General features: G+C 44.3%; 4 protein-coding genes across 5 annotated transcripts in view; 2 read left to right on the top strand and 2 right to left on the bottom strand.

Annotated features, from left to right (window-relative positions):
- The first annotated feature begins 32558 nt into the window (after positions 1–32558).
- Positions 32559–49788, top strand: GHITM (growth hormone inducible transmembrane protein). The gene is made up of 9 exons (XM_034434747.3): positions 32559–32740; positions 35416–35580; positions 37437–37536; positions 37973–38084; positions 39521–39662; positions 45189–45297; positions 46180–46368; positions 47230–47407; positions 48847–49788. Exons 1-9 carry the CDS (start codon positions 32642–32644, stop codon positions 48929–48931), a joined length of 1179 nt encoding a protein of 392 aa, XP_034290638.2. The 5' UTR covers positions 32559–32641; the 3' UTR covers positions 48932–49788.
- Positions 49789–62834: 13046 nt separating this feature from the next.
- CDHR1 (cadherin related family member 1) lies at positions 62835–117544 on the top strand. Its single transcript, XM_034434749.3, has 17 exons — positions 62835–63220; positions 64059–64154; positions 71836–71981; positions 73283–73333; positions 75301–75390; positions 76157–76243; positions 79952–80068; positions 80541–80684; positions 85530–85608; positions 92020–92120; positions 93420–93623; positions 98542–98694; positions 99668–99832; positions 100802–100869; positions 102840–103068; positions 104270–104524; positions 115531–117544. Exons 1-17 carry the CDS (start codon positions 62908–62910, stop codon positions 116089–116091), a joined length of 2859 nt encoding a protein of 952 aa, XP_034290640.2. The 5' UTR covers positions 62835–62907; the 3' UTR covers positions 116092–117544.
- Positions 117545–125468: 7924 nt separating this feature from the next.
- Positions 125469–131942, bottom strand: LRIT2 (leucine rich repeat, Ig-like and transmembrane domains 2). The gene is made up of 3 exons (XM_034434720.3): positions 131780–131942; positions 130529–131310; positions 125469–126505 (listed from the first exon to the last, which is right to left on the bottom strand). The coding sequence occupies exons 1-3, from the start codon at positions 131893–131895 to the stop codon at positions 125706–125708; spliced, it is 1698 nt and encodes a 565-aa protein (XP_034290611.2). The 5' UTR covers positions 131896–131942; the 3' UTR covers positions 125469–125705.
- A 5043-nt stretch (positions 131943–136985) lies between these two features.
- The window catches only part of LRIT1 (leucine rich repeat, Ig-like and transmembrane domains 1), a 13325-nt gene continuing 6131 nt past the window's right edge, over positions 136986–144179 (bottom strand). For both annotated transcript variants that reach the window (XM_034434752.3, XM_034434751.3), the window contains exons 3-4: positions 139755–140060; positions 136986–138677 (exon numbers count right to left, since the gene is read on the bottom strand). In XM_034434752.3, coding sequence (XP_034290643.1) covers positions 137677–138677; positions 139755–140060 — 1307 coding nt within the window. In that variant the 3' untranslated portion in view covers positions 136986–137676. The remainder of the gene's footprint in view (positions 138678–139754; positions 140061–144179) is intronic.

Raw genomic sequence — 144179 nt, forward strand, 5'->3', positions numbered from 1 at the left:
GGTAAAAGAAACGATTAGTTGGGCAAAAAATCTCAGACATAATATAGAATTAGAAAAGAGGGATAAATTATGGGAAAGAAATTATAAATTTACAATGGCAGTACCTTATAAAGAAAATTTGTACAAAACGTTCTATAGATAGCATTTGGCATCAGAGAGATTGGCCAAAATGTTTTAAAATCTATCACCCAAATGTTGGAGATGTGGCCATAAATTAGGAACATACTACCACATGTGGTGGATGTATCCTAAAATAAAAAAAAATTGGTATAAGATTAAGAGCTGGTTGGAGGAAATCACATTACAAAAGATAGAATTCAAACCAGAGCTCTTCCTATTAGGAATAATAGATCCAAAAACGGAGAAATCTTCACAATACTTCACATACTAACAGCGGCAAGGATTACCATTGCACAAGGGTGGAAACAAAATAATATACCACCAGAGGAAAGAGTAATTAGGAAAATTTTACAATATGCAGAAATGGATAAAATGACAATGGAAATTAAGGAACGAGAAGATTCAGAATACTATAGAGTGTGGAACAAATTTTACAAATGGTTAGAAAAAAGAAATCTAAATAAGAATTGGGAAATTTAAGTTATTATCATTGAAATAAAGAACTATATGTTACTAATTATTGTTAATCTTATAGTATTGATTGTGTAAATAAATATAATGTAAATGTATGTATTCAGTAGAAGAATTGAACAAAAATAGACAATATGCATGTTGATACAGAAGGCTGTAAAATAGCATATAATGTATTGTTATGTTTGTCTTTTTTATTCTGTTTTTGTCCTTGTTCTTTCTTTTTTTCTGTTTTTAAAAGTAAAAAGTTTAATAAAAACTATTTTAAAAAAAAAGAGAGAGAAGGAAAACATTTTCAAAGAAAAAACAACAACGGGGAAGTCCAGTTGCCTTTCGAAAAGCACCTTTGGGACTACCATGACTTGGATAAGAATCTCCATAGACAATCAAAATACTGGTTGTTGATGATTTGTGTATCTTCTTAAGGTGTTTTGCAAAGTAGCATTACTTTGCTTGGCTTCATTCAGGCTGATGGCCTCCTTTGTTAGTTGGAAGACACTCCTGAGCATGGGCAAAACTATGCTCCGATGTTTCAAATGTTGGTCAAGGCTCTCAGCTAACATGAAGTGTCACCCTCAGGCCAACCCACCTCCATTGTTTTGGAGCCCGTACTTGCTTTGCTCAGGCCTACTAGCTATCTTTTCAAAGGGGTCAACATGGGCTGAGAGTCTTTGAGCATTTACAGAGGATGAAAAATCTTTCCACCTGAGCACAGACTTCTTTTGAGAGTTGGTAACCCTCAGAAAGAAGGGCCCTAGAAAGAGGGATAAAATCAAGGTCACATTTTCTTGCCTTTGCGGAACTGGGGTGGGCGTGGTCTGCGCGTGACACCTCCGGCTCGCAGGCCGCCAGTTTGACAGGCCTAGAATACTGCATCCACTTTTGGTCATTGCAATATAAAAAGACATTGAGGCTCTAGAAAGAGTGCAGAGAAGAGCAACAAAGAGGCTGAAGGGTCTGGAGGCTAAACCATATGATGAACCATTGAGGGAGCTAGGTATGTCTAGTCTAATGAAAAGAAGGACAGGGGTGATATGATTGCAATCTTCCAGCACTTCAGAGGCTGTCACAGAAAGGGTTGATCTATTGTCCAAAGCACCAGAGGGCAGGACAAGAAGTAACAGGTGGAAGATCATTAAAGAGAGGTCCAGTTTAGAACTATGTATAAATTTTCTGACAGTAAGAATAATTAATCAGTGGGATGGCTTGCTTCCTGGAGTTGTGGGTGCTCCACAGGGGTGGGTTCTAAAACTTTTTACTACCGGTTCTGGGGGCGTGGCTTATTTTGTGGGCGTGGCTTGATGGTCATGTGACAATTCTTTAGGATTTAGCAGAGGTACTGGTCTACCAGGCTTTTAACTGCTTGCAGAGCTGTACCGGTCTACCCATTTATTTTTGCAGGCATCAGTCTACTCATTTGTTTTTGGAGGCACCAGTCTACCACCACACTGCCTTTAAACACTGATCGCTGTAGGGCAGCCCTTTGAAGCCCCGCGGCAAGAGTTTAAACAGTTTTTTTCCCTCTAGTCATCAGCTGGGACTCAGGAGGCAGCGAATAGATTGGGGGTGGGGCCAAATAAAAGGTAAGAATAATGTGGGGGGGCAGGGGGGCAGAACTGGTTCGGTGACATCATATCGTCACCGCTACCGGCTCGGCAGAACCGGGCCAAACCGGGAGGAACCCACCACTGGTGTTCCCACACTGGAGGTTTTTAAGAAGAGATTAGATGACTATTTGTCTGACATGGTGTAGGGCCTCCTGCTTGAGCAGGGGGTTTGTCTAGAAGACCTCCAAGGTCCCTTCCCACCTTAATATTTTATACTTCTGGCCTGAACTTTCTGATCCTGGCGTTAGGAAAAACAGGAGCCTTTTCCAAAGAGAACCCTCTTTCCCACAAGACAACTAAAAGTCTCCCAAGCAGTGATGAAAAGGTCCCTTCAGAGAAACCTCAGGCATCATTTAGCAAATGATGTTTCTGCAGGTTAAATGAGATTTTCCAACCAGATTTCTGCTAAGTGTGTATAGAGACCATAAAAGAACACAATTTGTCCCAAGATAATTCAGCTGTAGAAATTGAGAGAAATACAACTTGCTTGTTTGTTTGTTTTTTTCATGAATAGAGTGGAAAGTCACTTTGAACTGAACTCAAGCTGAACTCAGACAAATTCCTGACTGGGGCTATTTGTGGAATTGTCTTACCACCAATATAGAACCTTGTGCTTGGTGCTCCTTTTCCCTGATATTTCTTTTATTTACCAATCTAGCCTACTTCTCTGTGATTTCTGGTGGATTCCCATTGAGATCTGATCCTGCTTAGTTTTTGGAAATCATCCAGGGAGCTGTTTTAAGTATACTTACTTCTGACTCTTAAGATATAAAGTGGTACTTTGGTACTCAGCTGCTTTGAAACAGATTGAATTTGGTGCTCAATGCATTTTGACTTGAAAAGTTTGTCCTGATACTTATTGTTGGCTTGGTACTCAACGCACAAGCAAGAACTTGTCTTTTTCAGATGCCGTGTGACTCACTACATTATTCCTCATGGGAAAAATGTATTTGGTACTCATTTGCTACGCCTCGTGCCTCCCAGAAACAATGAAGGATGAGTACCGAGGTACCGCTGTCCTTGGACCAATGGAGGTCTAACTCCTCAGTCAGTCCCCATAGATGCAAAAGAACAGAGCCCTGCTGACTGCATCCGTTACACAACCAGAATGTTGGATTAGTAAATCCTGGATTTGGCATTCCACATCAGTTCCTAAATTACTCTGTTCTGAAATGCTCAACCACGGCTGCGGCCATTAATCTATGTGATGCTGGTGGAGAAATAATCATGAACACGACATCACACTGAACATGGAAATGTTAAACTGGAAGCTGTTAGCAGTTCACGAACAGAACCATGACCGTGTGTTTGTTTAACAAGCCATCAAGATGCCGTTTGGATAATTGTAATTCCCATTGCATTTGTTTAATGGGGCATAATTGTCCCTTTATGTCTTGTATGCATTGTTTGGATTTTAGAATTCAGATATGAAAGGAGAAAGATACGTCCCTTTAACAGAACAGAATAACATAATTGGAAGGGACCTTGGAGGTCTTCTAGTCCAACCCCCTGCTCAAGCAGGAGACCCTGCACCATTCCAGACAAGTGACTGTCCAGTCTCTTCTTAAAAAAGCTTCCGTTGATGGAGCACCCACAACTTCTGAAGGCAAGCCGTTCCACTGGTTAATTGTCCTCATTGTTAGGAAGTTTCTCCTTAATTCCAGGTTGCTTCTCTCCTTCATTAGTTTCCATCCATTGTTTCTTCTCTTGCCTTCTGATGCTTTGAAAAATAGGTTGACCCCTTCTTTTCTGTGGCAGCCCCTCAAATACTTGAAGACTGCTATCATGTCACCCCTGGTCCTTCTTTTCACTAGGCTAGACATACTCAATTCCTGCAACCGTTCTTCATATGTTTTAACCTCCAGCCTTAGAGTCATGCTCTTTGCACTCTTTCCAGAGTCTCAACATCTTTTTTACATCGTGGTGACCAAAACTGGATGCAAGACTCCAAATGTGGCCTTACCAAGGCATTATAAAGTGGTATTAACCCTTCACGTGATCTTGAGTCTATCCCTCTGCTTATGCAGCCTAGGATTGCATTGGCTTTTTCGACTGCTGCCGCACATGGCTGGCTCATATTTAGATGGTTGTCCACTAGGATTCCATGATCCGTCTCATGGTTACTGCTACTGAGCCCAGGTTTCACCTAATCTGTACATTTGGCTTTTCTTGGTTTTACTTTTCCTCTCTCTTTTCTGCCCCTCTCCTCTCTGTAGAGTAGAGCTTGTAAACATAACCTGGGATAGATTTTTTTTATGGATTCATCGTAAAATTTGCACTGAAGTAAACAGGGGGAGCAGCAAAAAGAATGTCAAGGCAGGAAGAGTTCAGGAAAAAAATCCACTGTGGGCTTTTTTACAAACAAAATCCAAACCTGCTGCACCTCATTAGTTTAAAAAATAGCCTGCCACGAAGAGTCCATCACCTTAGCAGCTTTATCTTCACAGTTGTCTTTCCTTGAATAGATTTTTCCCTTCGATCCATAACCCTCCAGCTCTTTGTTTACAAGAAAGTTCATGCAAGTTTAAAAATTGAAAAACCCATTCCAGGGTTTTCAGGCAACCTCGACTTCCCCCAGAAAAGCATAAACAATTCAATAATTGATTCTCAGCATAGACCACTTTGTAGCTCAATTTTGTTATAGCGCCTGTATTTTTTCCTACTATTTTCCAACAGAATATTTTGGCATAAAAATAATACTGTATGAGGTTGAAGCAGAGAGTATTTTCTATTACCAATCCAAAATTCCTCTCTTTCTTGCTAGGCCAATTTCTTAAACAAAGGATAAAACTCTAAGGGTGTGTGTTTGTGTGTCCTCACATGTGGCCCACAGTTTATTTAATTACGCACAGTTTATTTAATTCAGCAGCAGGTTGGGTGTGCGCTTGCGCAGCCGGCGCGTGGACAAGAGCGGCTCATTCAAGAAGGAGAGTGAGCGACTCCGGTACCTTTCGGGCGCTTGCCTTCCCTGACAGCCAGCCGCGGGAGAAAGGTGGGCAGTAGGAGTCGGGGAATGGTGCATTCCCTGACTCCGGGGAATGGGGCGGGCGGGTGGGTGGGTGGGCAGAGCCTCCAGCTTCCATGGTTACTGGTTCTCCAAACCACCGGCCATCATCGCTACCTACTCGCCCGAGCTGGTCCGAACCGGGAGCATTTCACCCCTGATTTGAACCTAGAGAAAGGAGAACCTTCTTATAAAATAACAATCCAGAGTGAGCTTTAATGATGAGCACCATTAACTGTTTGTCAAGAGCTACTGCTCTTGAGTCACAACAAAGTACCAGGAGCCCTGGTAGCACAGCAGACTAAAGCACTGTTATTAACATCAGCTGCTTGCAATTACTACAAGTTCAAATCCCACCAGGCTCAAGGTTGACTCAGCCTTCCATCCTTTCTAAGGTAGGTAAATTGAGGACCAGTTTGTGGGGGCAATAAGCTGACTTTGTATAAATATACAAAAGGATGAAGGCTATTGCTTAACGCATTGTAAGCCGCCCTGAGTCTCCGGAGAAGGGCGGCATATAAATCAAATTTAAAAAAAAAAAGTTTTTGTCAGTTCCCAGTTATTTCTACAGGGATGCTGGCATTTTGGTGGAAGGAAGGGAGGAGGAATGGATTGATCTGTATATGAAGTTTCTGTTTCCCTGCAATGATGTAGTGTGGGAGGGGTTTGGTTAGCATTGCTTTAAACAGCTGGTTTTAAGTGAGAAACTTCAGTTCTTGCCTAGATCTCTTGTTATCACAAACCTTTCAATAAAAGCTCCTTTTGGAACAACTGCAGTTTCAAGAGTCCTGCTTTCTTGGGAAGATTGGAGAGGCAAGACCTTACATTAGGCAACTGTTCTTCATATGTTTTAGCCTCCAGTCCCCTAATCATCTTTGTTGCTCTTCTCTACACTCTTTCTAGAGTCTCAACATCATTTTTACATCGTGGCGACCAAAACTGAATGCAATATTCCAAGTGTGGCCTTACCAAGGCATTATAAAGTGGTATTAACACTTCACGTGATCTTGATTCTATCCCTTTGTTTATGCAGCCCAGAACTGTGTTGGCTTTTTGGGCAGCTGCTGCACACTGCTGGCTCCTATCTAAACGGTTGTCCACTAGGACTCCAAGATCCTTCTCACAGTTACTGCTATTGAGCAAGGTACCACATATACGGTACCTGTGCATTTTGTTTTTCTTCCCTAAATATAGAACCTTGCTTTTTTCACTGTTGAATTTCATTTTGTTAGATAGTGCCCAATGTTCAAGTCTGTCAAGATCCTTCTGTATCTTGAGCCTATCTTCTGGAGTGTTGGCTATTCCTGCCAGCTTGGTGTCATCTGCAAATTTGATGCGTTCCCCATCTATCCCCTCGTACAAGTCATTGATAAAGATGTTGAAGAGCACTGGGCCTAAAACAGAGCCCTGGGGTACTCCACTGCATACTTCCCTCCAGGGAACTAGGGGAGACATGATAGCAGTTTTCCAATATCTCAGGGGTTGCCACAAAGAAGAGGGAGTCAAACTATTCTCCAAAGCACCTGAGGGTAGAACAAGAAGCAATGGGTGGAAACTAATCAAGGAGAGAAGCAATTTAGAACTAAGTAGAAATTTCCTGACAGTTAGAACAATTAATAAGTGGAACAATTTTCCTGCAGAAGTTGTGAATGCTCCAACTCTGGAATTTTTTTAAGAAGATGTTGGATAACCATTTGTCTGAAGTGGTGTAGGGTTTCCTGCCTGGGCAGGGGGTTGGACTAGAAGACCTCCAAGGTCCCTTCCAACTCTGTTATTCTATTCTATTGCCGGATCAGGATCTGAGAAGGGGACAAATGGAAAACAGTGTTTAATTGTCCCCTAGAATATTTTCAGTTCAAGGTTTTGCCATTCGGACTCCAAGGGGTTCCCACCATTTTCATGCAGCTAATTAATGAGGTGCTGCATCAGCACTTGTATAAGGGGGTTTTGGTTTATCTTGATGCTATATTACAGATGCTATACACAGAAATAAGCTGTATGTCCCAGCTAGGGAAAGGCTGAGAACTATGCAAGCTTGTCACAACTCCAAATTAGCTGGTCACTTTGGTTTTGTAAAAACATTACATTTACTGAAATGGCAATTCTGGTGGCCCTTATTTTTTAAAAGGACATAGAAAGCTATGTAGCAAGCTGCCCCATTTGCACTGCTGCTAAGTGCAGGCAGGGGAAAGTCCCCGATCTCCTGCAGCTGGTGGCCGACCCTTCAGCACTATGGAGAGAGATCTCCATGGATTTCATTGTTGAATTGCCCGAGAGTTCTGGAAACACAGTGATCTGGGTTGTCACAGATCTTTTCTCAAAACAGATTCATTTCATCCCATGCCAAAAAATCCCTACAGCTAAATTGTTTCTGGTCCACATTTACCACTTGCCTGGAGCCCCACAATGTATTATTTTGGACAGAGGGGTCCTATTCACGTCTAACGAAAATCAAAGGTTCTAATTTCATAGAGAAAAGGGACTTGTAACAACTCATGCTGACTTACCCAAGCAGATGGTGAAAGGGATGTAATTGTTTTTTTTTATATTATTTATTTATTTATTTATTTATTTATTAGTTTGTCAAACATTACAAGATAGCAAGTATGAATATGAACATGGACATGAACAAAGGAAACGAATATAAATAAATGGGGACAGTAGGAGAGGGACGGTAGGCACGTTGGTGCACTTATGCACAACCTCTTTACAGACCTCTTAGGAATGGGCTGAAGTCCACAGTAGACAGTTTAAGGTTGAAGCTGTCTGAGTTTGAGGATGTGACAACGGTTTGAGGATGTAACAACGGAGTCGGGTAGAGCATTCCAGGCATTGACCACTCTGTTGCTGAAGTCATATTTTCTGCAATCAAGTTTGGAGCAGTTTACTTTGAGTTTTTATCGATTGTTTGCCCATGTATTATTGAGATTGAAGTTGAAGAAGTTGAAGAAGCTCTATAAAGTCTGGGATCCTGGTCTATAAAAGTAAAGACCACCTTGATTCAGGCCTAGAACCTACAAGGCCACCTGTTTTGAGGTGTTCCTGTTATCCATCAAGAGATAAACACAAGAGAGCAGAAGTCCGAACATTACCATGATCAACTGTGGAAGCTCCTGAAATCAGGAATGGAGAAGGTAAAATCCATGCTCATAAAAACAAGAATGTTTGAATCTTTCAGGAAAAGCAGTTTGCACCAATCATTTGACCCACATGCACACATTTTATTTTCTTCTGTGCACTACTCTGGACTATTCCAAAGAGAAAAGTAATAAATAAATACAATTTTACAATAGTGCCGATATCTTAAAATCATAGGAAAACTTGCAGTCCATGTTCAAAGAGAAGATACATTGTCAATAAAATAAAGTCTATATAACCTCTCATTCCTTTTGTTTCAAATAAACAACAGTGTCCAAAAAGTCGACAACTACCAAGATATCAACTATCAGGACAGGGGTGGGTTTCACTTTCCTTTGCTACTGTTCGCTCGCTCGCGCGCCCCATCTGCGCATGCACAGATCGTATTTGATGACATCCAGGTGGGGAGGGCAGAGCCTCCCACCGCCATCGCTACCAGTTCACCCGAACCAGGGTGAACTGGTAGCAACCCACCACTGTACCAGGAGCAAGATTATTACTCAAAAACATTACCAGAATAAAAGAGTTGGAAGGGATCTTGGAAATCTTCTGATCCAACCCTCTGCTCCAGCAGGAACCATGTAATATTTCAGACAAATGGTTGGCCAATCTCTTTTTAAAAACCTCCAGTGATGAAACATCCACAACTTCTGAAGGCAAGTCATTCTACTGGTTAATTGTCCTTACTCATAGGAAATTTCTCCTTTGTTCTTGGTTGCTTTTCTCCTTGATTTGTTTCCATCCATTGCTTCTGGTCCTGCCCTCAGGTGCTTTGGAGAATAGGTTGTCCTCCTCTTCTCTGCGACAGCCCCTTAGATATTGGAACACTGCTGTCATGTCCCCACTAGTCCTTCTTTTCAAAACTATCTTATCAAAACTATCTCAGCACCACTATGGAAAAACAAAAGATGACCCAACTGGAAATTTCAGTTGCACTGCCATCACTGGTTCTGAAATGCTAAGTTCTGTGCATTTTTCTCTCTTCTTTCTCTTGTTATGAGGTTTATCACTGAGTTGCAACCTGCTGAAGAACTGCAGAAGAACTGACAGAAGTAGATTCTACCTGTAATGAGTGATGGGATTTGGGTGGGAGAATTGTATTAACTTAGACTCCGATTCCTTGTTTTTTTCCGCTTATCCTTCAAGATGTCCTTTTTCCAATCATCAAGATGTATCTTCTTGGCAATTACAGACAAGTCTGCAAAATTGAAACTTTGTGATTTAAGACTCCCCTAGCCATTACCGATAGTCCATGATAGTATCTAGATGACCTTGATCTTGAAAAGACTAAAGTAAGACTGGTTAGGATGTGGATGGGAACACCAGAGCTGTAGGTTAAGACTGGAAAGTTTACAAAAAATCCTAGAAGATAATGGCAAACCATGTCCATATTTTTGACCCAAAGCCAACGTAGACATATCCATGTAGTTACCAGAATCATGGAAGATTTGACTTGATCAATATAGTAATGCCTCGGTACTCATCATTAATTGGTTCCAGGAGATCTGATGAGTACCAAAAACAATGAGTACCAAACACATTTTTCCTGTAAGGAATAATGTAGTGAGTCACAGGGCAGCTGATACCGACAAGTTCTAACTTGCATTGAGTACTAAACAAACAATGAGTACCGGGAAAAATTTTTTGCATCAAAATGCATTAAGTAACAAATTTGATGAGTTTCAAAGCAGTTGAGTACCAAGGTACCATTGTATAATATGTATGTATAATAACGAAGACATATGAGGAGGAGGATGACTTATTTGCAAAAACTGGAGATTCTTTCACGTTTCTAGCACTCACCAGCTACCATAGGAGATTCCTTTTAATTCCACCAGCCATTTTTTTTACCAGATTGAGTTGTAATGTAAGGTAGTAGTTGAGTGTGCTATTATTCAGAAACAACCCAACGATCTTCATTTATTTTTGATATCAGAAAATCTGTTGTCATTTTGAGGACTCAGAACAACTCAAGAACCCCAGGATGCCTATTCTGCGTCCACAGGGTCAGAGCTGCCACTTCATGCCTGCACTTCCCAATTGTTCAGTGCCAGTCTGCCATGGACCCTGAGGGAGGTGGGGGGGGGGTGCTTGGATGCTTGAGGGAAAGTGAAACTGATGGAAAGAAGCATGCCTCTCAGAGATGCGAGTTCAAGGCTGTTTCCCTGGGAGAGGAATGGAGCTGCAAGAAGGACGGTTTCAAAACATCTCTTTTAAAACTGATTGGATGATGGGGGGAGGGGGGACCAACAATGGGAAGCATCTGAGAGGAAAAAGTTATACTATAGGGATTTTGCACACAAACATCAGTTCTGGCTTTGGTTTATTGTAATCCACCTGACCTTTAGTAGACTATGCCTTTCTCAACACACGGAGTCAAGGATCATTCTTACTTCAAGGTGCAAGTTGAGGCAGAGCTGACAAACAGCTCCAAATAGCAAGTTTTGTTATGGTTAAGGGGATCTGCCTTTTTCCTGAGCAGAGTATAATAAAGGCAAAATTATTATTATTATTATTTGGTTAATTCATGCAAAACGTGGTTCTGTTGTTTCAGCTACCTCACTTATCATCTTTCCTATCGCCCATCTCGTCCCACTTATGACTGTATGACTGCAACCTTGTTGCTGGTATCCTTAAGATTTATATTGACTGTTTCCCTATGACTATCATTAAGTGTTGTACCTTATGATTCTTGATGAATGTATCTTTTCTTTTATATGCTCCGAGAGCATATGCACCAAAGACAAATTCTTTGTGTGTTCAATCACACTTGACCAATGAAGAATTCTATTCTATTCTATTCTATTCTATTCTATTCTATTCTATTCTATTCTATTATGCCACCGATTTCTTACACTTCTGAGAAAGAAGAGATAAAGATGCTTTTGAAGCCCAGTTGGTTGAACCAATGTTCAGTCTTTAATTATTCTCTTTATTATTCAATTAATAACATTATTAATGTTCTCTCATTTCCTTTCTTTGATGCAGAGTTACCATGCATTTCCTTAAAATACTTTTTTTCCCAAAACCAAACAAACAAATCCCTTGAAGCCTCCAAATATGTTTATACAGCAAATGCAAGCAACTTCTTATTAAAGTATCTCTAATGGCCAGCACTTACAATCAGAAACATTTTTTCTCACTCTTTCAAACTTTAGCCAATCTGCAAAAAAACTGTACATCCTCTCAACTTATGGCTTTAGGCAAATTGTCTGCTTCCTAGAATTGTGGTTGCTGACATAATGAACAGCTGCGAACATCTTTTCTCCCAAGGCTAGACCTTCCATTCATCATTCTCAAGAGAGACAGCATGGATTGTTATATTGCAATGGCTTCCTTAAGTGCAAATTTCATTCTGACATTCATGTCTGGCAAATGTCTGGAGCATCTTCAAATCCCTTGTTCACTATTCCGGTTAATTCTCTTTCTGAATTCCTGGTTAATTTGTTTTTGAGACTTCGTCAATGGCTGCTTTTACTACAACTAACCTTGGTCTACACCATAGAACATAGACTAATAGGCGTGGAAGGGACCTTGGAGGTCTTCTAGGCCAACTCCATTCCCCTTCTGGCCAAATGGTTCTCAATCTTTTCTTGAAAGCCTCCAATGATGGAGCATCCACAACTCCTGGAGGCAAGCAGCTCCACTGGTTAATTGCTCTCGCTGTCAGGAAACTTCTCAACTCTAGACTGGATTTCTCTTTGATGATCTTCTGCCCATCACTGTTTAGAATACAAAGTAACAAAGGGAACTTGGAGGTCTTCTAGTCCAACTCCCTACTCAAGCAGGAGACCTTATTCCATCCTGATGAAATGGATGTGTAGTCTGTTTTTGAAAACCTCCAGTAACGGAGCATCCACCACTTCTGGAGGCAAGCAGTTTCACTGGTTAATAGTTCTGGCTGACAGGAAATTTCTCCTTAATTTTTGATTGGTTCTCTCTTTAATATAAGTCCATTTGTCACACAGTATGTGATCATAGTTATTAACCAATCGCTTTCTGTAAATAAGTGTTTACTACATTTCAGATGTTTATATTTCCTTTATATCTCTTGAGGAAAAGATGGCACCCATTTATTTCTCCACAACTACTCTCTTGTAAAATTACTTGGCAAATCTTTTTTGATCCAAAGGCACCCACAGTGATTCAAGCTGAACCCCAAATTCTGTGGAGATTCTCAGTCATCTGGGTCATGGTTGTCCCAAATTCTGTTTTTCCAAAAGGCAACTGGACTTTCTGTGGGAGGGATCTTCTCACGAAGATCAATGGTTCGTTGAGGGCACTTCCAAGAAAAGGTCAGCACGCAAGGATCCAATCAGATTAAATCTTTATTTAGAAATAAAGTAGGTAAAATGAGTTCCCTGGCATGGAGGTATCCATGCCTGGATTGAGCCCATGGATCAGTCCCGTAGGAAGTTAGAACAAGAGCCCAAAGAGCAGCCCCTGTGCAGGGGTTCTTATAGGGGCCCCTGACCCCTCCCTTACCAAGGTGTGTGAGAGGGCCAGAGGGCCATTAACTCTCCCCAATGCGGCTGCAGGGGCCGGAGCCCCTTGACCCACCAGTGGGATCAAAAGTCCCTCTTTGCTCCCATCTGGTGGCCTTTTAAGAAACTGCCATGGCTGGCACAAAACACCTAACATTCTGGGTTTTTTTTTGAAGGTGTTTCTCTTCTCACCCAAGAAGCTTCTCCACCATGTTCTCCACCATCCAGTCAGACCTGAAGCAGCTCCTTGGATGAGAAGTGAAACGTCTCCAAAGAAAAACAAAGAAAGTCCAGCTGCCTCTTGACAAAAAGCACCTTTGGGTTTGGACCCAAATGTCGCTTTCCCCACATCCTGGTTCAACAGTTTGTGCCCCCAGGCCCCTCGACCAGCCTTCCTGCTAGAATCTCCAGTGCCGGAACACAGGCCCACTTGGGGGTCCTCTATCCGGATCGTGGAATTGAGATGCCAGATGTTACAGAGATGTGCTCTGGATGCTTATTGCAGCTGAGTTTTATCCAGTTTCTATGCATTGGGGGTTTTTAGCCTTTTTATGCAGGTTATGCTTACGCTGTTGGAATGAAAGAATGATAAATGAATCTGACGATCCTTTGTGTTCCCCACAGTACCGATTTCAAATAAATGAATGCATTCATGCACACATCACAAAAGGAGAAGGGTCACTCGGAATTGATTGTCAACTGATTGCTTTTTCCAATAATCTCGGATATTTAAGAATGGCTGGTAAGTGAGGGAAAGCTCTTGTTCCACATTCTCGGGGGCGCCACTTCTTCATATTTATAGGAACAAGAGAGGGCAAAGTAGGAGCCCTGGGGGCCATTTTTCAAGAGAGGTCTACTTGTGAGTCTCAGCAACTTCTGGAGGGGGTGCTATAATATACAATATAACGCAAGCCATCTGCAGGGAAGGTGGTCTGATCATTTTATTCATGGCTTTTTTTCATTTAAAGGATTGCTCTGGCTGCGATCTATGCCTTACAGGGCACATCCACGGGTGGCTCAAAACAACCATAAAAACAGCTAAAATCCACAAAGAGGTCAAAAAAAAAAATCCTAGCTCACCCAAAGCAAACACTTCTTCATACATCCAGGCTTGGTTTCATTGAGCTTCAAACTGACCCAACACTTCACAGAATAAGAGAGTTGGAAGGGACCTTGGAGGTTTTCTAGGCCAACCTTCTTCTCAAGCAGGAAACCCTACACCCGTGTTGGCGAAACTATGGCACGCGTGCTGGAAGTGGCATGCAGAGCCATGTCGCCTGGCACGCATGGCGTTGCCCATTCTTCTTCTGGGTTTCCAGGGCACGCATGTGCACCAGCCAGCTAGTCTGCTGGATACTGATGCGCATGTGCGTGTGACGATCAGCTGGCCTTAATGTCTTAGTGCGCGGGCACACCGGCCATGCTGTCATTGCCCGCATGAAGCCCCGGGACTCCACCCTTTGCCAGCCAGGAGCGCTACTGCCAGTCGCTTCCGTGTACCCGGCTGCCTGCCTGCCTGCCTCATCACCGCCACCATAAGGAAAGGCCCCGAAGTTGTGTTGCCTGGGATCCACGTAGGCTACCGCAGGGGGAGGCCAGGTGTGGCAGGCTGGGTGCTGCCTGGAGCTGAGCTCAAGGCTGGCAGGAGGAGGAACGTTGCCTCTTAGCCGGCGCAAAATGTCTGCAGCTGCAGCCTGCCTCCATCCCTTCTCCCCTGACAGCTGCTCCTGTCACTGCCAGGGAAGCGGCTGTGTGAGAACCGCTGCCACCAGGAGCTGGGGGGGGTGGTGGTGGCAAGAAAAAAATACAACAGAACTTAAAAAGCATTTGAAAAAATTTTTTGAAATAAATTTGAATAAAGTTACCCCAATTGAAATTGTGTGGGATGCAAGTAAAGCTTATATGAGAGGGGTACTTATCTACATGAACTCTAAACATAGACTGTTCCGACAAAAGAAAAGATCTGAACTGGAAATAGAAATAAAGAATAAAGAACAGTTACTTATTAAAAATCCAACAGATGAAAGAATACGTAGTGCTATAAAACTTTTGAAAGACCAATTTCAAATGCTTATGGCGGAACAAGTTGCAACAAATTTACAATATGCGAAGCATAACACATTTTGTAACGCTAATAAACCGGGCAGATGGTTGGCTTACACATTGAGGAAAAAACAAAGTATACGGACTATTGATAGTATTGATATTGGAGGGAAAGAAATATTTCAACAAAAATTAATTAAAGAAGCTTTTGTGGACTATTATACTAAATTATATGCTAAAGAGGAGGTGCAGAATGGACTTATAGAAAAATATTTAAACGATAAAAGAGTTACAAAAATTACTGATCAACAAAAGGAAAGAATGAATTATCCTATAACAGAGGAGGAGATAATAGTAGCAATTAAACAGTTAAAAACAGCCAAAGCTCCTGGCACGGATGGCTTGACCGCAGTGTATTACAAAACTTTGCAAGCTGAAATGGTGGAACAACTTAGAGATTTATTTTGCAATATTCAGCAAGGGGGTAAAATACCCCCATCATGGACAACAGCTTACATATCTTTGATACCAAAAGAACAAATCAGTCCTAAAAAACCAGAGAACTATAGACCAATATCTCTTTTGAATACAGATTATAAAATCTTTGCGAAAGTACTAGCCAACAGGTTGATGCCAGTAATTCAAAAGGTGATTCATGATGATCAAGCGGGATTTATCGAGGGCAGATATATGAAGGACAATGTAAGGCAAGTAATAGATTTATTGGAATATCTTGAGAAGAATAAACAGATCCCTGCAGTGCTGGTCTTTTTGGATGCAGAGAAGGCCTTTGATAGAGTGGATTGGAATTTTCTATTAAAGACTTTGAAAAAGATGGACTTTGGGGATCAATTTATACAGGCGATTTCGGCAATTTATCAAGAGCAAAAGGCACAGATCATTATTAATGGAAGTCTGACAACAGAGTTTAAAATTGAAAAAGGAACAAGACAGGGATGTCCGTTGTCCCCACTTTTATTTATTTTAACACTAGAAGTCTTGCTAAATACAATACGGGACTCTAATATCTTGAAAGGTATAAAGATTAGGCGAACCTTTTTCTTGTGGCGTGCCGGAAGTGTGTATGTGCACGTGCAACAGCTCACGTGCGTGCCAGCACCCATAATGCAATGTGAACCCTCCCACATGTGCATGCGCACACAACCCGTCATGCATGCGCCCCACATTGCGCATGCATGCCCTGCACATGCACTTTGCCCCCGTGCCCCGTTTTGGGCCTGGAAAGTCATTATTCTGAGGGCAGTCCAGGGCTCCCCTGTCTCCCCTCCTGAGCAGACTTCTGGCATAGCCCCAGGCCTCTGGGGGGAGGGAGGGAGAGAGGGAAGCCTCGGCCTGCTGCTCCTGCCACCGCCACCCCCTTGCCTCCAGCACAATTCCTCATTCATGAAGATCCACCAGCGGGGAAGTGGTCGTGGAAAGTGGTAAGAAGTGCGCAAGCCAGGAAGTGGTCATGCTCCCTGGCCAGAGAGGGTTGCACGTTCACGCCAGCAAAGGTTTGTGCAACCCTCTCCGGCCAGGAAGCATGACCGCTTCCTGGCCAGCGCACCTCTTACCGCGACCACTTCCCCGTCAGTAGATCTCCATGAGTGAGAAGCTGCTCTCTCTTCCGGTCCTCCTGGGACGGCTCGGCTCGCCGCTGGCAGCTTCTTCTCCTGGCTGCTCTGCTTTCCTGGGCAAAGCGCTTCATCATTGGAGCGCAGGGGACATGCAGGGGACAGAAATAGCAGCCAGGGCTTTGCTTTCAGCGAGTAAGCAATGCTGCCTCTGCCGTGAGGAACTTTGGAGAGAGAGAGCAGGGGCAGGCTGTGGCTGTGGCTGTTCTTGCCAGAGAACAAGAGACAGGATGCTCCCACAGCCCGTCCCCGCCCTCTCCCTCCAAAGTTCCTCACGGCAGAGGCAGCATTGCTTACCCACTGAAAGCGCAGCCCTGGCTGCTATTTCTGCCTCTTCTCCAATTATTCGGAGCCCTGCGTAATAGCGCTGTGGCTTGCTTGAGGTAGCTGCAGTTTGGACTCCCCCCTCCCTTCCTCCATCTTCTCCTCCTTGAGTTGGAACCTTGTGGCATGATCAAGGCTGAGGAGGGGCGGGATAGTAGCTGCACGGATCCCCCGGCGCCGTGTGTGTCCCCTGCACTGCAATGATAAAGTGCTTTGCCAAGGAAAGCAAAATCTCAGGCTGCTCCTGAAGCAGGCAGGAGAAGGAGAAGCTGCCAGCGGGGAGGTGAGCCACCCCAGGAGGACCGGAAGAGAGAGCAGCTTCTCACTCATGGAGATCTACTGACGGGGAAGTGGTCGCGGTAAGAGGTGCGCTGGCCAGGAAGCGGTCATGCTTCCTGGCCGGAGAGGGTTGCACAAACCTTTGCTGGCGTGAACGTGCAATCCTCTCCTTCCAGGGAGCATGACCGCTTCCTGGCTCGCACACTTCTTACCGCTTTCTGCGACCACTTCCCCGCTGGTGGATCTCCATGAGTGAGGAGCTGCACTCTCCTCCAGTCCTCCTGGGGCAGCTCGCTTCCCCGCTGGTGGCTTCTCCTTCTCCTGCCTGCTCCAGGAGCAGCCTGTTACCCGGCAAGAACAGCCTGCCACCACAGCCTGCCCCTGCCCTCTCTGCCCTGGCAGTTGCTCCTGCTGCTGCCGGAGAAGCGGCAGCACAAGAACCTCTCTTGCTGGGAGCAAGGGGGTGGTGGTGGCAGGAGCAGCAGGCCAAGGCTTCCCTCTCTCCCTCCCTTCCCCTAGAGGCCTGGGGCTATGCCAGAAGTCTGCTCAGGAGGGGAGACAGGGAAGCCCTGGACTGCCCTCAGAATAATGACTTTCCAGGCCCAAAACGGGGCACGGGGGCGAAGTGCATGTGCAGGGCATGCATGCGCAATGTGGGGCGCATGCATGGCGGGTTGTGTGCACATGCACATGTGGGAGGGTTCACATTGCATTATGGGTGCTGGCACACATGCGAGCTGTTGCACGCGCACATACACACTTCCGGCACGCCACAAGAAAAAGGTTCGCCAACACTACCCTAGACCATTCTGGACAAATGACTGTCCAATTTCTTCTTTGAAACCTCCAGGGATGAAGAACCACAACTTCTAGAGTTTCCACTGGTTGATTGTTCTCACTGTCAGGGAATTTCTCCTTAGTGCCAGGTTGCTTCTCTCCTTGATTGGTTTCCATCCATTGCTTCTTGTCCTGCCTTCTGGTGCACTGGAGAATAGGTTGACCCTCCCCACTTCTTTGTAGCTGTCCCTCAAATATTGGAAGAGTGGTATCATGCCACCCCTAATCCATCTCTTCATCGGAACTAGACTTGCATGAAGATCCAGCTCTTCAAGGCTCTTCAGATGGAGGCCTGCCAAATCTCACAGGAAAAGATGTTCCTACCGGGTAGGAAGGATTGCAGAAAGGCGATACAATTTTTACGACCAATGACTTGACAAGCAGGCTAACCGGAAAGCTTTGGGCATGCAAAACCATTCCAGTGAGGGGAGATGGGCCACCCTAGGCATGGCGTAGGGCCTCATCCTCCATGTTCAAAGGCAGCCATCTTTTAGACAACCCCGCAAATGCTTTTTGAAGTTGATGCCGACTTTATTGGAGTTGCAAGCTTTGCCAGTACTAAAGGAAGAAAGAGATGGATTTTTCTATTTCACCCTCATGCGAAATAGCTTTTCCTACCTCTGTTATTCAGTACTTTATCTATTAATGTAGCACAAGAACTCAGATTTTAAAGCATAAGAAGAGCTTTACCATTGGCTCAAAAGTAAGTTTGAGTGCGCGGGTGTTCCCTCTGTTTTTTAAAATCTTTTTTGCTTGTTTGCTTTTGAATGGTCTTTTATTCTGTGGCTGTATTGTGCATTGGGCAACGGTGTTTGGAGATTGCTGATGCCTGTATCAAATAAATGAAATGAACTCAGCACTAACCTCCATCCAATTAATGCGTAACGCTTTATAGGAATACATGTTGTTTGGCACTCTTTTAATACATTGCAGGTAGTCCTCAACCTACAACTGTAATTGAGCCTGGAATTACGGTCATTAACTCATGCTAGTCATTAGAGTGTCACATGTGACGGTGCCCAATTTTATAACCTTTCTTGCGGCAGCTGTTAAATGAATCTATTCTCTGCAATTGGCATTTTTTTCATAAGTAGCTCTGGGAAGTCATAGCTTCAAACCGACACTAAGCAGTGATCATAAGTCGAAGACCACCTATCCCCTGTCATCTGATGATCTGTATAACCACGTAGGAAGCAGCATGGTTGTTCTCCTTTTTATGGATCCCATCAGAATCCGTATCTTTTCCATAGTAGGAAGGAAAAAGTATCCATCTTCTTCTGCTGGAAATGGATGCTGCTTCAACAATTAAACACCCTTTCACAAGCAAGCTGCACTCGGGCACGAGCATTTTTATTTTATTAGCAATCAATTAGCCCAAACAAATTATATATATATTTTTTTAAATTTGATTTATATGCCGCCCTTCTCCGGAGACTCAGGGCGGCTTACAGTGCGTTAAGCAATAGCTAATTATTCACCATCTCTTGGCAATCATGCTCTAGAAGTTACAGAGCACCCATAAACACTTGTAAAGGGAATCAGTTGCGTGCATAACATGGACTCTACTGGGCAAGGTTGTTGAGTCCTTTGTTCAAATACAAATCACTCTTTTGCCTCTTTCAAAAACTAAGAGCAACTGTCCAATTGTGCTTCACCTCTTTCTTTCTGGTCTAGGAGCTCTTAGATGTCTTCCTTGGCTTGGAGAACATCCTAATGAAAAACCAGTCAGACGGGTGGAGTCAAGCTCAGGAAATCAGGCGTCCAGGCAGTTCAAATGAATATATAGGTTTATTACATGCTAATGCTCTCTACAAGAATCTGATCTACTAATGGTCAAAGCCAATTGGCAATCAATGGAATTCAAAGTGGACTTAGATTTGTTGTAGGTGCAAAGGGACTTGAGATTGATGACGCATTTTACCCTTCCCTCGGGCTAACATCTCCAACAGGTGGTGGGCTTCCCTTCACTCCTTGTATCCATACAGAAGTTGGAAAATTATTTGCTGGGATGCTTTAATTCTGGGTCCCTGGACTAAGTGAGCGATTTAACAAGAAGAGCTCAATGGTTTTTTTCAAGTTCTGGGTTCTTTGTTCAAAGCAGACTAGAACTTCACAACAAAAGTCCAAGAACTCTACAAAAAAGAACAAACGGAAGCTTTCCCCTCTTCAGCTGACCCCATTTTGAAGGAAGCTACAAGATCATCTGAAGAATGAGGAACAGAAGGACTACCACCACCATTTACCATGACCCAAGTCTACCTCTGTTCACAAAGTCCCCTGATCTGAGGGATCTTCAACTTCCCCATGTCTACCAGCAGGACAACTCTGGCTGGAAAGTGTTTTCCTTGGGGAATCTGGTCTCCGAGGCAGGCAGGAAGACAAGCTAAATCCATTCCTCTCTCTTCGTGGTTAGGCAGCCCGGAGAAAGCTGTCAGAAACCCAATCTGTATAGGCTACTCCGCTTCTTGAATAGGATGCAAACATTGCTTTTGAGAATGTAAATACCTCTTTTTGTAAAAATAGCAGCCTTTGAAAGTTTCCTACAAGCCTCACTGAAAAACAAACTATAAAGAGGCACTAAAAGCTTTTACATTTATTACATGAAGAAGTCTCTATACCAGCCTCCCTGGGGGATCTTGGCTCACTTTTATTGGACAGTTCTTCCTATTTCCTCTTTTCACATCTTTCTGAAACTTCTGGCTGTATTTATTCCTATTCAGAGAGGAATCATTTGAACAAGGTTTTATTCTCTCCCTCCATCACCACCACCACCAAGCAAACAATACCATCTCCCCCTCTCCCGCATGGTTTCTAATGACAGATGGGCCTATAGAATGAAAGGAAGGGCAGACGGGGGCTTTTTGGTACCAAAACCAGGAAGTCACTGAACATCTGTATTACTTTTAATAACCAAGGAGTAGGAGTAAGGAGGAGTGTGGGATCCTTGGTGAGCACGGTGGGTTTCTTGCAGAGGTTTCATTACCCAACTAGGTAACATCATCTGTGCTAGAGGGTTTGCAGGGAGGAGGAGGAGGAGGAGGAGGAGGAGGAGGAGGAGGAGGAGGAGGAGGAGGAGGAGGAGGAGGAGGAGGAGTTGTGTGGGGTCCTTGGTGTTCTCTGAGCATAGAGAGCACCAGATGTCTCATTACCCAACGAGGTAATTTCATCAGTGCTGGAAGGGAGTGGGGTTTATGGAGGAGCAGGACTTTATGGCCGTTTTGCAGTCTACATCAATAGAATGTGATGAATATTTTGAAATTCTTCTCATATATATCTACTACAATATTGATATCTGCACATACGCTGACATTGGGGCTGCTGTACCAGTCTTTCTGTATTGTGTCCTGTGGCATCTCTATTTGGTTTTATTTTCTCAGGAGCAAAGAGAGCATTTTGAAAGCCCAGGACATATTTCCAAAGCCGTGTCAGCTGCATTTTTCCACCAATGTGGAAAGTAAGTAAGCAGGGAAGGAACAAGGATTGTATATGACTCATTGCAGAGAAAACCCACTGCAAGTAGTCCTCAGGTTACAACAGTTCATTTAGTGACTGTTCAAAGTTACAGCATCACCGTAAAAAGTGACTTATGAGCATTTTTCACACTTATGGCCGTGGAAGCATCCCCGTGGTCACAGAATCAAAATTCAGACATTTGGCAACTGACTTGTATGTATGATGGTTACTGTGTCCTGGGGTCATGCGATCCCCTTTTGTGGCCTTCTGACAGGCAAAGCCAATGGGGAAGCTGGATTCACTTAACAACCATGTTACTAACTTAACAATTACAATGGTTCACTTAGCATTGGCAAGAAAGATCGTAAAATGGGGCAAAACTCACTTAACACTTAACAAATGTCTCGCTTAGCAACATAAACTTTGGACTTAATTGTGGTCGTAAGTTGAGAACTATCTGTGTACTTAGAGGTCAAACTCAGACTATGTCTGAAATGGCTCCATCTGTATAAATGTGTGTTCGAGTTTGCAGCAATCCAACCAGCACACAAGTAAATAATTCAGCAGGATTCATTTATATAAGAAACTTCTTTGTATACAATACCCATACAGCAGAAGCCAGAACCAGAACTCAGAATCCAGAAGTAGAGAATCAATCATTACAGAAGCAATATAATACAGACACACACACACACACACACACACACACACACACACACACATATATATATATATATATATATATATATATATATATATATATACACAGATCAGTGAACCTAAGCCACGCCCAGGCTCCGAGCCGTCTGAGTCACCAAACAGTCCCCATTGGCTGACCTGTTACCATGTTTATTCCAATTCATGAGCCCTTATATACTGACAATGTGTCATATCTGTGAACGTTCATGACGAATAGATATTGTGCATTTCAAAAGACTAATAACTGACCCTGATACTTGAAATGCTTACTGTATTTGCCATACTAGGGGCTTTAAAAATATTTTTAAATATCCTGCACCTTGATTTTTCCTTGAGGATTTTACAGTTGCTTTTCCAAGTACATTAAATATCTTCTGCATGTTAAATGTTTCCAAGGGACTGACCTGAAAAGAATTATGCATGAATTTACATGCATTAATATGTTATTAAACCTCCCGAGAACATTTCCCTTTTTCTGGGTGAAAACCAATAATTTTAAATCAAAGCGTAATTAATTTAAAAGGTTACTTTTCTTTTGCTGGGGAAGTTGAAAGAGAACAGCACCTTAAATGGCCGAATGCAATCAGAAAGTACAAACAGCATTTTTTTAAAAAAAGAATTCCAAAATTATTTTTTCTCAACCCCTTGATGGAGTCTTCCACACCTCACATAACGTAGACAGCAGAGCGTGAGGTTCTTTCAAAAGTCCCACTTATCTTGATCAAAGATCCCGATTTCCACTGCTTTAAAAAATATGAATCATCATCTTCAATTTGATTCACAGTCTGGGACTGGTAAACACTTAACAGTTCAAGTCCTAACCATTGCTAAGTGTTGTGTTTAGTATGGACAACACGGAGGCCCATCTGCCAGGAACACTAACTTTATTGAAACACAGAACTGAACAGAACCGCTAGACCCACGTGGGGGTAAAACAAGAACAACAACTCACCCCCTGACAGTGCTTAAATAGCGAGCTGTCAGACAGCGTGAACCAATCCATGAGCCAGCAATTCCCGCTACTTTAGTTGCTCGCGTCTACACCAATCAGCGCCCGCTGGCAATACAGCCGGCATGCAGAGGTCGTAACTGTGAGGACTCAACACCCCTTCCCACCCAGACTGAGCATGGGTAGTCAGCCAAATACACCGGACGCCGCCGGCACCGCCCCGATCGTCTCAGTTCAGGCGTGGCCACTGCCGGGGACAGAGCCGGAACATCGCTCCCTGGAGTTATGGATGACTCTCTGCCATCCGGAGCTGGAGGACCAGCAGCACGCTCGGGGGCCTCAGGTAAGCCATCCGACAAGAACGATTCGGTCGGGCACGGGTGGGTTGAGTCAGGCCGGCCTGGTTGCACTTCTGGGGCCGCAGATGTTGGTGAACTTGGTGGGTCCTGAACAGGGCGCGGGTCGGACCCATCAGCAACTCGTCATCTCAATTGGTTTATGTGTCGCCGCCATACTCGACCATCGGTGAGCTGGACCCTATAAGAATAGGGCCCGGTTAATTGTATTATTTGCCCCGGAAGCCACCTCATGTCCCGATCAAAGTTCAGCGTGAAGACCAGGTCATCCACAGCGAATGTCCTCACCTGCAACCGTCCCCCCCGGAGGTGCCTCGTGGGTATAGGTAGGGTGCAGGCGGTCCAGTGTAATCCAGAGTCGCCTTCCCATGAGGAGCTCTGCGGGGCTGTGCTTGGTGGTAGCAGTGGGAGTCGTGTGTTGAGCCAACAGGTATTGGTAGACCTTATGGTGCCAATTTAAGGGGCCTAGCCAGCGCAAAGCCTCTTTGGCAGACCTCACGGCCCTTTCCGCCAAACCATTAGCAGCCAGGTGGGCAGGAGCCATTCGGGCGTGGCAGATGCCCAACTTAGCGAGAAACAGCTGAAAGGGTGCGGACGTGAACTGTGGGCCATTATCGGTAACTATGGTGTCCAGCAGACCATGGGTCGCGAACAACCCCTCCAAAACCCTTGTCACAGCCTCCGAGGTGGTGGATGACATGATTGTGAGGTCCACCCACTTCGAATAGGCATCCACCAAAATTAGGAACATGTGGCCCTGAAAGGGGCCCGCGAGATCCAGGTGGGATCTCATGGGCCCAGGGGGCCTGGGGGCCATGGGGGAAACTGGCCTAGGGGGCCAGCGGGGTCTCCCACTCCTGAATGAGGGCTGCGGGGGAAACTGGCCTAGACTGTTGGCATTGGTGGCACCGGGCCACCCACACCTCCACATCCTGGTCGATATCTGGCCACCAGACATAACTACTGGCCAGAGCCTTCATGTGCATGATGCCCAGGTGGGCATCGTGGAAGCAGGACAATACACTGGATCTGGGGTTGGGGGGAACCACCACTCTATTTCCCCAAAGGAGGCAGCCTGTGTCAAACTTGCATTGCGTATCTGAGTCAGAGTGGGAAGAAGAACGCTGCCAACAGGTTTCAGCTGCTGTAATCTTTTATTCCACCTGAACAGCTCCACTAACAACAAGTGAACTTGATGTGAAAATACACAAAGTCGGCGTTGGGAGCGGCTGCCTCCCAACGCCTTTTAAAGATCGCGCCCGCTCTTGCGACTTGTTAATACGCCCTTCCGGGTCTGACATCCACAATGCATGCGTGAGCCGCATCCTCCTCCTTCTCAGCGGCGGGCGGAGGGTGTCAGGAATACAAAGCCTGTCCCGACCGCAGCGTGACTGATCACCTGCAATTATACTACTCACCCCCACCACCTGTGTAAACGTGAGATCCCACCCAATAACCCAACCAACCCCCACAAGCCGCTTGCTGCTGAAGGTTTCATAGCACCAGGATTCACCGTAAGTCAGGGTGTCGAGGGGATCTCGACAGCCTGACCGCACAGACAACTCGTATTGTCTGCGGAAGTATGGTAACAACTCAGGCGCCCTGTGTGCCTGCAGCCAGCCCCTGCGCGCCTAATCCAGGATTTGTGAAAGAAAGGGGTCAGCGGCCGACTGTGTTGAATATCGCCGGCGGTCACTAAGGGGGACAGCTCGTCCACCAGAAGGACGGAAGCCGCAGGTGCCAGGTCTTGGATGGCCAATGGTAGGGGAAAGCGGCTGAGGGCATCAGAGTACCCAATGGCCTTCCCCGGCCTGTATTGCAACTGGTACGAATAAGCTGCCAAAAACTCCATCCACCGGGACATGCGCAGTGACAGCACAGGAGGAGTTTGATGGTCCACCGCCAGCAACCCTAACAACGGCTTATGGTCAGTGACAAGATAAAAAAACCGACCATAAACATAATCATGGAATTGTTTGATTCCCGCAATGGCCGTCAAAGCTTCCCGATCTATCTGACTATAATTCCTCTCTGCCACCGACAGGGTGCGGGAATAGTAGGCGATCAGCGCCTCCATCCCATTGGGCAACAGATGGCTCAGGACAGCCCCCACCCCATAGGGGGAAGTGTCCCATGTTAAAGAGAGGGGTAAGCTGTCATCGTATTGAACGAGGACGGCATCGGAGGTGAGAACGTCCTTAACTGCTTGGAAGGAGGCAGCCGCCTTGCGATCCTAATGCCAAGGCATTTTAGTTTCCAGGAGCCTATGCAGAGGCTCCGCCAGTGAAGCCTTATGAGGCAAAAATACAGCATAAAAATTGAGGAGACCAAGGAAAGCCTGCAGTTCGGCCCAATTGGCGGGCACAGGAGCATTTTTTATTGCTGCCACCTTCCCCAGAGCCGGGCAGATACCGCCAGAATCCACTAGAAACCCCAAAAACTCAACCCGGGGCACCCCAATGCGACACTTTTCAGCTTTAAGTTTCAGCCCTGCCTGTCTAAAATGGGAGAGGACAGCCCTAAGTTTAGCGATGAGGTCAGCCTGATCCGCGATCAGGACGTCATCAAAGTAGGGCACAACGCTCTGAAGCCCATGGAGCAGCTGCTCCATGAGGCTCTGGAAAATGCCTGGGGCAACACTAACCCCAAACTGCAGGCAGGTACATTTGAACGCCCCCCCGGTGCATAACAATCATCTGGGACAGGGCAGTGGCCTCGTCCACCGGAAGCTGTTGATACGCTTGAGCGAGATCCAGCTTCGCGAAGACCCTCCCGTGGCCCAGCGAGTGTAGTAAATGCTGTACCACAGGAACGGAGTAATGGTTAGCCTGGAGTGCCCTATTGAGTGTTGCCTTATAGTCTGTGCAAATCCTAATCGACCCATCGGGGGGATTTTTTTTTTTATTATTATTATTATTATTATTTTATTTGATTTATATGCCGCCCTTCTCCGGAGACTCAGGGCGGCTTACAATGCGTTAAGCAATAGCCTTCATACTTTTGTATATTTTATACAAAGTCAGCTTATTGCCCCCACAAACTGGGTCCTCATTTCACCTACCTTAGAAAGGATGGAAGGCTGAGTCAACCTTGAGCCTTGGAGAGATTCGAACCAGCAGAAATTGCAGGCAGCTGTGTTAATTACAGGGTGCACTAAACCACTGTACTATCAAGGCTACTATGGAGGTCTCCCACTTAGCGTGATTCACTGGTTGGAGGACCCCTTGCACTATCAATTTGTCCAACTCTTGGTCAACCTTGGCCCGCAATGCAAGTGGCACCCTTCGAGGCTTCAGCCGGATAGGAGCCACCTGGGGGTCCAAATTGAAAGAAATGGGTAGCCCTGTATATTTACCTAGTTGGCTATCAAACACATCTGCGAACTCTCGGGTCAGCTCAGCGGAGACATCGGAACTAGTTGCATGGATCCCAGACATGCCCAGATGCAGAGCAGCAAACCAGTCTAACCCAAGCAGACTGGGTAGACTGTCCCTCACGACTATAAGTGGCAGTTGACCTGAAAAAGAGCCATAGACAATGTGGACAGAGCCACAGCCTAGAGTGGGAATAGGCTTTCCCTGATAATCCCTCAGTTTAACAGGGCATGGTCGCAGACGCTACTTGGAAAAAGTGGGAACTATTGTTTTGAGGGAAGCCCAGGCGATCAGGGACTGGGAGGAGCCCATGTCAACCTCCATCCGACAGGGCGCGCCTTTGAGGTGGACCATAACGTAAATTTTTCCGGCTGAACCAGGCGTGGAAGCATGGTGGATGCCCACAGCATCGACCTCTGTGTCACGAAACACATCAACATGGTTCTCGTGGCGTTCAAACCACTTGGCCCTCTATCGCTTGCGTGCAGGCTCTCCCGCATCATCTGGAAGTGGAAATGTCGCTCAGCAGACCCTGGACAGGTGTCCACGCTTCCCGCAGCGGTGGCAAATGGCGGACTTGAATCTACACTCTGCCCGGTTATGCTGTCCGCTGCAGCCCAGACAATTGCCCTGGGAGGGTTTGACAGTGGCCGCCAATCTAGGCTTACGCGTGGTCTTGAGGTGGCTCACTCCTCCCTCTGACTCGGGCGGGTCTTCCACGTCTGACTCCTCATACTGGATGGACTGGGGAGGAGTAGGATTAGGGACCCCTCCTGCCTGGAAGCGTTGAATTTCCGCCAACGACTGGGCTGACATCTTGGAAGCCCTGACCTCATCCATGGCTATCGGGAGGGTTAGATCAGAATGGGCTAACAGCCTCCGCTGCAGTTTCAGATCCGCACTCCACAGACCAACTGGTCAAGGAGCATGTCATCCAGCTCCCGGAATTCGCAGTGGAGGGCAGCCGTTCGCAGGAAAGCCATGTACTCGTTAACCGATTCCCCTGCCCTCTGAGACCACTGATGAAACACGTGGCGCCAGGCTATTTTAGACTGAGCGGGAGAATAGTGGTGTTTCAGCTTTTCTAACAATGTCTCCCAGGGCACCATAAATACCGGTTGCAGGGCAGCCAGAGCCCTGGCTGTTCCAAAGATCTCTCGCCCACAGGAGCTCAAGAAGTACCCCCTCTTCCTAGCGCTGGACAGATCAGTCAGGTCAATGGCTTGTAAAAAACATTCAAACCGCTCCAAGTAATCGTCCCAGGTCTCAGAGGCTGGCTCAAACGGCATGAAGGTTGGAAGGGCAACAGCCATTGTGACTGCCGCCGGGAAAGAATCTGTGACTAACAGGCACCGCTGCTTCGCGTGCCTCAGTTCAGTCAGTGTTCTTAGACCGCCTCGGGTGTGATCCCACCTTCGTCGCCAGTCGTGTCGTGTTTAGTATGGACAATACAGAGGCCCATCTGCCAGGAACACTAACTTTATTGAAACACAGAACTGACAGAACCGCTAGACTCGCGTGGGGGTAAAACAACTCGCCGCCTGACAGCTGCTTAAATAGCGAGCTGTCAGACAGCGTGAACCAATCCGCGAGCTGGCAATTCCCGCTACTTTAGTTGCTCGCGTCTACACCAATCAGCGCCTGCTGGCAACACAGCCGGCGCGCGGAGGTCATAACTGTGAGGACTCAACACTAAGGGTGCCCTGTCTCCTTCTCCTCCTCTTCCTCTTTCTCCATCATCTCCTTCTTCATCCACCTCCTATCCCTCCTCCTCCATCTCCATCTCTTTCATCGCCTTCTCCTCTTCCTCCTCCTCCTCCATCTCCTTCTTCTATCCCTCCTCCACTTCTTCTTCCTCCTCGTCCTCCTCCAGAAAAAGTTATGGATAATACCTATTTTGTCTTCCTCAGATTTGCTCTAGATTCCAGCATTCCAGCATTCTCCTGTCAAGGGAAATCACCACCCAAGAAGGTCTTGGTCTTTTTAGTAGCACGCTCTTGTTTCCATTGACAAAAACTTGAAATGACAATAGATATTCCTTGTCGTCTCTTCCACTGCCCCACTCCGTGTGATTTATAGTCCAGCCTAAAATAGGAACCAACTATTTATTCGATAGAATTGATAATATATAAGAGATAAATGGCCAGGCCTTGTGCAATGTGCTGGAGAAAGGATCTCAGATGCTAAAGAGGTTGCAAAGCCAGCAACTGTTCCCATTGGGTGTCTCCTTCCCCTTCCTTTTTCTTCTTCCGGCTATGCATCAGATTTCATTTTGAACACCATCAGCAATCCAACATGCCCCAAGTAGGCAATGCGGCAATAGAAACTCTCCTGATGAAAACAGCCCCAGGAGCCATTGATGAAAGTGTGTCTTGCTGCAGACGGAAAACCTCTCAACCGCTGTGTTAAGAGCTGAAGCTTCAAAGTTTGCAATCACCCCATTTGTTAATGCAATTATGAGACGGGGCTGCCAGTCACAGCAGCAGTGAGCTAAATTTGAAAAAATTTTATGGTTTGGTTTAGAGGCACCTTGGAAGCGAAATAAATATCTCTTGGAGAATCTACTTCGAAGGAGTTGCACGAAGGTAACAGCCGCCTCCTATAAACCTTCCTCTTCACCATTTGTCTTAGGACTGTATGTCATTGCCTTGAATTCCAAACCAAGGTTTGGGCTTCTTCTGGTGATGGGAGAGGCGTTAAGAAAGTGAAGGTGAAAACGATTCTCAGAAAACCTCAGGGCATCATTATGCCTGTAGCCCCATGAATTCCAAAGCAAAAACAGCTAGCGAGACTTTGAAGCTGAACTTCATTAGAATCTTCAGCTTGCATTCGTGTATTTTTCATATATTTATGCACAGCATTTCTTGGAAATTCACAAGAAAAGAGTCGGACTAAATCCCAGTAAAATTTGTGGAAACTGTTCGCTACTATGACGATTTTTATGCTGCTCCTGATGGGTAATTTAGGCTGAATGGGGCCCCATAATGAAGAATAATTTTGAAAGTCAGCGCTAAAAGAAAAACTATCGTAATAGCATCTCGAAAGCGATCTAAGCAAATTCAGCTTGATTTTTGCAATCCCCAGGAAGAATTTTGGAGGCAGCAAAGGAAGAAGAGGAATAGAACATGTTCTTCTTTGTATAATGATCCAAATTCAGAGGCTGGGCAACTTAGTCCTATTTATGACGGCCGCAGTGTCCAGGGGTCACATGATCCCCTTTTGTGACCTTCTGACAAGCAAAGTCGATGGGGAAGCCAGATTCATTTAACAACCATGTGACTCACTTAACAACTGCAGTGATTCAGTGGAACAACTCTGGCAAGTAAGTTCGTAAAATGGGGCAAAATTCACTTAACGAATGTCTCGCTTGGCAAGAGAATTTTGGGGCTCAATTGTGGTCGTAAGTCGGGGACTTCCTGTACTGATTGAACAGCAGAAAAACCAGCCTGCATCATTGTTTGGGTTGTGTCAAGTTGGAGCAACTTTTCTTGGGAATATTTCAGTTGATGCTAGAAGAACAGAGGGTATTTTTACTGCGTTAATGAAATTCTTGAATGATAAAAAAACTATCAAGTGATAAGCACATAAGGCTGGTGACAGATGGGAGGAATACAATACGCAGTGATACAAATTCAGCCTCCGAGAGATAAATCCTCAAGGGTGTGGGCCATTTTGTACAGCCGTGTTCCTCGTACTCTTAAAAGCTGCGATTCGCAAGGCAGAGTTGATGGTATCTGAAACACGCAACTCGTTCTCCCATAGCATCTTCTCCAGAAGATGAATAGACCTACCTATTCGTGCATAAATGTTGGCAAAGAGCCACTGAAGATTTGGCTGTTTGATAAGAGGTGGCTTTCAGTTCTATATGGCGTCTTCAACGCACTTTGGACCAGTCTGCAAAGCTAAAACTTCACTTCTGGTTTGTAAAAGAATCTGAAAGGTGTTTACAAAGCAGAATTGTTATTTCAAATGGACGGGGCACCAGTATTTTGTATTTTTATGATCTATTCTAAATACAGATCATCCTCGACTTACAACCATAATTGAGCCCAAAATTCCTGTTGCAAAGTGAGAGGTTTGTTAAGTGAGTTTTGCCCCCATTTTACAACCTTTCTTGCCATAGTTGTTAAGTGAATCATGGCAGTTGTTAAGTTAGTAACCCTGTTGTTAAGTGAATCTGGCTTCCCCATTGACTTTGCTTATCGGGTCACAAAAGTGGATCACATGACCCTGGGACACTGCAACCGTCATAAGTATGAGTCAGTTGCCAAGCATTTGAATTTTGATCACATGACCAGGGGAATGCTGCTATGGTTGTAAGTGTGAAAAACAGTCATAAGGCACAGCAATACTATCTTACAGTATCAACTTTGAAACCAATTATCTTCCAATTGGCTCTGGATTGAATTTCTGGATTTCTAGCTGGTTCTGGATTTCTGGACTGAATTTCACATTATGCTAGTAGACATGAATATGGAATGTTCTCCACTAGAAGAGGATATTAAGATATTAAGATAAAATGCCAAGGCTGCTTCATTGAATTACTAGAACAGATGCAAAAAGAAATTCCTTCAAATGCAGGAAACTTCTGGTGATTTGAGCCCCTCCATCGTTCAGAGTCCAAAAAGACCATCTTTATTGAGGTTTTTGGTCTTGGTCGCTGTTTATTAGAAAATAAAACCTTGCATTTCCAGAGCAACAGTAGAATCAACGTCATTTAACGTCAAGGTCCAACGTAAGATGATTTGAATGTTGAACAATTTTTGGCTCAAAGTCATCAATCATACAGACACAGCTGAAGAATGCGGCTTATATGAAATAGATTGTTTTCCCACTGTTTTAGCAATGCAACCCCTGAAATAAGTTTCTCTTGGATGAGCCTCACCAAAACAAAACTAAGAAATGGAATGCAACAAGGAGTTTGGCGGTTCAAATCCTTAGTACAGGTCTCATTTTATATATATATATATATATATATCTCATTTTAATAATACTTGCTTTAGGTGTTGATTAGCCAATTTATTAACCAGCTTTGTCGTATGCCGCCCAGAGTCACTTGCTTTGTGAGATGCAGAGATGTAGCTTTCTGAGCTCTATAAATTTGACCAATAAATAAATATATCCAGAAACCAGGTCTGCCGTATAATCGTTTTGAGCCAAGACAATTTTAGGTTGACTCTCTTTAAATCAGATACGTGCAAGGTCAATACCAAACATGACAACCTGGATTTCTAGCCTATGGTAGCCTTGTCTGAGATTTCCTAATATCCACGGTTAATACACACAGCCGCAGAATCTCTTTGCATCGCAATTTCTCTGCAGATTTTTGAGCTGAATTTTGAGGCTGTTACAGTCATCCTAATAATCCGGGCTTCCGGCCACCCTGCCTGGCGCTTGCCTGCCATCTAGTGGCCGAGGCCGTGTTTGCCGCTCCGCGTCTGATCAGCCTAATTCAATCCAGGTATTAATTAATTAAATGCATGTAATTAATTGTTTTAATTAACGCTCTTTTTTTGTCCCGTCTCATTCGCAGCCCATCAGAGGCACTCCTCGCCAGCAGGGGATCGGCTGCGAGTAAACCGATCTGCGACCGCGTCTAAGCCGCAGTAGGAATCCCAATGGACTGCGGCCGTGCCCGTGGCCGACATGGCCGGCGGCTCTTCGGCTGCCCGCTCCCATCATGGCCGCCCTCCCTCGTTTCTCCTCCCACCCAACGAGCGGAACTCTCCCAAAAACTTCCGCCCGGCGGCGGCCATTTGGCGAGCGCCTTCGGAAGAAGCGTCCTTTTGCCTTTACCCAAGATGGCCGCAGGCGCCTCGCTCACCCACTCCGGGGCGGGGAGGGCGGACCACGTGAGGCAGAGGAACCAATGGCAGGGCGGGAAGGGCGGACGGATGGCCCTCTCCTGGGAAGGCCGCCCCTTCCGGGAAGGGCGCTGCGCAGTCGGGAGAAGGACGAGCGGCGGGAGGTGAGTCGGCGGCGGCGGCGGCGGCGGCGGACCTGCCTCGCAGGGCTGTTGTGGGGGTCCCAGTTGGTGGGAGGGAAGGGGGGGGTCTTCCCGCCTGCGCCTAAATTCCCCCGGGACCCCAAAGGCTCCCCCGCCTCCGCCCGCCCAGGAGCCCCGCCTCTCCCACTGGCCTCCCTGGCAGGGCTGTGGTGGCTGGCAAGGCAGCAGTGAGGAGCCATCAGTGGGGGTTGAGGGGGGGGGGAGCGCTTTTAACGCTCAACACAGGGAAACTGAGGCAGGAGGGCTCCTCCCCCCCCACACACCCCTCATCAGCCCCGGGTCAGCATCCACCCCCACACCCACCCACACCCGGCCTTTTCTCTCTCGGCTTCTGGAAAGAACGGGATGGGCGCCGTGGGGTGGGACAGATGACCTCCGAGGGTCCCTGCCAGGCTGTTTTGCCAATTGGAGGTGGATTCCCTGCAGTCCAGGGGGCATTCCCCCCCCCTCTTCAGCACTCGGCTCTTACGGGAAAGGATCCGGTTAACTGGATGGATGGGAGACCACCAGGAGAGCTTAGGGACCCTTTTAATTATTTAAACCGTGTCTCACTGCGGGAAGGCTCTCCTTCCAGGGTTATGTAACCAGGGGCTATTAGCTTCTATCCTCTGCGGTGGCTCCACGGTGCCATGTTAGGGTGGTTCGGTCATGGCTTTGCCCCAATTTAAAGTTGTGTCTATTGTACTGTCCACACATGCATAAGCTGATGCTTTATTTAAACTTCTGCCTGCATTTGTGAGCCGTTGATATGAACGCAAGAAGCGGGCCAGGTAGAGCAGGAGCCTTCCCTGTAATAGTGGACGGTTGTGAGAGTTGGGCACGAAGGAGGGCTGACCGTAGAAGAATTGACGCCTTTGAAGCCTGGTGCCGGTGTAAATTATTGTGCATGTGCCCGCTTGGCTTGGCACGAGAGGCGGCGTCTGAGTGGCGGGCACATGCCCGTGTGCCCAGCTCCATGTATGTGAGTGGCGGGCACGCGCTCCCTCCCTCCACTCCCCGAATGGTGCACCAGCGGAGGATGCTTGTCCTCCCCCTTGTGTGAGCAGAGGGCGCTTGGGCTCGCCCTTCACTTGCACAGGTGGAACTCTGCACGCGCTCGTGCTCATCTCCTGCGGCCCAGCTTTGAACAGGCCGTGCGCCCTGGTGGTTGGGGACCCCCGGTGTATAGTTACCGGACAGCCAAAGTACAATGTGTTTAATTAGTGTTCTGTGTCAGTGATTGCATGATTCTAGATAATGCTAAATAAACAAACAACCAGGCAGCAATACAGCAATTTTGTTACTTATTTAAAAAAAAAAAAAGAACGGATGATTCTGTTTAAAAAACTCTTATGGAATATTAACCATCAGAAAGGAAACACTTTGACCTTCATTCTGAGTTGCCTTGCCTGTTGCAATAATTGCCATTTTAAGGTTAAGAGACCGGGCACATGCCTGCAAACACACACAAGGCATTACTCTTTGTGACATCATCCGGTTTTGACTCAGCATTTGCCGGTTTGCTGCTAAGGACTGATACTGCATCCTGGACCATGCAGTGAAATGTTTAGTCTCCGGCCTTCTTCCGTGGGCAGCTGCGCTTTTTTGTTTCAAAAAGTCCAGAAGAATCAGAAGTCAACTCTCGAGACAGAAAGGCTCCAGTGGTCCATGTCTTGGGCATCTCGCTTTTTTAAAAAAATGGATTAATAACGTGGCCTCATACACGCCTGCTCGGGTGTAAGTTACATAAGACTAAAGCTTGAAAGGAGAATATTGTTCTACGTTTGCCTAGCAGCGAGTAGACTAGATTTAAAACCAAATTATTACTGAATACTTTATAAAAAAAAAAAAAAAAAGTGCTACAGAGCCTTGTTAAAATGCCCTATTCAACTGGTACTTGTTCAGGAATTATATCCTATATCTCCCTCTGACAGGAGGGTTCCTTTTATCTCAGTTACTACGAGGCTCGGTGTAATGTTATCTGTAAGAGGCATTCATATTTCTGTTCTTTCGGTTCAAAAGTTGCATTCTAACAACATTGCAGGCATTGGGGCATCTATAAATGGTGGTTGATTTTCTCCATTTAATGTGAAATGTATATTCTGCGAATATCCCTCCATCTGGGTTTTATTTAAAGCTATATCGGGAACTGATTCTTTCTTCTCAGTGAGAGAATCCTAAGCCACTTACATACAGTGCCCAATTATATGTCTCATATTCTAAGAATCAACTCGATGGCATCTTTTATGCGTCCTTAGGCAGTCTTGAAAAGCTAAGTCGGATTGGATCTGATTTGTAATTGGACGGGAGATTAGTAGGAAATCCTTGGGGAGGGAGCTGCAAAACAATATTCCAGGGGAAATTTATGTCCCAGGCATGAGGTCCTCAGGGGTCAAGTATCCCAGACTTTTCCAGTGTAGTCCTGGTACTTTTAAATCAGGGGCGTCCAACCTTTTGGCCACTTGAAGACTTGTGGACTTCACTCCCAGGTCTTAAAGGGGCCAAGGTTGGAGGCCCCGTTTCACATCATCACCCTGCCTACTGCAGCTCTGATTGCCTGCAACCGAAATTGTGTGGTTATGCAGCTTTGCTTTGCCGAGTTTTCTCCTGCGTTTCTGGATCAGGCAAAGGCGCTGACTTCTGTCCTGTTGTTGCAGACAGCTGTTGTCATTGACTTGGTTCCCGCAGCCATGCTGGCAGCACGGTTGGTGTGCCTTCGGGCTCTCCCCGGCAGCAGCCTGCGCTCCGCCCTCACTCAGATTTCGCCCACCGTGAGAAATTCCTCCCTAAAGACCAAGCAATGGCTCCTGCAGCCTCACCAGGTACGTCTCTCCAGAATCTCATCCTCCTTTTATTGTTTTCCAATTTGCTTCTATGCACGAGTCCTCAGTGGACTTGTGGAACTTGGCTGAGCTTGAAGCAGCTAAGCAGGGTCGGGCCTGGGAGAGAACTTGAAAGAGAGATCACCAGGAACTCTACCCTGGAAGCTAAACTTCAAAGGGAAAAGCAAAAAAAAAAGACTGGAAGGTGTTGGTGACCTAACTTCCATTCTGTGGTCCAAAGCAGGGCCAGGATGTCTCCATGTAGACAATGGGAGGTGAACTTGATCCAAGAGAGTCTTTGCTTTCTTTCTTTTACACTTATTCAGTTCATTAGTCACCCCTTGGTGCAAGCAACTACATATACGGTGTGGGTATTTCAATTTTAAAAGGCGGACCAAGGCTCTGAGTCATAACTGGCCAGCATGGACTTGGGGGAAAATGTCTCTCTGAAATGCAGCAGAAAGAGAGTGGGGGGGAGATAGCTAGTTCGGCGGGATTGGATTTAATAGAAAAGTAGCTTTTTGCAGTGTCGGAGACTCTTCTGTGCTTTGGGGCTCACATGCTCTGTCTTTGATACTTTAAACATAACCACTTTAATCCCAGTTTAATGTCCCAGGGGACTGTAGTAGGTTTCAAAGGGAACATCTAAAAAGCCACACACAACAGGCACTATAAATACCACGCACACAACAGCACACAGTCTGTGAGAGAGAAGTTCCCTGAGGATGGGCTCCAGCACGAGTCCAAAAGCTCGGAAGACAAAACCTCCGTTCTCGTTGACCGACCCAGGTTGGATCCTGCAACATTATCCTGGGATACGTAGATTCACCTTCGTTCGTGAAAAGTCTTCTGCCTCTCCTGCTTTGAGACAGAGAAGGGGTGAAACACTAAATCAAGGTTTGCGCAGGGTCATGTAGGAGCCGTGATGGGTCCAGCCAAGAGGCTCTGAAATCCAGCGAGCGATGTAGGAGGGGCCCTTAATCAGGATCTGAGGGATGGTCTTCCTCTCGCTCGCCACACGTAGGTGGAGATGTGTCGAGACTTGGAGTTCTGCTCTGCCTTGAGCTTCTCTCATTGGCACTGTGGAATCCATTTCCTGGGTGACAGCAGATGGACGCCCGCACAGGACTGAGCCTCCAGACCTCTTGTCTTTCAGGTGGCGAGAGGGAAAAAGCGACATGGCTGCATCTCACCTATCCCGGCAGACAGACATTCGCATGGGGGGGGGGGGGGAAATGGGAATGTGAAGTGGGGGGAGGGATGGAAGCTCAGCTGAGCCTCCTGAGAAGCTCCAGCCAGCCAAGATCATTAACCCACGTGCAGAGCTGGGAACCCAGCGCCTGTTTCCTGACCAATGTGCGAGCACCTGACGGGACATCTGCAGATAACCGAGGGGATGGCTGGGGAGAGGGAACTTCCCTTTGTGTTGTTTGCAGGGAAAAACCTCAGAGTCGGCTTAGGCTGTTTCTCCAACCATTTAAGCTCCGGTGAAGGCTACTCTTGGCAAAAACAAATGGCCGGGGCTCTTTCTTTGCTTACCCTTGTCGGCTCCTCAAGAGGAATCGTAGGTGTTTGCAGGGGCTGAAAACGGCACTAGATTTAACTTCCCTGACCAGCCAAGTTACAAAGCCTGGTTTCAAAGTTTAGTACCATTTATTCCTCCAGAATCCCTGTGTTTGTGTGTGCCCCCAAGTGGGGGATCTCTCAGGCATGCCAGTCAGAATATCCCTCTTGAAAAATGAGCCTTAGCCTGATTTAGTTTTCCTTGCAGGGGCTGGGAGGCACGGCTCTCGTGCATTTATTCCTTCAGGCCTCTAGAATTCACCTTTCCTGCTTGCTGTTGTTTTGAATCTTAGGGATATTCCTCCAGGGTTCGGACAGGGATTCGTCAAAGGAAACCTGGTCAAGAAGTGAAAGAAGCAGCTTTTGAACCATCAATGGAAACGGCCTTTAAAAGTAGGTGCCCATATATGTCTGTCAGAATCAGGGCCGGCATAAGCCAGTATAGTTCTGTGTTTTTCCACCCTCCTTGTTCTAAGCTCTGATTTAAAAAACGTCTGCTGTGCAAACAAAGCATGCAATCTGATTGCGGTTAAACCCTAGACTTCTTGGGCAGGGTTCAGAGTTGAACCAAGCGAAGGTACTTTGATTCTGGCATGGGCACCTCTCTTGTCCTCCTTAGAGGAGCACAGGGTCATTCCATGGGGTGTGCCAAACAGGAAACGTGCTTTGTTTTCAAGCAAAGAAAGACCCAGGCCCCACAAGGAAACCTCCGGTCTTTACTAGATGTAAAATTGGCCCTGTGCAGAAACCTTTGGGAAATCGTCTTGGTGCAACCCTTTCTCAAGGAGAGAAACTATTTCCAGTGAATTGCTCTTTTCTCTTTTATCAGTTCACCAGGCAGGACGATGGATCGTGGCCGGGGGTGCTGCTGTCGGTCTTGGCGCTCTCTGTTATTATGGGCTGGGCATGTCCAATGAAATCGGCGCCCTGGAAAAAGCTGTGTAAGCCATTTATTTCTAATAGGAACCGTTTATAGAGCGTCTCTAGCTGCTCTGGCCTTCTGGAACCTCAGCGGATATGGAGCTGTTTAGTGACCTAATAGCTATGTATATGTATATATCCTGGCTAGAAGTCCACAAGGGAGAAAACATGACATATTCATCTCGCAATTAAAGTAATTACAGTAAAAATCAATGTATGGATAGTTCTGAGCACACGCTGGAGAAATGGAGTGGAAGGTGATTTGCGATTCAGACCCTAGCAATAATCTATTTTTAAAGATTCACTTAAATTACTTCGGGGGAAAAAAACACCTCACGAAGCTGTGTATTGATTTAATCATTATGCCAAGAACTGAGTTTGCTGAGTGGAAAAACTTTGGCAAAAAAAACAAAACAAATAAATCTTGTTAAAGAGAGCCCTGTTTAGCATGTTGGCTTGTTTGAAGCTTTCTTGTTTGTTTTGGTTTAGCGTATAATGAATGAAAGTCCCGAAGGGGCTTTTTCAAAAGGCAACTGGACTTTGTTTTTCCTTGAAAATGTTTTGCTTCTCACCCAAGAAGCTTCTGGAGGAACTAAAGAAGCTTCTTGGATGAGAGGCGACATGTTTCCAAGGAGAAAACCAAGGAAGTTGAGCTGCCTTTTGAAAAAGCACCTTTGAGACAACCACGACCTGGATGACTGAGAGTCTCCAGAGACTTATGAGCGGAAGGTCCTTAGTGAGTCCATTCCAAAGGGACTTCCCTTGACGTTTGTGACATCGTCCCAGATTTACCTCAGAAAGAATGAAAGCCAGAAAACGGACTGCAGAAGATACGTGTTAAATCTTGTGGGTCTTACTGTAACAATAAAAGTTTGCTTGTAAGAATATTCTAAATTTATTTTATTGCAAAATTTATGGCACCTTTCCACTTGAATGGAGTGCTTCCATCCACTTGGAAGGCAGTTCGGAGTGAAGCGGTGGCTTTTAACACCAGATTCTGTGCAATTTGCTTTAAAAAAGAGGCATTTCAGGATGCTCATGTGCAGAACGCTTCTCCATGCATGGTGATGAACTCGCGCAGTTATTTTGGACCTTTGCTTGGGGGTGGGGTGGGGGGGGCTGTGTATTTACAGGCCTTCAGGCACAGCCAAGGTTCAGCTTTTGTGGGCCTAAAGAAAGAGGCGGCTGCTTTAATGATTAAAGATGAACTGGCATTCCAGTGTGCTCTGTCTTGAAGGGTTTGCATAACCCTCATTTGATTTGAGTCCCAGCATGTGACTACAGACAATCCTCGACTTACAGCAGTTTGTCTAGTGACCGTTCGGAGTCGGTTGTAAGTTGAGGACTACCTATATATAACAAGACCGATATGTAATCGGAGAAAAGGACCTGGGTTCTTGCCCTATCCATGTCGAGGAAGGCTTACCCTACGTGCGTTTTTCTCTGGTTTTTCCAGGATTTGGCCCCAGTATGTGAAGGACCGGATTCGTTCCACTTACATGTACTTTGCCGGAAGCGTGGGCTTGACCGCCTTGTCTGCACTGGCCGTCAGCAGAACTCCTGCCATGATGGGGCTGATGATGAAGGGCTCCTGGCTGGTAAGGCCTTCTCTCTCTGCCGTGTGTGGGGGAGGGGAGAAACCCAGCTGTTATAGGTATAGATAAGGTGAAACTTGGTTTAGTGCCAGTAACTGCGAGAGGGATCTTGGAGTCCTAGAGGACAACCACTTAAATATGAGCCACCAGTCTGCGGCAGCAGCCTTAAAAACCCAACACAATCCTAGGCTGCATTAATAGAGGGATAGAATCGACATCACGGGAAATTCTAGTACCACTTTACAAAACCTTCGTGAGGCCACGCTTGGAAATACTGCATCCAGTTCTGGGCACCACAATACAAAAAGAGCGCAGAGAAGAGCAACAAAGATGATTAGCCCCGGTCAACCCTCCCCCCCCCCTCCCTAGTTGGGCCACTACTAGGCCCTATGATTAACACGCTTGCCCTGCCAGTTTCTGTTCGATGGAGGCGGTTCTCGCCTATTTTTCATCTATTTTCTTGCCTGTTCTATCCATCTGTACGCTGACTGTATGAACATTGTGGACAGCTTATTTCCTTCTGGAGACTTTGGACCTGGCTCTGTTTGTTATCCAGCACACTGGCTGTATGGAAAATGGCAGCTTACGGGAGGATGAATGGAGCCGGTTTCTATCATTGTTTCACCACCGATGGGATGTACCATCTTCCCCATGGCCAGTTTGCCAACCATCATGAGAGGCTGGTTGGAGGACTACCCCCGAGCTGGTTGGAACATTGGACTCCACCACTGCCGTGAGAGGACAGTGGAGACTCTCCCGTTTATGGTCAACCTGCCTTGTCTTCCAGGACATTTTGGACTATCATAGTGGAGCCCTTGGCCATACCTTATCACTACCTCAGAGCTTTAGATGTATTTAAGGTCACAGCTTCTTGCACTGCGAGACTCCCCCCTCTCGCAAGCCTGGCCCTCCACTTTATCGAGGGCCTACCTCAATGATGGGTCTTGGAACAAAGAGAGGTGGCATGCGGCGAAGAGGGGGTTGAGGGGTTTTTTATGTAAGTTTTTGGTTAAACTTTTAAGGGGTCCCGGGGGGGAGGGTAAAATTGGAACTAAGGTCGTGGGTTTGGGGGATAACCCACCAAGGGGAGGGTCGGGCCTGGTCACTATGCGCGGCGGAGGGGATGGGAGATCCGGAGGTAATGGGGCTCGAGCTTGTCCAGATTGTGTTTTTACCATCGGTACTGTGAGTGGGAGGGGTAGATATGGCAGGAGCAGGGGGCCATATCATGTTAAGGGAGCGCGCACCCGCTGTCTTTGAGTGGTAGCATGCTCCGGCCCCCAAGGCTCCACTCGTTCTCCAGGTTGCACAGACCCTCAGGGCCCGGGCCTTCGACTGATGTTGTGCAACACCAGGTCTCTGGTAAATAAAGCCCCCCCCATTTGTGATCTTGTTCAGGAGGGGGGAGCGGACCTGGCGGGTATTACGGAGACCTGGTTGGGCCCAGAGGGAGGGGTCCCTCTGGTAGAAATGTGCCCACCAGGCTTCCAGGCATTCCATCAGCCGAGGTCATAGGGGAGGGGCAGGGGAGTAGCGGTTATTATTAGAGAAGGCCTTAGGCCGAGGGAGGCCACTGTTCCTCAGACGGCCGGCTGTGAGACCCTCCTTGTGAAGTGGAGTCATGGGGTTCAGATGGGTTTGCTGATCACGTACCTGGCTCCCTGCCACGTGGCGGCAGCCCTGCCCGAGCTACTCAACATTATCACCGCGGTGGCGGTTGATACCCCCAGACTTATGGTCATGGGGGATTTTAACCTGCCGTCCGTGGGTGAGTCGTCTGAGGTGGCTCGGGAGTTCATGGCTTCCATGACGGCTATGGACCTGACCCAGCTAATTCATGGCCCTATGCACATGAGGAGAAACACACTGGACTTGGTTTTTGTCTCTGGACAGTGGCTGAGTGATCTCGAGATAGGGGATATAGTCATCGAGCCCTTGTCATGGTCAGATCACTCTCTCCTTCGCCTTGACCTTCGAACCGCTGCACCCTGCCGCAGGGAGGCGGAACTGATAAAATGGTACCGCCCGAGGCGCCTGATGGAACCTGATAGGTTCCAGATGGAGCTTGGGCCAATCCCCGAGGTTCTGGCTCACGCCTCGACTGGAGACCTAGTGGCCACCTGGGATAGGGCGGCCGCTGGACTCTGGATTGAGTTGTGCCTTTGCGGCCTCTGACCCGGCACCGATCTCACCTGGCTCCTTGGTTCACCGAGGAGCTGAGGGAGATGAAGCGCCGGAAAAGACGCCTAGAGAGTAGTTGGAGGGCCAGTCGTGCTGAATCTGACCGGACACTGGTAAGATCTCATATTATTATCAGATAATCGCCCGGCCGCCCTGTTTAGGATGACCCGCTCCCTGCTCCACCAGGAAGCGAGGGAGGACCCCTTGGAGGGAAGAGCCAAGGATTTTGTTCAGTATCTGTATGACAAAATCACTCAGATTCGGGAAGAGCTGGACTCCAACTGGGTAGATCCAGCGGGGATGACGGAGGCAGGTCCTGAGAATGTTATCTGGGATGAGTTTGATCCTGTGACACCTGAGGACGTGGACAGGATTCTGGGTAGACTGAACGCGACCACATGTTTGTTGGACCCGTGCCCCTCCTGGTTAGTGCTGGCTTCCCAGGAGGTGACGCGAGGCTGGCTCCAAGAGATTATAAATGCTTCATTGGGCGAGGGTGTCTTTCCCGCCGCCTTGAAAGAGGCGGTAGTGAGACCTCTCTTCAAGAAGCCTTCCCTGGACCCGGCAGTATTGGCTAACTATCATCCAGTCTCCAACCTTCGCTTTGTGGCGAAGGTTGTTGAGAGTGTGGTTGCACGACAGCTCCCCCAGTACCTGGATGAAACGACGTATCTAGATCCGTTCCAGTCGGGCTTCAGGCCTTGGTACAGCACGGAAACGGCATTGGTCGCGTTGGTGGATGATCTCTGGAGGGCTCGGGACGGGGTGCTCCTCTGTCCTGGTCCTGTTAGATCTCTCAGCGGCTTTTGATACCATCGACCATGGTATCATGCTGCACTGGTTGGGGGTGGGAGGCACCGTACTACAGTGGTTCTCCTCCTTTCTCTCCGACCGGTCGCAGTCTGTGTTGACTGGGGAGCAGAGGTCGACCCCGAGTCCCCTTATATGTGGGGTGCCACAAGGATCGGTCCTCTCGCCCCTTTTGTTCAACATTTATGTAAAGCCGCTGGGTGAGATCATCCATGGTTTCGGGGTGGAGTACCACCAGTACGCTGATGACACCCAGCTGTACATCTCCCCCCCCAGACCACCCCAAAGATGCCCTTGAAGTGATGTCCCGGTGCCTGGAGGCCGTACGGATCTGGATGGGGAGAAACAGGTCAGGCTCAACCCATCCAAGACCGAGTGGCTGTGGTTTCCGACATCCCGATATAGTCAGCTGGTGCCATTGCTGACTGTTGGGGGCGAATCATTGGCCCCCATAGAAAGGGCTCGCAACTTGGGTGTCCTCCTGGATTCACGGCTGTCTTTAGAAGAGCACTTGACAGCCGTGACCGGGAGGATTTTTCATCAGGTTCGCCTGATTCGCCAGTTGCGTCCCTTTCTGGATCGCGACTCGTTAAGTACGGTTACTCATGCTCTTGTCACTTCCCGCCTGGACTACTGCAATGCTCTCTACATGGGGCTCTCCTTGAGGAGCACCCAGAGGCTTCAGCTGGTCCAGAATGTGGCCGCGCGGGTGGTGACGGGAGCAACGTGGCGCTCCCATGTAACACCCCTCCTGCGCGAGCTGCACTGGCTCCCGGTGGTCTTCCAAGTGCGCTTCAAGGTTTTGGTTATCACCTTCAGAGCGCTCCATGGCTTAGGACCTGGTTATTTACGGGACCGCCTGCTACCACCAATAGCCTCCCACCGACCAGTACGCTCCCATAGAGAGGGGCTCCTCCGGGTGCCGTCGGCCAAACAATGTTGAGAGAGCCTTCTCTGTGGGGGCACCTACCATCTGGAATGAGCTCCCCCCGGAGATAGGGAGGATCCTGGATCTGCGTACCTTCCGCCGCGCGCTCAAGATTTTCCTATTTCATCAAGCTGGCCTGACCTAAGTCTCTCCCCTTTTTAATGGAAATTTTAAATTTGGTTTTAAATTATTGGGGTTTTAAATTTGTTCAGCCAAATTATTTAATTCGTTTTATTCTATTTTAAATTTTGTATTCCCTTTTTGTAAATCCCTGAGACCTTCGGGAGTAGGGCAGTATACAAATTCAAAAAAATAAGTAAATAAAATAAAAATGATTAAAGGCCAGAAGGCTAAAACATATGAAGAACGGTTGCAAGAATTGAGTATGTCTAGCTTAATGAAAAGAAAGACAGGGAAACATGATAGCAGTGTTCTAATATTTGAGAGGTTCTTTCAAAGACTTTTTACTTTTACCTAATAATATAAACTAGCCATCTTTATAGCAACAAACCTATCTCAATGGTAAAACCCAAAAATCAAAATTTCATTTTTGTCCACCTCGAGTACAAAGTCCAGAAGCGGTTTCCAAGTAGAAACAAAAGTAATTGTGTTTTTTTCCCCCTTTAACCAAAGCAATCAATTTGCCTATCTCTGCTAACTCTGTCAGCTTTTGCAGCCATTCATCCATTGTGGGAATCAAAGTTGGAATCCTTTCCCCTTTCCCTCCCTTATTTTTAATTTGCTTTTGTATTTTTTATTATAAACTAATAAAAACTGTAAATATGAATATTTTTTTAATATTCTTGTGCTCTATTTGACGATCCACCTGTGTCCACAAGAGGGCGTGGTAGTTAATTTTAACTATCGTAGTTTCTTTTTTAATAAATCCACCTGTTTTTCTGCAATGAAGAGAACAACCAGTCCTGGGGCTCCGTCCTTTACTCAAATAAGTAGTGTTTCCCGAACTGAAACCCCACTTACATAGTTTCAGAAGAGAGTTTATACCCCTAGAAGATATTAGCAGATGCCTAAACTCAAAAATTCAGGAATAACCCAGTCTTCCTCCTGTCCCATTTTCTGATACAAGTGACATGATGAGTCTGTATTGAATATGTGCAGTCTTTAATAAAGGAGACTAATTTTAGGTTTCTACCTCAAATCATTGTGTATGTCTGGGAGATCCATTGGGCTGGAGACACCAGACCAGAAGAACAGAATGTCAGACCTCGGAGGTCTTCTAGTCCGACCCCCTGCTCAAAGAGGAGACCCTAGACCATTCCAGACAAGAATCCAGGCTCTTCTTAAAAGCCTCCAGTGATGGAGCACCCAAAGCCTCTGAAGGGAAGCCCCTTCCACTGGTGGATGGTTCCCACTCTTGGTAAATTCCTCCTTAGTTCCAGGTTGCTTCTCTCCTTGGTTAGTTTCCGTCCGTTGTTTCTTGTCTTGCCAGAACAGGTGGGAAATTAATTGGGGTCACATGTTCACACTTGAGGCCACGTTAATGGAAAACCCCCCAAAAGCACAGTAGAAGGCAAGCGTGGCTCGCAAAGCACCGATCCAAGTGAAATGCCTCTTGTTGGCCTTAATGAATAGCCATGTTTTGTTGGCAGGCCATCGGTGCCACCTTTGCAGTGATGATTGGAGCTGGCATGCTGGTTCGATCCATAGATTACGAAGAGAGTCCGATCCCCAAACACCTGGCATGGATGCTGCATGCAGGTACTCGCGTTTCTGGATTTCTTAAAGCACACTGGCCATCTAATGCAATGCATTTTGGAAAAATCCCTGCCAAATGCTTTCCTATATTTTGCCTCTTTTAGATTTTTGCTGAAGAAGGATCTGGGCAAACTTAGCTTGTTGAGTTAGCAGCCTTGGAAGCCAAGAAATGGGTGGGTGGGTGGCACGGCCTGGAGTCATGGTATCCCATCATGTCCAAGGAGACATCTACCCATCCCCTGAACCTCATTTGTCTGGTATAATTGGTAGCTGGGCTGTATAATTTTAGCATCTTACATTAGAAATATTTCTGCACACTCTGCCATGTGGTATATGGATGACCTGCAGTAGAAGACGAATTAAAAAGAGTTTGAAACATGGGGGAAATGCTGGTTTTGAGACTCAGTGTTGTGTTTAAACCTACAACCACACGCATTCCCAATGCCACCTGAGGCATTTTCTATGGAGATTCTCAATCATCCAGGTCATGGTTGTCCCTAAGGTGCCTTTTTTTTTTCAAGAGGCAACTGGACTTTGTTTTTCCTTGAAGTCATGTCGCTTCTCATCCAAAAGGCTTCTTCCAGAAGCTTCTTGGATGAGAAGCAAAACGTTTTCAAGGAAAAACCAGAAAGTCCAGTTGCCTCTTGAAAAAGCCCCTTTGGGACTATTCTTGTATTCTTTTCTCGTATTAATTTTTTTCCAAAAGAGGAAGGAGTGTCTCAGGTTGGGTGAAAATGGATGGACCTCTGTGACAATCAGGGTCAGGATGCGGGGCCCATTTAGTTTAGTACTTGCAAGAAAATCACAATAAAATAATACATGAGTTGAATAAATAAAGCTGCAACGAATCAAGGATTTTTCCCTCTTTTCTGTTTCTCCGCCTAGGTGTTATGGGTGCCGTGGTGGCTCCTCTGACCCTCCTTGGCGGCCCCCTCCTCATCCGAGCTGCTTGGTACACGGCCGGCATCGTGGGGGGCCTCTCCGCCGTGGCCATGTGCGCCCCAAGTGAGAAGTTTCTGAACATGGGAGCCCCCCTGGGCGTGGGCCTGGGGCTCGTGCTCGTCTCCTCCGTAGGTAAGCGGATCAGCTCTCCTGAGAGAGAGGTGGGCCAAAAGGCCGGAAGTTGGTGGGTCTGGGTTTGGTGGGTCTGATGTGGTCGGCCACTTCTGGAAAGATTTGAGTGTATAGGTAGTCCTCGGCTTACGACCCCAGTTGGGGCCGGAACCTCCATTGCTAAGCAGGGCACTTATTAAGTGAGTCAGATACGCGGGGTTCCTGACCTTTTCTGTCATGGATGTTAAGGGAATCCTTCCACAGCTTCCCTCCTGCTTTTCCCGTCAACGTTACTTGTCAGAATCCAGCTGGGAAGGTGATAAATGGAGATCACATTACAATGATAGACAGGTAATCATCAACTTACAACAGTTCATTTAGTGACCGTTTGAAGTTGCAGTGGCACTGAAAAAAAGGGAGTTACGACCCTTTTTACGGACGACCATTGCAGGTCCCCGTGGTCACGTGATCAGAATTGAGATGCTTGGCGACTGGCATGTGCTTATGACGGTTGCAGCGTCCCCCAGGGTCACCGGATCCCTTGTGGCAACCTTCTGACAAACAAAGTCAGTGGGGAAGCCAGATTCACTTAACGACCAGGTTATTTCACTTAACAGCTGCAGGGATTCATTCAAGAATTGTGGCAAGAAAAGTTGTAAAAATGGGGCAAAATTAACAGATGTCTCCCTTAGCAACAGAAATGTTGGACTCCATTGTGGTCGTAAGTCGAGAACAACCAGTAATCAGCTTCTTGGGCAGTCAGGGATCCTGCTGAAGTAACTTGCACGGCATAATTCCTACCATTTTGTGGAGGGGGTGGTGGTGGAAAAGGTGGGTCACCCACTGACTCTTTTGCCCTTGGGGTGTGCGTGTGTCTTCCAGGATCCATGTTCCTGCCTCCGACTTCCATCTTGGGCGCCGGCATGTATTCTGTGGCCATTTATGGGGGGTTGGTACTTTTTAGCCTGTTCCTGCTTCACGACACCCAGCAAGTTATCAAACGTGCGGAGAGTCAACCATACCTGGCGGTCGGAGTGTGGAAATACGATCCGATCAACGCGTAAGTGTTGCTGCTCGCGGGATGTCATGCTAGTTGGGCCCCAGCTGGGGATAACGCGGAGCCTGAGGAGAGTTCCACAGCTGGCAAATCGCATGCCATCTTGTTGATGATAATAACAACAACAATAATAATACAACTCCCATTGAAAACACAGCCCTGGGCACTCGAAAACCTTGCTTGCCCCTATCTTGGATTGGCCATTGAAAACAGGAAATTTGAGATACCTTTTGTGGGCCAGGTATACAGAAAGAGCTGGAAGGGGCCTTGGAGGTCTTCCAGTCCAACCCCCTGCTCAAGCAGGAGACCCTCGGCCATTTTGAGACCAAGAGCTGTCCAGTCTCTTCTTGAAAAGCTCCAGTGATTGGGAAGGCATTCCACTGGCTAATGGTTCTTACTGTCAGGAAATTTCTCTTTTTCCTTCCAGGTTGCTTCTCGTTTCATTTCCATCCACTGTTTCTGGTCTTCTGGCGCTTAACTCTAAACTCCTTTGCATTTCAGCCTGATTAATAAGGCCTGTGGAGAAAATCCTGGATACTTTTTAAGTAGGATTATGCAAAACATGTTACTCTGAACTGAACTGAACAGTGTAATGAAAATTCCCATTTCAAGTGTAAATGGCCCGTTGTGTGTCCAAATGGGTTGTCATAGGTTCTTCCGCATCAGAGCATTTCTGCATAGAAGGCAGAATTTTTTTCCAAAGTTTCTTACTTTTTAATAGCATGAGGTGAACCTCCTGGCTGCTTATTAATGAGTGTTATTAATGTATTAATGTTTTATTAATAATTGCATGTTAATGATTGTTCAAAAGTCAGCCTGTTATTGCTTAAAATTTAAATTCGACTCAAACCCAGCAGATTCTGTCTTTAAATCCAAAGCTCAATATAGACTCTTAAATTGAGGGTTTTATTGCAGTGTTTCTCAAACTTGGCAATTGGGAGATGTGCGCATGCCAGCTGGGGAATTCTGGGAGTTGAAGTCCACATATCTTTAAGCAGCCTTGGTTGAGAAACACTGGTTTACTGCATTAATATTGAAACCATAGTCTCTGTCATTTGTATTTTATCTGCCTGTCTGCCTAGCTAGATACCTAGCTATTTATTAAATGTATACACTGCCCGTCTCACTATCTAATGTCTGAGTAGTTTACCATTTAAAAAATGTATACATTGGTCTTTTTTCAACTTTGGCCCAGAATTCTACAGCCAGCCATCTGCACGGGTGTAGGTCAATAATTTTCAGGTAGGATTTTCAGAGCTGAAAGGAAAGAGATGGGCAAGTCAGCTGGTAAAAATAATATTGAGCACGTTGACTTTATTTGCGAAAGAACGGTTAACTAGCTTTAGTTGAAAGAATACCAAACAGTTCAACAGCATAACAGTCCAATAAATGCTTTATGGTTGAACTCTCTCCAAGGAATCTCCTTGTTTCCTCCTTTCCAGGTGTATGGGCATTTATATGGACACCCTCAACATCTTCATCAGAGTGGCTACCATGCTGGCTGGCGGTGGCGGCAGGAAGAAGTAGATGCAGCTGCACTGACGGGTCACCAGTCAGTTTCTCTGCTTAGTGCAAACTCGAATAAAATGTTTGTTGCGTCCAAGCAGCTTTCATGTAGAAGTTTGATATTCTAAGCACTCAGTCTCAAAATTCTTCTTGGTTTCCAGTTGTAATTTGTAAAGCATCCAGTGGTTACTAGTTTGCACGTACCACTTAAATCACTTTACTCGGGTTGGAGAGGTTTTTGAAATGGAAAAGAAGTTCGTATCAGTAGATCTACATTTATAGCAGTTGCTAAGTTCGCTTCTCCTTTCCAAAGATGACTCCCTGCCACTCTGGACAGGCCTGGAAGACCGTTTATACTCCTTAGCAAGAGTTGAATTCAACTGTGGATTCAGAAAGTATAAAATGATTATTTCAGCGGAAAATCAGGGAGCTGCCCAAGCATAGTTGCTACCTGCAATTGGCTTATTTTGGAAGAGACCTCCTGGTGGAAACGGGACGTAGCGAAGGATGGTGGTGGTTGAATAGCAAAGCCTTCTGTCCGGGGCTGCGTTCTGCCCCAAAGTCAGGATGGGCTTCAGCCACGTTTTTTTTTCTCAGAATCCTCTGCCAAATACTGGCCTCCGGCTGGCCCTTCCGTCTGATAACTGGATAGGGATTTCTAAAAGAATATTAAGCAGGACTCTTTATTTAATTCCAGAATTACAGGCTGGGGAAAAACAGTTGTACATAAATCTACAAGGGAGAAAATAAATACAAAATGGTGTGAAGCTCCCAGCTTCTGTAATACTCTCATTTCTTTCACAGATAACAGCAATTCTGTAATGTATCGTGTCACTCTATGCTCTCGGGTCTTACTGAATAAAGTCCTTGCACAACAATCTGTGAGTCTTGGTTGTCTTACATTAGAGCAGTGCTTCTTTCGAGATCCATGGGGGGAGGGACACAGCCTCCGAAATTGTCCACCGACATGGCCACGTTAGTAGATACCAGGTTAGAAAATATTGCCCTGTTGATACTGTAATTACAACACAGATGTCATACTACTATGTAGACCACGGTGAGATCTAGATATAACCAGACCTGAGTGCCAAAGTCTCGCTCTGCCTTGGGTAAGATTTCCGCTGCCATTTGTGTCGGATGACTTGGCTTACAGAATGAACAGTCTACAAATGGAGTGAACAACGGGCCCTCCATCCATTGTGGAAACAGGATTTTGTGTATTGGCCCTTTTGATACACCCCAAAATGGCTGGTGGGTTTTGCTGCCTTGCTATAAAAAATAATAATAACCTACAGTTAAGAAAGCAATGCAAGAGTTCAGAAATACGAATACAGCTGTTATCAATTTAACGTGGATTCAGCACAGTATTGATTCTGTACTAAATAGTCTTGCAGAAAGGAATGGAAGAAACTGCAGTACAGGTAGTCCTTGACTTATGATCACAATTGGGCCCAGAATATATGTTGCTAAGTGAGACATAGAGTTTTGCCTCATTTTACAACCCTTGTTAAGTGAATCACTGCAGTTGTTAAGTTGGTAACACGAATGAATCCAGGTTTCCCTCCCCCCCCCCTTGATTTTGCTTGTCAGAAGGTCACAAAAGGGGATCACGTGACCCCAGGACACTGCAACCGTCATAAATGAGAGTCGGTAGCCAAGCCTCTGAATTTTGATCACGTGACCCTGGGGAGGCTGCAAGTCATCAGTGAAAAGCGGCCATCAGTCCCTTTTTTCAGTGCCATTGTAACTTCAAACGGTCACTAAATGAACTGTTGTAAGTCGAGGACTCCCTGTTATAAAATTAGGGGTTTGTGTCTTGAAGTAAGGATGGGAAAGGAGCAGCTTTGACCCCACAGGGCTCCCCACCATGGCATCTCTCGCTCCTCTTGCGGGATGGGTGGGATCCAATCTTTTGGCTCCGCCCCTTTTCAGACTGGCCTTCAACTTGCTTTGGAAAGCCTGGAGACCTTCACCCCACAGAGGGTGGCCCTGAGGAGCAGGCTGGGTTCTGCCAGGGCCTAATCTCCTTCGAATCCTTTAAAGGGGTGGCCTTGTCACACCTGCCCCAACCATGGAGTTGTGTGCGAGTCTCCTCCTTTGACACTCGGTCTCACTGCGTATCATTTGCACCCCTTTTTTTGCCTCCAAGAATTTACAAAGGTTGCCTTCCGTAGGACCCAGAAACGTGTCCCAAGACTATGTAGGGATCTTATCACATAGAATTAATGCCTTGATCCAGTCAACCATTCACCTGTGGCGACAGATTTATGACTCTTGGAAAAGAATATAAATGATTTTGTTTCCACACGGAGACCACTTCTGAACTTTGTGCTTGAAAAGAATGAAATTTTTAAGGAACTGATAGATCTTTATAGAAATGGCTACTTTATATTATTACTAGCTGAATACCCGTGCTCCTCTATGAAACTATGTGATTGGGCTTGATAAATCAACACTTACAGCTTGAAAATTAATGAGTAGTTACAATCAGCCTCTCCTCTCCCCTTCTCTCCCTCAGCCTTGCCCTACAGAGGACTCCCCTATCCTCTCCCCTTCTCTCCCTCAGCCTTGCCCCACAGAAGTCTCCCCTATCCTATCCCCTTCTCTCCCTCAGGATTGCCCCACAGATGCCTCCCAGTGGTGGGTTGACCCGGTTTGCACCGGTTCTATAGAACCAGTAGTAAAACTGGTAGGAGGCTCCGCCCACTGACCCCAACATCATCAAGATGCTTCTGCGCATGCGCAGAAGAGCACGTGCACAGCCCCGTTGCGAACCAGTAGTAAAGGTAAATAGAACCCACTCGTGATGCCTCCCCTATCCAATCCCCTGCTTGCTGCTGTGAAAGTAAAACTGAAACTGAAACTCCTCTCCTCTGCTTGTGTTTTGCATTTGGAACAGATTTCTTTTGAGGTGGGAAGGGGGAGTAGAACTTAGCATCAGAACGTGTTAATAATAATATAAGAAATACTAATGCTCTGATGGTCATTTCAAAAAACCCTTTCTTAGTGAGCACCTAGAAGCCAAGAGGAACATATGTGGCAAATTTCAGGTTTGTAGGCTTTACGGTTCTGGAGATTTTGTGATGATGCGTGAGTTGTATTTCACTTTTATATATATAGATGAAAAAACAAAAAGTTGTTATTTGATGTTAATGCTTTATTTTACTGCAACAGAGAGTCGGAAGTCAACACTTCTTTTTATTTTTCCTAATCCTCCTTCACTTTTCTTTCCCCTCTTCCTCCTCCACTGTTTTCCTATTTTCTTTTGTATTTTGTATCTTATTTTATTTTATAACTCAATTAAAATGTTAACGAGGAAAATACCAAGAGATTAGCCACCTTAATGTAACACCACAGGCTCATCAAAGATGGATTACTTCCCTTTTTCTCTGTGGGGCCAGATTCCAGTCAAAGGAAGAGGGGGGATAATTATTTGAGAGCAGCAGACTCTTTCACCGTCTATCGATGGGGATCACGGGAAGATGGGCCGCTGGGACAAACTCTAGATGATGAAAAAAGCCCAAATCTTAGCATCAATGGAGGTTTTCACCAGAAAGCCAAAGTCATCTAGTCTGACCCCCTGCTCAAGCGGATGAGCCTATACCAGTAATGGCTAACCTTTTCCGGGACCGAGTGCCCAAAGCGCACGCACACACCCAAACCCCCAACATGCAATGTGCACGCGCCTCCCATATGCGCCATGCCCCCCCATACGCATGCACATGCGGCCCCTGCACACACCCAGCCCCCCACGCATGCGCGGCAGAGACCCGAAGACCAGCTGGCCAGCGGGAGGCGGATGCACGGAGGAGCTGAACTGGGGCGATGGCTCTGCCATTGTGCCACCTCTGTCACGCGTGCCATAGGTTCGCCATCATGGGCCTACATACCATTCCTGACAAGAGGCTGTCCAGTCTCTTCTCAAGAACCTCCAGTGATGAAGCACCCACAACTCCTGGAGGCAACTTCTGTTCCACTGGTCAATCATTCTCCCTGTCAGGAAATTTCTCCTTAATTCCAGGTTGCTTCTCTCCTTGGATTAGTTTCCATCCATTGCTTCTTGTCCTGCCTTCTGGTGCTTTGGAGAATAGCTTGACCCCCTCTTCTTTGTGGCAGCCCCTCAAATATTGGAATAATAATAACTTTATTGTCATTGTACGTGTATACACAGTATACCCATACAACGAAATTCACTTAACACCCAAAGACCAGGTCCAACACACATAACAATCCCCAAACACACTCCCACCCACCACAATTCCCCACCCCTAAACCACCCAAACAGCCACACAACAGACCAAGTAATGCTGTCCAACATTACTCTACGAGGGATGATACTATCGTTTCATTGCATTAAACATATCCAGTTCCTGCAATGGTTCATCGTATGCTTTAGTCTCCAGCCCCTTAATCATCTTGGTTGCTCTTCTCTGCACTCTTTCCAGAGTCTCAACAACTTTTTTATATTGTGGTCATCAAAACTGGATGTGATATTCCAGTACTAAGGCTTTGTAGAGCGGTACCAATACTTCACGTGATCTTGATTCCATCCCTCTATTAATGCACCCCAGAATTGCAGTGTTTGTTTTGCATGAAGGGTTTACAGTAGATGGCTGTAAATTCTTTTCTAAGTCATAAATTTTATAACTTTGTGAGTCATTGAAGCAGAGTCCGACACAATCGAACAGTAGCTATCAGCTCCAAAGTTCCCCATGCGATGACACTTTTGGCACATCTCCAGCTCTGAATAGAAGGATGGGTTGGCCCTTTTCCTGTTCTACACACCAATATAAAAAGAAAGATTCTTTCTCCCGACTGCAGTCACGCAAGGTTTTACACGCCGGTATACATTAACAAAGCCTTGTGTTAAAACCCCTCAGATTTCTTCTAAGGGACAAAATTTCCTACCTTTGCTGAAATCATGAGGATGTGGAACGTTTTTGCCTGGCTATTCATCTCGATTCTTTGCTTTGGGACTTTCTCAGCTGGTGGTGCAGGTAAGCTTTCGGCTCCGCCAAGTTTACTTCATAAACCTTTGATTTCCCAAAGGTCTGGCAAGCCGAATTGAGAAATGAATTGGATTCATTTGGCTTGCTGGTTCCAATCACGGGACAATACCTCTGAATGGGAACTTCATAACTTCACATCAGAAATTATGTACTCATACATAAAAATACTTTATAATACTTTATAAAAATACTTTGAAAAAATACTTCAACATTGTTAGAAAAAAGTTTTCAAAAATTCGGATTTCAGTTGCACACGATTGTGGTAGTTATACACAACTAGAGATTAATTTCTATTTGTAATTGAATGTGCTATTGGTGCTGTTAAATGTTTTATATTGCACTTTGAATTAACATATCTTGTGTTTCAACTTTGATGTATTAGAAAACCCTTGGAGCACAATATTGAAGAAATGATTAAATAAGCAACATTTTTAAAGCAAGTTCAATGGGCATTAATGGCTATCAAAGATCTGTGTTTTAATTGTGGCTTGCAATATCAAGCAAGGGAAAACATGTATACAGGCAGTCCTTACAACAACAATTGGGACTGGGACTTCAGTTGCTAAGCGAGATGATTGTTAAGTGAGTTGCACCCAATTTTACCACCTTTTGTTGTAAGCAAATCACCCTGCTTGTTAAATGAAGCACATCCTTCTCCTTTGTCCCTCCTCCTCCTCCTCCTCCTTTTTTGGATTCTATTATTATTATTATTATTATTATTATTATTATTATTATTATTATTATTTAATCTTTAGTGAGATTCACAGCCTTTGAGGCTGGTTAATAGCTCAGCAGCTCGAGTCCTAACCAAGGACCTAGGAACTGTTAAGGTATCGTCGGAGGATGTAAGCTGTTCCGAGTAAGGTGGTTTTTTTGTAGAGTCAAAATGTTCAAGTCTGGCAAATTTAGGATTTCTAAATAGCGGGGTAGCCCTTTGGGTATTGCTCCGAGGGCTCCAATTACAATCGGGACAACACACAATTTCTTTTTCCACAGTCGCTCAACTTCAGTTTGTAAGTCCCGGTACTTTGTGATTTTTTCTTGCTGCTTATCTTCAATCCTTGCATCACCAGGTATTGCAATGTCAATGAACCATACTTTTTTCTTTTCAACTATTGTTATGTCAGGTGTGTTGTGGACCAAGTGCCTGTCAGTCTGAATCCTAAAGTCCCACAAGATCTTGAGTTTCTCATTCTCTAAAACTTTCTCAACCTGATGTTCCCAGTGGTTTTTGCTGTACTCAAATCCAAACTTCTGGCACAATTTCCAGTGAATGATCTTAGCAACACGGTCATGGCGTTGTAGGTAGTCAGTTTGTGAAATTTTGCTGCACCCACTGATCAGGTGGTCGATTATTATTATTATTATTATTATTATTATTATTATTATTATTATTCCTTAGGGTCAAGAATGAGAAGAAAATGCTTGTGCAAAATGAAGAAACACCTGCCTGTGATGGACAGAAGTATGTTTGCTGTCAGTTTTTATCAGCATAAATGCAGATAAATCTCCTTGTGTTAGAACTTTTAATAACTGCTTTGGACCTCAGGTGACCTCAGTACCTCCTCCTCCCAATCATTAAAGCAGCCCCTCTTTCTTTCAAGCTTCCAAGCAAGTCTGAGAAAAGATACAACTGCTTTAAGAGACGCAATACTTTTAATGCATTGATTTCCCAAAACAGAGTTAGAAAGGACCTTGGGGGGCTTCTAGTCCAACCCCCTGCTCAAGCAGGAGACCTCATAGGAGATCTCAGACAGGTGGCTGTCCAGTCTCTTCTTAAAAGCCTCCATTGATGGAGCACCCACAACGTCTGTTCCACTGATTAATCGTCCTCACTGTTAAGAAGTTTCTCCTTAGTTCCAGGTTGCTTCTCTCCTTGATTAGTTTCCATCCATTGTTTTATTCCATGTAGCCATTTCAGACAAGTGGCTGTCCAGTCTCTCTTCTTAAAAGAGCTGGATATTTCTTCTGCTTGGTGTCAAGCTCAGGGGGAAAGAGGGTCTGTTTTAATGAGCAGCAAAAAGGTGTCAGACGGTCCATGCATGAAGGTCCAATCAAACTGATTTATTGCTAACAGCCTATGGGCAGGAATCTTCTCAACCAATGGGTAGCACCTGCTTGGAGTTAGATGTAGGTTAATGGCATTCGGTGGCGGTGGGGGGTTGCTTTTAGTCTGGTTGTGTACCTACATAGGGATTGTAGGCTGATCCCTCTTTTAACTCTGCCCCATGTTCTGCCACTGGTATTTGAAACCACAGCCTATTCTACAGATGAGTATTATTTGGCAATGGTCTTGTCTATGTTATGTCAGATGTCAGCTGGTAGAAGCCCAAACTGAACTAAGGGTATCTATAAACAACTTTCCTTTGAAGGGGATGACTGTTTTACCCTGAAAAATGGTCAATCTTCATCCTGATTTCTTGTTTGGTAGTTCTGCAGCTTAGCCTAGCTTTGCTCAGGTTGAGGTTGTCTGGACCTTTTGGTCTGTTATCTTCCACCAACATAGCCAAATGCTAGACTAGTACTTGGGGCAGCTTGGGCATCATTCATTTCTGAATCTCCTGGGTTAATCCTGGATGGAGACTTCCCTCTCAGTCTAGCTTGACTTACATATTTGTTGAGATGATAAAATAGAAAGAACATGTGAAAGTAAAACTGAAACTCCTCTCCTCTGCTTGTGTTTTGTATTTGGAATAGATTTCTTTTCAGGTGGGGAGGGGGAGTAGAACTCCCTAGCGTCAGAGCATGTTAATAATAATATAGGAAATACTAGTGCTCTGATAGTCATTTCAAAAATCCTTTCTTAGTGAGCACCTAGAAGCCAAAAGGAACATACGTGGCAAATTTCAAGTTTGTAGGCTTTATGGTTCTGGAGATTTTGTGATGATGCGTGAGTGGTATTTCCCTTTTATATAGATAGAGATTATAGATAGATAGAGAGATAGATAGAGAGATTTTTTAATATGATTCTTGAAAGCTGTTAATTGGTAGATATTTGTACACGTGATATTATTTCAATTAAGTTTATTCTCTCTTTTTTCCCCATTTTGTCTTACAGAGATTGTTGGACAGCACAAGAAATGCTTCTGTAAACCTCATAAAGCCAGCAAATTTCCCAATAATGTTTTTATTCCTGGACCGCTGCCTCAAGTGTGAAGGGAAGGCTTAGACAAATACATAATATTAGCTGCAAATTAGCCTGTTGTTGTTGTTGTTGTTGTTGTTTTTTGAAAAAAGTTTTATTTTAGATTAAAAATAAAATAAAAAATAAATTAAAAAAAACACAACAATAACATAAAAATATCATCCTTACAAACGATTATAGACAGCATCTCAATCGGTTAAAATCATTTCATGCTTACAATTCTCCAAATCTCCTCATATAACAATTATTCTTTACTTAAACTAAAAATACATATTTAAACATTTCATATATGCCATCTCATCTCCATACTTTTTTATCAAACCATTGATAAAATATCTCCCATATCAAATAATATTGTTTATCTTCCTGTTCTCTTATTTCAAATGTCAATCTACTCATTTCAGCACAGTCCAACATTTTCATAATAATTTCTTCATCGGTAATTATCTTCTCTCCTTTCCAGTTTTTGGCAAATACAATTCTGGCCGCTGTTAAAATGTTCACAATTAAGTATTGTAATTCTTTATTAAATGTCTCTGGTAGGATTCCTAATAAAAATATTTCTGGTTTAAAGTCTTTGTCTTTGTCATTTTTTCTAACCACGTATGTATTTTAGTCCAAAATCTCCTTGCTTCCACGCATGTCCACCACACATGGTAATACGATCCTGGAGTTTGATGACACTTCCAACATTTCTCCGATTTATTCTTAAACATCCTGGCTATTCTCGTCAGGGGTAGATGCCACCTGTAAAACATCTTATACAAATTCTCTTTATATGCTGTTGACATTGTCATTTTATAATTATGTGACCACAGTTTTTGCCATTTCTCTAAATCAATACTATAACCAAAAAATTTTCCCCATGCTATCATTGATTCTTTAACTTGTTCTTCTTCCAGTTTTGCTTCAAGTAAATATCCATATAGCTTTTTAATTATATGGTCATCTGAACCCATTAATATCTTGTCTAAAACAGTCGAAACACTATAAATACCTTCTTTTTTAAAATCTTCTCGATATCTGGAAAGTATTTGCATGTATGAAAACCAATCTGTTGTTGTTGTCATTATTCTGGTCTGTCATGATTTTTGGTTTCTGCCAAGAGTTTGGTCCTTCTGAAGGGTGTCACTTTGTGGAAAACCGTGTCAAGAGACAGATACTGCAAACCTCCTAAATATAAACTGGTTGCCAAGCTCACAGATTTTGATCATGTGACCCCTGGGGTGATGTGACGATCGTCATCAAATACCATATTTTTTGGAGTATAAGATGCACCGGAGTATAAGACGCAGCTTAGTTTTTGGGGAGGAAAATAGGAAAAAAATCTGCCTACCAGGTATTCATTTGGCTAGCGTCCTTAGTCTGGTCAGCTTCACCACATTCGTTTGCTGGTTTTTTATCCCCTGCTTGGGGATAAAAAACAGCTTCTAAGGCACAGCTGAGAGGAAGCAGCAATGAGAAAAGCAGGCAAAGCATGGGGAGAGATAGCCTCGTTAAAGCACAGAGTCAAGGGAGCAGGTAAATCTGGGAAGATCGCTTGTGCCTCGTTAGCACCTTGTTAGGGCTGAAGAAAAGCTTCGAAAAAGCTACATTTGGAGTATAAGACGCACCCAAATTTTCAGCCCTCTTTTAGGGGGTGGGGAAGGTGCGTCTTATACTCCAAAAAATACGGTATCTGCAATAACTGATCGTAAGTTCCTTGTTTCAGCCCTGTCATAACTTTGGATGGTCACTAAACGAATGGTTGTAAGTTTAGGACTACCTGGTGCATCTCTGACTCCAAGATGAGCTACCTGAGACTTCTTTAACTTGGAAGCCTTGAACCCAGTTTCCCTTTGGGGGGGGGAAGACGCAAAGTTGATTTCTCAGGATCAGCCCTGCCTTCAATGCTCCTCCTCCCTCCCCCACCCCTTTGATGTGGGCTCCTGTGAGTAATGGGGGAAGTTTAAACTGGACTAAGAATCATTGGCAGAAAGACATTCAACGTTCAAAGCATAGATCAGCATCATAAAAGGTTCCCAACTTAGAACTAGCCAAATTCTACCTACTATCATAATGTTAATTTGCACATTTCTTGCACTATTTTTGTGTGTGTGTGTGTACATACTGTATATACATGTATAGCAATAGCACTTAGACTTATATACCACTTCATAGTGCTTTTACAGCCCTCTCTAAGTGGTTTACAGAGTCAGCCTCTTGCCCCCAACAATCTGGGTCCTCATTTTATCCACATTGGAAGGATGGAAGGCTGAGTCAACTTTTGCTGATGAGAATCAAACTGCCAAATTGCAGGCAGCTGGCAGCAGAAGTAGCCTGCAGCACTGCATTCGAACCACTGCGCTACTACAGCTCTACTGTATATACACACAAACACACACACACATATATATTGTATATATATCAGCTGGAAATTTTCTAGGACACATATACAACCTAGAATATAGATAGATGGTACCTAGGGAGGGAGGGAGAGAGAGAGAGAGAGAGAGAGAGAAACACCTACATGCATGGAGAAGTATTACCAGCTAGGCAATCCTCTTTTTAAATACTAAAAAAAGGGACATAACTATTGCACAAGAGTTTTCTTGAGTAATCAACTATATTTGACACTAAACCTAATACTAATAGTCCTTCAGAGATTTAAGCATCTCAGAACAGTGCCACCTTACATCATGCTCTCTCATCTTCTATCTTTTTGTAGGTCCTCATCAGAATTTTTCAACAGCATTATTTAAAAGAAGAATGAACTCTGAGTTCTGGCAAGTGTTAAAAGCAATAGCTCTTCAATAATAATAATAATAATAATAATAATAATAATAATAATAATAATAATAATAATAATAATAATAATTTTATTTATATACCGCCCTTCTCCCGAAGGACTCGGGGCAGTGTACAGCCAAGATTAAAAACATAAATATACAATATCATAGTTAAAATTAGTTAAAATCATTAAATAGTTTTGGCCAAATTTTAAAACCCAAAATTAAAACCCAATTTAAAATCATTCAGTTAGACAGCCCCGCCTGTCAGAACAGTAGGGTCTTGAGGGCACAGCGAAAGACCCGGAGGTCAGAGATGTTACGAATATCTGGGGGCAATTCATTCCAAAGGGCAGGAGCTCCGACAGAGAAGCCTCTCCTCCTGGGTTTTAACTTGGCCAACATAACTTGGCCGACGGTACCCTGAGGAATCCCTCTCTGTGGGAGCGGACTGGTCAGTGGGAGGCTATTGGTGGCAGAAGGCGGTCCTGTAAATATCCTGGTCCTATGCCATGGAGCGCTTTAAAGGTGGTGACCAACACCTTGAATTGCACCTGGAAGACCACTGGGAGCCAGTGCAGCTCGCGCAGGAGGGGTGTCACGTGGGCACAAAGGGTTGCACCCATAACCACCCGCGCGGCCGCATTCTGGACCAGTTGGAGCCTCCGAGTGCTCTTCAAGGGGAGCCCCATGTAGAAAGCGTTACAATACTCCAGACGGGAGGTGACGAGGGCGTGAGTGACCGTGCGCAAGGCGTCCCAGTCCAGAAAGGGCTGCAACTGGCAGATCAGGCGAACCTGATAAAAAGCCCCCCTGGCCACGGCCGTCATATGCTCTTCTAAAGACAGCCGTGCATCCAGGAGGACATCCAGTTGCGAGCCCTCTCTGTGGGGGGCAGAGATTCACCCCCAATAGTCAGCGATGGCACCAGCTGACTATACCGGGACGCCGGGAGCCACAGCCACTCAGTCTTGGAAGGGTTGAGCTTGAGCCTATTTCTCCCCATCCAGACCCGCACGGCCTCCAGGCAGCGAGACATCACATCAAGGGCATCGTTGGGGTGGTCTGGGGTGGAAATGTACAGCTGGGTGTCATCAGCGTACTGATGGACTCTCGCCCCAAAACCACGGATGATCTCACTCAGTGGCTTCACATAAATGTTGAACAGAAGGGGCGAGAGGACCGACCCTTGCACTTCATGTACTTCAGGTCGTTGCATCCTTTTTGAGTGAAAATTTCTTTCTTCCAGAATTCCTCAGAGTGATCACAAGTACATAATTGGAAAAAAAGATTCAACCTTCTCTATTAGTCTTTTTCTCTGGAAATTTCTGGTTTGGATCAGTCACAATTTTGTTAAGCCCACTCTTGTTTTCTGATCTGATGGGAGGAGGAGGGGGAGGAGGAGGAGGGGGAGGAAGAGTAGGAGGAGGAGTGCTTTGGGACTTTGGAATTGGATAGGTCTAAGTTTAGTGAAAAGAAGGACTAGGGGTGACATGATAGCAGTGTTCCAATATTTGAGGAGATGCCACAAAGAAGAGGTGGTCAAGCTATTCTCCAAAGCACCTGAGGGCAGAACAAGAAGCAATGGGTGGAAACTAACCAAGGAGAGAAGCAACCTAGAACTATAAAACAGAAATTTTCTGACACTGCGAACAATTAATCAATGGAACGACTTCCTTCTAGAAGTTGTAGATGCTCCAACGTTGGAGATTTTTAAGAAGAGACCATCTGTCTGAAATGGTATAGGGTCTCCGGCCCAAGGTCCCTTCCAACTTGGTTATTCTGTTAAGGTGTGATCCAATTTGCATCTCTGATTCAACATAATAAATTGAGGTGGTTCAAAATGAACCTTCTATCAAGAACAGGGTATATGTGTACATCCAAGTCAATCTGAAGAAGCCACCTGAGGGGCTTTAATTCCTCAGCATCTGTTTCCACTATTAAATTCAATTGTCAAAGCTTTCTAAGAAACCCTCCCTTCCCCTGCCCTGGGCCCACCACAGCCCCACTCGATTCTGCATCAATCTCTTGCAGCCCCAAAGTCAAGAGGTCTGCCTCTTGTCACTCAGGAATTCCTCTCGGCACAGAAGGACCTAATTTCTCTATTTACACTTTGGCGAGGTGGACAGATGGCTCTGGGCTTCTGAGAAGGATTAGCAGGCATCACGGAAGGTTCTTATCCAGTCCAACCCAGAAGAGGTATTTAAATTTTAAAAAACCAGGAACACTAATCTTTCATACCTGACAATATTATTGTAAATGCACAAGGAGATAGAAGTTGAACAGTGGGCTAAGGGACAACATCTGCTCTGAATTTCTTATTTTATATTACGATTTTAGACCTGTCTTTTCAACAATTGCTGATGGGGGACCGTGTCATCTGTGAAGATGTTTTCTCTCCAAACTATGAATTCCAGAATGAGTTGACTTCATGACTTGATGAATTCCCCATTTTAGAACATGGATTTATCTCAATCATGACTGATTCCAAAAATATCCACTTCTTTAAAAAAAAATTAGAAAGCCAAAAATGAATTTAGGAATAAAAGCCTTGCTTAAATCATCATTGAAGAGATAAATTTTGATTTGTGTTCTTACAGCTCTCTGTGCTAATAGAATGCTTTGTTGTCTTTTCAATGAAGGATTTAAGTTAAAAAAAAGGGATTTCCTTATTAACAAAATAATTCTAAATATTGAGCCTCTCGATCAGTCCTGAATTGGCTGCCTTTATTCCACGTTCAATGTATTAATTTCCTGATCCTGGAAAGCAAAATATTATGTACGGATGCTAATTTAAGAATATCAAGATGAAATTCATTTAGTCCTGAGAAATGACTCCTTAGGTGTTTTGGTGAGGGGGAAAAAAATGCAGAACACCCTGGGAGTTGTTAATATTTTATTTATTTATTTAGAAGGGGTGTGGGCGGCGTTGGGAATAAGAAAAACGAAAGCACCAGGAAAAAAACAGATAAGTGAAAGATAAACCAACTTGCCTTTTGGATCTGGAGGGGTTTCTTTGGACAATTGCAGGCAGGCTGCTTAAGCAGACGTTGTTCCCAGGTAGAGAGAGGCTGAATGCTTGCAAATAAATCTCCCATTGCTGGCAGAATAATTGGACTAATTAAGTGGAAGGCAGGAACGCCTTTCAATGCCTCCAAAATTAAGTCAGGTCATCCGCTTAACATCTTAGCAACTATTCCTGCCACTCTGCCAGATTCCTCATCCCCCCAACTTCTGAAGAAGGTTTCCAGCAGGGACTTGGAAGGGTATTTCGCCTGCCCCCCTTCCCCAAAATTAAGGAGAAACGGATCCTCTCTTTGGGGGGGGATGAAGCGAGAACGGCATTTGCCAACCTCCTTATTCCTCAATCTGGTGCACGTTTGCCTGGGTGAGTAGAGCCAAATCTTTCAAAACTACGCCGGTTGGAACTGGGGCAAAGGTTTAAGATTCGGGGGTCTTCCTGCTAATTGCGACTTTCAACTCAAGAATGGCATAAACAGCAAGATGATTAGCTCATTTCCGTCTTTTCTGTTCTACCTTTTGGCTGTTGATGAACCTCAAATGGGCTATTTAAAAAAAAATAATAATAAATAAATTAAGGATGGAATGATATCTAATGGGTTTTTCCTCTTTTTTCTCCCCCCCCCTCTCGGGTTTGCTCTTCTCTTGTAGCAAGTAAGTAATTGTTTTCTTAAAGATTCGGGGGTAAGCGTCCCTTTAAAAATTCAGGAGGCATTGTTTAAATCGCTTAGGAATTGCTTGGAGGTTGAATGGAATATGGGACCCTTGTTCAGTTCAGGGGGATTTGATGAATTTTGATTAGCAAACATTTTGGGGGGATAGATTAGGTCTCCCTTATTTCCTTTCCTGTGCCTAAATCAAATTCTGTTTGAATTTAAAACATTGTCAGATTTATAGCAATTTGTATTGTTAACAGCAATAGTGCAAGTAGTCTTTTGAGATGTTCAGAGTTTTCTCAGATACGAATTAGGTGAATTAGACCTGTGGGGTTGAATTGGGCTTTGTGCACAGATGAAACAGAACAGAACAGAACAGAACAGAACAGAACAGAACAGAATAGAATAGAATTCTTTATTGGCCAACTGTGATTGGACACAAAAGGAATTTGTCTTTGGTGCATACGCTCTCGGTGTACATAAAAGAAAAGATAACTTCCCACTTATTGAATGTTTCTCCCTTGAATTCTGTTTTCTCTTAACTTACAGTTCAGGCAAATTACGCACCCTATTTCTTTGACAATGGAGCCAGCAGCAATAATGGGAATATGGCCCTCTTCAGCCTCTCGGAAGATACAGCTGTGGGTCAGTGTTGTGATCTTGTGTCTCTCTGTGTGTTTAAAAACAGAAATGTTGAGGTTTTGTTTCTGCACCGTATTTGTTGGGACTGTAATGGCATCCTTCCCAAGTTGGGATCCTCTGGGTAGTTGATGCTATTTTATTGATTCATCCTGACTGTCCTTTGGGAACTCACTCATATGAAGATTTTCCTTCATTTTATCCCCACAACAACGTTTCTGAGTTAGACTGGATTGAAATTCACACCAGAGGTTCCCAGGCTGGACTGAAGACATAACTTCCTGGTCCTACTCCAATACTTTAACATCTACCCCACACTGGGTTGCTAACAGCTTCCAGAATTCATAGCCTATATCTCCCAAGAGATTTAGTGCCAATCTAGAGAAGATCCATAGAGTTATTGATCCTCTTGTCTTCTATGCTGAAGTTCCCTTGATCTTCAGCCAATTTAGGTAGCCTATCGTTTTGCCTCTACCCAATATTACCAGTTTACATTATCTTTCAATGCAGTCATTGATAGGTTTGTGATTTCTGGGTAAAGTTATTGCGGGGATTCACACACTGTTTTGTGGAACAACCCATCCTGATCTGGATATATTATTCTAGAACTCTTTTTCAGTTTTCATATCGGAACAGCTGACTTCAGATGCAGTGCTAAAACCCAACCAGACTTATCATCTGAACCTCATACATGAACCCAGCCTTTCTGTATTTCTTCTGGATTGATATATTAGAGGAAAATTTAAGTTTTTTGCTAAATATTAGGGCTGTGTGAAGTTTCGGAGGAAGGCTTCATTTAGATAAAAAAGCTTCAAGCAAAGCATTTTTTTCAAATGTACTCCATGAAGCACCAGCTGTTTCTTGGCTTTTTAGAGCAAAGCAATCACTTTTCTTCCCATCCAGAAGGCATCTCCCGGGCTTGGAGGGTCCAGCTATGAAGTGTAGACACTTCTGGACAGCTCACTCAGTTGAGGCTAGCCAGTTTTATGGAAAAGCTTCTTCCATGCCCCTGAGTTCTTCTAATTATTCTCCACTGTCCGCATTTAGAGGACACAGATGGAGGAGAACATTTTCTTCTCTCTCTCAGTGACCACCTATTATCAGGAGGTCAAGTGTGGGAAAGGAATAAGAGAACTTTTTTAGGGAGTGCTGCAAGGAAAAAAGTGGGAAATATCATTTTCCAACAGGATTAGCGAATGTGCTTCCAGGCTGAGAAATCATAAAAATTTCCCAGCCTAGAGATCCCTCAGCCTAGAATCCTTTAGCATGAAGAACATGCAAGTGGATGCCTTCAGCGGAGTCAGTTTGCTCTCGTGATGTCTCCCAACATTGGTCCATAGGAATTTGAGGCATCCACGTGGCTTTGTCACAGGGAGTTTGATGCAACTCTTCATGTTGACAAAGTAAATCGGGGTCCAAATGTCTATAGAGATTTTCAATCACCCACATCACAGTTGTCCCAAAGGCAACTGGACTTTCTTGTGTGTGTTTCTTCTTTGAAAACATTTTGCTTCTCATCCAAAAAGTTTCTTCAGTCCAGAGTCCAAATTGCTTTATTGAAGTGTAATTTCATACAGGTGTAAATTGACAGAGAGTGCAGTGATTTCTGCCATAGACATGCAGTTGACTCTGGAACAAAGAGCAAAGGATTTTCTTGCAGTGGTAAGTCTTCTTCAGGTCAAGCTCAAATCCAATAGGTTCCAGACGGAGCTTGGGCCAATGTCTGAGGTCCTGGCTCACGCCTCGACTGGAGACTTAGTGGCCATCTGGGATAGGGCGGCCGCTGGAGCTCTGGATCGAGTCGTGCCTTTGCGGCCTCTGACCCGGCGCCGATCTCACCTGGCTCCTTGGTTTACTGAGGAGCTGAGGGAGATGAAGCGCTGGAAAAGACGCCTAGAGAGTAGTTGGAGGGCCAGTCGCACTGAATCTGACCAGACACTGGTAAAATCTCATATTAAGAATTACCTAGTGGCGATAAAAGCAGCGAAATGTACTCATCTTGCTGCTCTTATTGCGTCATCAGATAACCGCCCGGCCGCCCTGTTTAGGGTGACCCTCTCCCTGCTCCACCAGGAAGCGAGGGAGGACCCCTTGGAGGGAAGAGCCGAGGACTTTGTTCAGTATCTGTATGACAAAATCACTCAGATTCGGGAAGATCTGGACTCTGACTGGGTAGATCCAGTGGGGATGACGGAGGCAGGTCCTGAGAATGTTATCTGGGATGAGTTTGACTCTGTGACCCCTGAGGACGTGGACAGGATTCTGGGTAGACTGAATGCGACCACATGTTTGTTGGACCCGTGCCCCTCCTGGTTAGTGCTGGCTTCCCGGGAGGTGACGCGAGGCTGGCTCCAGGGGATTATAAATGCTTCATTGAGTGAGGGTGTCTTTCCCGCCGCCTTGAAAGAGGCAGTGGTGAGACCTCTCCTCAAGAAGCCTTCCCTGGACCCGGCAATATTGGCTAATTATCGTCCAGTCTCCAACCTTCGCTTTGTTGCGAAGGTTGTTGAGAGTGTGGTGGCACGACAGTTTCCCCGGTACCTGGATGAAACGACGTATCTAGATCTGTTCCAGTCGGGCTTCAGGCCTTGGTACAGCACGGAAACGGCATTGGTCGCATTGGTGGATGATCTCTGGAGGGCTCGGGACAGAGGTTGTTCCTCTATCCTGGTCCTATTAGATCTCTCAGCGGCTTTTGATACCATCGACCATGGTATCATGCTGCACCGGTTGGAAGGGTTGGGGGTGGGAGGCACCGTATTACGGTGGTTCTCCTCCTTTCTCTCCGACCGGTCGCAGTCTGTGTTGAGAGGGGGGCAGAGGTCGACCCCGAGGCCCCTTATATGTGGGGTGCCACAAGGATCGGTCCTCTCGCCCCTTTTGTTCAACATTTATGTGAAGCCGTTGGGTGAGATCATCCGTGGTTTCGGGGTGGAGTACCATCAGTACGCTGACGACACCCAGCTGTACATCTCCACCCCAGACCACCCCAACGATGCCCTTGAAGTGATGTCCCGGTGCCTGGAGGCCGTACGGATCTGGATGGGGAGAAACAGGCTCAGACTCAACCCATCCAAGACCGAGTGGCTGTGGTTTCCGACGTCCCGATATAGTCAGTTGGTGCCATCGCTGACTATTGGGGGCGAAGCATTGGCCCCCACGGAGAGGACTCGCAACTTGGGTGTCCTCCTGGATTCACGGCTGTCTTTAGAAGAGCACTTGACAGCCGTGACCGGGAGGATTTTTCATCAGGTTCGCCTGATCCGCCAGTTGCGTCCCTTTCTGGATCGGGACTCGTTACGCACGGTCACTCATGCCCTCGTCACCTCCCGTCTGGACTATTGTAACGCTCTCTACATGGGGCTCCCCTTGAGGAGCACTCGGAGGCTCCAACTGGCGCAGAGTGCGGCCGCGCGGGTGGTGATGGGAGCGACGTGGCGCTCCCATGTAACGCCTCTCCTGCGCGAGCTGCACTGGCTCCCGGTGGTCTTCCGAGTGCGCTTCAAGGTTTTGGTCATCACCTTTAGAGCGCTCCATGGCTTAGGACCTGGTTATCTACGGGACCGCCTGCTACCACCAATAGCCTCCCACCGACCAGTACGCTCCCATAGAGAGGGGCTCCTCCGGGTGCCGTCGGCCAAACAATGTCGACTGGCAGCCCCCAGGGGGAGAGCCTTCTCTGTGGGGGCACCTACTATCTGGAACGAGCTCCCCCCCGAGATATGGAGGATTCCGGATCTGCGTACCTTCCGTCGCATGCTTAAGACGTTCCTATTCCAGCAAGCCGGCCTGACCTAAACTTCTCCTCTTTTAAATGGGAATTTTAAATTTGGTTTTAAATTATTGGGGTTTTAAATATGGTTCAGCCAAATTTATTTAACTTGTTTTATTTCTATTTTAAATTTTGTATTTATATGTTTTATTTCATGGCTGTTCACCGCCCTGAGTCCTTCGGGAGTAGGGCGGTATACAAATTTAATAAAATGAAAATGAAAAAATGAAAGGGTCCTCCATGGATATTTGGTTTTCCTGACCACATTGTAGAAACCTTTTTGGAAGTGGCTTGTTCTTATCTTCTTCTTGAGGCTGAGAGAGAATGATTGACCCAAAGATACCCAGTTGGGTTTGTCCCTAAGGTAGGACTAGAATTTCTACTCTCCTGGCTTCTAGCCTGACACCTTTAACTGTTATATCAAATGGCTTCCATTCCTTTTGCTAGCCTTTACCTTCATCTGCACTTCAAAGCCATGCCTAGCCATTAGGTGCTGTCAATCTGGTACCAGAAGATAGAACGGTTCTATGTCCACATTCTGGACAGAGCGGAGCTCTGGTTTGAAAGAGGGGTCAAAGAGGCCATCTACATTAGGATTAAACATCTCTCTCTCTCTCTCTCAACAGAGTGGGAGGGATATGACTCCACCTATCTCCTGTTTACAATACCGTCCTTTCAACAGTTCCAAGAAGATTGGAACTTCCATTTGCACTATTCAGATAACCCTGAGGGCACAGATAAACCTCCAAGTGGCCTCAACGGCTCTCAGAAAGAGAGCTAATGACCAGAGGACTGCAAGGAACATAAATCCTTCCATCCTCCACCATTCAGTCAGAACTGAAGAAGCTTTTTGGCTGAGAAGTAAAATGTCTTCAAGGAAAAAACAAAGTCCAGTTGCCTTTTGAAAAAGCACCTTTGAGATAAAATAGAATGGTCTTTTCCAAACAAAAAGGCAGGAAGATATACATGTTCTACATCTCCTAAAAAAGTAATCTCATCCTAATGAGGTTTGACAACCCAGTTTTGATATCCTTTAATGTAGTAGGAGAAAAATCTTTTTGAGTTTAGGAATTTCCGTAGAAGCCTAGCAGGTAGCTTCTGGGAAAAGATGTAGATGGTGCAACATTTTTCCCAAGATGGAAGGACTTGTGGTTTCTAAAAACACTTTATGCATTTCTTCTACCATTTATTGGTTCCTTTATAGCTTGCTATATTGGGAATGTGGGTGAATTTACACCATTAAATCTTCATTGATGGACAAGGGAGAAAAGTTCTCTGCTTCATTGGTGAAGACTCTTTCATGAACATTTTTCTCTAAGAGTCTCACTTGGAGACTCCTTTTAATTTTCTCTTCTTTTCAGCAAGCGTTGCCAAAGATAGATTTTAATTGGTGTTAATTCCATGCTGGAAAATGTTCTCAGAGTGTTAATGATATGGAAAGTCGGTGCTGAGAGGGTGTAAAAATTATCAGTCAGACACCGTCTGATCTAGGATAGAAATAGAGAAATCAACCTTTCCAGTTTTATTAACATTTTGATTGCATGCAGCCATCCTAGCATCAAATCATCTGCAGGAGGTCACTTCAGCAAAACCGGTGGATTCCATTGCGCTGTAACTGAAGAACAATTTTCTTTTTTTCTTTTTTTTTTTTAAAGGAGATCATGCAGATTAACCTATCCTAGGCTCCAGTAGTTTTCATCACATTGCTAAGCAAACCCCTTCAATGCAGTGAAGGTAAAATATTTCCATTTCCCTGCATTTTAGGGTCAATCAATCAATAAGGATAGAGCTGGAAGAGAACTTGGAGGTCTTCTAGTCCAACCTCCTGCTCAAGCATGAGGTCCTATCCCTTTTCAGATCAGTGATTGTCCAGTTTCTTATTAAAAACCTCCAGTGATGAAGCCCCTACAACTTCTGGAGGAAAGCCATCCCACTGGTTAAATGTCCTCACTGTCAGGAAATTTCTCCTTAGTTCCAGGTTGCTTCTCTCCTTGGTTAGTTTCCATCCATTGGTGGTTGTCCTGCTTCCTGGTGCTTTGGAAAATAAATTGACCCCCTCTTCCTCTTTGTGCCAACCTCTCAAATACTTGAAGACTGCTATCATGTCCACTCTAGTCCTTCTTTTGTCTAGACTAGCCAGACGCAATTCCTGCAACATTTCTTCTGACGTTTTAGCCTCCAGGCCTTTAATCATCCTAGATGGCCGTCTCTTCCCATTTCTCCAAAGTCTCAGCATCTTTTTTGTAATATGATGGCCAAAACTAGATGCAGTATTCTAGATGCGATCTAAATAAGGCTTTATAAAGATAAAGATAAAGAGGTACTAATACTTTACATGATTTTGATTCTATGCTTCTGTCTTTCCCCACTGTGGCTCTCTGGCCACCAACAAGTTTTCAAAAACCTCTGACGAGCACAAAATGTGCTGCCCCTGTTGCCATTTCCAATTTTGTTTTGTTTTTTTATCACCTCTCCTTTTGGGAATATAAACATTACCCAATGATTCATGCACTCTTGGATGGTGTCACAATACGGGAAGGAAGGACAAATTTAACACCAGCCCAGCTCTGGATGACTGAATTCTTTAACTAGGGATAGACTGAAAACAACTTCAGGGGAATGTAGCAGAAAAAAATGTTTTGGGAGGACATTTTTGTGGTTTGGTCAGGTGTAAGTATTGAAAGGTACTTGCGTTTCCCAATAACTGGACAAATTCAATTCTTTAAAAAAAAATCTTATTTCTATAAGTCACGCTTAAAACACTGTTTTTTTATATTATTATTATTATTATTATTATTATTATTATTATTATTATTATTATTATTATAATGGTTTGACAATCCATGGTTATGAGAGGTTCCCTTTGGCTTCATTTTTACCCCATAATGTTCTTTCCTGCTTGGGGTCAGGAAATGTGCTTGAAGGTGAGGATTGGGTATCAATAAAAGAGAATATTTGTAGCTGAGGGTTGACAGGAGGGGTCCTTGGTGCTCTCTGAGCTTGGTTGATTTCTTGCAGACTTTTCATTACCCAACTAGGTAACATCATCAGAGTTGGTTAGGATCAGGATCATCACATTAGGATTAGGATTTTATAGAGCCATGTCCATCATTTGTCTTGGAGATAAGACCTTGCATTTCACACTGTATTTTTTTCCTTCAACTCTACAGCTCAATTAATCTCTGTGACTGCCAAACAGAGTGAGTCTAAAAAGCTTCTTACCATGCTTGATCTACATTTTTTGTACATACCTCGATTTATCTCCTACAGCATTTTTCTGCCCCATGGGGTTCTGAAACGGAATGGGACTTTTAGGCTCCTACCTTTGGCCGTGCTTGCTTCTCCTCCGGGGTTCCGCCTCCGCGCATTATCCACCAGCTTTTCTCCTCGGCTGGCCCGTCCCCATCTTTTTACCCCAGCACATGGGCCACAGCCCCTCCGTCCCAGTCCCTTCGCCGCGGCCCATTCGTCGAAGTACAGTTCGTGTCGGGCGTTTGGGCGCATGGGACAGTTTGCTGCCAGCCAATCGGGTGGCTACCAATGCTGGCAACCAGAAGTCATGGACCAGCCACACTCTCTCAGCTTTAGGAAGGAGGAAATGGCCAGCCCCTCCTGAAATCTTGCCAAAAAACCCTGCAGAGATGTTTTCAGAGAGTGGCCAGGAGTCAAATCAGACTCGATGGCACAGAAAGACCCACCTGGTCAATTAAGTGCTGCAGAAGTACCCCAGAATAGATGGAGAACTTCAGAACTGACTTTCCAGAGTGACAGACATTACAAATTAGTGATCAGCATAATTTCCATAATAGCTGTCTTAACAATACAATAATAATGTCAACTCTTAACCAAAAGATTTGAAAAACCTTTGAGAAGCTGTGCAAACAAAATCATAATCAAAAACTCTTACTGTTGTAGGTACGCATGTTTATACACTAAATGGAACAGATCCAGAAGGAGATCCGGTAACCTATGGCGTGACCTTTGAGGCCGGAGCAAGAAAATACTTTGCCGTGGATGAAAACTATGGAAATGTTACCCTGATTGCAGAGCTTGATCGAGAGGTATAGTCCAGAAGGATCTTTTTCAAAATCTGATTCTCCCACGGCTGCGGTAGGGATCTTGGTGTGAATTAGGCTATTTAACATTCAGAAAGGGATGGAGCTGAGGAAATCAGATAATTAGATATTTCATATCATTTGAAAGAAGTTCCCCATAGAGCTGCAGTCTAGAATTCTTCTCCCAGTTGCATTCGTAGGCATTATTCTTGCTCGAGGATAGGAATGCTCCGTCCATCTCTAGCCTCAAGCGATTCGGGCCGAATGTACCATTCTTGCTAAAATAAATATTCAAATGTCTCTTAGCACTTATAGAACCCTGGGCGTTCTTAACTTCAGTCGCTATCCACAGCTGAATCTATGATAATAATACACCCAGCATCATCAGATCCTAGTTATGACAAATATTTGTGTTATTTTTCATGGCTGCCTCCTTTTGTGGAGTAATTTGGGTTACTTTTGGCTGGTTATTGGATTATTTCTGGCTAGTTCTAAATTATTGTATAATTTCTGCTGAAACTGAAAGAACAAATTGTGTCACTGTTCACGATCACTAAAGCTTACTCTCAGGTAAATAAATACAGGTAGTCCTTGACTTCTGTCCTGTCACTTTTTATTAGTGCTGCTGTAACTTCCAACAGTCACTTTGGTTAGTGACGGGTTTCAACACCCATTGCTACTGGTTCGCTTGTGGGTGCACGCTCACGCGCGCGTGCAACACTTCTGCACATGCCCAGAAGCATCCGGGCCATTGGGGTTCACCCAGTCCGGGGCAAACTGGTAGCAACCCACCACTGTTACAACCCTTGCAGAACCCTCGTGGCCATGTGATCAGAATTCAGATGTTGGGCGACTGACTTATATTTATGACAGTTGCAATGTCCCGGGATCATATGATCACCTTTTACGATCTTCTGACAAGCAAAGTTAAAGGGGAAACCAGATTTACTTAGCCCTGTTATCTTCACTTAACAACTGCAATGATTCCCTTATTGGCTGGGGCAAGAAAGGTTACAAAATGGTGCAAAACTCACTTAACAAATGTCTCACTTAACAACAGAAATTTCAATTGTGGTCGTAAGTCGAGGACTACCCGTACGGAGATATTTGCCCAGAGGTAAGCCCTATTGAATTTACAGGACTTGGTTCTGGGCAGACACTCAGACACTCCTGTTGTGAATTTGCACTGTAGCATTCATGTTGTGGGATTGCGTTGCCTATTTTTTATTAAATCCAAAGCAAAGAGAAAATCAGGTGTTTCTATGTTATGAACAATTGCTAAAATACACCCTTCTTTACATCCTCAGACCCAAGATGAGATCGAAGTGGTCGTTAATATTTCCGATGGCTTAAGCACAGTGAGTATATCAATGGAAACGGGCTTTCAATAATTACAGATGTTTCATTTCATAGCGACAAAGTGTGCTTCACACCAGGAGCGGGTTTCAAAACCCGTCGCTACTGGTTCGCTCGTGGGCGGGCAGGCGTTTGCGCATGCGCGCAAGGCTTCTGCACATGTGCAGAAGCATCCGGGCAGGTGGGCGGAGTCTCCCGCCGCCACCACTACCTGTTTGCCCGATCCAGGTCGAACCGGTAGCAACCCACCACTGCTTCACACCTAAGCAACTGAGCAACCAAGACAATTAAAGGCCTGGAGACTAAAACATATGAAGAACGGTTGCATGAATTGGGTACGGCTAGTGGGGACAGGATAGCAGGTATTCCAGTATTTGAGGGGCTGCCACAAAGGGGCTCAACTAAAATTCCAAAGCACCAGAAGGCAGGAGAAGAAGCAATGGATGGGAACTAATTAAGGAGAGAAGCAACCTGGAACTGAGGAGGAATTTCCAAACAATGAGGACAATTAATGAGTAGAACAGCTTGCCTTCAGAAGTTGTGGGTGCTTCTACACTGAAGGTTTTTAAGAAGAGACTGGACAGCCATTTGTCCAGAATGGTATTCCTGCTTGAGCAGGGGGTTGGACTAGAAGACCTCTAAGGTCCCTTCCAGCTCTACTCTGATTGATTGACCTTAAGTCCTGTTCTAAGATGACTAAGGTCTGAATCTGGGCCCAGCCTTTCTCGCTCCATCTTAACTGGGTCACCCATCACTGCATGGGCTGCAGTTCTGAAACTGCAAATTGAATCATCCCATATCTATTTTCAAATCTGGGTGACAATGAATCATTGTGTTGTTACCTGGATCATTGCCAGAATAAATCTCTTAAAAGCCGATTCCATAGTTATAAATTCAGTCCAGCTTCTGATTACCAGACAGAAGCCGAATATTCACATTGGGAGATCTTTGTGACAAGAAGCTGTTTTACTCAAGGAATGAAAGAAGATCATCAGAGAGTAACATGGTTCAGGCAATATCTCCACATGCTGCAAAATTCTTTGAATTCATTGATATGTATCTCTTTGGGTGAACATGAGGCTATCCTGAAAATTCATTTCCTTGACTTCAATCTTATGTTCTTCCCTGTCCATCCTACATCAGGCTCTTTAATTCACTCATTTATTTGGTCTTCAAAACTATTAAGAATCTAAATTTATTTTTTGCATATTTGCATATCGGAGTGTGTGGATCATGGATGGGGAACCTGGAGTTTTCCTGAATCCTTATCCGTACTTTCTGACTTCATCTGGAAACCCAGTTCTAACTGGGCTGTGTCCTTACATTCTTGTTCAAATAAAGGTCGCACAAGGTACCAAGGTGTCATGTGGTTGGTTTAATTTTGGCTTCGCTATGAGGTGTGAAGTCGGCCATTGCCATTATCAAGTTGTGATTTGTAGCTTAGTATTGGGTGTGACCTATGCTCTGATGCCTTTGTCAATAGTCTAGTTAAAACCAGCTATAGCTCAGCATGATCAATACAACTCTATGGTTTCACATATTGGGGGAAATCGGAAGGTCTCTCACACTGAGGTATTGAATTCTCTAAAATCTCAGAAATCTTTCAGACTTTGCTGCCCGATCTGAAACTCCTCTGAGGCGTTTGCTATTGAGCTATTCTCTCCTTTAAAAGCAAATGTTCAGATTTTTTTTAAAAAAGCCATTAATTTGAATTTTTCTCATTTGCTCTGAACATAATGCACTTCCTTGAATGTAACCAGTAAGACCTTCGGAAGACTCACTGCTGTTACTATCCCGATCGCTTAAATCTCCAGGGTGTATTTTTCCATCTTTATACGGTAGTCTTTTGTTACCACGGTATTTCTTTCATCCATTACCAGTAGACTAGGATGCAATAAGCAAGCAAGTATGCACGGGACTGTGTGTCAGTCACACTGCCTGGCTGAACTGTTCACATGTTCAACTTTAGGTGGCTGAGAAGGTCAGAATTGTTATAACAGATGCAAATGACGAAAGACCAGAATTCATCAACACGCCTTACATCATTCAAGTCCAAGAGGTTGGTGGATTTCGTTTGGACTCTTGGGTAGCTGGAATGATGAAGCTTCATGAGGGACAAAGCTATTACACCAATTTGATAGCCAGTTTGGTTAGTGGTAAAGTGCTGATCTAGAAACCAGGAGATTATGAGTTCTAGTCTTGTCATAGCCATGGAAGCCAGCTGGGTGACATTGGAGCAGTTGCTCTCTCTCTCTCTCTCTCTCTCTCTCTCTCTCTCTCTCTCTCTCTCTCTCTCTCTGCCCAACCCACCTCACGTGGTTATTAGGAAGCAGGTATGTCCACTACCTTGAATTATATATAAAAGGGGGGGAGGGGATAGAGAAAGGGATAGGGGGAGGGGAGGGGGAGTTGTGTGATTGGGTTTGTATTAACCAATAGATACATGCATTTGAGATGGTCCAGTTCTACAGGTCATTTCTGTCAAATGTTACATCATTATCATGTGTGATTTTTCCTGGGAAATCTACAACTGACAGGTTGCTTTCCTATTTCCTCCTTTCATCACTGTGAAGGCAGCGGGGATGTAGAAGACGTTACATTCCTTGTATTTGTTGGTTGGTTTCATCTCAGTAGGACCCTCTCATTGTCTCCTTCTCCAGTGCACTCTTCCTGTAGGTAGTGTGGTCTTCTCCTTTATTAGTCGTTTCCTCTCGTCTACTTTTTCTCTGACCCCTCCACCCTCGGTCACTATATTCTTCCATCCCAACTCTTGTTATTGTCGTTCTTGCTTTCAAGTCCAATTCAACTCTTTTCTGGATTTTCAGAACACGCCGGTTGGGAGCAGCATCTTCAAAATCGAAGCAGTGGACAGAGACACAGGCTCAGGAGGCAGCATCAACTATTTCCTGCAGGTAAAGCTGCATTTAAGACATGGAGTCTTTGGGCCCTTTGGTTTTTATTCCGCTTAGAAGGGGACCAACCATTCCAGATGGCCTGCGGGTTTTAAAAAGTAAAGAACAAAGAGATTAAAAAGAAATGGGTTGTGCACCTCTGAAAGAAACAAATGCCCAGAAACAAATCTGGGCTCATGACACTCTACCCCGGGACCTGGGAGAACAGCCAGGTTTTGAAAGATGATTAGAACATTATCAGGGAGGAAACCAGAGAGATGCTGTCCTAGAGAGGAAGGGCCACGAGCGAGAGAGAGAGAGTAGGATAGTAGGGACTCAGCTCCTAACATTGAGATTTCTGTTCAGGAGCTGAGCTCCTCTGATTCTGACTTAAGAGCAATGTGTCTGAAAACACAGGAATATATTGTGGATGCATGGAAGTTAGAGGTGGCCTTTCCCCCCATTTGTGGACCCTAATGGATCACTACAAATCTAGGTATCTGGCTTCAGGTCTTTCAAAAGGAAAGGTAATTGCAAAGTTTTTGCAGTTTCCACTCATACAAATCATTCAGTCCTTCCTTCCTTCCTTCCTTCCTTCCTTCCTTCCTTCCTTCCTTCCTTCCTTCCTTCGGTAGGAAGATAAAAAGGTAAAGAGAAGAGCAAAACTGATTTTTTTTTTTTTTGCCTGATGTGGGGATGAAAGCATGGAAGCATTTTTATTATTTTTAGCCCTGGAGCAGCTCACATTTACTGTTTTAGTGGTGGGGGAATTTATTTTTGAATGAGGGACCACCAAGCTGAGTTTATACATTACCAAAATGAAAAATCCAAATAAAATAAAGTTGGTTGTTATATAAACTAGTACAATTTACAAGATAAAAACAAAATCTCATGGCAGAATAATTTAAAGACTTAGGAAATGTCAAGAAACCAATTACTGTAGCATCGGAGTAGATCTAGGACAACTGATCGAGTAGCTTCTTTTGAAAGCACACAGATTTAAGGAGGATTAAATGTAATCTCCTTAATGGGAGCAGCACGCAAGCCAAGCCAAATTTTGTTCATGGCCAAGACAGAGAGGAAGACAATTCGTTCTTTCTCAAAGGCACCTCCAGGGGTTCTGAGTCCACCTCACAAGCAAATCCTGATGTTTAAATTCATATTTATTTCCTGAGGTCTCTACTACCGCCTTAGGAGATCTCTGCTTCTTTGAAACTTTTTGAAAAATGCTCTTTGGTTTTGCTTAACACTGACTGTGATTTTCTCTCCTTCTTACTGGTTGTATTGTGTTAAGAGTTTGCAGCAATCCAACCAACACACAAGTAAATAATTCAGCAGTATTCATTTGTATAAGAAACATCCTTATATACAATACCCATGCAGCAGAAGCTATAACCAGAAGCCAGAAGACAGAAATACAGAAGCTATATAATACAGAGGCTATATTGCAAGGACAAAGCAACTCTTTTATACAAATCAGTCAAGCTAAGCCACGCCCAGGCTCCAAGCCATCTGGGTCACCAAACAGTCCCCACTGGCTCACCTGTTACCATGTCTATTCCAATTCATGAGCTCTCATACAATGACATATTGTAAGTTAAATTTAAAATCTGAATTGCTATGTTGTGTTGTAATCTTGCTTTGTTTTTGATGAGCTGAACAGGAATAAAAGGGGAAAATTCTAAAATTAGGAAATCCATGTTTTAATACATAAAAATAACCTGCAGTCCTCTGTCACCCAAAAGTCCTTGTACCTTTCAAAATGGGCAAGGAATCTAAACCATTGTTCTCCCTCTAATGTTCTTCATAAATACCCATGAATGTTGAAAGGAGTTTTGGGGTGAACTTGTCATTTAAGAAAGGATTAGGAATTTAGGGTTGGATTAGATATGCAAGCATTTTCCACCTTCTTCTGTTTCTTCTATTATATTTGAAAGAAAAGAAAAGAAAATTCACCCAACTGAAAATGGTCCCTTTTGAATCTCAGGGTGCTTGAAGAATAGCCGAGGGCTACACAGCCTTCTTTTCACTCTTACAGCCAAATTATGATTGGCAGAAATCTGTGAATACAAATGGACAAAGAAGGAATCCGAGGTCACCAATCCTTTCTTCCTACTATAGATCTTAGAAAATCTGGCCAGGGTGTTGGGGATTCACACAAGCATTAGGCAGTGGTGGGATTCTGCGGGTTCTAGGCGGTTCGGCCGAACCGTTTGTTAAATTGCTGGCTCGCCCCGCCCCCTACCCCGCCCCTCCGCACCACTATTTATTGCCAATATCTTAATATCTTTATATTTGTTTGGGGTTGCCTTTCTTCCATTTCATCTTTTTTACTGTACAGCAATCTTTCTCCTCAAACCTACCACCTCTCTCTTTTCTTTCCTTCTTACTTTCTTCCCCCCCGCTTCTTCTCCTCCCTACTTCCTCTTCCTTTCTCCTTCTCCTCCTCTCTTCCTCCCTCTCTTACCCTCACTCCTACTCTAATTTCCCTTCCCTTCCTTCCTCCCTTCTCTTCCTTCCCTCTCTCTGCTTCCTTCTTCCATCTCTCTTCTCCTTCCTTCATCCCTCTCTATTGCTGTATCCTTTTATGCATATGGACTACTCAGAGGGCTGAAAAAGTTATTTTTGACTGATCCTCGCACTTTTGACCAGTCCTCGAACTTACGACTGTCCTCACATTTTACGTTTTTTGCCCTATCTTGTCACCATGGTGAAGAGAAGCAGTTGTGAAATGAGTGACACGGTTGTTAAGAATGCTACAATGGGCATAAATGTGAGGATGGTCATAAGTATGAGGACCAGTCAGAAATGACTTTTTTCAGCCCTCTGAGTAGTCCCTATGCACATAGCCACGCCCACCCGTTCACATGACCAGCTAGCCACGCCCACCCGAATCCCACCACTGGCATTAGGAAAGGGACAACAAAAAGAACCGGTAAGCATTTGGTCAATTGGTGTCTACGGAGTTTCTCGGTCATCCCAAAGAACAACCATTATTCTTGAATGAGAAGCAAAATGTCTTCCAGGAAAAGCAAAGAAAGCCCAGTTGCCTTTTGAAAAAAGCACCTTTCGGGCACTCAGTTGGCTCCATAAATAGAAGGCTCTCTCTGAAATATCACCAATCGATGCTGTTTCCAAAGAGTCCTTGAACTCTCAATTGGCACGGTGCAAAATTTCATTTTCTCTCTCCTGCAGAAGAAAATAACATGCCTTGCATCTGATATAGTGGAGAGCAGTGAAAGAATGGTGGGACAAGTCCCGCTTCCTGATCTTTGGAATTCGTGTCCCTTTTTGCAAAATAGAAGATGGGCAGGGCAGAAATGGTCAACATTCCATCCTAAAGGGCCTTGCCAAATCCTTTCTCTTTGCCTGCCCAAAATGACTGTGTTAATGATGTCTTGAAAGTCAAGTTCAACTTGAGAGAGTCTTATCTTGAGTCCCTCAAGTTCAAAAAGGAGACATCACTGGCTCCTTCTATGTAAAACCAGTTGATTACAGCCAGTGCAATGTTGCCTTTCTTTCTTTCTTTCTTTCTTTCTTTCTTTCTTTCTTTCTTCCTTCCTTCCTTCCTTCCTTCCTTCCCTCCTTCCCTCCTTCCTTCTGTCTTTCCTTCCTTTCTTCTTTCTTTCTTTCCCTTCCTTCCTCTTCATTCCCTTCCTTCCTTCCTTCCTTCCTTTCTTTCTTTCTTTCATTCTTTCATTCTTTCTTTTCCATGTTTCTTTCTTCCAGAATATCCATACAAATAAATTTACCATCGATCGTCACAGCGGTGTCCTTCGCATCAAAACAGGGATCAACCTTGACTATGAAAAAGCAAGAACTTTTTTCGTGACTGCAGTGGCTAAGGTAAGATATATTCCTCGAAGGGGTGAACTCGTAACAGTAAACCAGATGTGTAGATCATGGAAAATGGTACAATTTCTAATGATAACTGGTGATCTCTGATCTTTTTCATCCTTGAACTTCTGTGAACTGCCTGATCTAGACATGTCAGTCAAAGGACACTAGCTTGAGAAAAGTTGCCTTAAACCTGTATGTTTCTGATGGCAACATAGATGGTCATATTCAGTTTTTGGGGAAGGGACTCAGTGGCCAACATCTTCTGCAAGAGCTCCTGTCTTCCAGCTGGACACTAGTGTGATCCCTGCTGATGTTCAAGAAGCTACTAAAGATCTGATTTTTCCAAGGAGCATTTGAGACTAAGCAAAGAGAAAGGGATGGTTGGTGCTGTTAGTATGAGCATAACTTAGTGATCCTATATCAATTTTGGGTTAATCCAGTGGTTTATAACAATCTTGGAATTATTTTTGTCTCCCAGGATGGTGGTGGAAAGCTCCGTGGGAAACACAAGGTGTTTTCAGCCACAACTACCATCACAATCAATGTTGAGGATATTCAAGACACGCCACCAATTTTTGTGGGCACACCCTACTATGGGTATGTGTATGAAGACACACTGGTGGTGAGTATTATGGGGATCCTGTTTACCCCACCCAAACAGTATGGATTCCAAGGGGTCCTTGATAATCTCTGAGCTTGATGGTCTTCTTTGTCTTGAGCTTGATGGTCTATTTTGGTAATGTTTCATTACCAAAGTAGGTAACATCATCAGTGCTAGAAGGGAGGGGAGTTTGTGAGGAGGGAGGGAGGGAGGGAGGGAGGAGGAGGAGGACTGTGGGTCCTTGATGCTCTCTGATCTTCGTTGTTTTCAGACATTTCATTACCCAACTAAGAAACAGCATCAATGCTAGAGGGAAGTGGGGTAGAGCAAACAAAGATTTATCAACTGAGACAAACAAGCTAACCGTAAACAATAGCCTAATTCAACAACTAATTCAAGACTCCCACCAACACTGACAGGGCAAGCCACTTGTGCATAAACAGAGAATAAAGCCCATTCCCTTTGAGCACTGATAATGTTACCTAGTTTGGTAATGAAATGTCTGCAAGAAAAAGCACCAAACTCAGAGAGCAACAAGGACCCCACAGTTCAACCCTGAGCTATAAATATTCTCCCCTGTCAGTTTGGATCCAAAATGGCTGAGCTGTAAAGAGGTCTGTATTTGCAGAACGTCAGCGCACTACCTGCTGATGTCCCTTTCTCCTACTGCTTCTTTTAGGCTGCGGCTTCAGCAGATCTTTAGGAACAACAGAAGAGCACAGGGAGATTCTGCTAGAACCGGAGATTGAAAGCCATTGAGCCATTGTATTGCAATTTAGAAATGACCTTGATATGAAAGAACCATTGAAGAGAGACTTGAGGAAGCTATTATATAATCCATGGTTGTCACAAGCATGAAAAATAGACAAACATACAGAATACAGAATAACAGAGTTGGAAGAGACCTTGGAGGTCTTCTAGTCCATCCCCTTGCTCAAGCAGGAGACTCTATATGGTTTCACCCAAGTGGCTGTCCAGTCTCTTCTTAAAAGGCTCCAGTGATGGAGCAGCCACAACTTCTGAAAGAAAGCTGTTCCACCTGTTAATTGTCCTCACTGTTAGGAAGTTTCTCCTTAGTTCCAGGTTGCTTCTCTCCTTGGTTCGTTTCCGACCATTGTTTCTTGTCTTGCCTTCTGGTGCTTCGGAGAATAGGTTGACTCCCTCTTCTTTGTGGCAGTCCTTCAAATATTGGAACATTGCTATCATGTCGCCCCTAGTCCTTCTTTTCTCTAGACTAGCCACACCCAATTCTTGCAACCGTTCATCATCCGTTTTAGTCTCCAGGCCCTTAATCATCTTGGTTGCTTATCTCTCCACTCTTTCTAAAGCCTCAACGTCTTTTTTTTTTTTTATAATGTGGTGACCAAAACTGGATGCAATATTCCAAGTGTCGTCTTACTAAGGCTTTAATGCTGCTGGGGAACTCTGGGAGTTGAAGTCTTAAACTTACCTAGTTTGAAAAAACTCTGAGATAGACAATGGAAACAGAAGGGAGAGGATAAAAATGGTATTTAAAAAGTTGCCTTGTTCTGCAATGAATTCACAATGCTCTCATACATGCAACATACATGGACAGCATGCAAGAGCCCAGAATGTAATTTTAGTTTGACTTCCAAGCATACTCCTCCATGCTACTACAATCTGCCAAACTGGAAAAGAGAACAAATAATCCAGTTCAACTGCAGGATTTAGTCTCAGGAGAAATGCAAGTCCAATTTATTGCTGCCTATGGGATTTTGGTTAATCCTGTTTTAATTTGCAAGACTACAAATGGATTTAAAATCAACCAAGAGTCCAGGCCAGCGTGTGAATTGGCTCTGGAGTTTGCCACCCAACTTTTATTTATAGCCGATTCCTCTTCCAACTTTTTCTTATCTTAATAGAAATAGTCATTTCTATTTTGTGGCACCCTATTTTACTGTACATATTGCGATAGTTTTGCCAATCAGATGGCAAATTTCTGGGAATACTGGAGGTGTTTTCTTCCACTTTGTAATCTTTGGCAATAAAATGTTGAAAGTTAATAATTAACTTAATAAAACTATTAACCAGTGATCTGGAAACACCCTAACAGTGAAATAGAGGACTTTGAAATGGAAACCACTGAAGAATACAATGCAATTAAGCATCAATGACCTCTGAGGAAAAATATTTTTATTATTTATTGATAAGATGTGAATACTGGGGTGCTGATACCTCCAGGACAAGCAGGATAGACAGTCATGTTTTCTTGCCACATATTTCAGAAACAGATAAGTCATCATCATGTGTGTAATGAAGAGCCATTAATCAGATGCAGGCTGAACATATGAGAATCAAGGATTGATTATTTAGAAAAGAATAACCCCTACAAAAATACACCCTTTCCAGCATTGATCTGTTCTTTCTTGAAGGATGCTGTTCACCCAACTGTGTGGCCCTTAGATAAAACTCACCTCTAGCCTAGGCAGAAGGACTAAACCATCTCCAATTTCCAATCCAGTATTTGGATAGTTTCCGTATTAAAACATAATCAGGCAAGGAGACACCAGAAGCCATCCACGTTTCTTTTTAGACAAATAGTTTTTTAGACAAAAGTAATTCAGTTGCCTAAGCATTTCAGGAAACTTAAGATTTGCAGGATTTCATGGCTAGGTCTTCAAGACAAAGCAGAGGAGACATTTTATGTCCACATAGACACTTCTACATGATCCTGGACCTTCAGATGTATCAACTGGGGTTCCATCTCATGTAGAATCTGATGATCCTATGTTGGACTGAACATTGAAAGCTAACATCATAACTGAGTTAAAAGTAGCCTAGACATGTATAGAAATATTGATAGTTATCTTGAAATCCAAAGATTAGTACATTGACCTTTGGGCTTCAACACAATACAACTCAGAAAGCTCAAACCCTACGCACAGTCACTCATGCCCTTGTCACCTCCTGTCTGGACTATTGTAACATACTCTACATGGGGCTCCCCTTGAGGAGCACTCTGAGGCTCCAACTGGCTCAGAGTGCCGCCACGTGGGTGGTTATGGGAGCGTCGTGGCGCTCCCATGTAACACCTCTCCTGCGCGAGCTGCACTGGCTCCCGGTGGTCTTCCGGGTGTGCTTCAAGGTTTTGGTTATCACCTTTAGAGCGCTCCATGGCTTAGGACCTGGTTATTTACGGGACCGCCTGCTACCACCAATAGCCTCCCACCGGCCAATACGCTCCCATAGAGAGGGGCTCCTCCGGGTGCCATCGGCCAAACAATGTCGACTGGTGGCCCCTAGGGGGAGAGCTTTCTCTGTGGGGGCACCTACGATCTGGAACGAGCTCCCCCCGGAGATACGGAGGATCCCGTATCTGTGCACCTTCCGTCGCGCGCTCAAGATTTTTTTATTTCATCAAGCTGGCCTGGCCTAAATCTTTTCCCCTTTCAAATGTAAATTTTAATTTGTTTTTAAATTATTGGGTATTTTAAATTTGTCTTATTTAATTCGTTTTTATTCTATTTTAAATTTTTGTATTTATGTGTTTTATTCTGTGACTGTTCACCGCCCTGAGTCCTTCGGGAGTAGGGCGGTATAGAAATCCAATAAAAAACAAAAACAAAACAAAACAAACAAACTGCCCAAGGATCTCATGAGACAATTCTTCAAAGGAATTGTTGAGTCTGTCATCTGGACCTCTATAACTGTCTGGTTTGGTTCTGCAACCCAACAAGACAGACAGAGACTTCAGAGGATAATTAGAACTGCAGAAAAAACTATTACTACCAACCTGCCTTCCATTGAGGACCTGTATACTGCACAAGTCAAAAAGAGGGCTGAGAAAATATCTACAGACATTTTCTACAGATAATCTTTCTGGATATAATCTGTTTCAAATGCTCCCCTCAGAACACTGCTATAGGGCATTGCATGCCAAAACAACTAGACACAAAGATAGCTTTTTCCCTGTGCCATCATTCTGCTGAACACCTAAATCCCACAGCACTGTCTTATGCTCAAGGATATTTAACCATGTAGGCGGCTGTATTGTTATTATCCTTGTCATCTTTTCATCTTTCTCATCTTCTTATTTTTCACTTATGGTATCTTATGGTTATAATTGTATTTTGTGATTTATGATCTACGACTTATTACTTTGTTGCTTGTATGTACACTGAGAGCTTATGCACCAGAGACAAATTCCTTGTGCGTCCAATCATACTTGGCCAATAAAGAATTCTAGTCCAGTCTAGTCTAGTCTAGTCTAGTCTAGTCTAGTCTAGTCTAGTCTAGTCTAGTCTAGTCTAGTCTCCTTCCAAAAAATGTTTGCAAGTTTCCCCTACCATTATGATATCCCATCTCATCTCTTCAGAGTAACACTTCACATTCTTTTTACTTCACTAGTGTCAGAGCTGCCCCCAAACAATCATTTAGGAAAGCAAACTCTTGACTCCAGTTGATGGAAGCGAAAAAGAACTTTTACCAAAGATGTTGGTTGCAGGAAAGTGAAGGGCAGAATCTGACGTTCCTGCTCTCTGATACAAAGAGCCAAACCCATCATTCCCCCTCCTTCCCCGCAATGTCTGGTCTATGTCCACCCAATCCAGGATCACTGCAATGTTGTGGGAAACTCTGGGTTGTTTAGGCTGCTGGAATTTCACACCCAGGGCAAGAGGCCCTGAAGATCCCAGCGTAACCAGGACAAACAGCTCTGGTCTTCTTCACGTGTCGGTCCCCCTCCCCATTTCCCACCAGTAGATACACAGGTGTGGATTTCCCCAAATGCCTCCCCCCTCCCTTCCCCTTTGATGGAGGGATGCCAGTAAGGCACCAGGCTGATGATGGAGATCCTGAAAATTAGGCCTCTTGATGTAAAGTTTTTTTCTCCCTTTTTCTCCCTAGGGATCGGAAGTTATAACTGTGGTTGCCATTGACGGAGACAGGGGAAAACCTAATGACATATATTACAGCATTGTGAATGGTAAGTGGTTGGTGTAACTGGGAAGACATAAATGAGCTAGGCAGAGGAAAGAAAACCTTGACGATACCTATCAGAATGATTTCCCAGGACAACTGCTGAAAAATATTCTGAAAATGTTTATGTACACATTGCCAATTTGCACTTGCCCAACATTTGACCTCATATGATTCACCAAATCCCCTGCGTTGGTGTGTCGTGTTGCTTTAGGCTTGTTGTTGAATCACAAACTCAGCCATCGGCCTGGAAAAACGGAACCACTTGCTCCTAAAAGCAGCTGCTGTTTGCCAGAGGGTTTCACTTTCTGACTCATATCCCTTCACAGGTTGCTCGGTTTGGGGGGCAATTAGAAGACATTCATACTTGACATAAGGCTGATTTCAAGTTGTTGCAAAAAGTGTGTGACAGAGTGTGTGTTCCCCCCCCCTCCAGAAATGCACATGGGAAACGAAACTTGTGAAAGTTAAATCTTCTCACTTATCTTTATGAGAGATGTTCTCATGGCTGGGAGGTATAATTATACATCTGCTAATTAAAAATGTTCTCTCTTTTTAATCAGTTTATGCTTCATATATTTATTATTTATTTTATTTATTTTATTAAATTTGTATACCCCCCTTCTCCTGCTGGACTCAGGGCAGTGCACAGCCAAAATAAGAACATCCCAATACAAAATTTAAAATTTGTTAAAAGAATTACACAACTTGGCCTAAATTTAAAATCCCGACTAAAACCCATAGACAATTAAAAATCTAACATCTCAAAAAAAAGGGAGGGGGGGTTACGCCAGCCCTGCTTGGTGAAAAAGAAAGGTTTTTAGGGCACGGTGAAAAGCCCGGAGATCTAGTATCCTTCGTATCTCCAGGGGCAAGTCATTCCAGAGGGCAGGTGCTGCCACAGAGAAGGCCCTCCCCCTGGGGGTCGCCAGCCGAGGCTGCCTGGCTGACGGCATCCTGAGGAGTCCCTCTCTGTGGGAGCATACTGGCCAGAGGGAGGCTATCGGCGGCAGAAGGCAGTCCCACAAATACCCAGGCCCAATGCCATGGAGCACTTTAAAGGTGGTGGCCAACACCTTGAAGTGCACCCGGAAGACCACTGGAAGCCAATGAAGCTCACGCAGGAGAGGCGCCACATGGAAGCATCCCCTTGCTCCCATAATCCCCCGTGCGGTCGCATTCTGCATCAGTTGGAGCCTCCAGGTGCTCCTCAAGGGGACCCCCATGTAGAGAGCATTGCAGTAGTCCAGGCAGGAAGTGAAGAGTGCCTGAGTGACTGTGCGTAAGGAGTCCTGATCCAGAAAGGGACGCAACTGGCGAATCAGGCGAACCTGATGAAAATCCCCCCTGGCCACAGCCGTCACATGCTCTTCTAAAGACAGCCGTGCATCCAGGAGGACGCCCAAGTTGCAAGCCCTCTCCGTGGGGGCCAATGACTCGCCCCCAATAGCCAGCGATGGCACCAGCTGGCTATATCAGGATGCCAGAAGCCACAGCCACTCGGTCTTGGAAGGGTTGAGTCGAAGCCTGTTACTCCCCATCCAGATCTGCACGGCCTCCAAGCACCGGGACATCACTTCAAGGGCATCGTTGGGATGGCCTGGGGTGGAGATGTACAGCTGAGTATTGTCAGCGTACTGATGGAACTCTACCCCAAAGCCACGGATGATCTCGCCCAGCGGCGTCACATAAATGTTGAATAGAAGGGGCGAGAGGACCGACCCTTGCGGCACCCCACAAAGAAGGTGCCTCGGGGTCAACCTCTGCCCCCCTGGCAACACTGACTGCATCCGGTCGGAGAGATAGGAGGAGAGCCACTGCAGAATGGTGCCCCCCCACTCCCAACCCCTCCAACCGGCGCAGCATGATACCATGGTCGATGGTATCAAAAGCCGCTGAGAGGTCTAACAGGACCAGGATAGAGGAACAACCCCTATCCCGAGCCCTCCAGAGATCATCCACCAACGCGACCAATGCCGTTTCTGTGCTGTGCCCAGGCCTGAAGCTGGACTGGAGCGGATCCAGATAAACAGCTTCATCCAGATACCCAGGAAGCTATCGCGCCACCACACTCTCAAGGCGGGTGGCAAGACACCCTCACCCAAGGAAGCGTTGATAATCCCCTGGAGCCAGCCTCGCGTAACCTCCTGGGAGGCCAGCACCAACCAGGAGGGACACGGGTCCAATAAACATGTGTTCGCGTTCAGCCACCCCAGTATCCTGTCCACGTCCTCGGGAGCAACAGGGTTGAACTCCTCCCAAATGACATTCTCAAGACCGGCCTCCATCATCCCGTCTGTACCTACCCAGTCAGAGACCAGGCCTTCCCGAATCTGAGTGATTTTATCGTGCAGATACTGAACAAAGTCCTCAGCATGACCCTGCAAGGGATCCTCCCGCACTCCCAGATGGAGGAGGGAGCGGGTCACTTTAACAGGGCAGCCGGGCGGTTATCTGCCTATGCGATAAGAGCGGAAAAATAATTAGATTTTGTTGCTTTTATCGCCATGAGGTAGGTCTTAATATGAGACCTCACCCGTGTTCGGTTGGATTTGGAGCGACTAGATCTCCAACTGCTCTCTAGGCGTCTTTTCTGGCGCTTCATCTCCCTCAGCTCCTTGGAGAACCAAGGAGCCAGGTAAACTCAGTGACAGGTCAGAGGCCGCAAAGGCACGACTCGGTCCAAAGTGTCAGCGGCTGCTCTATCCCAGGCGGCCACCAGCTCTTCAGCCGAGTCATGAGTCAGAGCCTCAGGAAATGGCCCAAGCTCCATCTGGAACCTATCAGGATCCATGAGGCACCTGGGGCGGAACCATCTGGTCTGTTCCACCTCCCTGCGGCTGGGTGTGGTGGTTAGAAAGTCAAGCCTAAGGAGGGATTGATCTGACCATGACAAGGGCTCAATCGCTACCGCCTCTATCTCAAGATCATTCATCCACTGCCCAGAGACAAAAATCAAGTCCAGAGTGTGTCCTCCCATGTGAGTGGGTCCATGAATTAATTGGGTCAGGTCCATGGCTGTCATGGAAGCCATGAACTCCCGGGCTGCCTCAGACGCTTCGCCGACAGATGGCAGGTTGAAGTCCCCCATGACCATAAGCCTGGGGGTCTCCACCACCACTTCGGCAATCACGTTCAGGAGCTCGGGCAGGGCAGCCGACACGTGGCAGGGAGCCAGGTACGTGATCAGCAAGCCCATCTGCCTCCCTTGTCCCCACTTCACCAGAAGGGACTCACATCCGGCTATCTGAGGTACAGTGGCCTCACTTGGAACGAGACCTTCCTTTGCAAGAACCACCACACACACCCCTGCCCCTCCCCTGGGATATAGCCGATACTTTGGCATTCTGAGGTAGGGCATGGATCCTTTGAGTGGGCTTATAGAGAGATCCAAGACAGTTTTATCCACAAATTCTGTTTTTTTAGACTTCGGTTGTTTTTGTCCAGGAGGAGCAGGTGACTGGTGATTTTTCATCCTTCAGCGAAAATTAGACAATCTTCAATGCTAGGAATATGCCTAATTCCCACACTTCAAGGGCCTGCAGCCCTCCGAAAACTTGCCACTGAATGGCCCAGTTCCTGAAAACCATCTGTGCAGTGTCTCACCCAGTGGTGGGATTCAAATAATTTAACAACCGGTTCTCTGCCTCAATGATTTCTTCCAACAACCAGTTCACCAAACTGCTCAGCAGGTTAACAACCGGTTCTCCCGAAGTGGTGCGAACTGGCTGAATCCCACCACTGGTCTCACCTCTTTAAGCATGACACACTAGAAAAATGTGTTTCATATCCAAGTGAGCTTAACATCATCAATACTACAACCCGTCCCCAACTCCAGCCCCAAGTGGACCAGTGGGGGGATGGAAAAGCACAGCTCTTCCTGTGTGTGAATCAGTCAAGTTTATTTTGTCTCATCACTGCTCCTATTTTCCCAAAATAGTTAATTCAGTCTCTGTCCACCAGACTGCTGATTCTTTGGGGACTCTGCTAGGCACAAAAACATACCTCCCAATTCTCCTCCAAACATACTGGCACATTTCCAATCCTGTAGTTGATGCTACATCACCTCCCTACTACCAATTTGGTATTCTTGTGTGAGAATGTAAAAAACAACTATGTCTAGTTTAATGAAAAGAAGGACTAGGGGTGACATGACTACAGTGTTCCAATATTTGAGGGGCTGCCACAAAGAAGAGCGAGTCAAGCTATTCTCCAAAGCACCCGAAGGCAGGAGAGGAAACAATGGATGGAAAGTTATCAAGGTGAGAAGCAACCTAGAACTAAGGAGGAAATTTCTGAACAATCAACCAGTGGAACGATTTGCCTCAAGAAGTTGTGGGTGCTCCAATACTGCAGGTTTTTAGGAAAAGATTGGACAACCGTTTGTCTAAAATGGTGGAGGGCCTCCTGTTTGAGCAAAGGGTTGGATTAGAAGACCTCCAAGGTCCCTTCCAGCTCTGTTATTCTGTTTTTGGGCCCTTTCCCTGGGAAGAAGAAGAATAAAATGTCTTGACTTCCCCTTCCGAGCAAAAGCCACTGCCTACTGCTGATTTAGGGCCTGGTCCATCTCTTCCCCTAACCCAACCGAAGCTCTCTGAGAGAGGAAGAAACAGGGTTTATTATTCATTGTCTCAATTCCTTTTTTTTTTTTTTAAATTTGATTTTTATTATAACATATAGTGATACAATCGGTACATTTTCGGTTCATTGGTGCAATTATATACATATATACATCTACATGCATTATTGCTTGTCTTTTGTTGATATTGTTTCTTGAAGCTAGATTTAATTTCAATACACTTAAAGATAATAGTGCTCAACTCTCTAAGACTAAATGTAATACTATTCATATAGATTTTGTTAATTCGTTAATATTTAATCTCTGTTACCTTCTTTATTTCTTTCCCCCATCCATTCGTACCACATGTCCCACACGCTATAAAATTCTGAATCTTCTCTGTCATTGATTTCTGAAGTCAATTTGTTCATTTCGGCGCACTCCAATATTTTTCCAATAACATGTTCTTGAGGTGGTATTTGTTTTTCTTTCCAATACTGGGCAAAGGAAATTCTAGCGGCTGTCAGAATATGTATAATTAAATACTTTTTCTTTTTTGCATATTCAGTTTTCAAAATTCCCAGGAGAAAAGCTTTTGGGTCGAAATCAAAATTTTCTTTTATTATTTCTCTAATCCACATCCATATCATCCTCCAGAATTTTTGTGCCTGATTACATGTCCACCAGCAATGATAAAAAGTACCCTGCTGATGGTCACATTCCCAACATTTAGGGCTCGAATTGGGGTAGATCTTCGCTATCCTGGCTGGGGCCATGTGCCATCTATAAAACAGCTTGTATTGGTTTTCCTTATAAGCCGTCGCCTTTGTCATTTTAAGGTTATTATTCCATATTGAGTCCCATTCGTTCAGATTTATATTCTGTCCTATATTTTTGGCCCATGCTAACATCGGTTCTTTAACTACTTCCTCTGCCATATCGTACTCCAATAAGTAATTATATAATTTGGCTAGAATTTTGTCGTCCGTACCCATCCATATCTTGTCGAATCCATTTATGCTCATTTCAATGCCAAATTCCTCCTTATCTTTTTTATATCTGGATTTAATTTGGTTATATGGCCACCAGTCTATAGAAATACCTTGTTCCATCAATTCTTCCCTTGTTTTAAGGTTCCCTCCCCCATCTAATAATTCATTGTATCTGACCGTTTTACCCATTTCTAATACATTTGGATATATTATAGCCTCCATGGTGGAAAGCCATCTCGGAATTTTCCTATAATGCTTCTGTCTCATCTCTCCCCATAGTTGTATCAAGATCTCCCTTATTTTATGTCTATGGAAGTAAGTTTTTATCTTCTTCCCAGTATCCCAGAGATATGCATGCCAACCCTTCTGGAGATCATTGTCTCAATTCCATTTGAGAAAAAGCATTATCTCTATCCTAAATTGGGTTTTTAGAGATAGTTTTGCTTATTGTTCTCCAGGCTTACTGAAATTTAAAATGTATATTTTAAAAATACACCTATCTTCTGCTTTTCTCAGAAAGACATTGAGCAGAAAAATGTTTTTGAAAGAAGGAGGAATGGAAGGCATGTCCATTTCATCACAATAAGCTGAATGAGGATGGATTCTGGATTCTGCTCACCTTTCAGATTTCAGATCTTCTCCCTTGACATAGACATTAGATAACTTCTGAGATCCCTTCCAAAATCCAAAGAGGAAGGCCTTTGGGGAAATCCACGTAACTTCATTGTTCTGTGGTATGACCCCCATCCAAGGTCATTAGCTGCTGGGTTCAACTAGTTGCATCATGACAACAGGATTGTGTGACTCTTCTTTCTAGAGAACTAAAATTTCCACAGGGCTAACCTTGCATATCTCTATTTTTTCACAGGAAGTGAAGGTTCATTTGAAATAAATAATGCAACGGGAGCTATTTCTGTTGTTAAAAACCCAACTAAACTGAAGAAAGAAGTATATGAACTGAAAGTCCAGGTACTTTGTCTTACTTTCTCACCATAAACTTCTAGTCTTGACATGATTGTGAAGGATTTATACTGTGCAATATTTCAACATCTGTAAAGAGAGCACACACTTTTCCACAGAGAACTGAAGCATCAAGAACATCAGTCTGTACCGCATCTACCAAAAAGATCATTGGCACAACAAAACCCTGATCTTATTTAATCATAACCCCAGAAATCATGGGATAAATAGCTAAATTTGTTCATGTGCATCTTAAAGTAGGTCAGGAAAGTGTTACAGCTAGGTTTTAGGAAGCAGCATGAGCAAAAAAAATAAAATAAAAATCACACAGCATGTTAAAGATGATGAGAGTAAGACAAAAAAAAATCTCTATTTTCAAGACCCCAGTTCTAAGGGAATGGGTAGTCAGCGCACATGTTGAGGTAATGAGATATCTAGTTTGCAGCTTTAACAACTTTCAACTTAAACAGCATGTATGATTTTGAATTAAAAGAAGAGGAAAGAACATGAAAGAGCCTTTGTGTGTGTAATGATGGGTTTGATTATTAGAAAATACAGTAGACAGGAAAAAATGAAAGTTATCTTCTAACCATAGTGTAAGAAGTCAAATTAAATTTCTACTTACAATGTTATAGAAGAAAACTGGAAGTTATTTCTTATTTATGTTTTCCTGCATTTTTGACTTGTTTCCTTCCTTCCTTCCCTCACTCTCTTCTTTCTCTATCTCTTTCTTCCTTCCTTCCTTCCTTCCCTCCTTCCTTCCTTCCTTCCTTCCTTCCTTCTTCCCTACCTCCTCCCCTCTCCCTCCCTCCTCCCTTTCTTAATTATTATAGCTTTTATCTTTCCGGCTTAAAAAATTAATAATTATTTAAAAAAGAAAGGGGGTTAAAGATCTCATTATACTAAAGGTTTTACTAAATACCTATTTCATCGTATTACTTGTTTGAACATTTATTTTTAAAAAACTATCTTCATGTGTTTGTTGAGTAATTAATCTGCTCTCTTCCAAATTTATCTGGTTTCATGGCATCTGCACCTTTACTTATTTACTTAATGTATAGGCCACCTGTCTCCCTAGCCAACCTTATACATGTTATGACACCATTGCAAAAATGATGCATTTAACATCATTGTGGATTCTAACACCTGCCTCACACTGTTTCCTGCTTGGCTTCCCAAATGAAGTTCTACTATTGCTAAGTCACAGAAGTCTTGCAGGAGGAACAGCATCCACAAGGCAACACGAGACCACAAGGGGGTTGGAGAGGGCAAGATTCCTCATCCTTTTTTCTTTGCTGTTTGCTGTAGGCCTCTGAAATTGGTTCAGAAGACAACGAGACTGCTCATGCGTCCACCACGGTCATCATCAGGGTGGTAGACCTTAACAATCACCCACCGACCTTCTATGGAGAAAGTGGGCCACAGAACCAATTTGAGCTGACCCTCTATGAGCACCCACTGGAAGGTGAAACCTTGAGGGGCCTCAAAATTACCGTCAATGACTCGGACCAGGTCAGTAGGCATCCAACTTCTATCTTCCTCCTCCTGGTATCAGGACTGAGTTCACACGACATGCTACATGCTAAAACCTGGTTAGCAAAGCCAAAGGATCCCATCTCTTATAAGCATGTGACCATAATGCTGTGGTTCACACAATCCTAAAATGCTACCTGGGTCCAAAAGCACAAGAAAATCAGTTAATCAAACAGGCGATCAAGCATGCAGAATCTGAAATCATCAAAACCATTTTAGCAATTGTAGACATGTTGAAAAAAATCCAACTTGGAAAAAAAACATATCGCTACAAATAAACCACTGTTTAAGGCCATTGTTTCCTTTCCAAACATGACCATCCATGGGATGAGAATCAGGTTACTAAATACACATGATGACATCACTGTACAAGCTCCACCCCTTGCATGTTTGCATGGCAATGTCACAGGCTACAGGATGGAATAACAGAATAGCTGAGGTGGAAGGGACCCTGGAGGTCTTCTAATCCAACCCCTGCTCGAGCAAAACAGTAACAGTAACAGAGCTGGAAGGAACCTTGGAGGTCATCTAGTCCAACCCCCTGCTCACGCAAGAGACCTGTACTAGGGATTCGAACTGCCAAACGTCCGACCTTTCTGATCAACAAGCTCAGTGTCTTAGCCACTGAGCCACCTAGTCAGCAAGAGACCCTCTACCATTTCAGACAAGTGGCTGTCCAGGCTCTCCATGAAAACCTCCAGTGATGGCGTACCCACAACCTCTGGAAGCCAGTGGTTCCACTGGTTAATTGTTCTCATGGTCAGGAAATTCCTCCTTAGGTATAGATTAGTTCTCTCCTTGACTAGTTTCCATCCATTGCTTCAGGGGCTTTGGAGAAGAGGCTGACTCCCTATTCCATCAGGATGTTGTCATGCACATTGGGTCATGGGGAGGAGATTTGAGCTTTCTATAGCTTTCTGTCTTTCTAGGTAGGTTTTGAAAACAAATACTGGACTTGATAGTGTCCAGGAAGCCTTATGGCCTTCCTTTGGGTCGAGGTTGCCCTCTCTGGATGACAGTATCACTCATTTGCTCCATTGCTTGGTGAAATGTATAGGCTGCCTGGTTCCTTCTTTCATTTCCTTGTCCAAATCCTTCTGCAGGTAAGCCATCCCAGATCGTGACTTTGAAAAATAACCACAGCTGGGGTAAGCGCTGCTTCCTTTGAGCAGAGGGATGGGATTCATTTGCATAATAATTTACTGAAGGCCTCCCAGTGCTCGGCAGCTTCCCCCCAGAAAAAGTGATAAGGGTTGCCATGGAAACCTTCGAGAGTAGCGTCAACCTGAACTAACCCAGGACGAAAACTTCCGATTTGCTTACTTAATCTACGTTTGCAATGATTGAAAATCAAATCTAGTCTATGGACAAGGAGTTCATAATTAAACGGGCCAATGTGACTGTATTATTTTTTATACCATTTCCCTAAAACTAAGACCCTGTCTTATATTTTTTTGAACCCTGAAATAAGGGCTTGGCCTTATTATCGGGGGGTTGACTTATTATTTTGGGGGTGCAGGAGGCGGCAAGCGTGCCCACCTCATGGCTCGCTCCTCAGTTGTTCACTGGGGCAACCAAAGGTGGGAATCTCCCCGGCGTTCTTGGCATTTGCCCGTCTCCCACCCATCCGTCCGTCCTTCCATCCGTCCATCCCCTTCACCTGCAAACTCCTGCCCTGCTCTGTCTCTTCTCCCCACCCCCCCTCGCCGGGGGCCGGGGAGACACGAGACGTGTGTCTTACCTGCCTTGCAGTGCCGTGGCATGTCTCATCATTGTCTGCAGGCAAACGCATTGTAGGGTTAAAAAAAACTTCTCACGAGTTCAATCAAACTTCTCAAACTCGCGAGTTTTTTTTTTACCCTACAACGCGTTTGCCTGCAGACAACAGCGAGGCATGTGACGGGGCTGTTGACGAAGGCAGGCAAGACAGCTCCACACGCCCCAATGGTACCATCACAGCAGCCTGGCCGCTCCCCTTCCCTGCCGTCTCTTTGTCGAGGGGGGTGGCGGTTGGGGCGGGGGAGAAGTGAGGTGCATAGGGCATGATGGGGCTTCTCTTTCCGTCTCTTCTCCCCCCTCCCACCCTCGTCAGGCATGGCAGGGCTTCCCACGTCTCACATCTCCCCGGCCCCGCCCCTCCCCACCTGCCACCCCCAAATTGCATCCAATTTGGGCAGGGGCAGAAAGCCCTGCCATGCCCAGCGAGGGGCAGGGGAGAGAAGAGATGAAGAGACGGCAAGAGGAGCGAGCCCTGTCTCCCTCCACGCGCCTCACTTCTCCCCCACCCCACCTGCCGCCCCCCTCGATAAAGAGCTGGGCATTGTGGAAAAGGGAGCCAGGCGGGCGCGGGCTTTGGGTGTCTGGGGCTGCCAGGGGCCGCCCGGCGGAGAAGCGGGAGCGGGGTGGGAGTTTGCAAGCAATCGCTTCCCCTTTGCCTTCTCTCCCAAAAGCGCTCCTTGGGCTCAGCCGCTTCTGCAGCAGGAGCCTCGCGCTGGCCTTCGGGAGGGTACTGTAGCAGCAGCTATCCGCAACTTTTTAACCCTTATTTCGTCCAGACCCACATGGCCTAGTACGGTCGGGGCACGCGGCACGTGGGGCGCATCGCTTGGCCTCTTGCTGCAGAAGTAGCTGCAGTCGATGGCAAAAGCGGCCACGCTTGCTGGAGGTGCCGGCCAGAGCAGCACTCAGGAGGCAGCTGTTCTGTGGACAGAGTTGCCTGCTGTGACTGTCACCATTGGGTAAGGAGGGTGCGAGGCGTGTGGGGTGCGTCGCTTGGCCTCCGGCTTCTTTTGCAGCTGCCATTGGCTGCAAAAGCGACCACGCTTGCTGGAGGAGGCGGCCTGAGTGGCACTGAGCGGCTCAGCTGATCTGATTAAGGGTCCGAGAAGCCCAGAGGTGACCGGAGAAGGGAAGGGCTGCCTCCTGTGCTGGCCACGGCCACCCTTTCACTAGGGCTTATTTTCGGTGGAGGGCATATATTTACGCCCACCCCAAAAATCAGGCTTGGCCTTATTTTCGGGATATGTTGTATTTTCAGGAAAACACGGCATTCTCTCTTTATTTTGGGCCACTCAAAATAATTCAACTTATGTCTCCTAATTTTTCTCACATAACAACCCTGTGATGGGCTGAGAGCGAGGGACAGGCCCAACATCCCCCAGCCATCTTCTATGTCTAAAGGAGGATTGGAATTCACAGTTTCTAGCCCAATACTTTAACCCAGAGGTCTTCAAACTGCAGCTTTGAGACTTGTGGATTTCAACTCCCAGAATTCTCCAGACAGCTGGCTGGAGAATTCTGGGAGTTGAAATCCACAAGTCTTAAAGCTCCCAAGTTTGAAGATCTCTGCTTTAACCACTACACTAACTGGCTATCTATATTCTCCATTATTTCACTGCATGCCACTCAGTGATCCTCGTGAGATGGACAGCTAGAGAAATGTGATTACTAAATAATAGAAAACTTAGTGTCCCTCCTGAAGTGAAAAATAATAACTTTTGGGATGGAATCTCACAACTTATTGTAAGGCGCTCAGAGTCACCCTGAGGTAAGAAGTGGCTGGTAAATTGGATAAATAAATAAATACATTTAATAAAATAAGCAGTTGGTGCTCCTGTGACAAAAAGCAGCCCAATGAAAATAGAAATGTATCCTGAAGCGGAGGCTGCAAAACATCATTATTCTTGGTGCATTTTGTCCTGATTAGTTTATTTGTTGATTTGCCAAGGATAGTCTCATCCTGCACCGGGGTGAAATGCTCCCGGTTCGGACTGGATCACCCGATCTGGTAGCAATGGCGGTGGGTGGTTTGGAGAACTGGTAGCAAAAATCCCTGCTCCCCCCCCCCATGCCCAGGTGAGCCACGCAATCATCAGAGGCTTTTTTAAAATTATTTTTAAAAGCATTTTTTAAAAGCATTTTAGAAAAAATGCTTTTAAAAGCCTCTGACGATCCTAGCTGAGTTGCCTGATCGTCAGAGGCTTTTAAAAGCATTTTTTAACAACCTCTAAAAGGTTGTAGAAAAAATGTTTTTAAAAGAAAAAAAAGCCTCTGACAATCAGGCAACTCAGCTAGGATCGTCAGAGGCTTTTAAAAGCATTTTTTTACAACTTCTTCAGCTGAAGAGGTTGTAGAAAAAATGGTTTTAAAAGTTAAAAAAAAAAGTTGGACATGCCCACCCAGTCACGTTACCCCCCCCAAGCCACGCCCACAGAAAAGGTAGTAACAAATTGTACATTTCACCACTGTCCTGCACCCTATAAAACAAGGTGATACAGTGCTTTGGGCTCAGTGTTGAGAAGGTGCTTCAGAGTGTGGAAAGGTTATTTAGCACTTGACTGGGTTACTTTAGCACTGATGATGCTACCTAGTTTGGTAATGAAATGTCTGCAAGAAAACCACCAAGCTCAAAGAGCACCAATGACACTGTAGTCTTTTTCTTTTCCTTCCTTCCTTCTTTCCTTCCTTCCTTCCTTCCTTCCTTCCTTCCTTTTTTTCTTTCTTTTTCTTTCTCCTCCTCTTCCTCTTCTTCCGTCTCCTCCCCTTCTTCTCCTCCCCTTCTCCTCCTCCTCCTCCTCCTCTTTCACTCTGCAAAACCCACTCCTTACTAACACTGATGATGTTACCTAGTTTGGTAATGAAATGTCTGCAAGAAAACCACCAAGCTCAGAGAACAGCAAGGATCCCACTGTGTCCTTTTAAATAGCTGCATGATTTCCTGGGATCATGCAGGAATCCTGATGGAAAGAACTTTGGGCGAGGTGGCCATTGCGCATGGGAATGACGTATAAAGAGAGAAGACCTTGTTTATGGACACACGCTGCTTGAGAAGTAGAGCAATGCTCTTTCACACCACCATAAAAAGAAACTAAATTATTTTCACGGCTTTTCTTCACAGGGAGCAAATGCTAAATTTAACCTCCACCTTGTTGGGCCCGGAGGAATTTTCCGCGTTGTCCCTCAGACAGTCCTAAATGAAGCCCAAGTCACAATAATAGTGGAAAATTCTGCTGCCATCGATTACGAAAAGTTCCAGGAGTTAACCTTCAAGGTATTGTAATGACTTCTACTTTCTTCAATTCAAGCTTGAATTAAAAGGAGGGAATGCTCTTCTGAGCTCATCCAGGTCACGATCGTCCCAAAGAGGCTTTTCCAAAGGACAACTTTTCTTCCTTGAAAACATTTCGCTTCTCCTCTAAGAATCTTCTTCAGTTCTGAAGCTCCTTGGATAAGAAGTGAAACATTTTCAAGGACAAAACCGAATGCAATTGCCTTTTGGGAAAGCACTGTAGGGACTCCCTTGAGTTCAGAATTTCAAACCTTTTGGAGAAGAGGAAAAATAAAAACTAAACACTTGAAAGATTCTGAAATGCTCACTGACCAGATCCACATGTTCAGTTTTACACACCAAATATGGACATCTCTCAAATGGTGTAAGTTTTCATCAGAGAATACCGAGGTAATTCCATGGCCAGATTCTTAGGGAAGGACTATTGCAAGGACATTTTAATTTGGATTTCTCTGAGGAAAGAACTCTGAGCTATGATCATTCTCTAAAAAGAATTGATTTGATCAGCTGAGAGGGCAGGCTCCCCAAATAGAAGCAGGCCAAACATTTGGTGACTTTTGATGCATCTTTACATGCTACTACACATGTGCACCTACAAGCTACAAGAGTTTTTAACAACTCTTGGAAACATTACTTTATCTGTTTCTTTTACCATATACACGATGGGGCTTAAAAGCTGGCACACCTGCTTGATATTTTCAATATTTCTGCATAAATCTGGCCTAAAATGTGGCCTGTTTTGCTCACAAGTCCTACAACTGGATAAATGAGATCCCAATATGAGTCAAAAACATTATACAGGTCCATTTATTTAGGGAGGAAAATGATCCAAAGCCACATATAATGCATGACAATGAACGATGGCTTTTCCCTATAACCATTTGAACACCAATGTTAATCTGTTAGAAAGGAAAGCCTTTCATGTGTTTTAAAAGAGCAAATTTTTACTTCTTAGCTTCTTGCAGTAGAAGTGAACACACCTGAGAAATTTAGTTCAACGGCTGATATTGTGATCCATCTCTTGGACACAAATGATAACATCCCCCAATTTTCATCTGATTACTACATCGCCAAGATCCCAGAGAATTCTCCCGGGGGTTCCAATGTAGTTGCTGTAACTGTAAGTACACGTCATTCTTTCAAAGCCTTACACCTTCCTTAATAGTCAACCTATTAATACACGATGCACAGTACTGTAGATGTTAAGACCCTAGAAAGCACGCTGAGCAGAGCAATAAAGATGATGAGGGGTCTGGAGGCCAAACCATATTATGAGCAATCGAAGGAACTGGGCATGTCTAGACTAACAAAGAGAAGGATGAGGGATGACATGACGGCAGTCTTCCAATATTTGAGGGGCTGTCATGGAGAACAAGAGGTCCACCTATTCTCTTGAAGGCAGGACAAGAAATAATGGATGGAAGATTATTAAAGAGAGTTCCAACCTGGAAATAAAGAGAAATTTCCTTGCAGTGAGAACCATTAATCAGTGGACCAGCTTGCCTCCAGAAGTTGTAGGTGCTGCATCACTGGAGGTTTTTAAGACTGGGCAGCCATTTGTCTGGAATGGTCTAGAGTCTCCTGCTTGAGCAGGGGGTTGGACTAGAAGACCTCCGAGCTCCCTTCCTACCCTATCATTCTGTGTTCTGTGTTCTAACCTACTTGGTAGGGTAGCTATTTGGCATCATCATTCTCTTCAAAAGTGCCCTCCTTTGTTATATTTATCAACACAACTAAGTCAATGGGCATAGACATTAGTCAGATCCAGTGCCTCCTGTATTTTAGAAGGCACGGTAAGCTTCCAAAAATTTGCAAAAAGAAGCAGATACATAAAAGCAGACTCCTCCTCTTTCCCCGAGGGTAGATTATAGTGACGATTTGGGTTGGAGAAGTAGCAGAAAGAAAAGTTTCTACCCCAAAATTGCTCATCCCTGAAAAAATAGCCATTTTAATACCTTACACTTACATGTAAACCAATATTGAATCTTTAATATGATCTGTTCTGCAGCAAGGTATGCAACAATTTTCAGAACTATATAATATGAATCTTATGAACTTCCCGTCATAATCATTTTATTTTCTTCCTCAGGCGATTGATCCAGATTCAGGCCTCTGGGGTGAATTAAAATACTCAATTTACGGAACAGGAGCAGATCTGTAAGTTTGCAGTACGCCTGTTTGCAAGCATACGCTCATATAAATATATACAATTTTAATATAAACAGAATATTTTAAGGGAAAATGTAGCAATGCATATGTGAGGAGTAATAAAGGGAAAGAAAATTGCTCATCATATTCAAGCAGGATAATTTGCATTCCTATTTCTTTCCAAACTTATTCTAATTTGGGCAAGGAACAAAGAAGGAACAACCTGTTCCTGGTTCCCTTTTCCTGCTCAGATCAAATGTCTATATGAAAGTCTATTATAAATCTATTATTTGAAATGAAAGAGTGAACTGCTGAAGGAGTTTTTCTGAACTGCAATCTCCAGAGTGGAGCAGATACGTAGGAGAGTCTGAAAGACATTAAGTGCAAAACCTGCTAGTTCAATCCTAGCGCTAGAGCAATCAGTAAGAAATAGTCTTCACCCTTTCATTCTGTAATCTGTAGATCTGATGAACTGCATGCTTCGTGCTGCAATTCTCGGTATTTCTTGCTACCGTTCTGAAGGTCTGCATTCGGAGTATTGAAAGAAAGAAAGAAAAAAAAACTCCTTAACATTCAACTCAAGATGTGTTCGTTGTGTGAATACTTGCTGTACATGATGTTTCTGTGACAGTGTTGCTTCCCATCAACTATCCCATAGATAGATAGATGATAGATAGATAGATAGATAGATAGATAGATAGATAGATAGATAGATGATATAGATGGATGGATGGCAGACAGATAGAGAAAGAGATAGATAGGCAGACACATATAGTTACATAGATATACTGTAGAAGATCAATTAGATAAGTAGACAGAGAAGGATAGGATAGGATAGGATAGGATAGGATAGGATAGGATAGGATAGGATAGGATAGGATAGGATAGGATAGGATAGGATAGGATAGGATAGGAATAATTATTCAATCCAGGATCATACTATCTAATTGATAAGCAAATTTGAGTAGATTATGGACTAGATTGTCCCTGTGGTCCTTCCCAACTCCCAACTCCACCATGTTATGAAGTTTTTTGTTGTGACCTAGGCTTCCTGAGTCATTAAAACACACCAGTAGTCCCAAAAACCTTTTTCATTGCAACAGCTGTGAATTACATTCTTTCACAGCTGAGTCCCAGTTAGTTGCAAAAAGTCCTTCGGGGTAATCACCAACCTTTATCTCCCTTGACACGCTGCTGAAGACCTACTTGGCAAAGCCACACGGAGTCCAGAATCAAACAGAGATGCCGACTGGGAACAGAATTAACAACATTGCTTTCCTGCAAAGTGCCCATGTGCCTTTGCTCCTCTTTTAAGCCTTATGGGAGGGGCCAATCATTCCCAGGCCTTACTCCCGAGTTGTCCCTTTTGTTTTAACTGTTTGTGCCTTCTGGCAGCTCTGCGCATGTGTGCACTAGGAATAGGCTCCTCCTGTTCCTCTGCCTTGCTGCTGTCCGCCTCTGGAGGCTCCGGAGTCTGCGCATCGCTCCCACATGGCCCTGGCCCCATATCTGCCTCCGACGCAGAGCCCTCTTCCGGGCCTTCCCCAGACTCCAGGACTGGGCCATGTTCCTCCCCAGCCTCCTCGCTGTCCGACTCCGCTGCCAGCTCCACAGGATGCTGGCAGACCACAACATTTTTCTCCTCAAGTCAGTAAACCCAGCTCTTCAACTGGGCTATCCTGCCTTTTTCCGTTTTAAAAATAGATTTTGTAATTGCTAAAAAACCTCAGTGAGTCTCAAATCTGAAAGAGTAACTTTATTGTGGTGGTTCTGAAGACTTTGTAGAATAGGAGATTCTGTAAAAATGTTTAATCATATTTGTTTTGAATATGCTGAAAAATGATTAAGGGGGTATGAAACTAAATCGGTTAATAGATCATCTCTAACCTCTAATAATGTTGACAGAATGATTCTGAGCTATAGGATGCTCCTTTGTCTGTATATTTGAGCAGAATAAATCTGCCCCATTTCCTCCCCAGCTTTCTGATTCATCCATCTACTGGGATTATCTACACTCAGCCATGGGCCGTCCTAGATGCAGAAATCAACTCTAAGTACCATTTTTTTGTGAAGGCAGAAGATATAGAAGGAAAGCATAGTTTGGCCGAAGTCTTCATCACTGTCCTTGATGTCAATGATCATTCTCCAGAGTTCAGTGAGAACATTCAGGAAAAAACCATGATTATTGGATCCCCAGTAAAAGTTGAGGTGGGTCAAAATATTTTTGCTTTCTGAGATGTGATGGTTCGCGATAATAATAAGCTTAAAAGCTAAATAGTAGGCAGGGGCTGTCTGGTGCTTTGGGTTCCTCCCCACAATCCGGTGGTTTGGAGAACAACATGGACGTAGCACTTCTCTGCAGCTACATTTTTTCCCAGGATCACCGTTTCTCCATGATCTGGAGGGGGAAAAATGAAGTGACTTTCAAAGGCACTTTTTTGGAAATGAACCCAAAGGGCTCCGCAGCTCAGCTAAATATTATCATATTTCCAAAGGGCAATATTAATTTTTAAGATACAGAATTAGGTGGTTGAGAATGGAAGTCATTCTTTTCAATGAGTCATATCGGTGAGAGCCCAGGTCAAGCGTCACTTTGTTCCTAAAAATACTTAAAAGGATAGTTCGTACTTTCGTATAGACGTGAATACATGGGAAAATACTTATGAAAGCAGAAAATACTAAGCATGCAGATGGAAAGAAAACAAAAGGCCATTTGTAAAAAGGAGTGCAGAAAGATTTTAAAAAGATCCTTTCTAAAAAGGAGTAAAGGACAGAGCAGAGCATTGAGAAAGTTCTGCAACTCAACAGTGAAGAAAGAAATAGCTGAGATCTCTCTCTGTGTGTCTTTCTATCTATCTTTCTATCTATCTTTCTATCTATCTGTCTATCTATCTATCTATCTATCTCTATCTCTGTCTATATATCTCTTTTTCTCTTAGAATTTCGAGATATATCTGGTGGGCCTTATTTGGTGGGATTGGTTTATCATGAAATATAAATCACATAATATTTATTTTTTTAAAGCTTTGGGTTCCTCCCTCCACCATCTCCTCAAATTTATAATGAAGGAATGGTTCCATTTAACCATAATGATTCTTCACCATTGTCATCACCGTCCAATTTTGTGAGAGAAAAAATTGGCAGGAATACAGTAGCTACATTTTGAAAAGAAAATGTGATTTCAAAATTCTAATAGTTAAGCTTACTTCCAGGAACCAATTTGATTCCACTGCATATTCTATGTTATACTATGTTCTACTGTATAATCTGAAAATGGGTGTGAAATCCACCATATTGGGGATTCAATAAATGGTCATTTAGTGAATTTTTCTTGCCTTCTGTAAAATAGATGAACATTTATTAAATGATGATTTTTCACCAATCTGAAAAAAAAAACCCACCATAACAGGCAATAGATCAAGATGCAGAAGAACCCAATAACATTGTAGACTACGCCATTATGCAGACTGATCCGGCTGATGTGTTTGATATTGATCAAAGCTCTGGGGAAATTAAATTGAAATCTTACATACGATCCTTGGACGTCATTCACAACATCACCAAGAACAAAGATTGCATTTGGTCAGTGATCATCCAAGCGAAGGATCGAGGGTCTCCATCCTTTAGCACCACAGCTGTTCTGAAACTTGGCATCAGAGAAGAGGTAAGAGGAGAAAATTGATGAAACAAGTGGGCAATTAAGGGAGATGACTGAAAAACAACAGAGAACAGCAGTGTCTATTAATTGTATTAAACTGTGGTTGGGTAACACCTTGTGGTATGGTCCAATGGAAACGTTCTATAGGGGACAACCAGGCTAAGCCGAAGGGAGGGGGTCAAATGCATCATCAGTCATGAGTCCCTCTGTGCCCACAAGAGATCTGAGTCCAGCCCATCTTGAATGCTTTTCTTATCTCCCGCTCATTTCCGTTGACTATTAGTAGGTCAGATTTTTGTGAGAGCTTAAATGGCAGTTAGGAGTTTTATTTCGTTGGGGGTGTTCCTTGGAACCCTGACATTAAACTTGTAATAAACCTTTATATTCATTTGAACTGCCGGAATCTCCTGATTTCCCCGGCACTTGACACTTTCTACTTTATTGAACAAGGCAGCTAATAGCCTTCTCTGAAATCATTCCAAAAGATGTTGCTTTGATCCATGGAGTATCACTTCAGGGTTCTAATCCATTCCACACTCTGAAAGACGTTTGAGATCTCGGTCATGAAGCTGGGGGCACAGACACCTCTATTCTTTATCAGATCTCTCCAGGAAGAGAGCAGAAACTCTGAGACTAATAAATAGATTTAATCCAGCCAGGACAGAAACATCTTCTAAGAAACCTATGTAGGTAGGTGTTAAGTTGGGCGAATGAGGACGCAGCAAGCCAGGCAGTGAGTGACAACAGCTCTTTATTGTAGGGTGAGAACCCAGCAACCGACCAGGGGAAACAGCTCCCTTTATATACCTTGCAGCTGTGGTGGTCAGCCAATCAGCTGACGTTCAGTTAATTCAAACTGCCCGCCCAAATCTACATACATAACACTCCTCCCCTTCCAGAAGTCACTTGGGGTAGACATTAGCATACAAAGTCTCTCAGGTGACCAGGGTGTGTCTGCACCCTAGTTGACCTGCGCAGTTCAGTCGGAGGTGTGGCGTCGAGCAGGTCGGAAGAACTCTCTGTTTCTCCCTGCTCCGCCAATGGAACCTCCGAGAATTTGTTGTGGGCGGCGAGTTTTGTGGCTGGTCGATCTTCCACAATGGGGCGGCGCTGGATCTCGGGGCCGACAGCTAAGTCCTCTACTAGACTCGGGTTTGAGTTAGTTCGAGAGTCCTTTTAGTAGCTAGGGAGTGGTTCGTCGAATGCGTCTTCTGTGTCGGTGGCCCAACGCTTCCGTAGCTGATCAATGTGTCAGCACCAAATCCTTCCATTTCCCATGTCTACCCTATACGACTTGGGCCCTGTTACCTCCATGATTGTCCCGGTTTCCCAGAGGGGCCCGTTCCCATAATTCCTAGCGAATACTGGCATCCCTATTGTGAACTCCCTCAGCCTTTTTTCTGCCCCTCTGAAGCTGTCAGGGGAATAATTGGGGTGTAGCCTGTCTAGGACTCCTCGGAGCTTCCTCCCCATCAGAAGTTCTGCCTGGCTCCTTCCTGTGGCGGTGCATGGTGTGCCGTGTTGGGCCATTAAGAATTTATCTATCCTCTCCTGCCAGTCCCCGGGGCCTAGGCGTGAGATGGCTTCCTTAGCCATTCTCACAAATCTCTCCGTCAATCCATTACTAGCCAGATGAAACGGGGCAGAGAGGACGTGTCTGATCCCCAACTCTGCTAGGTACTCCTCAAACTACGTGGCCGTGAACTGGGGCCCGTTATCTGAGACTACGGTGTCCGGTAGGCCATGGGTGGTGAACAACTGCCTTAGCTCCCTAATGACAGCGTCAGTAATAGTGGTTTTCATGAGTCTGATCTCCAATCACTTTGAGAAGGCATCCACTATGACCATAAATACCTGCCCATGGAATGGGCCAGTGAAGTCTATGTGGATCCTGGACCAGGGACCCTGAGGCCGTTCCCATTCCCTGACCGGTGCTGGGGGGGGTCTGGCCTAGCCTCTTGGCAGGGTTGGCACTTCCCCACCCACTCAGTTATGTCTTTATCCATTAGGGGCCACCATACATAACTTCTAGATAACCCCTTCATTCTTACAGTCCCTTAAGCACAAGGGAACAATAACCCGATTGCCCCACAAAAGACAACCCCCTTGCATTGTCAGCTCGCCCTTTTTGTTAGCGAAATGTTTGAATTCCCCGCCCTCAGTCTTTTCCGGCCACCCCCTTGTGACCCAACTCGTGACTTTCCTAATCACGTGGTCTCTAGTTGAGGCTCTCGCTACCTCTGCTGAAGTGATGGGCCCCGAGTCCAAGACGTCAATCAGCAGGACTGGAACTCCGGGTGTGGGGTCCTCTATCCTGTCCAGTAACGGGCAACAGCTAAGGGCATCAGCGTTGCCCATGCTCACCCTGGTCGATGTACCAGGCGATATGAGTATGCTGCCAGGAAAATGGCCCAGCGTGTCATCCTGGGAGATAGGGCTGCCGGGGTGGGTTGGTCCCCTGCGATGAGACCCAGAAGGGGACGATGGTCTGTGATGAGTTCGAAGTCTCTGCCGAACAGGTATTCATGGAACTTCTTGACTCCTGAGACAGCTGCCAGGGCCTCTTTGTCAAGTTGACTGTAGTTCCGTTCGGCGTTTGAAAGAGTCCGGGAGTAGTAGGCGATGGGTGCCTCTAGACTGTTCGGTAGTCTATGGCTCAGGATGGCCCCCACACTGAAAGGGGACGCGTCACAGACTAGCACTAAGGGAAGCATAGAATTGTATTGAATTAGGAAACTCTCAGCCAACAGGAGTTTCTTTACAGCAGCAAACGCTGTAGCTTCAGCCTTCCCCCAAACCCATTTGGACTTTTTCACCAACAGTCTGTGCAGGGGCTCCGCTACTGTTGCCTTGTCCCTTAGAAAAATTGCGTAAAAGTTCAATAGTCCCAGGAACCCTTATAGTTCCGCCTTATCTTTGGGGGTGGGAACCTCTTGGATTGCCCTAATCTTGCTTTAGGTGGGGTGTATGCCGGTTCCATCTACCCGGTACCCCAAGAACTCCACGGAAGGGACTGCGATCATGCACTTGTTGCGTTTGACCCTGAGTCCTGCACTCCTGAACTTCCCTAGGACTTGTCTCAGCCTCTCCCCTAGCTGCTGTTCGTCTTCTGCGGTGATGAGCACATCATTGAAATATGGAACCACCCCGGGGACCCTCTGTAACAGTCGCTCCATGGTGCTCTGGAATAGTCCTGGAGCTATGCTGACTCCGAATTGGAGTCTGGTACACTTGAAGGCACCTCTATGCCTTACTATAGTTTGTGCCTCTGCGGTAGTGCCATCTACCGGCAGCTGCTGGTACGCCTGCACAAGATCGAGTTTAGCAAAGATCTTGCCTGGCCCTAGGGAATGCAGAAGGTGATGTACGATCGGAACCGGATAGGCGCTCTGCTGCAGGGCCTTGTTGATCGTACACTTGTAGTCTGCGCAGATGCGCACAGACCCGTCCGGCTTAATGGGGGTCACAATTGGGGTCTCCCACCGAGCATAATTGACTGGCACTAACACCCTCTGCTTAATCAATTTGTCCAATTCCACGTCGATCTTGGGCTTCAGGGCGAAGGGTACCCTCCTTGGTTTCAGCCTGATGGGGGCAATGTTGGGGTTGAGGTTGAATGAAATAGGGGTCCCCACATACTTGCCGAGCCGTTCGTCAAACATGTCCTGGAACTCCTGCATCAGGTCGTCCTTCAGGGTGCTTCGCATGTTGCGGACTCCGGTGAATCCCATGCCCAGGGCTCTGAACCAGTCCATGCCCAGGAGGCTTGGGAGCTTTCCGCTGACCACGGTGAGGGGAAGCTTCTCCTGGAATTCCCCGTATTCCACCTGGAACTTGCCGATTCCTTCCACGGGGATGCGGTTCCCCTGGTAATTGCGCAGTCCCAGCCGCTGGTGCCGTAGTTGTCATCTCTGGATGCTGGGGACGGCCTTCTTTAGCTTGTCCCAGGACATGATGGTGATGGGGGATCTGGTGTTGATCTCCATTACGCACTCCTGCCCCTCGATGTCGACTGTTGTGTAGGTCTTCTCCCCGGGGGATGTACAGGTCCAGCCGATTCGAATGGTGCAGGCCTCAAGATCCTCAGATTTCGCGCTTTTCCTGTAGCCGCCCTTCGGATTGGTTCTCGTCCGCTGCACCGTCTCTGATTGGCTAGCGTTGCTCCGTGGCTTGTAATGGGGGTTCTGCTTGGCTCTGCAGACTCTAGAGATGTGCCCCTTCCGCTTGCATTGCCGGCAAATGGTGTCTCGGAACTTGCAGGTCTGGCGCGGATGGGGTCACCCACAACTCGCACAGGCATCTCGCTGACCTCGCCAGTCCTGCCGGTACTGTTCGGTCCTGCAGACCTCTTCGTCTGACTCTCCCTCGCTCCCCGTTCCCATGGTTTCCTGGTGAACCGGGGCTGACTTCTGTGCCGTTTTGCTCTGTGTCGTCCCCTGTAGTCTCTCGGCTGCCTTGGATGAAGATTCTTGAGCCCTCACCTCATCCAGTGCGATGTGTAGCATGAGATTTGTATTTGCGAGCAACCTCCTCTGCAAGCGAATATCTCTCACTCCGCAGATTAGTTGCTCTAGCAGCATCTCATCGAGGTCTCTGTACTCGCACTGGTTTGCGGCCTTGTGCAGGGCAGCGATGTACTCGCTGATCAATTCTCCCTCATGCTGCAGCTGTTGCCGGAAGTCGAACCATTGGACGTACTTCGATGGTGTTGGGGCATAGTGGTCCTTCAGCAGTGTCTGAAGCATCTGCCATGAGATGGTGTGGATCGAGTTTGGTTCCGATAGGGCCTTGGACACATCGAACACCTTGGCTCCACAATGGCTCAGGAACAGGGCTTTCTTCTGTACTTCGGGCAGCCCCTGTAGGTTGCTGGCCACTAGGAAACACTCGAAGCGGGACATTTAGGATCCCCACTTCTCTACCACGGGGTTGAAAGGTGCTGGTGGCACGTAGGTAGTCATCTTCGGTAGATTCTCCCCGTGCTCCGCTTGCTTGCCTGGCTGGATTCGGGTTGCAGCTCTCTTGTCAGCTCGTGGCTTCAGCTCTTTCCGTGGCTTCTGGCCTCAATATCCCATCCTCGTCGCCAATGTTAAGTTGGGTGAATGAGGACGCAGCAAGCCAGGCAGTGAGTGACAACAGCTCTTTATTGTAGGGTGAGAACCCAGCAACTGACCAGGGGAAACAGCTGTAAGGATCGCCTCTCCTTCCAACTTAAGAAAGTACGAACTCTTGAAACGTAGTTGTTCAAAAGGATTCTTTTATTAAGCAGAAGTGAAAACCATCCAGCTAAAGCACAATCTGAATGCCCTTAGGCAAAGCAGTAGGATTAAAGTGGTAGAGACCCCTCCCTTTAAGTCAGAATGCAGATTTCAGCCAATACACAAGTGTGAAGATGTTTTCTTTACTATTTCCTCTGAGAACCCGAACAAACATGCATTCCCACCACTTCCCTTTAAAGTGAGACAACCCACATGGCTATCATAAAAATTCTTGCAGGTAAAGGGAATCTCAGGCTTCCTTGGTGCCAGGATATAGGTTGTAAAATATCTGATGACACAGGCCATGCTAGTAAATCGAATCCAAGTCCCCCCGTCCCTCCTCTTGAATGGCAGCATCACTTTTAGGGATCTGACAACAGCTACCTTTATATACCTTGCAGCTGTGGTGGTCAGCCAATCAGCTGACGGTCAATTAATTCAAACTGCCCGCCCAAAATCTACATACATAACAGTAGGTGACCCAGCTTCCTTTGGCCATTGGCTCTCTTGAATTGAGGGTTCTCTTTGGGGAGGCTCCTGGAATCACCTCTATTCCTGGACAAGCGATTGCTCTAACTAGGAAGGCCTTTGCTTAGGTTTAACTTTAGTTGGTTCACAAAACTGGATCCTGGACTAGCCCTCCTGTTTTGATGCTAGCAATGCCATCACCAAACTGTGGATGACCATTTCTCAGTTCCACCCCCATCCTTTCTGTCTTGCTTCACATGTTTACACCTAATTACAAATTCTACGTATTAGTACTTACATCACGGCCTTGGAAACCCTAAAACATTGTAAACCCAAAGTAACTTAAAGACTGATTTCCTCTAAGCCAGCCATTGAAATATTGCAGGGGAAATCCAAGCTGCTCCCAGTGCAGTTTGAAAGGCGGCTGAATACTCTTAAAAACACAGTGGCCATCAGAACCTCTCTTGGGTCCAACTAAACTCTTCTCTTTCCTCACTAATTCTGGAGTAAAAACTGGAAATACACACTCCAGGAGCAAAGTTTGGGTTATGAACCTATTTTCTGTCTGAATTTTTTCTATAATCTGATTCAGTGAGTGATTTTTAACGGTGGTTCTCTTTGCTATGTTTGTTTCCTTTCTCTCCGTTTATTTAGTATTACATTTTTGCATCTCTAATAGTTGTTTTTAACTGAAGAAGCTGCTTATTAATCTTATAAAATAACCAACACATGAATGTAGATAAAATAGGATAATTACAATACAGACAAGAATTTTGAATGAACACCAAAAAGGCTAGGTAATTTATGGGCATTTATTGAAATGCATTTAAGTTATATACAAGTTTCCATCCTATATGGAATCAATAGGCCACAGTTTCTCCGTGGTGGGTAAAAAAAACCTGTCAGTTTTCTCCAAAAATTGTTGACAGAGCAAATGTGAAGGTACCTGAGAAGATTTATCTCATATATCTGCAGTCTGACATTCCCAACAACCAAAGCAACGAAGATGAATGACAGAAAACATTTTAAAGAGATTTTGGTAGGAAGGGCTCACCTGTCTCTCTGGTCCTTGGTTTATACAAAATGGCCTTCTCATTCCTCCTAGCAGAAAATGTATAAAATTGTAGATATTTATGACAAGAATGCTCCTGTCTTCCATTCCATGGGCTAAATTCCATTTTTATATATTCTATTTATTATCTGTAGCTTGACACAAGGTTGGTCTGATGTCAGCAACCGAGCTGTTGACAGAGTTTTCCAAGATAGCAAATTGGATTTAATAAATGAGCAATAAAACATGCCCTCTACTCAAACATTAGTTGTTTATAATCCATGGGTTGAGCTGATGAGTCCGTCACCTTATCTTTTTCTGCTGTTTTAGTGATAACATCAAAAACTTCCTTTTTTATGGGTTGAGCAAAGTCTCAATGGAGGAAAAGTATATCATAAACCTTTGTTTATTATGCCAGAGGAATTTGACAGCATTGTTATCAAAAGAGAGGAATCATTATTTGCATGGGCCCTGGTTGCCCAGTGGTTGGAATTCAGCATTGCAGACTAATTCTGCCCACTGCTAGCAGTTCGATCCTGACTGGCTCAAGGTTGATTCAGCCTACCGTTCTTCTGAGGTCGGTAAAATGAGGACCCAGATTGTTAGGGGCAATAGGCTGACTCTGTAAACTGCTTAAAGTGGGCTGCAAAGCACTGTGAAGCGGTATATAAGTCTTAAGGGCTACGGCTATTCCTATTTGGGGTGTTTCTGGTGCTGGGAACCTTCACCCTTTGTCTCCACTATTGCTGATAAGGATTTATTTTTCCCTTGTTTATATCCTTATTTCAATGACTGAGGCTTTATCCCATTCGTGAATGTGCTCTCTCTCCTTATGCCCAGAGTTTATGCACTGAACCATTTTACATGTAATCCTCAATTTACAACAATTCATTTAGTGACCATTTGAAGTTACAGCAGCACTGAAAAAAGTGACTTATGACCAGTGGTGAAATTCAAATTTTTTTACTACCGGTTCTGTTGGCGTGGCTTGGTGGGCGTGGCTTGGTGGGCATGGCAGGGGAAAGATACTGCAAAATCCCCATTCCCACCCCACTGGGGCCAACCAGAGGTGGTATTTGCCAGTTCTCCGAACTACTCAAAATTTCCGCTACTTAATTTCACCCCTGCTTATGGCCATTTTTGACATTTGCAACCATTGTAGCATCCATATGGTCACATGATCAAGATTTGGACCAGGGGTGGGTTCTACTTATCTTTACTACCGGTTTGCAATGGGGCCGTGCATGCGCAGAAGCTTCCTGATGATGTCGCTCGGGGTCGGTGGGTGGAGCCTCCCACCAGTTTTACTACCGGTTCTATAGAAGCAGTCCAAACCGGGGGCAACCCACCACTGATTTGGACGCTTGGCAATTGACTCTTATTTATGACGGTTGTAGTGTCCTGGGGTCACGTGATCCCCTTTTGCAAACTTCTGACAAGCTAAGTCAATGGGGAAGCCAGATTCACTTAACAAAGACGTTACTAACTTAACAATTGCAGTGATTCACTTAACAACTGAGACAAGAAAAGTCATAAAATGGGGCAAATGACTCATTTAGCAACAGAAATTTTGGGCTCAGTTGTGGTCGTAAGTCGAGGACTACCAGTATTTTGCTTTCAGACCAAATCAAGGATAACATCTAAATGTTTAGGCCTGTAGACAGGTCAGTGGAGAGTATTTGCAATCTGCATGAATGAGTTTCTTTCTACCCTTTCCCTAAGGATGGTGATCTCTGCTGCCCTCTACAGGAAAACATTGAAACTATCCAGGCTTCATCCTGAGAGCAAAATCCAGGAAATTATTTGGAGAGCACCACAACACTCTCTGTGTTAAATTGCTAAGCAAACTGTTCATTCATTTGACTTTAATACAATATCTTGAGAGACTATAGTGCATATTAATTGAGCTGGGTGTTTGCCATAGGAAAAAAACTGTCCCTGCAACTAAAATGGATTATCTCAGTGTGAAGGTGCTTTGTTTTATTTTTGTCAGGATCTGTAAAAGACTACTAGGAAAGCAAAACACGCCCAATTTCAGCCACTGAAAATTGATTTGAGAGCCTCAAAGTATAACTGATAAGGAAAATTCAGCAATATGCTTAGAAAATCCTCTTCGCTGTTGCTCTAAAAACATTGTTTTCTGGAGATTAAAAACTCTCGAGAGGATAAGTACCTTCTATATATGAAATTATCTCAGTTTGAGTCTGTGATGGCATTCCACACAGAGTCCAAGGAAATATAATTGAACCATTTTTGTGGAATATCGTTCTCCTTCTCCTCAAAGCTCCAGCTTCTTTGGGCTAATGGGCAGAGTACTATAAGCCGTCATGGGGTCACCCTTTTCAAGAATTTTCCTGGAATATTTCCATTTGCAATTAACAACATCTACCAGCATTGCATAGCAAAGAACAGAGTGCTACAATTGGGTGAATTCCTGGGTGAACTGCTTCATTATATAATTGCCACCCTAATGCTGTCAGGATTCTCTTTGGGCTTGTGGGAAGTTTTATGCCACTTCCACACCCAGGACAAGCTCCCCTGTGAAACAATGTCTCCGTCCCCCTTGTCTTTGCAGCTGCCCTTCTTGGCTTTACATTTACATTTTTTACATTTTATTGAATTTGTATACCGCCCTACTCCCGAAGGACTCAGGGCGGTGAACAGCCATAAAAATAAAACATATAAATACAAAATTTAAAATAGAGATAAAACAAATTAAATAAATTTGGCTGAACCATATTTAAAACCCCAATAACTTAAAACCAAATTTAAAATTCCCATTTAAAAGCAGAGAAGTTTAGGTCAGGCCGGCTTGCTGGAATAGGAACGTCTTAAGAGCGCGACGGAAGGTGCGCAGATCCGGGATCCTCCGTTATCTCTGGGGGGAGCTCGTTCCAGATAGTAGGTGCCCCCACAGAGAAGGCTCTCCCCCTGGGGGCCGCCAGTCAACATTGTTTGGCCGACGGCACCCGGAGGAGCCCCTCTCTATGGGAGCGTACTGGTCGGTGGGAGGCTATTGGTGGTAGCAGGCGGTCCCGTAGATAACCAGGTCCTAAGCCATGGAGCGCTCTAAAGGTGATAACCAAAACCTTGAAGCGCACTCGGAAGACCACCGGGAGCCAGTGCAGCTCGCGCAGGAGGGGCGTTACATGGGAGCGCCACGTCGCTCCCATCACCACCCGCGCGGCCGCACTCTGCGCCAGTTGGAGCCTCCGAGTGCTCCTCAAGGGGAGCCCCATGTAGAGAGCATTACAAGAGTCCAGACGGGAGGTGACGAGGGCATGAGTGACCGTGCGTAACGAGTCCCGATCCAGAAAGGGACACAACTGGCGGATCAGGCGAACCTGATGAAAAATCCTCCCGGTCACGGCCATCAAGTGCTCTTCTAAAGACAGCCGTGAATCCAGGAGGACACCCAAGTTGCGAGCCCTCTCCGTGGGGGCCAATGCTTCGCCCCCAATAGTCAGCGATGGCACCAACTGACTATATCGGGACGTCGGAAACCACAGCCACTCGGTCTTGGATGGGTTGAGTCTGAGCCTGTTTCTCCCCATCCAGATCCGTACGGCCTCCAGGCACCGGGACATCACTTCAAGGGCATTGTTGGGTGGTCTGGGGTGGAGATGTACAGCTGGGTGTCGTCAGCGTACTGATGGTACTCCACCCCGAAACCACGGATGATCTCGCCCAACGGCTTCACATAAATGTTGAACAAAAGGGGCGAGAGGACCGATCCTTGTGGCACCCCACATATAAGGGGCCTCGGGGTCGACCTCTGCCCCCCTGTCAACACAGACTGCGACCGGTCGGAGAGAAAGGAGGAGAACCACCGTAAAACGGTGCCTCCCACCCCCAACCCTTCCAACCGGTGCTTTGGGGAATAATATTTCTCCTTTCCTCACAACTGTCTGGATTTCATTTTTTAGGTTTTCCAGCTCAAGTTGGAACCCAGGCTCTGTGATTTTTAAATATCAAAAATCAAAATGGTTTAGATCATAGCTGTCAAACTCGCTGTGTCACATTGCCGTCACGTGACATTTTGCAACGTTCTTCCCTTTGCGGGGCTGGGGTGGGCGTGGCCTGCACACGAGGCATCCGGCCTGCGGGTTGCAAGTTTGACACTCCTGGTTCAGATTGTTGGTCCATTCTAGTTGTCACATGTTTAGGACCAAAGAAAGTGAAATCTCCACCCTGGTCTGGAGGATGTCATCTCTTCCCTTTGTGCTTTTTTGCAGACTCTTCCCACAGGACCAATGGCTGCCTTTCTGATGCAGACTAAAGACAACCCAATGAAGGCCGTAGGGGTCCTGGCGGGCCTGATCGGGGTCATGGTGATGATCATCCTTTTCATCTCCACCGCCATGTTCTGGCGTAACAAAAGGTCTCCCAGGGTCATGCCGGCCCGACGGATCATCAAAAGAAGGCCAAATTATCAACCTCGGACCATTAGGATGGAGTGGTTGATGTTCAAGAAGTCCTCTGGCAACGCTGCAGAGAAATTTAAGGTCAAGGAGGACACCATCAGCTTGCAGAACGGGAATAGCAACAACAGTTCCCAGACGCCGTCTCTGCCGCCCCCACCACCGTCTGTGCCGATCCCGTCACAAGCCCATCTCTTCAAGATCCAGGAACCCACCTGGAAATTGTCCACAGTTTCAGGAGCCCTGAGCCCTAAGTTTGTAAATAGGCAGGCAAGGAAAAAGGGAGCTCTCTTTGCACCAGACACAGCTCTGGTATCTGAGCTCAAGCAGAGATTGGAGATGAGAAATTCAGTGATTGGTCAGCCTCACATTTAACGCAAAGCGGTGTGGGGCGTACAACTTTGTGTATTATTCCAAGACCACGGTGTGACCTGTTATTTTGCATTCTGGACTGTTTTCCCATTGTCCTGGAAGCTCTAAGCCCTGGTGATCTCATATCAGTGTTTCACTTTGGTCTGATTGGATTGCATGCCATGCCTTATCCTCTTTGCTTTGCAATTGCTTCTCCTTTTTAAGGTTGTGATAGTGTCTCATGCAGATTTGTTACCTTTTTCAATCCAAATTACTCAGCCAAAAAAATAAAAAAAAAAGTTTGTTTGTTTTTTTCTGCACCAGGAGAAATGTATGCAGATTCTGGCCAATCGTGTTTAGGGTTTTCCAGTGATGTAAAAAAAAAAATCAGTTTGAAAGATGCATAAAAACTAATTTCACCTTAGGAACATCTTGCATGCTAGATGACTTCCTCTGAGTCCGTTCGCGAGATTGGCCTACCCCAGTCAGATTGGGGCATGATTTGGCACTCTCCATAATTATGTGCATGTCAAGAAATATACTTGCATACATCATACATATATTTCTTCTGTTCACACAATTCTCAGAGACTGCCTAGAAAAGTCCCTGAAGTTTTCTTGACAAGGTTTTTCAGAAGTGATTCACCATTGCCTACTTCCTAGGGCTGAGAGAAAGTGACTGGCCCAAGGTCACCGGACTTGGCTTCATGCCTAAAACAGAGCTACAACTCACGATTGCCCAGTTTCTAGCCTGATGCTTTAACCACTACATCAAAGGGTCTGTGTGTGTATTTAATCTACCCCACAGTAAAGTGTGAATGATCTGCTTTCCCATCTGTGAAGATTCTCAATTGTCCAGCTCACGCTTGTTCCAAAGGTGTTTTTTTCCAAAAGGCAACTGGACTTACTTGGTTTTTTTTCTTTGAAAACATTTGCAGAAGGAGCTTCTTGGATGAAAAGCAAAATGTTTTTAAAGGTGGGAGGGGGACCAAGTAAGTTGCCTTTTGGAAAAAGCAGCTTTGGGTGATTTGCTTTTCCCCAAGTTCTCAAAGATAAGTTTTTAATGTAGAATGTGAGGAGCCCTACAGAAAGTGAGAAGCAGCGTTAGGACCAGAATGAAAGCCACGAGAGACATCATAATGGACCATATAAAATGGAATAAGATGTAAGGATGATTTGAAGAGCTGGAGATGGTGGTGTTTACATAAATGATGAAGATGAAGATGGTGATGATTTATATAGCTCAGAAGCCACCTGACCCCTAATAGCTCTGGGCAGCTTATGGTTCAAAAGTAAAATGGAAAGAAACGAAACATACAAGAAACCATAAGCATCCCAAATCTGCCCCATAAGCACCTTCAATCTGCCCCAAAGACTTGGACAATAACCAGGTCTTTCATTACTGCCTGGTAGGTTTCTATGGAGTCTCTCTCTCTCTCTCTCTCTCCCTCTCTCTCTCTCTCTCTCTCTCTCTCTCCCTCCCTCCCTCCCTCCCTCCCCCTCTCTCTCTCTCTCCCTCCCTCCCTCCCTCCCTCCCTCTCTCTCTCTCTCTCCCCCCCCGCTTCCTCCCTCCCCCCTCCCTGGGAAGGAGAGACAAAGACTTGTTATTTATTGGTAGAGGTTGTATAATCTGTACATTCTCAGAGGTCTCCCCAGTTTTGCTACCACCACAGGTTGGCTGATTTTCAGCAGGTCCTAACCTGCACAGAGTCCTTAGCTACTTGTTCATAAACTATGTTATTTATTGATTAAATTTATATGCCCATCTCCAAGGGTGGGATTGAAAAATTTCAGCAACCGGGTAGTGGCCATGGGGGCGTCACCTACTCGGCCTCCTGCCCTCCCCAGGCTCTGGAGGCTTTCCTTGAGCCTCCAGGAAGGTGAAAACGGCCTCCCTCGGGCACCAGAGGCCCTCTGGAGGCCAGAAATGGGCCCATTTCCGGACTGCTGGTATTTCCGGTAGGCTCATTTTTCACTCTCCCTAGGATCCACAGGCTTTCCTGGAGCCTCCAAGAAGATGAAAATGGCCTCCCCCAGGCACCAGAGGCCCATTTTTCACCCTCCCAGAGCCTCCGTGCATGCCCTGCACTTACCTGGCATCCAAAATGGGCTGCGTGGAGACTCTGGGAGGGGAGGGGTGGGGTAGGCGGGTCAGCCAGTCCTTGGAACAACTGGTTCGGCGAACCAGATTAAAAGTAACATCCTGTTCGCCCAAACTGTTCCGAACCAGCTGAATCCCATCCCTGCCCATCTCCCCCGATAAGGTGACTTGGTGGCTCACAGATTATTGCCGAAGAAAATTCTGTTTTGGCTAATGTACTCCAAACACTTCAGTGCAGACTTGTTTCTATCCATAGTGTTGCTCCAAGCAAGTGACATAAAGTGTTTACAAAACCAAATTCTCCGTCTTTTTTTTTTTTAATTGCTTCTCCCAGCAAAAGGGAGATTATAACCCAACCCATTGAATGAGCAGTAGTCGTTCCAACCTTTTTTTTAAACTTCCCACCCACAAATGTGTGTGTCAGCGAAGCAGCTATGAATAGTTTTTATAAAAATCCTAATTATTCAATTTATTTTATTAATTGAGCCTGGAAGATAGAAATTTAAGATATTTTACAGAAAGGGCTCAAAAGCTTCTGTAATGCTAAATCACTACAAATGGGGCAGTTCTGTTGGAAAAGCATTGGTAGAAGTGGTTGACTTAAGGTGGAGACTTAAATACAGAGTTGGAAGGGACCTTGGAGGTCTTCTAGTCCTACCCTCTGCTCAGGCAAGATACCCTACACCCTTTCAGACAAATGGTTGTCCAATCTCTTCTTAAAAGCCTCTAGTGATGGGGCACACACAACTTCTGGAGGCAAGTTGTTCCACTGGTTAATTGTCCTGACTGTCAGGAAATTTTTCCTTAGTTTCAGTTTGCTTCTCTCCTTGATTAGTTTCCACCCATTGCTTCTTGTCCTGCCCTCAGGGGCTTTGGAGAATAGCTTGACTCCCTCTTCTTTGTGGCAGCCCCTGAGATATCGGAGGACTGCTATTATGTCACTCCTGGTCCTTCTTTTCATTAAACCAGACATACCCAGTTCCTGCAACTGTTCTTTGTGTGTTTTAGCCTTTCAGTCCACCCCAATCATCTTTGTGGTTATTCTCTGCACTCTTTCCAGAGTCTCAACAACTTTTTTTATATTGTGGTGACCAAAACTGGATGGAACACTCCCAGTGTAGACTTACTAAGCCATGCAGTGAAAATCTGTACATCGGAGAAGAAGGAAAAAAGATGCTTTTTCCATACAATTTTGTTGCAGGCTGAGGAAGAAGAAGGCAGCCCCAGTAAAAGTCTCCCTTGACTTCACTGACAATCCGAGCGCTTGGCATCTTCAAAGCTCCTGCTATGCCAAATATAGACTATCATTAGATGCCCAGGACGCCAAAACAGCAGAATAGTCTGCATTCTGACTACAGTTCATCCTCGACTTACGACAGTTCATTTAGTGATGGTTTGAAATTACATCAGTAGTGGGGAAAAAAGGTATGACCATTTTTCACACTTACGACCATTGTGGCATCCCCATGGTCACATGCTCAAAATTCAGACTCTTGGCAACTGATTCATAGTTATGACGGTTGTAGTGTCCTAGGGTCATATGGCCGTTCTTTGCACCCTTCTGACAAGCAAAGTCAGTGAGGAAGCCAGATACACTTAACAACATCACTTAGAAGGTGTAGAAGACAAGAGACGGTCACCTGGTATGTGCTAACATCTTCTGTTGAGCACCTCTTCCACTCTCAAATTTATGAAAACCGGTATTTCTTTGTGCAACTTCTCAATTAGGTATCAAGTCTGAGATGTTCAGACGCAATCAGATGGTCCAAACAAGGGGCCAACCCACCACTGCCTAAAGCATTTCAGGGAAATGGTTGTCCAATCTCTTCTTAAAAAGCCTCCAGTGATGGAGCACCCAGAACATCTGAAGGCAATTCATCTCACTGATTAATTCTCCTCACTGTTAGGAAGTTTCTCCTTAATTCCAGGTTGCTTCTCTCTTTGATTAGTTTCCATCCGTTTTTTCTTGTCCTGCCTTCTGGTGGCAGCCCCTCAAATGCCGGAATCCTGCTATCATCTCTCCCCCTGGTCCTTCTTTTCTCTAGACTAGCCAAACCCAAATCCTGCAACCGTTCTTACACCATGTAGTTAGAGCAGGCTTGTTCTTATAAATCAAACATAGAGGGTAGGGTTATTTTGTGCTGCTTTTACCCAAAATCGGTCAACCAACGTAAATGTAAATAATGTAAACACTTTTATTTCTGAACCCTAAAATGTTTCACAACAAGGCGTCGAAGGGTTCTTCAGGTGACTGTTTGTGGGATGGTTTCTTTGTTTTAACAGGGCAAGGATCAAGCAGCTTGAGGTTTGTAACAGCATTTATAAGAATGGTTTATATTTTGAGAAGTCCAAGCATGCAAGCAGAAAGCCATTAAAAATTTGTGTTTGGGATGGTGTAGTTTGGACTTTTATACATTTCACACAATGTGGCTGAATGAGAAACAGAAAACTGCCTAAAATGGGGGGGAGGGGAATTCAGAATAACAAAATAACAGAGTTGGAAGGGACCTTGGAGGTCTTCTAGTCCAGCCCACTGCTCAAGCAGGAGAGCTATGTCTTTTTAGACAAATAGCTGTCCAATCTTTCCTTAAACACCTCCAGAGCACCCACAACCTCTGGAGGCAAGACTGATTAATTGTTCCAATTGTCAGGAACTTTCTCCTTATTTCTACATGGTGTTTTTTCCTTGATTAGTTTCCATCCCTTGATTCTTGTCCTGCCTTCAGGTGCTTTGGAGAATAGGCTGACCTTGCTCTTCTCTGTGGTCACCCCAAGTGACATGATCCAAGTTTCAAGATGAAAAATGGTTTCCTGTATTCCCCTGGAATTTCCAGGTAGGGATAAGAGTGACCGGATAGAGATAATAACCATGGGTTCTAATGACATCCCTTCCAATCCCTTCCAACTTCATCATTTCATCACTAGCTCCAGATTCAGGAAAAGATTCTTTGACTGTTATCGATTGAAGGTGTTACGTTTCATGTAGTATTGGATCAGCTCCTGCCCCAATGACCTGTGGAAAACCAATACAGCCCATAATCTGGCAAGTAAGGGTTAGCAGTCTTTGCGGGAGACAATAACTGGTTGATTTTAATCTGGGCTGGAAAACTAAACAGGTTTGGCTTGATTAGGACTTGGAAATAGAAAAAACCGGGGTCTGTAAGCTAGAATTGGGAAATCAGTCAAACACACCACAAATCAAGCAGCAATCACAAATCACTTTAATATTACCGTCAAGAAAACTGTATGGTGAATCAGGGAATCAGGTTCTGTTTGAGTACATTTTTACCAACCCAAAATAAGAGTATTTCAAAAGAAATACTATTCTGAGCCTTGAAATAATTTTTAAATATTTAGGAAGAAACAGTTTTTTGTGACTTTTTTCCACCAAAAAGCTAATTCTTTAGGGAGTAAACTGCTGTTCTTTATCAAGTAAGCACCCATGGATTTTGTTAATAAAACTAATAAAATACATCTGCCCTATCATGTCAATTTCTTTCTTTTCACCCCATTCTCTAACTATGTCCTCAAAACTTCACCTTCAACCATAAAAAACTTTGATTTTTTTTTTTAATTAGCTGGCTTTTTTTCAGCTAAATAAGACTTACTGCTATCACATATATGCTCTGGATGTGAAAATGTATGGCTTATTGAAGCAGGCATCTCTAAGAAGGACAATAATTAAGAAGCTATTAAATTAGTTTAGTTTTACCCAATGTAGCAATGTCCAAATAGGTTGCATTTCTAAATTCACAATCCTTTAGCAACTTCAGGGTTAGGGTGAAAAAACATCAGTAAGATGACGACGACAATTACGATGATGATGATGATGATGATTTGTTGGAGTCCAAAAGGCTCTGAGTGGCTTACAACATATAATCTAGAACAGAGATTTGGCAACTTTAAGATTTATGGACTTCAATTCCCAGAATTCCTCATGCTGGGTAGGAAATTCTGGGAGTTGAAATCCCCTGGTTGAAGTCCACAAGTTGCCAAATCTGGAAAGCCTTGATCTAGAAACAGTTTGGAAGGGGGATATAATGAGGCCCGTAATAAGAGAAGGTCGGATTGAGAAAAAATCTCTGGTGTGAACTTTTGTTGATTGGCCTTGGAAAAGTGACTACAATTCATAGGGAAAGGAATGTAAACTCTTGCCAAAAGTAATCACAATTTATATGTATTGTTTTTGTCAACATAAGTGGGTGAAATGTTTCAGATTTAATTCAAGATGATATTTGATATACCGTATAGGAAAATTGCCTGGAGATCAGGTATATATAGAAATTTATGAAAGAATTGTATACAAAGGCATTTTGGGGAGAGACCCAAAAGACTGCAAAGAAATTGCTTCTGTAGTCTAAAACTCAAACAAGCATCCTATTTTTAAACATACTTCTGATGTCGGTTCTCTTGCTGGCGTTTGGATGGCTTTGATCTGTTTCTCTTTTGTATTTCCATGGTTTGATTGTAAAATGAACTTGGAGAATTATTATTCAGAAAAACAATGACTGGAGCTTAGAAATAAAAAGCATGTTCTGCAATCTTTTCATTTGCGTTTCTATTGTACCCTAATAGAAATGTATTCTTCTCTTAATTTTTTCCTAGGTTGGGCCAAAAAGCTGATGACCCTACAATGGCTTAACATAGATGTAATGCAAAGGATCTGTGAAGTTCCCTCCAATTATTTATTTTTTTACTTTTTCATGGAGCAAAATGATTATGAATTGGCTCAGGGGTGAAATCCAACGGGTTCTGACAAGTTCTGGAGAACCGGTAGTGGAAATTTTGAGTAGTTCAGAAACCCGGCAAATACCACCCCTGGCTGGTCCCAGAGTGGGGTGGGAATGGAGATTTTGCAATATCCTTCCCCTGCCATGCCCACCAATCCACGCCCACCAAGCCACGCCCACAGAACCAGTAGTAAAAAAAATTGAATTTCACCACTGAAATGGCTGGCCAAACCTTTGCAGAACTTCTTTGATCCTGGCAGGAGGGACACAAAGTAGAGATGGAACTTCTGTTTCTCAGAGGTAATAGATGGCTTCTGCGGGAAGAAATCTCTGGAGCAAAGAGGCCCTCCTGTTTGGAGGGTTTGGTGTATCTCTTTTGGCATGTACGGATCTATGTCTAAAAGGGTTAGGTTTAGGCTTATATATTTGCTTTTAAGGATCAAAATGTTGCAATGACAAAGAAGATTGTCTGTGCTTGATGCTTTCTATAGCAAGTACCCTGAATGTCCTCTGCTGTTTAATACATTCGTTTAATACATTGGCTTTATACTGTTCATAAACAGTTCCTAGGGCAAGCTGACTAGAATGGCTAAAGTAAGTGTACATCCTGTAGCTAAAACGCTTGACCTGATTTGCAAGGGAGAAATATAACAGCTCTGGAAGTCTACGATGTTCCATTGGACCATACTAGTTGAGTTAGGTCAGCAAGGGAGGCAGAAATGGTGCCTTCAAGAAGCATTCTCATTGGACAAAAATTTACAGAGTATCTAGAGTGTCTCTCTAGGAGCTTGGCACGCCAACTCCATGATTTTCAAATATGAGTCAATGCAACTAACCTGTTCTCCATGATATTCCCATCTTGAAGACAGCTATCAGATCTAATTAGTGGACTCCATGTGGAGCAGCTGTGAATATGGATCCATATTGTACCTTGAAGGCCTTTGATACTGATGGAGATGTGTTATCCACTCCCAAAATTTCTATTAGAGCAGTAAATCCAATGTGGATAGGCATAAACAAAGCAAAGGACAAACGGCACAATTTACCTTTCAAGAGAACCTCTCCTTATGCCATCCATTACTGCTTTGATCTTGCATCCTACTGAATTTGTGAGCAATTTCTGCACAGAACAGTTTTCTTCCTAAAAAAGAGGATTTCAATCCTTCAAAATGTTACTGAACCATTTTTTTCTCTTGATGTTCCAATGTAGTTATTAGCAGTTTCTGTGGTCATATTCCTGAGTATTTCCAAATCCAATTTTATGCAAGAAAACAAACTGTTACAATAAAAATAAACAGTACAGTTAACCTCCCATTCTTCCCGTTAATCTAGTAATCCAGTCTGTGAACATACGCCTCTAAAAGTCAAGGAACACAACCAGTTTGCAACCATATGATTATCCATAAGCAATTTATGGTTCCTTGCTTCGTAAATTGCTTGTTATAATCACATGGCCAAAATGTCAGCTCTTCTTATTGGGCAATGAAAACTGTTATTCCTTTGTCTATTACTAGCCTTGATTGGTTTAGGTTTTTTTTCATTGCTATTGTTATGGATTCATTCAGATCCTGCTTTCCTGCAGATGTTTCAGGTAACTTATGTGGGAATCACTTTTTACATAGTCCCCGCAAAACAATCCTATAACACAAGCTGAGAAACAATGTCACAAGTGAGCTTGCTCTGCAAAGAGTTGACTTGAACCTATTGTACATCTTCTCATTCCTAGCTCAATGTATCAGCAACTACACCAGATTACAGTCATTCCTTTTATGGTTTTGTAATTTTTGGAACTTGTATGTCATTGTATGTCAATACTATTGTCATTCTCACTCGCTGATCTAGGTCATCTGCTCCTTCCAGGTCTCACCATATTTTGGGACCTGGAAACTAAGCCTCCCTCTTTGACTTCAACTACAAAACTGTGTCTCTTGTAAATCCATACAACCTTCAATCTCACAATTCTTTCAAAACTTGGCTATTCCAACTGGCCCGATGTTGGTTTCATGTTTTATGGCTGTTAATGGACTTTGTTTTGTCCTTCCCAACTGTGTTGTTGGATATGACGATAGTGGTGGTGGTGGTGGAGGAGGTTGGACACCTAGTCAGCCAGATACAGCAGACAGGATTTATATGGGATGTGGTCTTCTTACCCGCCTATCATCGAGTCCTTCCCAAGGACCCAGGATAGACAAGTTGTTCTTGTTTGATGGCGATAATGGTATCGTCACAGGATATAAGCTGTTCCAAGTAAAGCTGCCTTTTGCAATTGATGGATGGTGATTTAGTCAACAGGGTTCAAGTGGTGCTTCTGATGGACTGGGATTGCACCCAAGACACCATCACTATTGGTGCTATCTTTTATTGCTTTTGCCACAATCATTCTACTTCTCTTTGTAGGTCTTTGGATTTTGTGACTTTCTATTCTACTGTCTCCAGGTAGTGTCGCATCCACTATCCAAACTTTTTGTCTTTGTTATAAACAATTGTTAAATCTGAAATGTTATGTCTCCTCCTCCTCCCCTCCCCTTCTCTTCTTCTTCGCCTCCTCCACCTCCTGCTTCTCCTCTTCCTCTTTTTCTTCTTCCTCCTCCTCCTCCCTCCTCCTTTTCTTCCTCCTCTTCTTCCTTCTCCTTCTTCTCCTTTTCCTCCTCTTCCTCCTCCTCCTGCTTCTCCTCCTCCTGCTGCTTCATTATTGAGGAGGCACACAAGTTAAATTGATTCATCCATCAATCTAACTATCTATCTACTGATTCGTCTGGATGGAAAGCTTCCATCTCTCCTCCTGGTGGGGGCCTGGATGGATAATAGCTAATAGAGATCAGCGCTGTTTTGACCCTCAGCCACCCGCTTCTTTGCTTTCTCCTCTTTCTCCTTGCTTTCCTTCTGCTGCTTCTGGTCATCACTGGAGTCTTGGTGGCACAGCCCTTCTTCACTGCCTCCTGGCAAACTATCAAATTTGCTTTTTGTAGGTGCGCCTTTGATGTTTGTGCTCCATTTCTTGATACAGCAGCTAGCACATTTCTCTTTGCAGCTGCACCTGGCCTCTGAAGTACATAGGTACATCCCAGCAGGGACCACCAACACCATGGCACATATAACGACAATGATATGGATCATCTGCCCTCTCTGTTCCAATTCACTGATGTCACTTCCTGTCACAAACACAATACACTGGCTCTTTGGGGGCACCTGCTTCCTCAGACTTATGCACACTTCGTACTTGGTAACAGGGAGCAAATTGTTAATGGAGTATGTGTTGATCCCAGGCCCAATATAAACCATGTCTTTCTTAGCCTCATCGTATTTGCCAAAATGGAGGGTATACCAGGTTTCCTCCGGATTTTCAGCCACGGTATACCATTCCAGAGTAATCCCGTAGACCGTCTGCTTGGCAATCTGCAAGTCGATGAAGGCCTTCTCATCTATGATTGAGGAAGAATAAGATGGTGTCGCTAGTTGAGGAGCCAGAATGTCCAGCATTGTGCTAGCCGAGGAGTTGCCAAGGAAGTTGGCAGCTGTACATGTGTAATTCCCCTCATCCATAAGATGGGCTGAAGGAATCACCAGTTCTGTTTTGAAAGACTCTTCGCTCATGTGAGTAGTAGAAACTAGAGAAAGAAAGACAGAAAGAGAGTGGAAACAAGCAATTTAATTTTCTATGTTCAACTATAACAACCCTATGGAATGCATGGTAGCCATCTTCAAAATTGGTTTGGGATTGGGAAAAGGATCAACATGAAGGGTCCTCGGTGCTCTGAGCTTGGCTGTTTTCTTGCAGATGTTTCATTTCCCAAACTGGGTAACATCAATAAGTGTTAGATGAATATGTTTATTTTCCAAGTACTGTATATTAGATGTGTACAACACAACTACCTGACTGTAAACAAGCAACCGTTTTTGAAAGCCAGGTCGCTTGGTAGAGAGAGCGGTAGCATACAAATCTAATCAATAAATAAACAATAAACAAAGGAAAGAAAAAAAGCCCAACCATAACAACTTTCAGAGTATGGTGCAACTTGATTTAGGTTTTTTGTGAAAAACCTAAATCAATAAAATTTTGTGTTTTGTTTTGTTTTGTTTTGTGCTAACATTTCTATGCTGCTCTTTTCCAACTAACTCTGACTGGTGTACTTCATCAACAAGGATTAAAAAGAGCAAAAAAAGCTACTTCAACTATAACAGACTTGCACTATGAGGGAGATGGGCAGTTTCTAAATATGATATATAATTTTTTAAAAAACGATGCTACCAATCAGAAACAGACCTCCCCCAAAAGCTCTCTCCCAGAATCAGGTTTTACACCTCTGCAGAAATAAGTGATGATTATTAGTTCCCAAGTAGGCCGTCTCTTCCAAACCTTTTTTGATGGACACATTCTTTTCTAAGTTAGCAGTCTTGAAAATAACCAGACCTCGATAGAAGATGGGCATTCCTGAATTTAGTTGATCATTCAAGTTTTACTCAATGTCAAGGCTGCTGATACTTCTATATACAGTAATTACACCTGGTTCTTATTCCTTTTTTTGACAACTTTTTTTTTGTGCTCACCAATGAGGTTTGTGTACCAATCTATTATGTCAGCTTATTTCAGCAGTCTCCCATTTTTAAAAAAAATCCAAATGGATTACACTTATCGTTTGGGCTATTGATTGACAGTTGACAGTTGGGTGTGCGAATGTCCCACATCATAATTATCCACACCCATAATCAGGCATGGTGGCTCAGTGACTTAATGACTTTTGAGAAACAGTTTCAGCTCCAGCAGTTCGAGTCCAGGCACTGCATGGCAGGGTGGGCTCCTATCACTTACCTCAGCTTCTGTCCACCTAACAGTTTGAAAGCATGTTCTATGTGAGTAGATAGATAGGTACAACTTCGGTGGGGAGGTGAGCTGGTGCTCTGTGCAGGCAGTCAGATTCCTGATGTCTCTGAACTTCCCTGGTTGTGATGCCTGCTTGAGATGCAGATCCCGGAAGGGAGGGGGCATTGGGTGATGCTGCGGGAAGAGCCGTTCATCTTCCTCTCTGATGGGAAGCCAGCTTGCCCTCCTGTAGCACACTTTGGGAATGTGTCCTATAACAGGGCTGGTATCCTAGTAAGCCAAACTACTACTCTGCAATAGCTTGCCGGTCTCCCGACTACTGTTACAATGCCACACGCTCATCATTGTCATTACCATCATCATTATAAGGTTAATACATCAATCAACTGCGCCTATGTTGGGAACAAACTTGGACATAAGATTTTAACACCAGTGGTGGGCAAACAAGGAACAAAACCCCACACAGTGCCCTGACTCAGTCACTAAAATGCAATATCTGAATGAGTTGCTTGATTCTATTTTAATCCTCAGATATGTAAAGACCAATAACGTAATACTGCATAATACATCTGTTTCTGCCTTTCAGCTTTCGATAATATGAAACAGGACAGATATGTTTTGAAAAAGTATGAGGGCTGCTGAAGAAAGGCGAACAGGATTTAGTTCAGTTAAGTCAAAGTAATTTCAGTTGGAGGTAATCATGATTTCCTTGTGCTTAAAGGCCACAGCTCAATACTGTTAAGGATCCTTAGTTCCTGTGATAAATATTATCACAGCCAATGTACAGAACAGACTTCAAAAAAAAGTGAAAGTAAGAAAGCAGATGATATACTCTATACTGACTCTCTACCATAGTGATCAACGGTTCATCAACATGGAAAAAAATCAATTAAATCCAATCAGGGGCCTCTAAGTTGGAAATTTAGAAGTTAGATTATTGTCTCAAACACTTTGTCTATGTAAATCAGTCATGCCTATTCTTATAGGCAGTGATTTTACAGGGACAAGACTTTCCAGTACCTATGACTCAGTGGTGCATTGCTCCCAGTTCGCCCCAGTTCAGGCGAACCGATAGTGGTCGTGGTGGGAGGCTCCGCCCACCCACCCAGACATCATCAAAAACACTCTGCGCATGCGCAGAAGCACCACACGCTACCGATAGCGAACCAGTAGTGCCGGGATTTGAAACCCACTACTGCTATGACTTCATTATTTTAGTCACAGAGGACAAATATTAAGTGTGGGACTTTTTGTAAAGAAAATTATGCATCGGATGAAGTTTACGCCTTGAAGCCAGCATCCCATGACTGACATTCTGATTTGGAGGGGTGAAAAGGGAAGGATGTTATGTTGTGAAACAACATTTATTAGGCAATAATTTAAGGGATGCCAAAAAGGGAGGGAGGCCCAATGTAATAATACATTGAATTTACTGCTTTTCTCTCTGTTGTTATAGTGATAAAAATCAGTGGCACAGAGTTAGATTGGGAAGACTCAGACTTAAATCTTTGTTCACTCTGAGGTATCCACCACATTTTCTTAACTATGTTATAGGATTGCTCTAAATATAAAATAGGGAAACCCACGGTTATGCTGTTTTAAACTTTAAAAAGCTCAAACGTAGCAAGGGGTAAGTCTAAGAAAAACTGGGAAGGCAGGATATGTTATGGGTCCTAGTGATTAAGGATGTACGATGAAAAAGGGCCTTCTTGGGGGTGGCTCCTTCTCTATGGAACATAATTCATCCCATGGTACAAATGAGCCCCCAGACTGCTCCTTTTCCCAAAAGTCCCTAAAAACCTGGTTTGGGTGCTCAGAAATGAACATGATGCTGAACCAGTTGAGTTGTGTGGAGAGAATGGGATGGGATTCTATCTTTTTTCATGTGCTGGATTTTTAAATGCTATAAGCTGTTTGTAGTTACCTATATGTGAATTGGGCCGCTATATAAATTGGTTTAATAAATAATAAACAAATAAAAATGAAGAGATCCTGATAAAAAGTATCTGCTACTTCTGTCCTAATTTTAATAGCAGACTTAGGGTGACTTACTGGTATGAAAATGGTTCAGGTCTTGGGTAGGCTTTGTGTTTAAGCATTGGCAACTCAAAGGTGCTTTTTCAAGAGGCAATTGGACTTTCCGGCTTTTCTTTGAAGACATTTTGCTTCTCATCCAAGAAGCTTCTTCAGCTCATTGTCAGTCCTGGTAACCATCTTTTAATTTGATTCTTCAGGGCTGCCACATTTAGTGCTGTGGGAAAGTGGGAGGTGGGGTTGTATGGAGTTGGGGAGATATCTAGCCATAATAACATTCTTTTCTCTGAGAGTCAAGGACATCCTGCCCTGCACCTGGAGTGGGAGGACTTTCTTTTGGGTGGGGAAAACCTGAAAGCTTTCAGATTCTGGTTTTCCCAGATGTGCCAATATGACATCTCTAATAAAATGGAACTTTGAGGAACTTCTAGCCTTGGAGTCTCCTTTCGTTGGAGGTGTTACTTGGAACTCTGACACTCATCTTCAAAGAAAAAACAAAAAAGTCCAGTTGCCTCTTGAAAAAGCACCTTGGGACAATGATGAACTGGATGACTGAGAATCTCCTTAGACATTGGCAACTCAGTTTCCCAATGAAGTAAAATAATTGATTTTCTCCCATTAATAAGGTAAGTAAACCAGCATAATTGGTATGGAGACCAATCACCAATCAGAAGAATTTGAAAGAAGAGGAAGGAAAAATTACTTGCCAAAATTCACAGTTGTTATAAAATAAGAATGTTTTATGTTAAATATTTTAGCTTGGAATCATACTCACCATTAAGCCCCCGTAAGTGTTTTAATGGATAATTCCACCAAATCTTTGGAGAAGGATTAGCTTTTACCAAACAAGTCAACGTTGAATTTTCTCCAAGAAACACCGTAATATTTGGTTTGGAACATGTCACAGAAGGTCTCCTGCAGCTGTTCAGCTCCACTTCATGGAAGTATTTGCCTGCCCTAGATTTAGGATTTGCACACATTAAATAGGAATTTATGAGGACCATAGGTGGGCCTATAGAATTGATGAACTGGACAAACCCTCGCAGACGGCAATCACAAATCCAAGGGTTATCATGCAAAGACAAGACGGTACTAGAAACAGTTTCTGCTTTCTTCTCCAGCTGCTGGAGTTTTTGGTAGACAGGCCAATTATAGAACACTTCTTTGGAGATGACAGTAAGCTCATTGCAAGATAAGTCTAAGTAGGTCAACCTGGAAAGGTAGCGTAAAGCATGTTCTGGTAGGACATCAATCTTGTTGCATTTCAGATCAAGGATTTCTAAAGCTGGTGTATCTCGGAACGCTGTCCATGGTACTGAACGCAAACGGTTCCCCTGAATTCTCAGCTCCTTCAGCTCCTTCAGGTGCTCAAGACTTTTTAGATCCATCACTGTGATGTTATTAAAATTAAGCCAGAGGTATTCCAAGCTGCTAACATTAGAGAAGGTGCCACGAAACAATTCGGTCAGCAAGGAGTTTTCAATTCTTATTTTTTTGATATCTTGAGGGATCTCCTCTGGGATCTTTCTCAAAAATGTTGATACGCAAAACAAACTCCTAAAAATTAAATCAGAAAATAGAACAATGTTGTGATAGGTTGCTTGCATTCATTTTTAATTCACTCTGTGTTGTATCATACAACCCAGTGGGTTTTCATTTCCCTCACTCACTCTGGAGCCCTAACAGTGATGTTGGTTATTCTTCATTTCCAAGTTATAAAACACAAACCATTATTTCTACAATATCCAAAATCTCTCAATATTACAGGAATAATTCACATAAATATATTTCAAGCATATAATAATATACATCTGGGTTGAATCTGGCTGTTGGCAGGCAAACATTTCCACTGAAAACCAAGGAATGGTGTCTGCTGATCAATCATATCCAAGTTTCCCTCTTCTGTATTGAAATCTGGATGGGCTGTCAGCCTGAATACTTATTAATATATCCATTTCATGATAAACCTTGGCTGAATTTCTCCATAGGAAGTTATTCAATATTAACTGTTGTCAAATATTCTTACCTTCCAAGTGTATCGTTGAAACAGGAGCATCCGGTGACACAATCTGAAGTTGCTGGATTTATCCCAGAGAAGTAAAAAAGCAAAATAAGGGAAAACATGTGACTGGTGAGTTCCATCTTCTGCCTCAGTAAATCAATACGGTTTGGTTTTGCAACAGAGAGAACAAGCGTCCCAAATCCTATTAGGGCTAATCTTTCTTAGCAGTAGGGCAAAACTGCTTCTGAAGGACTTGGGTGCAATGCGTTTCTGTGCAAGACGTATCTGTTAAGCTTAGGTAACCTACTGCAATGCTAAAAGGAAAATATATTCTATTCAAAAAGTTTCATCCTTCAATGTCCAAATATATTTCAAAACTACATACTTTGCAAAATCACCTTTCACAGCAACGGCTCAGCAGGCTTACAAATAGTTCTGATACACTTTGAAATCTTCCTATCTAAAACTTTGGTTCATGCAGCTTTATTAGGGCCTGCTATCCTTCTGAGGCCTATGGACGCTGATAGTCCAATAGGCTATTTTTCCATTTCTCACATATTATTTCATCTCTGTTGTGATGAACTCAGTGAGAACTCAGTGAGAACTCAGTCCAGTATGGCTGGCCCTCTAGTTCCCTTCTCTACCTTTTGGGAGACAACCTTGTCTGCTAGGTTTGTCAGGAACCTGTTTGATCTTGGTGCAGAGTTTGTCCCCAGGTGATGTTGGGGTACTTAAAGTTCCCCATTGCTATTGTGCTGTGCTTCCTACATACTTTAGTTCACTGATTAGCAAAAAGTTCATTTATTTCCTCTGTTTGGTTGGGTGGCCTGCGGTATATACTGTAGCTACAGCAATGTCTCCTGGAGAACTGCAGGAGCTTGACTATGTTGTCACCAGCAGTAAAGCCTGACTCGAAGTTCAAAAGTGAAAAAAATAAAAATAATCAAAACCAGAATCTGAATGGAAGCAATAATATTGGCATATTTTACACTTACGCGGCTGGCCTACGTCTTGACTGATGTTCGTACTTGTTCTTTGCAAAGTAACTGATCAAAAAATTTGAAACCAAAAACAAATGAATGATAGGACTTCAGGACAAGTTGATTGGTATTCCTCTCTGGAGAGGTGTGAAAGAAATCTGGGTTCCAATTGTCTATTATTATTATTATTATTATTATTATTATTATTATTATTATTATTATTATTATTTTGTTGTGGTGGTGATGGCGATTTGTAATTGTACTTGCTTACTTGTTTGCTGACTGTACACTGCCCATAATCACAGTTGTCCAAGATGGACAACCATCTAGAGTGCAATGAATCTGATTGCTCGTTATTCCCCTGACACGCAGTTCATCATGCCAAAATAGTCTCTCTCTGCAATTTGGCCTAATTGGCAAAGAATCACTGCTGAGGCTCCTGCGGGGACTTTTATTGTGTATGAAAAATCTCTTCCAGCTGTAGGTCTGCTATCTCATTAGGCAAATACATTCTGTATGGGTCTCATCAGCCCAAATGTCTATTAAACCCACAATGTGGCAGTTCATGGAGGATATTTATGAGGTCTATGGAGGTTCTTAATCATTCAGATCATGGTTGCCCCAAAGATGCTTTTTTTCCCCCCAAAAGCAAGTGGACTTTCTTGATTTGTCTTCCTTTGAAAATGTTTCGCCTCTCATCCAAGAAGCTTCTTCAGTTCAAAGTAAATATTTGAAAAGGATTTCATTGTGGCATAAATATGAACAGTAACAAAAATGTTATTAAAATAATCCAGGAACCAAAATATACATTGCACCAGTGGCAAATCTGCATCTCTCTGAAAAGAAATTGAAAACAAGTCTAAACTTCTTAATCTGTAAAAAATATTGATATAAAATAAGACACTTCGGGGGGAAAAATCTCCATAGTTTTGCTGCCATCTACTGTCTTTTATTTGATCTTTTCAGCAAAAGCAGCGTTAATGAAGAGAAAAGATTGGCACATTGTTCCAAACCTCAGTGGAAATCAGAGTTTTTGTCTAAGCCTGCTTTAATATCACCCTACAGGACCAGAACGTTGGTTGGTTGGTTGGTGGCGGATACAGCGGAAGAGTGTCAGAGCTGCCTCCTTCCCTTGCAACTGTGCCTTGCTTAGATGCCACTAGTCTCCATACGCCGTAATGGGAGGGATCTGTGGGAAGGGGGAGGACTGAAAGGGAGATGGTTTCTGTTGTCCTGAGACATGCCAAGGCCATGGACCTGGGAACGGAATGTAACATCTCTCCATCTATCCAATCCCTGCAGGGACAGTTACAAAAACATCTTTGAACGTGATTGGACAGTGGGGAGTTAATGGGGGGGGGTTGGAACAAAAAAGGGAAAGTTAATTATGGAATCTTTGTGTGCAAACTCTTAGTTCCGCCTTTGCTTACTGTAACCACTTGGCTTTTAGTAAAAGTAATCTTTTCGCTACAAATAAAGTTAAGAGTGTTTCTTTTCCTAAAGGACCAAGCTGGGCCAAGTCTGACAGAAAGAGAAAGGGAGGGAGAGAGAAAGATGGAGACGGGCAAAGAGGGAAAGGGAGGGGTAGAGGGAGACAGAGAGAGTGGGGGGGTAGAGGGGAAGAGAGGGGGAGAGACAGAAAGAGGGAAAGAGGGAGAGAGGAAGAGAGGTGGAGGTGATGGGAGAGGTGGAGGGAGAGGGAGATTCCCAGAGGTATAAACCTTGAGCTCTTTCAGCCAAATAAATCTTTGGAGAGCATGCATTCATGTTGGAAGCACCGAGGTGCTTCCAGATTGAAAGATTAGCCAGTGGCATCACCTTGCCCAGGGGACGCTTGATTGGGGACTCCTTTCATTTCCCCATTAATGTGCCCACTGAAGTGCTACCTATCTCCCAAACTTGCTCCCAAATTGCTAGGTGGTCAGGAGCTGGAGCGAATGGCAGGAACTCAGCCCATCATGCGGCAGCATTTGGGTCTCAAACACAGGCTTGTTGACTGTCAACCCAGTCTCCTAACCACCTGAGCCACTATGCTCCTTGTCTTTGAAAAAATGGTCGAAGAATTCCTGTGGATATTCTAATTCACAATACATACAACAGCAGGATGGCATCTTCATTCTTTATCTGGTATTATCACAGTAGCAACTGTAATTAGAAAATAATCGATTAGGCGTTGTGTTTTTCCACCCTAAACTTAGCTATTTCATTATTGTTTAATCTTGAGAACATCACCTCATACTTTATAAGGAAAACCAGAAATGCCATAGTAGGAAGAGACTTCAATCAGCTGGGTCTGTATCTATTCGGACCTGTGTAGATATTGTCACCTACAGAGTGAGCATTATAATCCTACTTCACACCCCTTTGAAACACAAAGAATACTGATAATATTCTTAGGGTTTGTGCCTTTCTCCCTATGAGTCAAAGTCTTGGTGTTGGTTGATTTGGTGGGACCACAAATGTTGGGGTGAATGTGTGGTGAAGGAGAATCAGCTGTAGGTTTAAAATAAGCAGTAGATTGTGGCCTTGGAGATAATTTCTTCAGGATATCAACCACATTACTTATAGTATAACTATCTCAGTTTGCCCTCTACCAACCTAACAATACCCTCTTGCCTCTAAGCAGTCTTTTTATGAGAGAATCTCTGATGCTTACCCACAACTTCAAATGTATCCACTAGCTAAAGTCCTGTACATTAGAACTGTCTACCGTAAATTGTCAACTATTCATAAAAATGCTGACATTCGTAAGAAATTCAGACTATCAGTCATGCCATGAGCAAATCTTAAGGGGTATCACTGTTTCATAAAATGTCAACTTGAATTCCAATGTCATGGGCAGTTCTCATTTCTATATGCATCGGATTCAGTGAAATCCCATGTTCTGTTTAATTTCTTTCTTTTTTTTTGAAAAAAACCTGTCCCTATATGATTCCCTCAGACTCATCAATTAATAAAGGAAAACCACCTGCATCAATAGATCTAACCAAATAGTAGTGCATCCAAATGATACAACAGTGCTTCACACCCTCCAAAAAGGAGAGCATATCAGGGAGCAACTTAATGACACCCATCCCACTCAACGGTTACATTTTTTTTTTTTAGCAAAAACCAAAGTTAATCGATGTTTTCAAGGAACAACTGACATTCTTTAGTTAGACCAAAGTGATGTCTGTCAAAAAAACAATAACAGAGGAATGGGTCCTGTTTTGTTTTCCCACTGACAAATGAATTGTTGAATCGGGTATGTCGAAGCAGAGCCATAAGAGAGAGGGCTGCTTGATCTCTGAGGGATTGATAAGGCACTCAATCTTCATAGGCTTTTTATTATATTTATTTTCAGGTCAGAAGCAACCAACATTTCCATGAATCCTGGTGCAGATGAAGTAGCAAATGGTTGTGAAGGACATCAGGAAGAACCACTACCAAGATCTGATAAAAAGACTGGCTTGAGGAGATATTTCAGATGCGGCCTATCCAAGTTCACACCAAAATCAAACGAAGGAAGAAGGGGAAGCACATTCGGACTTGCAAGATTCTGTTACTGTAGTTATTACAATATACAGTAAGTGTTCTTCAACTATACGGCATTGGCTGCTCTATTTAATAAGGATGACACTGGCTTATAACGGAGAAAATAAAATGAGTTCTCTAAATGTTGACCACATCTTTGTACATCTTGGTGAGGTAACATCATCAGTGCACTGCCTAATCTGGTAACGAGTGTCTGTTGGAAAACAATTTTTTGGTTTGTCTCTGGAGATTTTCAACCATTCAGGTCATGGTTTTCCCAACGTTGCTTTTCCAAAAGGCACCTGGACTTTCTGAACTTTCTGAACTGAAGAAGCAAAATGTGTTCAAAGGGGAAAAAAAGAACAAAGTCCAGTTGCCTTTTGGAAAAACACCTTTGGGACTGGTTTTAACATCTTCGATTGCAATATTTTTACTGGATGTCGATGTGATTTTTATCTCTTGGTTGACAGCAGCCCAGAGTTCAGTGCAAGAAGGGTGGCTATATAAATGTTTTCAATAAACAGTTACTGGAACAGCTAGAATCCAAAAGTTCGTGTCTGAGGTAAAGAGATTCTCTACTATCATGGAATGGACTTCAAAACTGAGAGAGGAAGAGACACCATAATATACATCAGCTTCAACATATATATATGTTGATATATATATATATATATATATATATATATATATATATATATATATATATGTATGTAAACACATTTCTTTATTGATCTGAATTCATTTTGCCAAAAGGAAAAATAGGTCTAAGATGCCAGATGGGTACGTATGACATTTCAGTATCCAGCTGACTTCTTTCCCTCTAATCCTTTAGTTTACAAATCCCTTTTAAGAAACACACAACATTTAGAAACTGATAGGGATAAAACAATGTGAGGTTGTGAAAGAGAACTTGAATTTACATTGAAACCCCAGTCCTAAAAATGCTATTAGTATCTCTCTCACACAAAAGTAACTCCCTTCCACACAGACACACAATGCAGCCTTACTCAGCCTTCGTGCCCTTAAGGCTTTGGTTTAAAATCTACTTCCTTCCTGAAATGTACAGAACATATAAACAAGTATCTCCTGCTTCTCCATTTTCTCTTCTCTCCTTCTTCCTTCTTGGTTTCATACTCTCATTTATTTATTTATTTATTTATTTTAAAAACCCGTTCTTCCAAAGAATATTAATGGAGCCATTATTGGATTATTGGGATCTTGGAATCAAAGGGGAGAAGTCCCAGAAAACTTGCTCATAATATATTTACGCTACTGAAATTTTAACTTAAAAAAGAATGTCAGTAAAGCTATACATTCTGTTTTTGTATGAAACGTGTGTGTGTGTGTGGCATGAGAGACCTCAGGCAAAAGAGGGACTGCCAAATACAAAGACAGAATTACACTTGTCAAGTTGTGGAGAAGCCAGTATCAGCAGAAATACTCATTCAGCTGTCCATCTGCCTTTGCAACTGCTTCAGAGTCCACACTGGATCTTGATGAGAGTAACCTATTAGACTCATCGGGGATGTGGTGAGTCAAGTATTCTCCTCCCATCTCCTTCATTTTGGTTCCTGGAGAGATGGCTTCAAAAGTGACGTAAGAATCCTGAATGTCTTTGGGTTTCTGAACAAAGTATTTTCTGCAGCGTCTCTTCAAGGCCCCGCAACAGACCACCAGGGTGAGAGGGACAGCGATGACACAGGCCACACTAATGACCACCACGTTGATCAGTTTCTGGGTTCCACCAGCACTGGCAACTTCATCTGTTGAGAAAATGATGCACTGTTCCTTCTTGGGTATGAGTCCCTTCACGCAGACACATGCGATGTATTTGGTCTTGGGCATCAAACCGTTGATGGTGGTCCTGGTCTTCTTCGGCTCCACGTTGATTCTGTGCATGTCCCTTTCTCCAAAGATGGCATAAAGGATGCTAAACATGGTGCTATTGTTGGCCTGAGGAGCTTTCCAAGCCAAGGAGACGCTATGGTCGGTGTCTCCGATTACTCTGACTGACCTCACCAGGCATTTGGATTCTGGGTTAGTAGTGGGTAGACTTGCTAAAATATTTTGGGGGTCGCTTTTCATATTTAGGGCCTGATCTCGAAGCACCAGATTCCTCTCTGTGTTGGCCTGACCTGAAATAATGTGCAAAGTTGGAAATGTTGAAGTTGTCATGATGTGTCCTCCTACCAAATTGTCCTTGAAAGCTGATGTTTCTATCCCCTTGATGTGTCCTTTCCACACTCCTTTCAAATCTGCCCCGGGATCATCTATGCTCTTAGAATCGGTGACAATCAAGGAGATAAAAGCTTCAGTGGCTCCAAGAAAGTTTGCAGCCTTGCAGATGTACTCTCCAGAATTAAGGTAAGAAACAAGTGAAAGTTCTAAAATAGACCATCTTATTCCGTCACTAGAAATTTCTTGATGCACTGGAGAGAGGAGAGATAAAAGTTACAAAAATAAGCTGTTGGAAAATGTTGTATTTGATGGGTTACATTTGTAAGGAATTTATTTGTAACGGTATTTGTATTTTTATTGTCATTTTTGTTTTAGGGGATTGTTTCAATTAGTTATGAGCTAACTGATTCAAATAATTCTAATGGTGTAGTTCGGAAAAATGCAATCAATTAAGAACAGAAGTGTTTTTCAAGGTGTACTTATTTAATCTGTTATATTTATAGTGTTTTGGAAAGGGACAAGAAGAGATAGGATAGAAAATGAGATTGTATAGCATCTTGGATTCAAAATCAAAAGGGTGCTTTGGAGCAAAATAGATATATCTGTGTAACATTGACCTGCATTTCTTTAAAGCGAATGCATATTTTTGTGGAATTAATTTGCAACTACAGTTCTCTTTCCTGGAAAAAGACACAACTGCTTTAAGGAATTGCAGACCAATCCTTGGAGCAGGTCCTCACATGTTATAGCCTCCTCCTCACAATCCTGACACATTTCTAAAACATATTTTGAAAAGTTGTTTTAACATCCAGAATTTGTCAAGGATATACAACTTACGACCATTCATTTAATGAGGGTTCAAAGATACGACGGGCTCAGAAAAAAGTGTTTCACTACCACCCCTGCAGCCACATGATTGCAATTGGGGTACTTGGCAATCAGGCAGCATTTACAATCGGTTGCAGCATCCTGAAGTCACATGTGCCTATTCTAAACATTAAGACAATTTTTGACAAATCCTGAATGTTAAGATAACTTTTCAGAATATGTTTTGTAGCCTGGTTACCCGCAAAGAGAAAAGTCCATCGAGGAAGCTGGATTTGCTTAATGACCACATGGTTCACCTGATAACAGTGGTGATTCATTTTACAACCACTGTGAAAATGGTTGTAAAAATCGGGTCCAGTCATTACAACCACCCCAATGTGTGACCGAAATTCCGGTCCCAACTGTGATCATGAGTGAAGGACTACCTGCAGTTGTTTTGTTGTTGATGGTAATGGCTTCACTCTGTCCTTAGGCAGATACGATGGAAGGAGAGAACCAACCTGTTCCATTGAATGGTTTCCCATCCGCTCTTCTCCAGCTCAGCTCTGGAACGGGCACCCCTGTGGTCCCACACCGAAGCAGAACTGTGCTTCCCAGGATACTCTTCACTTTAGCCACTGAGGTGTGGACAACTGGACTCTGGCACTTTCTCAGCTCCACTTGACTGAAGAAGAGTCTAGTCTGCTTTTCAGGGTTGAAGCATCTCAGCTTTGGCTCAATGAAGGCTATGTTGGGGGACTGGAAGTTGAGGAAATGAGCCATTTCATAGACGCTGCAGTCACACGTCCACGGGTTGTCCTGTAGGCCTGGGGAAAGAGAAGCCGTTGGGAGGGTCAACCCGGAATGGGACAACTCACCACAGGGCAATTTAACAATTCAATTTATTGCTTAACGCATTGTAAGCCGCCCTGAGTCTCCGGAGAAGGGCGGCATATAAATCAAATTTTTTTAAAAAAATATTTAAAATAAATTAAAAAAAATATTTTAATTTTTGTCATTCACATTTCATTTTGTCCCTCCTTTTGTATTCTTTCTTTAGTGCAGTGTTTCTCAACCTTGGTAGCTTGAAGATGGGTGGACTTCAACTCCCAGAATCCCCCAGCCAGCACTGGCTGGGGGATTCTGGGAGTTGAAGTCCACCCATCTTCAAGCTACCAAGGTTGAGAAACACTGCTTTAGTGGTTCTATTCCCGTAGGTCGTGGCGATTTGTCCTAGACTCGGGCCAACCATTACGTCATCAAAAGGGATCCTCAAGGGTCCCAGGTGACCTGTGAACACTCAAGTGGGGCTTCTATCAGGAGCATCTTTTTCCCTTGATCCTAAATGGCACCATTCAGTGTTTGCAGATGTACAACAAACAAGATTTGCTATCCAATTATTCAAAAATTGCTTGATCCTTCCACACAGAAGCTCTGGGGAATGACGCCAGCTGCAAAGCCTTTTCTGCTGCGGCCCTGATCCTGTGGAACACTCTGCCACTGGAGGGGAGAGCTGCTCTCACCCTTTTGATACCAGAAGGGAAGCAAAGCGTGGCTCTGCTGGTTGACTTTGAGCCCCACTCACCACTGAAGCTGGTTGATGGGATAAGAAGACCTCATCCCTACGCTGTCCATCTCTTACTCTTGGTATTTTGCATAGTTTTAACATTTTAATTCTAATATTATTATTATTTTTCTATTTATCTTTTTATTACTTGTAAGCCACCCAGAGTTGCCTTACAGCAGAGATGATGGCATAAAAAGTAAGTAAGTAATAAGGGAAGGGAATGGAAGGGGAGGGGAGGAAGAAAGAAAGAGAGAAAGGAGGGAGGGAGGGAGGGAGGAAGAAAGGAAGGAAGGAAGGAAGGAAGGAAGGAAGGAAGGAAGGAAGGAAGGAAGGAAGGAAGGAAGGAAATCTTTAAAGTAGCAATTAATTGAAGCATGGCTATTTAGAAAGGATCTAAACCAGTGCTGAAATCTGAACCGGTTTGCTACTGGTTCGCTGGCCGTGCATGCACACTATTTGCCAAACTTGCACTGTGTGCACATGTGCAATATGCTCCAAAACGAAGCTTGGGAAGGTAAGTAGAACAGCGAGGGGGTGGAATCAGCTGTGGCACATGATTTAGCATTGTTAGAAAGATTCCTAGCAAAGCTAAACCCCACTGCACAGCTGATCATTGGAAATACCGGTTCGGAGGAACCGGTAGCTTTTTTTAACTACTGGTTTTTTAACTATCGCTTCAACTGAACCAGTAGCTTTTTTTTTACTACCGGTTTGCCTGAACTGGTAGTTTTTATCACTACTGGTTTGCCCAAACCAGAGCAAACCCGTAGCATTTACCCCTGATCTGAACTGAATTTCAATAGGAACTCATAGTAAAACATTGTAGCTTCACACAAAGCTATTATTATGGTTTGTCGTGCAGTCAGACAGATGTTCATACTGGATCTGGCATTTTTATCCACTTATCGAGTCCTTCCTAAAGACCTGGGATGGGCAGATGGATGTTTGATGGTGTTAAAGGACCAAGTCAGGCGGTCTTTTGCAATTGACTGATAGCACATTTATCAATGCCGTTGGGGTCCAAGCTGTGTTCCAGTTGTTTTGGGATTGCACCCAAGATGTTGTTGTTGTTGTTAATTGTGCAGTCAGCCAGAGGTTTAAACTGGATTTGGCATTTTTATCCTTACTAGGCAAATTTGCAAATATATATTTTTATTAAAAGGGCATCTCAGGGCCAAAGGTGATGGGAGAAAAAGGACCAGGAAGTGCTCACAAATGTTCACAGAATGTAACTTGGCAAAAATACCATTTTATTGCCAGATAGAGCCAAATAAAAGTTTTATGGCCCTTTTCTTCACGTAATGACTATATATCTCCAAGAATAGTTGAAGGCAGAAGGTAACTAATGATCTATCAGTAGCTTTCTAATAATATACCAGAGATCAGAAAGTATTTTCTCAATTTTAACAACAGCAACAATCAAATAGCTTATTTCTCACTCCATTTCCTATTACCATATTTTTTTTTGCACTATAAGATGCGCCAGACCATAAGACACACGTAGCTTTTGGGGAGGAAAACAAGAAAAAAAATCTGCCTCTGCCTCCCAGCATCCATCGGTATTCATCTGGCTAGCGTCCTTGCTGCAAACTGCAAACAGCCTGGTCAGCTTCAGCACGCTATTGCATCCTGATTTAGCATGAGCAGCTGATTGGCAGTTGGATCAGCCTCCTGAAATACCACCGATCAGCTGTTCCAGGCTGTGGGGATCACCACCAATCGCTGCCACCGATGGCTCCCACCACCAATAGGCAGCAGTGGCAGTGGCAATCCCCGCCGCCTGGAAAGGGCCAAAAACAGGACACACGGAGGCCGAAAATGGGGCAAGTGGAGGCTGAAAATGGCCAAAGGGTGGGGGCTGGTGGGTGGGCAGAGCTTCAGCAACATTCGCTCTGTAAGACGCACAGACACTTCCACTCACTTTTGGGGTGGGGGGGAAGTGCAAAAAATAGGGTATGTTACTGAAACCAAATAAACTCAAGCAATCAGAAGAGAATAATTGGGAGTTCCATCTAATGCTGAAACAAGTTATTGGATTCTAAGTCTGCCAGTTCTGCACTGGTAGATGGTGAAGATCTAATAAGGAGAACCAAACCGAAGGGTCCTTGTTGCTCTCTGAGCTTGGTTGTTTCCTTGCAGATGTTTCATTACCCAAACTAGATGACATCACCAGTGTCCTGAGCTACAAATATTCTCTTTATTGAAAACCAGGGCTTGCTTAACAGTGGTAACTGGTAACCAGCAACTCCATCACTAAATGACGCAGTCACAAAGCTCTATGTCATGTGACACACCAAGTGATAGTAGAAATCCTAGAGCACTACCAGTGAAAAGATGGCCAACTGATTAGGGGACCGGAGGCTAAAACATACGATGAACGGTTGCAGAAACTGGGCATGGCTAGTCTAGTGAAGAGAAGGACCAGGGGAGACAGGATAGCAGACTTCCGATATCTGGGGGGCTTTCATAGAAAGAAGGGGGTCAAGCTATTTTCCAAAGCACCTGAAGGCCAGACAAGGAATAATATGGAAATTGATCAAGGAGAGATTCAACCTGGAAATAAGGAGAAAGTGAAAACAATCAACCCATGGAACAGCAGTTGCCTTCAGAAGTTGTGGGAACTTCATCACTTGAGACTTTCAAGAAGAGACTGGACTGCCATCTGTCAGAAATGGTGTAGGGTCTCCTGCTTGGGCAGGGGGTTGGACTAGAAGACCTCCAAGGTCCCTTCCAACTCTATTATTCTGTTCTATTCTATTCTATTCTATTCTATTCTATTCTATTCTATTCTATTCTATTCTATTCTATTCTATTCTATTCTGACTACACGCCCAGGGAAGGTTCCCAGAGGGTTTTTCCCTGGAATGTAGCTTCTTCAACTATCAACAGAAGGAACTGGCCTTCCTTTAGTTTTTCTGACTCTCCTGGGGGGGGGAGAGAGCTGGGCAGGGCTACAATCTCTCTACAGTGGCTCTTATAGACGAAACAGGTAGTCTTCTCTGCAGATAAAGCATTCTTACTCATGCAAGCTCAAATGAAAACTTGTGTTTGACGGTAAAAACGTCACACCTTTTTTTAAAAGAGAGCTTATCTCATTTGTGATCTTGTTCAGGAGGGGGGAGCGGATCTGGCAGAAATTACGGAGACCTGGTTGGGCCAAGAGGGGGGGTCCCCCTCGTTGAAATGTGCCCTCCTGGTTTCCGCGCATTTCATCAGCCAAGGTCACAGGGTAGGGGCGGGGGGTGGCGGTTGTTATAAAAGAAGGTCTTGGTCCGAGGGAGGCCACTGTTCCTCAGATTGCCGGATGTGAGTCCCTCCTGGTGAAGTGGGGTCATGGGGTACAGGTGGGCTTGCTGATCACATACCTGGATCCCTGCCA

Source organism: Pantherophis guttatus, chromosome 6 (genome assembly GCF_059756535.1).
Source record: "Pantherophis guttatus breed Tessera chromosome 6, ASM5975653v1, whole genome shotgun sequence".
Classification (NCBI taxonomy): Eukaryota; Metazoa; Chordata; class Lepidosauria; order Squamata; family Colubridae; genus Pantherophis; species Pantherophis guttatus.

Bases quoted from the DNA above. Each gene is read 5' to 3' on its own strand.
- GHITM (XM_034434747.3), top strand. From the start codon at position 32,642: ATGGCAGGGCGGGAAGGGCGGACGGATGGCCCTCTCCTGGGAAGGCCG. The intron at 35,581-37,436 runs GTACGTCTCTCC...TTTGAATCTTAG, and splicing joins GGCTCCTGCAGCCTCACCAG to GGATATTCCTCCAGGGTTCG. The intron at 47,408-48,846 runs GTAAGTGTTGCT...CCTCCTTTCCAG, and splicing joins AAATACGATCCGATCAACGC to GTGTATGGGCATTTATATGG.
- CDHR1 (XM_034434749.3), top strand. From the start codon at position 62,908: ATGCTTGCAAATAAATCTCCCATTGCTGGCAGAATAATTGGACTAATT. The intron at 75,391-76,156 runs GTTGGTGGATTT...CTGGATTTTCAG, and splicing joins ACATCATTCAAGTCCAAGAG to AACACGCCGGTTGGGAGCAG. The intron at 100,870-102,839 runs GTAAGTTTGCAG...TTTCCTCCCCAG, and splicing joins TACGGAACAGGAGCAGATCT to CTTTCTGATTCATCCATCTA.
- LRIT2 (XM_034434720.3), bottom strand. From the start codon at position 131,895: ATGGAACTCACCAGTCACATGTTTTCCCTTATTTTGCTTTTTTACTTC. The intron at 131,311-131,779 runs GTAAGAATATTT...TTTAATTTTTAG, and splicing joins TTCAACGATACACTTGGAAG to GAGTTTGTTTTGCGTATCAA. The intron at 126,506-130,528 runs GTGAGTATGATT...TTCTTTCTCTAG, and splicing joins ACACTTACGGGGGCTTAATG to TTTCTACTACTCACATGAGC.